Source organism: Lissotriton helveticus, chromosome 1_1 (assembly GCF_964261635.1).
Source record: "Lissotriton helveticus chromosome 1_1, aLisHel1.1, whole genome shotgun sequence".
Classification (NCBI taxonomy): domain Eukaryota; kingdom Metazoa; phylum Chordata; class Amphibia; order Caudata; family Salamandridae; genus Lissotriton; species Lissotriton helveticus.
In genome coordinates this window covers 76,445,817-76,589,995 of record NC_136057.1, presented here as the reverse complement: position 1 = coordinate 76,589,995, position 144,179 = coordinate 76,445,817, and the positions used below count along the sequence as shown (strand labels likewise).

The window sequence follows — 144,179 nt, the reverse complement described above, 5'->3', positions numbered from 1 at the left end:
GTCTTGGCACCCTTGCTCTTTTCAATCTTCCTAGCAGATCTTCCCATGATTTTGGAAGTTGATAAGAGTGCAAGCCCGCGCATGAATAGTAATAAAGTTGCATGCCTTTTATATGCTGATGATCTAGTGATCATGGACCAAACTGAAATGGGCCTCCAAAGGAAATTAAACGCTTTTAAAACATATTGTGATAAAAAGTTTCTAACTGTAAATATGGAGAAAACAAAGATCCTATGTTTTGGGAAGAGGATAAAACATTTTTTAATGGTTTTTAGGTTCAGACAAATTAGAGATAGTAAGTGAATATAAATATCTAGGCCTCTGGTTTGACAGTGCATTAAAGTGGAATACCCACGTAGCGGCACAAACTTCAAAGGCGTTCTCATCGGTCTGTGGATTGAAAACATTTAATAAGGACTATGGTGACATGTCACATAGACCGTTACTAAAAGCATATGAAGCTATGATACCCCCACAAGTTCTCTATGGTGCTGAAGTGCTCTATCTGAGTGGTAAAAGGGGGTGGGACCTGGAGGAAGGAAAGATTATATAAAATGTTGTTGTCCCTACTAAACGTTCCATGTTGCAAGCAATTAGATTGGAGGTAGGCTTGACAGCATGGGAGGTAAAGGCACAAATGTCATTGCTAAGATTTTGGAACCGCCAGATGCCCGGTGATGAACAGAAGGTGTCAATTTTGTGCAGAAAGGAAATACAAGCAAGTAGCTTATATTGGGCACGGGAAATGAGGAAAACCCTTCAGCTAGTGACTGCGTAATTAAAGTTGACCCTCGAACAACCATCATTGGATTTAGTTTTTACTAAGAAAATGCTTAGGGACCGAGGGCACGAACATTACAGATCACAAGACCTGGAGTACCTGAAGCTAAAAAAATCAGTGAACTGGGTAAGGAATGAATGGGAAAAGGAGGTCCGGTTTCAATATTTGGATGTGCTACCCAGTAAATGGTTAAGGTACGAAATTATGAAGGTTCGGGTAGGCTTAAACCCATGGATGATCGATAGTAAATTAAAAGTAGCCCTGATCCAACCTGATGGTATTTGTAAATGTGGCCTAGGTGTAAAGAATGACATTTTACATATACTATTGGACTGTACATTGATTTTAACAGTGCGAAAAATGTTTTTACGTCCAATATTTTTAAAATACAAGGTGAACTCACGATCGGAGGCGGTTGCTCTCCTTACAGAAATGTCGTTTTTAGATATAACAATTGCGTTGGGGAAATTTTTGAAAGCAACAAGAGAAGCTGTAACGGAGGCATCCAAGGAAGTTGGGAAATTTTAAGACATTAAGATTTTAAAATACGGAGAATGTCAATTTAGTGTTTTTATGGTTTTAAATGTATATAGAATGTTAAAATGAATTATGATGTAAAATTTCCATTGCTAAAGTGGATCCATGGTCTTGTGTATGGTTTATAGACTATTGTCTAAATAAACTTTGTTTTTTACTACACTACACTAGTTCTGTGAATCGAGCCCTCTGTATCCCTCTTATTTCTCTTCTCTGGCCTCTTCTTGCTTTTTATGCTCGCTCATCTTGTTTTCCCCTTCCTGCTGAAGTGACAACTAGAGCAGAATGACTTCAAGAGACTCTTGGAAACCTTCATGTAGGCTACATATCATAGCACAATCCTCATCAACACTCCGTTGAGAGAGTGAAGCAACCCCCTGTAGCATTGTCATACAAGTAGCCCTGGGTGCTTGCGGCAGACACATATTTGAAAGTCATTCTGAAGTCTCACTCAAAGCTGCCTAATTCTTCCAAACTATGGGGAAGAACTAGAACTTCACATGTGACTTTGCTCAGACGTCTACAGTGTGCCGAGTAGTACCTGACTATTCTGCACAGATCAGACCCTCTTACAGCAAATAATCCTAAAGATGTTGATACAGAAAGGAAAGGCCAAGCACAGTGACTGACAGCGCCGCCAACATCTGCTAAGACAGACACACTGCAAAAAGACACACACTCGTGCCTCATACACACACACACACACACACACACACACACACACACACACACAGCCTGCAAAGATAACTCTACCCTGTTCAGATGCACACACATTCCAAACCTGCAGAGGTACATTAAGAACACAGACATGTACGTTCCACTGCTTGAAAGGCCTCCTACCTGGCAGACCCAAGGTCAGTGCACACGCACACACACAATCCCTTCAGCAGTCACACAACCTCTGCAGCAGATAATGCTATAAGCCAACCTATGACGCTGGAAACTATTGCAATGACTGAGGTTTTACTTAGACTGAGATATGAAAACAGGGGCAAAGGGACAAGGGGCAGCAGAGAAGCCTTGACATTCAACTGCCTGGGGACATGCTTCTGACACAGGGGTACAGGTGGGCAAGTCAACAAACTGACAGCGAGAACCGAGCAAAGAGTGTGGACAGATTTCTCACAGAGCGCTAAGATGCAGTGCAATGTGAAAAAAATTTTCACAGTGCAGTAAGATGCAGTGCAGTGGCACAAATTCCTCAGTACAGTAAGATGCATTGTAGTGACACAGAAACCTTATAGTGCTGTAAAGTGCAGTGTGCACAGATCTGTCACAGTGCATTAAGATGCAGTGCAGCGTGCACAGATTCCTCATAGTGCATTGAAATGCAGTGCAGTGTGCACGTATTTTTCACAGTCCATTAAACACAGTGCAGTGCACAGAGCCTCTCTTTAAAATAAATGATGACCACAAACATTCCCAGGGCCAGACGGAAAGGCCCCCAGAGGTCCCTGGATCGAAGAGCCCTGCTACTGAAGGAGATTTCCTCCAGGAATATTCAGTCTATTTCTACAAACACAGCACAAGTTGCTGACAATCTCCTACCGGAGCAGAAACCGGTGCAGACATTTCCAGGCTCCTTCCTCCTCCTATGGCTGGGGTGGGGTAGGTGCAGATTTGGGGTCTGGGAGAGGTGGTGGGGGGGGGGGGTCTGTGAGGGTCTGAAGATGAAGATAACTGCACAGACAGACAGGGCGTCCTTCCTCCTCTATAGCAGGCTGGGCACAGAGGGAGAGGCAGGACATTATGTCACCATCTGCTGCTTGTACTGTCTCTGCCACCGCTGACCTGGAACAGGAAACCCTTCCCTCTTTCACACAAAGTGCTCAGTGGATTTCATCAGCAGGCGAGGCGCGCCCTCTGCTGGCCACTTAAAGAACCATCACATCTAGTCTTCAGGAGTGAATATACACAAACAAGCGTTTTGTGGCCGGAAATGCCTGGGTTTTTAGATGTCTCAGAAAGTATTTACAGCTTCACTTCACATGAGCGTCTTCAAAACACTGATGCAGAGGACTAAAGAGTAATTACAGAAAGTTGGTAACTGGAAGTGGCAGTTTATATTTAATGAAATATATGAGAATATGTGTTAGCGGTGCAATTAAACTTGACAGCTTATTAATTTTTCTTTTGATTTTTTTTAACGCTTTATTTATTGGGTTTTTCAGATGGACATCATGGTACATAGCAAAGTTAATAGAGAAAAATACCATGCAATTTCATAAACCAGGCCAAATACAGTGTGGCATAAGTCATATGTCAAAGCGGAAATTAAAAGAACATATTTTTTCTAATCTTCCTGTGTTTTTGGGTTATTCCTTATCATAGCTGCCAAGGTTTCATATTGCTATGAGTGACATTTCAATAAGAATGAGTGACACTTTCTGGCCAGCATAATTAAGTGAAGAAGAAGAGGAAAGCATATAAATATCAGAAATGACACCCACCTGAGCAACAAGAAACTAAAACGCTAAGTGCTGCAAAGCACCAGAAATGGAAGGGCACTAACCTAGTGCCCTTGTAAAGTCAGAGGCACCACACTACTGTTAACTGCTGCAACCAGTTAAAATATCTAAAACACTCCTAAAACCATTTATAAGCAATAGCGTTTTTTTTTTTTACTGAGTTTTATATAGCGTGAACTTGACCCGTTATCGAGTATCAGAGCGCCTTCCATTGCACCAGATGCATTACATGAGGACACATTCTGGGAGATTACGTAATTTGCCCAGAATCATAGGATGTTCAGCGTCATTGCCGAGACTCGAACCCAGTTCCCCAGATTCGAGGTCGACTGCCCTTTCCGTTAGGCCAACTATGGTTTCACCATTAAAGTTCGCCATGCATGCAATGGTGTAAAGCTATTTCTGTGATATCGACTGATGGAGCTAAATCTGTTTGTCTATTACTGTATTACACATGCAGCACAAATGGTGTAATTCATAAGGATATATGCGGACTGCTGTGATTTCTGTCTCGAATCAGGAGGCACGCTGGACGTGAGAGGAGCTCTCTGACCTGGTGGATGTCACCAGCTTTAAAGTACTAGTGTTGCAAGGAGACAGGAACAATTCCAGGGGCCGGGCAGATAGGAAATTGAACTAGGGACATGTTGCCACAGCCTCGGATACCTGTTGTGAAGAGGGGCCAGTGTTCTACGGGCACAAAAAGACGGGGAGCTCAAAACAACGTTACACCCGAAGAAAAGCAATTAGTCATTCCAGCTTTCACCAGCCTTAGTACACCCACTGGGCACTATGCTTTTTGCTGACAATCAATCGAGGCAAAGGAGGAACATCACTGGCCAGGCGGATCTTTTTGTCCAATGCAGGACCCGGGTCCAGTCTTGTAGGATGTGAGAGGGCCCAACACAGATTTCCGCTTTCTCTCCCTTCATAATTGTAGTCAGCTAACAGTAGTCTATGTCACAGCCTGGCAGGCTGCTGTATTTCAAAACACACTCACTGACAACTCACAGAAGCAAAATAAAAATCATTCATTACAGCTGAGATTCCGACTGCCATGTGAGCCGGCGCGCCACACGCCCACGACCTCAGTATAGTTGCATCAGTATGGCCAGCTGTACCACGCATCAGGCATTAGACTAACGCATTTCAGTTTGGTGGTCCACATCACCTCACTGAAATGCATTATAGCGCCTCCTTAGCTGGTATAATGCACCATAACTGAGGGGCAATGTGTGTTGCGCGCTGTTCCAGGTAGGTTTCAGGGGCGTGCTCATGATCTGCTTCTTGCAACTCTATCCTTTGTTACAATGTATTAGGACTGGACACACCATGGGCCGATACGACACAGCATGATTGAGGAGTCACTATCCAATGACTTGGCTACTTAGATACTTAAAATATAATTGTGAAGCCTTGAGACATTTTAATACGTGGGGGGAGGGGGTAAGTCACGGGGTTAGTCCTGCAGTGCTGCCGGTCCACGCTACCCGCAGCGGTGCGAGGCATTGCAGGAAGGGTTCGCTGACACTTGTCAGTGTGTTGGGCAAATTTAATGGTAGCACAAGTCCTCTTCGCCGCTCGCACCACTGTGGATGAGGATCGGTTCCCAGACCCAGAGTTGGCCACGCCTGACTTGCCATTTTGGTGAAGCTGGTCAGCATTGTCATATGCTCACCAGCCCAGCGGTAAGGATTCTGTGAGTTACCATGTCACACACAGGCAGAGCCCACCAGCGCCAGCAATAGAGCTGATGCCAGTCCGAGTCAGCAGCCTGCCCCCCTGCCAGAGTGAGAACTGTCACCGCAACACACACAAAGAAAAAACTGCCCTCACTCACAAATTTGTGACATGCTTCATCATTGCTCTTGCTTACTAACAACCTTGTGTTCCATGATTGTCCATGATTTGATGAAAGTAGGGGTTGTGAAGAAGTTCCTTACAACATTTGCAACGGTCCTATTCTTCCTATTTTGAAAAAAGACACTTATACTAGGATTTACAGATTCATCCTTGATTTGCGGGAAGTTAACAAGATTGTAGTACCGCAATACCCTGTGGTTTCTGACATAACAACACTGCTTACCTTAGTTCCTCTGACAGCAACTACTTTTTCTGTGATAGACCTGAAGAATGCTTTCTTCTCGATTCCTATTCATCCTGATAGCCGATATTTGTTTGGTTTCACTTTGAATAATCGATCGTACAGATTTTGTAGAATTCCTCAAGGGTACACTGAGAGTCCTAGCATTTACAGTCAAGCATTGAAAAGATAGCTTGATTCTTTCACTTTGCCTAAAGGAGTGGCTCTCATACAATATGTTGATAATATCTTGTTGGCAGCCGATACGCCTGAACAGTGTAAAAAATGTACTTTGTCTTTACTTTCTTTTCTTGCTACACATCATCACAAAGTGTCACAGAATAAATTGCAGTGTTGTAGACCAAAGGTTACCTACTTAGGTCACCTTCTGTCTAAGGAGGGACGTGCACTTACACCAGATCGCATTCAAGCAATTTTAGACATACCAGTACCTTCTACTCAAAAAGATGTCCGTGCATTCATTGGTCTTACTTCGTTTTGCAGGCAATGGATATTAGGTTTTTTGCACATTGTTAAACCCCTGCCAGCGCTTTTGATTAAAGACACTCCAATGCTCCTTCCATGGACAGATGAATGCCAGAATGCTTTTCATCAGTTACGACAAGCTCTTTGTTCTGCACCAGTATTAGGCACTCCAGATTACACAAAGGCTTTTGCACTCTATGTACACGAGAAAGATGGGTGTGCATTGTCAGTTTTAGTACAGACACATAGTGACAAGCAGCGTCCCTGTGCATATTTTTCAGCAGTTCTTGATCCTGTTGCTCGTGCATTGCCTGGGTGCTTCCATTCAGTTGCAGCAGAAGATGTGTCCATACGTCAGAGTGAAGGGATAGTTTTGTCACATAAACTGTTGGTGCTAGTATCCCATGCGGTCGATGCCCTTTTGAATCAAACTAAAACGCAACACTTAACTAGTGCTCGTTTGACAGGATATGAATTGACACTGTTAGCCCCTCACATTACCTTGAAGAGGTGTGCGACTGTGAACCCAGCTACTTTGTTGCCATATCCAGTGACTCAGACTCAGTCACAGGAATCTCACAATTGTATATTCCTTACTGAGGAATAGACAAAGGGTCGCATTGATTTGCAAGATACGCCCCTTTCAGATGTAGATGGGGAACTGTGGGTTGATGGGTCTTGTTTGAAGTTACCAGATGGCACGACTTCAGCTGCATATGCAATTACGACACTTCAGACAGTAGTGGAGACAGCTCGTATACCACAGAAGTCGGCTCAAGCAGCTGAGCTAATAGCTTTGACACGAGCGTGTGAACATCTATACAGACAGCTGCTATGCTTTTGGAGTGGCCCATGATTTTGGTCTACTTTGGAAGGAAAGAGGCTTTCTTACATCCCACGGGATGCAGATAATGCACAGAGAATTAGTGCATAACCTTTTGACTGCACTGACATATCCAAAGAAAATAGCTATTGTGAAGTGTAGCGCACACAAGTGACTGATATGACAGGACAAGTCAATGCCTTTGCAGATCGCCTAGGGCGTGAGACTGCAATGCAACGAAGTACTACATCTATGTACGTAGTGAAGTCACAAGCTGAGCGTTGGCATGATGCTAGGCAAGAAGTATTAGATATACAGAGATCTGCCTCTGCGGAAGAGCTTGAGCAATGGCCTAAAGAGGGTTGTTGAGGAAACAAAGAGATGGATACATGGAAACTGCCTATAGCCTATTTACAGCCTGTGGTTCAAATGGCACATGGGCTGGCACATGTTGGAGCTCTAGCGATAACGAAATAGCTTATGCAAGTTTGGGAGCATCCAGAAATTGCCAGCACAGCTAAGAGAGTAGTACAGTCTTGTTTGATCTGTTGGCAGTACAATCCTGGAAAAGGGACACAGACTCCTACAGGAGAGTTTGCTACACCAATTGCACCTTTTGAAGTTTTTCAAATGGATTATATCAAACTTGACCGCTGTAACAACTTAAAGTATGTTCTAGTGGTGGTATGTGCCTTCAGTAAATGGATAGAGGCGTACCCTACAAAGGATAATACAGCTCTCACCACAACGAAGGTGCTTTTAAAGGAGTTTTTCCCTAGATATCGTGTTTGCAAACTTTTGTGGAGTAACAACGGACCTCATTTTATTGGACAAGTTGTTTAGTATGTCCTGAAAGGATTAGGGATCAAACAAAAAATTCCATGCAGTTTTCCACCCACAATCAGCAGGATTAGTGGAAAGGTATAACTCTACTTGAAATTAGCGAAAATACTGGCTTCCACGTCTTTGAAATGGCCTGATGAACGGGCGAGAACAGCATCTCAAGCTACGGCTGGCGATGCTCCGGGAGGCAGGAGGAATTGGACTTCCAGATTTGAAGCTCTACTTTCAGGCGGCTCAGTTACATCTCTTTGTGGAATGGAGTACTTGGGAGTCTTAAAAGCACTGGTTATTCCAGGACCAGGCAGTGGCTGGTAGACCCCCGGAAGAAATTCCTTTACTCCATAAACAGCACAGAACCCCTAATCTCTACGCCTCATATATTACAAAGGTTCCATTGGAAGTCTGGGACCAGACGAACATTAGCCACCAACTTACCACCTTCCAGTCTCCTCTTACTCCCATTATGGACATTCCTGATTTCACTCTGGGTTTGGATTTAGCGGCTTACGTGAGATGAAGACCAGCAGGATGCCGATATCTCTTTCATATGTACACAGCGGAGGAGGTTATTCCCTTCTCCCTTTTTAAGCAGGAATATGGGCTACCAGAAGCGGAGAGACTCAGGTACTTGCAGGTTCGACACTTAGTCAGAAGTAGTGGGAGGGGATATATCACCGAGCGCGACACTCTGCATACCACATGGGGCTCACAGACACCCTTACTAAGATAGCAACCTACTGGTCCTACACCCCGAACGTCTCCATGAAATGGATCACAATAGGGAGGCATTGGGACCGATTCACAGAACTAACTTAAGACAAAATCCTAAACTTACTATTTTTGGTATTCACAGAAGTTAGGATTTTGTCTTAAGTTTGTCTTAAGACAGACTTAAGACAGAATCCTAACTTAAGTCTGTCTTAAGTCTGTCTTAAGTTTGTCTTAAGACAAACTTAAGACAAAATCCTACCTTCTGTGAATACCAAAAGTAGTAAGTTTAGGATTTTGTCTTAAGTTAGTTCTGTGAATCGGGCCCTCTGTGCTGGCGGGGTTGCAGGCAGGTGGGCACACTGGTGCATTTGCGTTGGGACTACGCACAACTCCGGGGGGTATTGGAAGCAGATTTTAGATGAAGTAGACGCGCAGTTTGAGACAGAGGTTCCCCGTCTCCCATCACACGTCCTCCTGGGGCTACCGAACTCCTTGACGTACCCGCTGCGCTCCCGCAGAGGTCGCCTGATTGCAATCCCGTTGGGCTCGGTGATGCAAAACATACTCAAGCACTGGCGGACCACACATGTTCCTACATTTCACGGGTGGCTCCATCGCCTCTGGCTAGTGCTTGGTATGGAAAAACATTCGCTGTCAATGGCTGGGGAGGGAGCCAAATATGCTGAGCTGTGGCAGCCCTTCTTGTCTTTGCTGGCCTCAGAGTTTCGTGAGGTTACCTGTCCCCGATACCTTAGATTGTTGCATCTCTCGGAGACGGAGTGTTGAGGGCTCGGTTGGGAGTGGTGTGGACTGGGTGATAATAAGCGGTGGACATTGAACAGGGGTGGCGGTGGGGGGGTAGGGGGTAGGGTGGTGGATTGGAGGGGGGTTATGGTTATGTGTTCCCTTTTTTCTTGTTTTTCCCTATTACGGGATTGCATGCATTAGCTCTCTTCGTTAGTCTAAATTCCCACTGGTACTGATGGACTCATTTGCCCATAGCCTCTTAATTCTTGTTGCACCAACGAATGTAATGGATATATCAGTCAATGTATGATTCTTTGTGTGTCAATCCTTCAATAAAAATGATTTAATACTAAACCCAGAGATGTTTTAATTTTTCTAGATAATTCTGTGCCTTTAACTAATCAAACCCTAGTCCTGGGCTCATTATATAGTAATTGAATTGCTTTTAAGAGGCCCAGATGGATACCATGTTTCTCTAATATTTGCCAGAGAATTAGCCAAATTACAGTCAAAAGCGGATTTAAAATCCACAATAGCGGTTGTTATCTGAGTTTGTATTTTTAAGTTAGGATTCCAAGTATTAAAATATTGGTTGTTGTACCTTGTCCTTGAATGAACCCTGGGTGATTTGGTGGAATTATCTGCATTTTTGTTGCCCATTCTGTTCATTCTGACAGGAGGATTCCTACAAAGAGTTTGGCTTCCGTATCTTACAACGTTATTAATCGATAGTTTGTTGGTTGTTCCGACTCTATGCTTATAGGGGATTTCGGAATGATCGACGTTTGAAATGCTGAGTTAAAAACACTTGTTGGGTAACCTGCCCAGATAGGCGCATTTTCTTTATAGAGTGCGGCTGAGATCCCATTGGGACAAGGTGCTCATCAAATCTCTGTTAACAGATACATTTACATACTTGGTCTTCAGTTTTATGCAACTCATTTTCCTTATTATCCGTCACTCATGGGGGGGCGTGGCCACGAGCCGAGCATGGCGGACGAGTTCTAAAGGAGCTCCGTCCACTGCCCGAGTAAAACTAGCGTAATATCCTGACTTTAAGCCTTCCCTGGCCGCCCAGCTACTCCCCACAATCGGAGAGACCGCCGCGAGCACCCGGTGGCGCCTGCGGGTCCCGGACTCTGCGGTGAGGCAAACGCGGCCACTGGATCGAGCGGGGCCTGACCTCTTCCGGCAGACCAGGGACTGGAGTTGTGGAGCGGGCCGGCTGCGGTGCGCGCCTAGATTCCTACACTGAACCGGGGACGGCTGCGCAGGGCGCCACCTCTGAGAGACTCGGCGGCCGCTGCGGGGACAAGACGGAGGCACTCACGGAGGGTAGGCACCCTTGCAAGACTGGCGGTGCTCCTCAGAACGGCGACGTGGACACCCGAACTAAGACGGACAGAGATACGGGAGTAAGCGGCCCCACCGAGCGGAGTGCCGGCGGGGATCATACGAGTGCTTGGAGGACTCACCGACCCCCCGAGAGCTGCGGAGGGAGCTAACGATACGATAAGGCAGTGCGGGCGCCATTTTGGGATCACCGCGCCGGCTGCAAGTCAACGCTGACCTGTGAGGGGGCTGATGGAGACCGAGCGGACGGCTTGGGAGGAGCTGCCAGGCACACCATATAAGAGGCAAGACATAATGCAATAGATGGACACGTGAATACTACTGATCTGGTGCGACCTGTTATACCTTGCTGGCCACAGCGGGAGTAGAAACCATTACAGGTGACGCTTACAACTGGTGTAATCAGGAGGAATCCTTCTAACTGCTAGCAGCTTGCCACACGTGAGGGCCCCAGGAGCGGGGAGCTGCTTAGTGGTGGTGAGAGCCAGGACTTGGCAAGGGACCTGCAGGGAGCGGAGCACCTGTCGGTTAGGGGCGGCACTGGACACGCTATTCATAATAACCGCAACCAGCTGGTGATAAGCCTGTACCCACACGCTCCGGAGCACAAATACGACAGACTGCGACGCTGGTGAGTGTGAACATTGTGGTGACGCAACACAGAAGATTGCATTGGGAGCGACGGGGACATAGCCGCCGCAAGCCTGCAAACAGATAACATGGGGAGGAACAGAGGGAAGGCGCAGGACCCGGGCGCCGCTGCCGATATTCAATCCACTGGATCCGAGGACCCGTTGGCGTCCTCGAACGTGGAATTTATACCGCCAACGGGCAAATGCTCGCAGGACGCCAAGTTGGACCTCATCCTGGCCGAAATCAAGGCATCCAGGGAAGCGCTGGAACTTAGGATGGACAACATGGCGACTGGCCTCTCGCTTCTCAGAGCTGACCACAACAAACTAGCGGAGAGGGTCTCGGAGCATAGGATAGCCCTGGATGATCTCATACCGCAACAGACAGACCACTCCACGAAAATTGAGTCCATGGAAAAACAGATTAAACTACTCTGGAACAAGATGGACGACGCGGAAGGGCGGGCCCGTCGCAATAATGTGCGAATATTGGGTATACCGGAACGAAGCGAGGGAAGGAACCCAACGCAGTTTGTCGAAGACTGGCTGAGGAAGGTTGTTGGCCCACAGGACCTTACCCCACTCTACAGTATGGAGAGAGCCCACAGAATGCCTGCGATTCCGCCGAAACCAGGAGCGCCGCCACGTCCACTCATAGCACGTTTGTTGAACTATAGGGACAGAGACTCGGTGCTACGAGTGGCGAGGGAGAAGGCACCGCTGAGATATGAAGACAAGACTATCTCGGTGTACCCGGACTTTACCCCGACAGTGCAGAGAGCTAGGTCAACATTCCTGGGAGTCAAGCGAAAATTACGAGACAGGAATTTAAAATACGCACTGTTGTTTCCGGCCCGCCTCAAAATAATGCACAAAAACATATCCTTGTTCTTTGATACACCAGAAGAGGTGGCGGAGTGGATGGAAGTGACTCTAACCCCGCCTGCTACACAGGACCCGATGGAGGAGGATGGGGGACGCAGCCTTCGCGCAATGGGAAGCGCCACCGCGCTACTGTACAAGGGAGCCGCATGAAGGACTCGTCGGCGACTGGAGGAGCAGGGTCTGCCCGCTCAGAAAAATCGGCTGCGGTGGGCCAACTAACGGAGGCTGCTCTGGCTGCCCATGATGCGAGGGATACATTGCCTGCGGACAGCAACTCCGGTACCCACACTGAGGGATCGGGCTCGGCTGACAGTATACAGCTCTTTCCTAAGATTACAGCCCAGGAGGCGCAATGAGTATGGGATTGGAGGACTCCGCTTGGTAAAGTATGAGACTTGCAAGGGGGGTGGTTGGGTGGCTGTGGGAGAAGGACAAACTTGACTAAGACACGCTGAAGCAACACCAGCCGGCTTTGGGCAGGATGCGTGGCACACACACCCCAGTGCATAGCAATGTTGCATTTTTGTCTTTGCCCCTGTTGGGCACTACTGTTTGGACCCCAAGGGGATTCACTTGGGGACCTTGATGTTAAGGGGTTGCGAATAGTTATGGCACTGAAGTTACCGGCTTTACCGAACACATTTATACTGGTCTGGAGCCCAACACATGTACTTCCCGCAGACCGTAATGGGGACTCTTAAAGACTACAAACTGTGCACCTGGAATGTCAGAGGTATGGGGTCAGTTCATAAGAGACACAGGGTTTTAGCTCAGCTCAACAGGAGAAATGTAATGATAGCTTGCCTCCAGGAAACCCCCTAAACGGTGCAGAGGGTGCGAAACTCCATAAGAAATGGAAGGGGCAGCTGTTTGCTACCTCTTACTCCGTGTTCTCTAGAGGGGCGGCAGTTTGGATCAGGAACTCAGTACCATTTAAGTTGTTGGAGGAGAGGTTGGACAAAAATGGCAGGTATGCATTTGTATACGGGTTGTTGGATGGCTCCCCCGTGGTAATTGGTAGTGTTTATGCCCCGAACACGGGCCAATCAGACTTTCTGACTGTAGTGAATGGGGTATTGGCGGATTGGATTGAATACAGGTGGATTATAAGCGGAGACTTCAATGCAGTATTGGACGTCTCTATAGACAGATCGCACCCACCTATGCAAAACACTGAGAGCAGAAGGCAGGCAGAAGCGCTTGCGCGGTGGGCGGAGGGGTGGGATCTGAAGGATGCTTGGCGCTGCAAACACCTGAGGAACAGGGAATACACTTTCTACTCCCCACCCCATGGGCTGCACACCAGAATTGATCACGTATTCTGTACTACACCACTACTTGGGGCAATAGTAATAGCGGAACACATGGGCAAGACTCTTTCTGATCACAACCCAGTAGAGGTTACACTACAATGGGGGAAGGCCCCGACACCTATCCCGACGTTGCGACTACAGCCGGAGCTGCTGGAGGACTCGGTATTCCGAACATCCCTAGCTGACGCAATCACACATTATTTTCACTCAAATGCAGGCACGGCTAGCTCGAGACTAATAGAGTGGGACGCCTTCAAGGTGTACATCAGAGGGGAAGCAATGAGCACTAAAGTGGGCATGAGACATATCGTGATGGACAGGCTTCGAGACATAGAGGGGCGTCTGGCACTGCTTGAAAGCGAGGCGGCAGGTACGAACATACCCTTTACACCGCTACAGCAGGCGAATATTCAGCACGCTGAATTGCTAGAAGAATTGCGGGTGCTGGACTATAGAAAATACACTAGCAGACAACATGCGCAGGCGGACAGGTCAGGACCCCTGCTAGCCCGGATGGTTCGGGATGACCCGATACCTGTGCCCATTCTGGAAGTTCTTGATAAGGAGGGAGCACATGTTGAGACACAACTAGACATTAACAATGCCTTCAGGGATTACTATGTGACACTGTACGGCCCACACCCACCACTATCTGAACAGGCGTTCGAAGAGTTTATGGAGGGCTAAATATACGGAGGCTTAAAGACCACCAGAGTAAGGAATTAGCGCGCCCTATATCAATTGCGGAGATACGTCAGGCCATGACTGCACTCCCACGTAACAAAACCCCTGGAACAGATGGCCTACCGGCTGAGTTCTACGGGGCCTATATAGATTTGCTGGCTCCACGTTTACAAGTAATGTATCAGGACGCGCTGAAATCGGGAGGACTGTCACAATCGACGTTGCAGGCACTAATAGTCTCACTGTTGAAGCCGGGAAGAAACGGCCTGCACCTTGCAAACTATAGGCCTCTGTCATTGCTCAACACGGATTATAAGATATTGAGTAAAATCCTTGCGGCGAGGTTGGCTCAGTATATCCCACAACTGATCCACCCTGACCAGTGTGGCTTTGTACCAGGCAGGAGTACGGCAATGAACATGCGGAGGCTTGGCCAACTCATGCTTGGCGAGCAGGTACAGTTGGGAACGGAGGGCTGTATCTCTCTGGATTTGAGGCAGGCATTTGATTCCCTTAGATGGGATTATATGTTAGCGACATTCCGGAACTTTGGAATTCCACCCGAATACATCACATGGGTCAGGTTACTATATACCCGACCGACGGCCCGGGTCCGCACAAACCGATGCATTTCAGAACCGCTGGACATAGAAAAAGGGACGAGGCAGGGATGTCCGCTATCACCGCTATTGTTTATTCTAGCACTGGAGCCACTGCTATGCAAACTCCGCAAATCGGCACAACATAGAGGCATCAGCAGGGCTGGGACCAGTCATGTAGTATCGGCGTATGCGGATGATATCATTCTTTACCTGCATGACTTACGGGGAGAACTGCACCCCATCCCGGCACTATTTGAAAGCTTTAGGGTACTGTCGGGCCTCACCATCAATGAGAGTAAATCATACGGGTTCTGTTTCGCCGCCTCTGGGAGACCACCCAACTGCCCTTTGAGCCACACGCCTTCCAGATGGCAGGGACAACGTTCCGCTACCTGGGCATCCAAGTGTACAGGGAGGCGAGGGACATGGTAGATGGAAACCTGGGTAGGGCAGTTACGACACTGAAATCGCAAATACAGTTCTGGACTGCGTTGCCATTGTCAGTGGCGGGCAGAGTGGCCATCTCTAAAATGGTGGTCCTACCCCGCCTTATTTATTATTTCACGAGCTTGCCATTCAAGGACCCGGCCTCATTGTTTACGAGGTTAAATACTTTGCTGACGGAACTGGTGTGGGGCACGGGGAGACGACAAATTAGCCTCGCTAAGTTGCAGCTTCCCACGTCGGCGGGCGGAATGGGGGTCCCGGACATGCGGGCATACAGCTACGCTTGCCAAATACAGTGGTTGGCGTACTGGCTAGCGGGCCGCAACTTACATGAAATTGGCATGTCAGAGGCGGAATGGAATACAGGGCGGGTTCATACCTTGTTGCTGCCGAGGGCGGAGGTGCCAGATACGGCGCCCCCACTGCTGAAATTAGCGGTTAACTATTGGAAGAAAGCTGTGAGATACACCTCGTCTGCGACCCCCTATGCACCTACGATACCGCTTCTGGGACTTCCCCTAAGATCGGGAACGCTATCGAATAGGGCACTCACCACATGGCATGAGGCAGGGGTGTCACATGTAGGGGACTTCTTCGCAGAGGGCCGAGTTATGTCCTTTGAGGATTTTAGAACCACACACCACACCCCAAGGGGAACGTTTTTAACACATGCACGGATATGCCGTTATATAGCACTGACCTGGGTGCCACAAGGGGAGGAACCTAGTATGAACCCGCTGCTGACAATGCAATACCTGATGGGAACTGGCAGTCACCTGACTAAGTGGCTCACAAGTGCCATTAGAGAAGGGAGAGCGATAACACTAAGACCGTTGCGAGATAAGTGGGAGGTAGATCTGGGGAGACCACTCAGGGACAAGGAATGGGAGAGGATTCTTAAGTTCCCGAAGGCAGTATCAAGAAACCCCAAATTTAAATTTATACAGCTTATGCTACTACATAGAGCGTACCTGACACCTCATCGATTGCACGCCATGTTTCCCAACACAGCTGACACATGCCCCCGCTGTGGCACGGATGACGCGCGCCTGATACATATGGTATGGGACTGCCCAAAATTAGGATATTATTGGAAGTCAGTGCAGGATACTCTAACTAAGCTGGCCCCCTCCAAGCTCTACACTGCATTGGAATATGTTATACTGGGGTTGGGACCGGTGGAGCGTGAGAAAAGTGTGGCCACACGTTTTACTGGCCTGGCCCTGCTACTTGCTAAACGCAACATCACAATGAAATGGAAATCGGCTAGACCACCAGACCCGGATGTATGGAGGGCGGAGGTGATACGTTGGGGGAAGGCCGAAACCGCGACACTGCAACGCGAGGAACGTAGGGGACTTAGGAAAAACCCGATATCTTTGGAGTGGAACGCACTGATGGGGTCATTTGAGTCCGGTGAGGACTACACATCTGATGATTCGACAACTGACACTTAGACTGCGATAGGAGCAGAGGGATGGAAATGGACGCATTATAGATGGCACCACCTCATACACAGGGGGCACGCATGCAGTTCTAGATGCACAGTGTGACGATCATAATAGAAGGGAATTATGTACAGTTCCTAGTGCGGATGCGGAAGACACGAAATGTATGTTGACCATGGTGGGTTAGACCAGGTTTCATTTTTTGATTTATATAATAATGTTTGAAGTGCGGGAATCAGAAGTGCCGGAAGGGGAGAAAGTTCGTGGGGACATTCAACCGTAAAAAAGAAAAATGTTCCATACTGATATGATACGGATCTGTACAAGGAATGCGACGCGCTTATGACGAAATCGAATGTTACGTACTGTGTCTTCTTTTGTGACATGTGCCAATAAAAACAGATTTTCAAAAAAAAATCCGTCACTCATATTGTATTATCTGGACCTGGGTTGAACTCCATATCTGGATTGTAATTCAAATGAAATTGTAAAACCTTAACCCATCCAGATTCTGTTAATATAGAGGATGCTGTTGTCCTACTAACTCTATTAAAGTTGTTAATCAATTTCCAAAATTCTCTTCTTTTGTTCTTTTTGCTCAAAGGGCCTCATTTACTTGTGATTTCTTTTCCCAAATTAGTTTGCTCACAACTGAATAAAATGTTCTTAAATTAACCACCATAATCTTGATTGTCTGGCCACTTCTTTACCATTCTTGATATACAATTATGCTGACTTTTTAGTAGACGGCCTTCAAAGGAAAGTTTTACGAGTACCTGCGACTTTTTATCTTGTTGCTTTCTTTTTGAGTGTAATTTGTTATTAACTTTTTGTAAAAAGGGTCCACTTTTCAATTGCACGGACAGTGACATCTTCAAAACAATGTTCAACCATCTCTTCCAGTTTATTATAGTTATGTCACCTTGAAGCATCACATAATTTTTATGTCGTACACAGTTTAGCTTTAGCTCAATTATATGTTGACCATGGTCACTCCCATTTGCTTCTGCAATCCGGAAAGATTACATCTTCTAAAATAGATTGAGGGATACTACTGAATAATTGATCCCTGATTCATTACCAAATCAATGGTAAGGCCATGCAGGGTGTGAATCTTGTGGGAATCGTCCATTTAGAATCCTAAGACCAAATAATTACAGAACTTTTAATAAGTTCTTTCCAATTACCCATTTTGGTCCCTTAGAGTCTTGAATTGGTGGATGGTTAGGGATCGCCCATAGATAATCCTGTTTCATCTCGAACATATGACCAAAGCAAATTCATGTTGTAGTCACCTGAAATAATAATCTCAGGTTGCCTGTCTTTATTCAATTGCTGTTGTAATATAGCCATTAAATTACTAGCCAATGTTTTCCTCAAATTAGGATCATGGTGAATATATATGTTTATTAATAAAAGCGATTTTGTCCTGTTTTTAACTTGACTATTAGACAGTTACAAATATTTAGAACTACTAACTCACTTTCAACTTTTAATTCTATTGAAATAAAGGTTGCCATACCCCTCAGGCCGTACCATATTTATTTAATTTCTTAGCAGGTTTGTAATATCCCATAAAGCCTTCTAATTTAAAAGGATAGGAGGTCCAGGTCTCCTGGAGAAGAAGAATTTTAAAATTTCACGATGGTGTAGTCATATGCTCATTTTGAAACTTTGATTATATACCTTTTATATTCCAATAGCATATATCTATCCTTTCTCTTCAATTAGATACCTCTTCCTGGACACCGTTAGATTGATTATGTCAATCTTGGTTTACTCCATGTAGGTCTGCTGTCAGCCACCCAAATTGTAGTTCCTCCACTACTTCTCTTTTATTTTCCATATTGAATATAGAACAGTGGCCAATAGTTTTACCAACAGGATTTTTCAGTATTGAATAGACCCTTTACATTGACCCTCTAATTTTTGGGGGGAAATAAATAGGCTTGGAAAGGAGAGTTGAAGTGGCCTAGTGATTTTTATTCCCCAGGTCAAAAAGACTTCATATTCATGTAGGATTAGGTCTACTAAGCCAGTAGAATTCCAGGATACCAATGTCAGTTCTTGGTTATCGACTTTATTGGGTAAAAATGCAATTGCTTCACTTCTAATTCCTTCATTTTTTTTTTCCATTTTTTTATTGGTTCAGTTCAAAACCGATATCATATCATATTCATAATACAGTTATACAGTTATACACTTCCAAAAGACAGGGAGAAACAATAGAGGCTATATAAATAGGAAAAAAAAAAAAACAGTACAATAAGTGAGCATTATCAAATATAAAACAATATTGGTATTACGCTACAGTGTAAACCTTCATTGGTCTCGATACTTACAAACATCATTCCTCAACCCCCATATGATCAATCATCGCCTGCCAAACCTTGATCCCCCTTTGCTTTTTCTTAATTGACTTAGTACAGTATAGGTTGTATTCCAAGTAGAACACATTGTAAAATTTTGCTCTCCACATCTCATAAGTTGGAGCTTCCGGTTTCAACCACATTGAGGCAATGCATAGGCGAGCAACTGCCATCACCATAAATAGCAAGTATCTGTACTTGCGGTACGATAAGAACACATCCAGGTCACTAGATAAACCAAAGATAATCATTTCCCTGGAGATTATGACATCAGCTTTTAAAACATTTGAGAGAAATTGTACAATGGATGCAAAAAATGGATTTAGCGCACTACAATCAGCAAATATATGAACAATGTCAGTCATGTTAGTTTGGCATCTAAAACATTTCCCATTATAGCTGTTGCCCCACTTTGCCATTTTTGCAGGAGTATGGTAAAGATTAAATACAGTTTTGTAGTGCTGAGAACGTAAATTCGCCGATAGAATAATGTCATCCGCGGGATTAATAGAATCTTGTAAGGGTACAGAGCTAGTAGCTAGCCTTATCGACCATTTGGACTCCTGCAGCACAAGGTCATCCTGATGTAATTCGAGTAGATAGTTATATATAATACCGATCCGTATCGGTTTATTAAATATTGCCAATAGCCCATTAGGCAGGATAGGTATTGAATTTAAAGGTTTGAAAATAAAGTCTCGTAACTGTAAATACTTAAAAAAATCGTTCTGTTGGATTGCATAAGTATCTTTAAGCTCTTGAAAGGATGACATTACACCGTCTTTAAACAACGAACCAACCATTTTTAAGCCTTTTTCACCCCAAATATGCATTCTATAGTCCCAAAATACAGATGGTAGCAGTTCCGGGGAGTCGCAAGGAGTATGATAGTTAATGCGACGCAAATGCATAATTTTGCTAATCATACGCCAGCCCTTAAAAGCAGTGAGCACTAACTTAAATTTGGTTCTCTTGTAGTAGCTAGGTTCGTAAAAACGAAGAAGCATCTGTCGTGCTTGTGGGCCAAGTAATAAATAAAAAATATCAGGGTCCTCAAATTGAGGTGGGTCATTCCCATTTACAGCAAACTTAATATTCTGTAGCAAACAGGCCAAATAATATAATACAAAGTTTGGGACGCCCCAACCTCCCCTCAACATAGGAAGTGTCATAAATGTAGATGCCCGACGTGGGGATTTCCATCCCCATATGAATCTTTCAACCGTTGTTTGAAGTTTCCGCACTTCTAGGGGTGGTACCTCAAGTGGTACAGATCTGAAGAAATACAGTACTTTAGGGAGTATGGACATTTTAAGCACATTACGTCGTCCCACCATAGATAAATGTAAACATTCGAGTTTCTCTAGTTGTTGTTTTATTGATCGTATAGTATCAGTCCAATTGACCATAACCAGATCATGAAGGGATAGTCTGATTTTAATACCGAGGTACTTGGCTTCTGGAGTCGCTCGGCTATCATTAGGGCATAGTCCTGACGTGCATACAATTTGTGTTTTTGAGATATTGAGTTTGTACCCTGCTACCCGACCAAACTCTTTAGTTATAGCTTCAATCTCGGGAACTGCAGCTTCCGGGTCTGATGTTACAACTGCAATGTCGTCTGCATACGCTAGCACACGCACGCTGCCCCCCGGAAGCATCATAGATGGTATATGCGGTGATGTAGTTAACGCCTGTAGCAGTGGATCAATGTATATAGCGAATAAGAGTGGTGAACAGGGACAACCCTGACGTGTACCCCGACTAATATTTACATACCCTGAAAGTTGCCCTGACATAGAGATCTGTGCCCTTGGATGCCTATACATAACCTGGATGGCCTGCAAATATCGAGGTCCAAACCCCAACTTAGTCATGACAGCCCATAAATACGGCCATGAGACGCGATCAAACGCCTTTTCTGCGTCTAAAAATACTAAACCTATATTCTTATGCGTCGTCTCGGCGTAATCCAGGGCTTCTAATTCCTTCAAATGAGGGAATTACCTTACAATGTTTAAGGATATTACCCCAGTTCAAGTTATCATGCTTGCCCCTGGACTGGTATTTTGGTTTCAAAATTAATAGTATCTCTCCTTTATGTATCCCGTTTTTACTTTTGAGTGCTTGATTTGTACCAAATTTTCATTTTGCAGATTAGGAAAATTAGTCAATACCAGGTCTTGGGATTTTCCGGTTTGGTTTTCTAACCTTTGGTCTCAAGTTCTTAGTATGGTTGGTTGTTGACTCTTAATTAAACTTTCCAACATCTAATGTATTAAATACTACTGAATAATCGATCCCTTATTCATTACCAAATGAATGGTAAGGCCATGCAGGGGGTGAATCTTGTGGGAATCGTCCATTTAGAATCCTTAGACCAAATAATTACAGAACTTTTAATAAGTTCTTTCCAATTACCCCTTTTGGTCCCTTAGAGTCTTGAATTGGTGGATGGTTAGGGATCACCCATAGATAATCCTGTTTCATCATGAACATATGACCACAGCAAATTCATATTGTAGGCACCTGAAATGATAATCTCAGGTTGCATATCTTTATTCAATTGCTGTTGTAATATAGCCATTAAATTACTAGCCAACATTTTCCTCAAATTAGGATCAGCGTGAATATATATATGTTTATTAATAATAGCGATGTTGTCCTGTTTTTAACTTGACTATTAGACAGATACAAATATTTAGAACTACTAACTCACTTTCAACTTTTAATTCTATTGAAATAAAGGTTGCCATATCCCGCAGGCTGTACCATATTTATTTACCTTCTTAGCAGGTTTATAATATCCCATAAAGCCTTCTCATTTAAAAAGATAGGAGGCCCAGGTCTCCTGGAGAAGAAGAATTTTAAAATTGCACGATGTTGTAGTCAGATGCTCATTTTGAGACTCTGATTGTATACTTTTTATATTCCAATAGCATATATCTTGCCTTTCTCTTCAATTAGATACCTCTTCCTGGACACCGATAGATTGATTTTGTCAATCTTGGTTTTCTCCATGTAGGTCTGCTGTCAGCCACCCAAATTGTAGTTCCTCCACTACTTCTCTTTTATTTTCCGTAGTGAATATAGAACCTTAGCCAATAGTTTTATCAATAGGATTTTTCAGTATTGAATATACCTGCTTGTTGTCTGAGCATTTACATTGACCCACTAATTTTGGGGGGGAAATAAATTGGCTTCGATAGGTGGATTGAAGTGGCCTTGTGATTTTTATTCCCCAGGTAAAAAAGACAATATATGTAGGATTAGGTCTACTAAGCCAGTAGAATTCCATGATACCAATGTCAGTTCTTGGTTATCGACTTTATTGGGTAAAAATTCAATTGCTTCTATATCTTCACTTCTAATTCCTTCAAATGAGGGAATTACCTTACAATGTTTAAGGATATTACCCCAGTTCAAGTTATCATGCTTGCCCCTGGACTGGTATTTTGGTTTCAAAATGAATTGTATCTCTCCTTTATGTATCCCGTTTTGACTTTCGAGTGCTTGATTTGTACCAAATTTTTGTTTTGCAGATTAGGAAAATTAGTCAATAACAGGTTTTGGGATTTTCCGATTTGGTTTTCTAACTTTTGGTCCCAAGTCCTAGGTATGGTTGGTTGTTGAATCTTAATTAAACTTTCCAACATTCTTGCTTCCATCAATACCCTGCTTCTGCGGTACTTTGATTTTCCACTTATTTTCCGGTGCGCCCAAATTATCTTGATCAGTCATAGTACCCTCAACATTAGCTTTATTCTGTCCTTTTTGCAATAATTCCAGTTTTGCCATCATTTTATATCCCTCAACTTCTAGCTTGACAATTTGGTATTGGTCTTCAAGTTTTTATATTTTAGGTCGGTCTGTTAGATTATTAATGGCGTTACTTACGTCTACGATGTTATCTTCAGGCTTTTTTTATTGAACAAAGGGAAAAGTGGTTTCTTACTTCTGTAACTTTATCAGGCTGGTTCTGAGGTGCTTTATATCTTCGTTTAAATTCTGTAATCAATTTCCTATTACTGCTTTTAGAGGAGATAAAGAAATGATACTGTTTTTAACCTTATTACTCACTCTCTGTTGTTTTTTCCTCTGTATTTTTGACATTTGGCGGAACTGGGGATGTTACGAGAGATGCTGATTTCTCTTCTTCAACCTCCTCCTTCTTTTTGTCCATTAAAACCATGTTATTTTGAAGGATTAATTTGTTACTTGTAGTTATTTTTTTTTCTGCTACTTCCTCAATCGAATAATCTTTATTTCCATTAATTTGTAAATGTTCTCTTAAATCCTTGATTATTGCATTTAATACTTCTGGAATTTTTGCCAATTTATTAATCAACGGTGCACAATTACAATCTGGATATGGTGCTACTGGTTGTGCCTGAGCCCATATTACTAGGTTCTTTAATGTTGCTAGCTTCTGGTGAATTCCCGCTACTTAAGATGCCATGACATTGAGAAGTTGCATTTGCACCTCCATTTTTTTCGATTGGTACTTTAGTGCCTCTAATGTCATTTGCAAAAAGTTTGAAAAGAAGGTTCCAGATTGCCCCGGAGTCCCAATTTCCAGAGGGTAGTGTTCCTGGGACTTGTCTGCTTTCCATAGGGTGCTGTTTAATATTCTCACAAAAGGGGCTTAGTTGTTCTTCCTCTTTTCTATTTAATTGTGCTGCTGTTCTGATCATTATTTTGGTAGGGTGTTCTCCAACACTGCAGATTGTCTGATTTCAAAATATAATCGTGCCAATTATCTTGATTTCCATTATCCTGCTTAGGACTCTCCGGTCTCCTTTTTTGTTTCATATCATTCAAAATTATATTAGTATTTATTTGAAGAGATTGTGATAAGCTATTGGTTCCAATAGTTTTATGCGGATCAACTCCTATAATGGGGCTACATTGATATACCTGGTTTGTTTGAATTAAGGCCATAGGTTCCACTCCAGAGTTTACCTTTTTAATTTTCACTGATACTTCAATTGGAAGGGGTGCATCCAATGACTATAACTGTTGAGCAACTCCCGACACTAATTCAGATGAACTTAAGTCCCCAGGTTGTAAATGTGAGGATAAAGGCACAGTTAACATTTCCAAATCAGTTATTTGCCCCCATTGATTGACTGATTCTTTCTTTATTTTAGGTATTTGATCCCCTCATATTGGTCAGGCGCACCTAATCCTTGATTTGATCTTGTTATTCTTGCCTCACTCAGCCGTTTAATTGGAGTTTGTAGTTTACATGAATCTTGTTGTATAGTTAACATGGCTCCCACTGGGTGCTTCGTGAATTCAAACTTATTTGGAGTATTCTTTGGTTTCCCAAATGTACGTATCATTGGGGATATTAACAACTGATTTTTCCCGGATAGTTTTACTTCCATTTTATTTAGAGATGTTGAGGGATGGAGTTGTTTTATTCCCTCTTAATGGGGGGAGAAGGTGGCCTCTCCTTGCCTGATCACATAGCTCCCCATAACTCTTACAGGGTACAAAACTCCTTTCAAATACCTTAGGTCTGGGCATATTTTGGAAGGGGGCCTGCACCTCAAAGGGCTCAATGGGCTCTTAATTTCCCTCCAGTAATCCAGATCAATCCACAAGAGCCCCTCAGGAAGTCTGCACCAAATCCACGCTGATGTGTTATACTGACCGAGCGAGATCACCAGATGAGATCACAGGCTGCACCCGAACCTAGTCGGGCCACCTCCGCAGTCCACACGTGCTCTCGCTCAGAAGCCATTAGCTATTGGTGGCCGCTCTCTTCCTTGCTTCCTGTGATCCCCACAAATCAGCTCCAAGTGCCAGACCCAGGCTCTAGACCAAAATCCAATCAAGCACAGGTGAGGGCAGTTAAAGAAATGGCAAGCTGCGAGCATCGGCGGTAGATAGAATAAAATGAATTCCTCACCGTATTCGCTCGCTTGGGTTGCTCACTCGAGTTGCTCCTGCAAGCAAGTCCGCCTCTTTCTCCTCTTCATGCGGCTCCAGATGCCGAAGCCAGCAGGCTCTAGCTGGCACTGGTGCAACGCAAAGCGCGGAACCCGCATCGTCACTTAATGAACGGCAGCGGCGGCTGCAGAGAGTAGAAATGACAGGATTGGCTATTCTGAGAACTCCTAGAAATATCTCCAGCGGAGCCTCAACACGATGCCGAACTACACTCTATGCTGCTTGCCGCCGCCTGTTGCTTCTCCTGTCGCTATCCTCACTGCTTCGCTGCCTCTCTGTCTTTCTGGGTCGCAGCCATGCTCCCGCTGCTCTTTGCCGAGGCAGAGAACCACTGACTCGTCAAATGGAACTGGAACTAAGTGCAAGCAGTACAAGCTTTCCTCCCTCGTCCAATGTTATATAATCAAATATTGAAAAGGGTTCACAATTTTCAGTTTTTTGCTTCTTCATTCAAACATATTTAATACATTTTTATTTATTAATTTTAATAATATTTAATTTTGTAAAAACTATTGCAGACCTCCTGAGTAGGCCTCGCAGACCCCTTGGGGTCCTCGGACCTCAGGCTAAGAACCACTGCATCAGAGAACTAATTAGGGAGGGACAATACATATAAAAGAGAGTCAAACCACTATCCACAAAATTAAAGATAGATGACTAAGTGTATTTAATGAAATTAGGACTTTCCATCATTTACAATGAGAACACCGGGATTATCTTGCAAGACTGGAGACTACCATTGTGCTATTTTAAAGCCGCTTAATCACAGAAAAATAATGAATAAGTGGTTTGCAAAGGAAAGTTTTGAAAGTGGAAGCTGAAACCAATTAGCATCTCTCGGAATGTTCTGTTGTTGCAAACATTTAGGAAGCCACTGAACCCCTAGAGGAATGACCTCATGAAACAGGTTCTATTAAGTCTAGATTGTTTCATGTGTCGTGTAGTACCTAGGAATCCCAAGGACCTGCGCGTTTTGGATGACCTAAACTGAGGGCTTGGTGTCCCAACCGCTTTCTAACACCCCCACAGGATATGTCAGCCATTAGACGAGCTAGCTCTACAGTGGCACTACCACCCCGCAACAGTGGTGCATAGTAGTCTCTGGCAACAACTGAACATGACAACCCTGATTTCTCGGGGATCGTGGTAAGCAGTGCAATGTTTCGCAAAGACACTCTTGCTTGCTTTCTCTCAGGAAATACACAGGATGCCGATTACAACTTTTCAATAAGAATTTATTGGTCCAGTGTCAGCCTTGTTTAAAACATATGTGCTGCAACAATCAGGAGACAGAAGCATACGAAAGAGATTGCTAGTACCAATATAGTAAATCGTAGCTACATTTCTACCATAGTGCTAATAAGATGAACATAAGCATTTCAGATAAAAATAGTAGCACTTGCATATTCCTAAAATGTGCGCCTTAAGTTGTTTGCTTAAGTGTACCGAGCCTAGTCTGGATGTGTAGGTGTTTATGTATATGCGAATCTCTAAATGTATCTGTAGCCAAGAAACCTCTAGGGATGAATCCACCCCCTCACCTGATGGTTGCGAATGAAGGACCCCGTCTCTGCCTCGAGGATGACACCTCGCAAGGGCAGATAATAGATAGGATCCCAGGTGGCTCTGCAGTCGGCAATAAACAGGATCTCGGGTATGTCACCTAGTTGGTTCCCCTTCAGACCGCAGGGGACCCAACTAGGTGAACTACCGTGAGGAGAACTTCCGCCAAAATTAGGAATACGAGAACCCTCATCCCCCCCAAGACCATGGGGCACAATTTTGCTACTTTATAAATACTACGTGACAATGTTTGATTGTATGTATTAACGCATGCCTATTAGTTGTAGCGCACTTTCATTTTTCATTTCCTTTGATTACCTGAAAATAGGTCCTTTAGCAGTGGCATACATAGGGGTGGTCCCTGTGTAGTCCTGACGAAGAGCTCTGGGGAATGCTCGAAACATGTTGTCATATACTTGGGATTCCTAACCCATTATAGCTAGGTTTTTCCAATATCGTACCCCGTTTTTAGACATACCAACTAGGAGCAAGAATAAAATATTTCGCCCACTAGCTAGGTATTTTTAACTTACCTCTGTCCACTCCACTACACTTTTGCACCACACTTAGGGGCCGATTAGGATGGCGGACGGACTTGCGTCCGTCCGCCACCCTTGAGGAGGAGGGAACGTCCGCAGGGGCTGCGGCGTTCCCTCCGTGCTGATTAGGATGTGACCGCCAGGGTGGCGGTCACATCCTCTATATTTAACATTGCGGCGGGTGCAGCTTCAAGCTGCACCCGCCGCAATGTTAAAAAAGCATGTGTTACATTTACATGCACAAAGCGGCAGGCACCGCACGGTGCCTGCTGCTTTGTGCACGCAAATGCAGGGGGGTACCATAGGTACCCCCCATGTGCACCCCCCACCCCCCATTCACCCAGGGGGCCCGCAACGGGCCCCCAAAGTGAATGTCCGTATGCTTTTCCATGGCGGAAAAGCCGCCGTGGAAAAGCAGTTTTACACAATCATCATAATATGGCGGACGGTGTCTCATAGACACCGCCTGCCATGTTATAGCTTTTCCGCCGCGGTCGGAAGCCGACCGCAGCGGAAAAGCGGCGGACGGAATTCCAGACCCACCAGCCATCCTAATTTGGCGGTGGGTCTTTGGTGACTCCACAGAGGATTTTCCGTCTCCTCCGGGCCGGAGGTGGCTTCCGCCGGCCCGGAGGAGGCGGAAAATCCTCCATCCTAATCGGCCCCATAGTCTTCACTAAAGTGCTCCGACGTAATTCTGCAAGTCGCAGCATGCCTTAGTTCGTAGAGGACTGAGATGGCCCCTATGATGAAGCATGTCACCAAGGGGAAACCCTGGTGAGTGAGGGGACTCAAGAAGGAAAGTTTTCTTTCCTGCTGATTTTCAGACTCACATTGAGTCAGAATCTCTTCCACCTTTGGCTAGGTTCTTCACCCGGTATCTCGGGTTTTCTGGTTTACCATTGCATTAGGAGGGTGGACCTAGCATATACCTCTACCTCCCCCTTATTTTTCTGGTTCAAAGAAGAGAAGAGCCTGCCGTGGGTGTAAAACTGTCAGTAGACTGCAGTGATAAGGGAATGGAGATTGAGAGAGGCTGTTGCACAAAAAAAATGAGACAGCAACAAAAGAAAAAGTGCCAGGAAAGTAGCAGTGAAACAGAGGAAACAGGAGCTGAGATAGCTGTAACTATGGGACACAGTTGTGCAAAGAAGAAAACGCTGCTCAGAGTTGGTGACCAGGGAAGACAGCAGTTGACAGAAAAAAAACTGGATTGAAACAGTATTTATTGAGACAGACTGCTGTACAGACGAATAAAAGTATCTTCCCAGCTTAGCAGTTTAAGAATTTCCCCACAACAGTTGTAATGCCTTTGTGATTACAATTCATGCACTGCTTGAAAGATTGCCTGAATTCATTCGAAGAGAGCAGGCTAGGCAGTGAGCCTCTGTTCCTCTTTGTGGTCATAGCACCTTACTACACTTTGCACGGAAATATTTACAACAGTAAAATGTAAGTCAATCAACTGGACTGCCCGCTCGTTTTATTAACACTGGTGTTCCTTATCTTTTTTTTAATCTAAATTGTACTGTAACGAAATAGGTGCTTTGAATTACTAATGTGGCTCCTCGGAGTAGTGTTGCAGATTTGGCTATCATTTGTTTTGGTATAAAGCAATTTAGGACTCCTCCTTCTAGGACCTCCTTTCTGGCAACCCTCTGAATTTTCTAAGCTGAAGCTAGCCCATCCTCAGCTCACTTTTTGACTTTTGATATAGTTGGAAATGTACCCCCTTACATCATGACTTATGCACATCGTCACTTTAGTACAGTGCAGAATCCCATTCCTAGACAAACTTAGCTCTGCAACCCAGACGGCCTAAAATATAATGTGGTGCTGTCTGCATCAAGCCTGGTATCCTCCGTTAAGTGGGAGAAGCAAAGAAATGAGCAGGAAGAAGGAATGGGCAGAATGCAGATTCAAAGCATATCAGTTTGTATGTCAATGTTGGGAGAAAATGTGTACCAGATAGGGAATCATACATGCATTTGTGAAATACACATTCATCCAAGGGTTATTGGCGCTGTATTACAAATGCATAGTACCCCACTCAGTTATACACACAGTCTGGTATCTTTATTTTCTTTAGGAGTCTTATTTTTAATATCAACTTAGATTTACTTTTTCTCCCATTCAGCAATCCTGGTATTGCTAACTGTCTTTTGAGTATTCGGTTTATGTGATTGGTTTTCACGAAGTGCTGATAGTAACTACTGCCGCATGCCTGACAGATAGGAACTGTAATTATTAAGAGCAATTTGGAGAAATCACATATGTGGGTAAAAGAACAGGAGATCAGCTTTCAAAATTGCACACAAAGAATGTAATATCTTACATTTTTCGACAAAGTTGGTTTATTCAATTTACTTTAAAAATGTAAGTAGGGAAATGTCCCTCCTAAAGGTGGAGAACAGAGATGTAGATTATTTTATGGCAGTCATTTTGAACCGCACTTATTTTTTTCCAGCTCGGTATTTCCCTACCTCCTTAATTAAATTAAGTTGAACATGTCACTATTATAAGCCGGGGCTTTTGCAGTAGCAACATCTTTTAAATAGAAGCATGTAAATAAAACAGCTTGTGCTTTTAATATAAAAATTGTGGTACCCGCACAAACATGTTACGTATTTTCACACTTGCAGGGTGTGTAAATCTTGTGTCTACTATCGAAGTTTCAAAAACAGTTTGTTACTATTTTTTCTTCTGCGAATGGTGATAGTAGGGCTTTTCAAGGCTTGTTCAAATCAAGAGTCAGGAAGAAAAGTATCACCCTTAGATTACATTCATTAACAAGTCATCAAGAGAGCTTCTCCTGTCAGCAGGCGATTCCTTTGTTTTGCGCGTCCCTTAAGGACCCCTGCGCGGTGAAAATGATATTGCACGCGGCCGCACAGGCGCGCAGCTTAGAGGGAACATAGAGCCCATGTACAAGGTGGACACTATGATGCCGCAGTCGGCAGCAAGCATATAGAGACACAATGGTTTTACATACGTCTTTATGCAGCCGAAGAAGGCTGCACACTACTTCTACACATAATCTGATGCACCAGTACAGCCTTGGAGAATGGCACACTGGTTTTGCACAAAACCTGACACAATGTCGCAAACTTCCAACCAAGGTCTCTAAGGAAGAATGGCTTATAAAAATAAATTGGAGAATTTTGGAAGTCGGTGAGAAGAATCTGTCACTATTCCCCTCTGAATAGAGGTCAGAACCTCAGGAACCCTCACACAATGACCGACATACCTGGGGCGGTTGGTGTATACGTACATCAGACCATCGGCCCTACTTATGGTAGGCATTCTGACCTATTTGTTTTTCTCCAGGAACACTATGAAAAGACTGGCTTTCTCAAACAGAATACACTAGGAAAAGATTACCCAGACTCCCTTGTAGAAAGCTCTCAGTGTATCAAGTACATTATTTATTAGTTTTATAAAAAGCAAAAGCAAACTCTCACTTTAGGATTAAAACAAAAAAGTCTGTTGGGCACCCATGTGAAACATGGCAGCCACTCAGCACACTTTAGGTGCTTTTAGAAGAGCTCCTGTGTCTCCTCTAAAGACACAGGGATGGCCAGGTTGGTGGAGATCGCTAAATATGGTGGACGGTAGTCCAACAGGGTAGTGGAAGTTTTTACGCCTGCTCCTCTGGCAGGCCATGGACCACCTGTCAAACTATAAAGGAAAGGGACAGTCTTCAAATGTAACCCAAAATAGAAAAATCACTAAAGAAAGACGGGCTGGATTCAGGGTGTGGTGGACAGGGCTCTCTATCAAAAATGCAACAAAGCATTGTACCAGCCAAACCACCGGTCCTCCCACCAGCCCTGTTAATAGTTGGAGAGATTGTCAGCCTTTCATAGGCATTCCCACTGGGTCTGTTGATGGAGAACTTCTTCTGAAGGAGAAAGGGCTCTCGAAGAAAACCCATCAGACATTACTAGATAAAGCAGCGCTATATAAGAACCTTAAAAAAAAAAAGTACATTTTGTATTTGACAAATTCATGTTTAAATCCCTACTGTACACGGTTAAATCCAAATCACATAGACTTACATGTCCTGTGTCAGGACAACCATATGTGTTTCTGAAAACCTGTACTTTAGGCACACTGTGGTGGACAACTATACCCTCGTGCCTGAGAGGTACTTGTCAGGCTCTGCACACAATCGAGTGCCTGCAGTGTTTAATTAGCCATATAAATCACATAAACCAACACCTCTTGTGATAGGACATGTGTGTGGGTCCCTGTAAAACTAAAACTAAACTTGATGCACATTATGATGGACAACTATACCCTCGTGCCTGAGAGGTACTTGTCGGTTCTTGCACAAAATCATGAGTGCTTGCAGTTTTTAATTTCACCCAAGTTATCACCAATATTTGACTGCTGAATTTGAATCTATGGCACCCTTATGAACGTTCTCACCCTCATGCTTGAGAGGTGCGCGTTCTTGTTTGCAAAAGTATCATGTGTAGATATGTCGCATTTATAACCATGACTCAGTAATGTTTGCCCGTATGAATTCGCATGTCACATGATGTTAGCGTGTTGGTATCAGTAACCATATAGCGCCTTCACCCCCGTGCCTGAGAGGTGCGCGCTATTACTACAATATTGAACCTTGTGGGGCATATGTGTATTGACACTCGTAAGGATGACTTATTCATTAATTCTGTATGAATCGACATTTCATATGATGGTAATTTGATATTAGCAATTACTTGTACAGCGTTTACACATTCATGTCTGATAGGTACGTGTTTTTGCTAAGTTCCAACCAGGGGCGTATATTCATGACACACCGAGTCTTTCCACCATGTCATCCCACGCATCACGCGGCAGAAAACATGCACGCGCGCAGCGTGCATCCTTTTAAAACTCTGACGGCTCGGGACCCGTGCGACTGCTGATTTTTCGGCGATTTGCACAGGACCCCTTCTCCATTGATGGCGGCGGCTTCTTAGAGGTATTTATCATGTGGCAACCTCTTTTCAAACAGGGGCAGGGTGGCCGATTATGCTCGTTAGCATTTCCGTGTCGCGTGTAATCACCGTGCCCTTTCCTTTACAGACTGTGCCGACCCCTGCAGCGGCCTTCCCTCTCTTCCCCGATTAACGACCGATACAGTGAAACCCAGTGAGTATTCGCGGTCACGGTGACATGGTATTTAATTTGTCATACCCTCTTTCACGTATTAATGTAGTTTAGTCCATTTTATATACTTGTTTTTTCAAGTAACCTGCTGATCTTGACGGCGGCCTGAAAGTGATATGCGAACTAAGTCTCCATTATCACAACATCACCCTGATATTATGTGATTGTTAAGACGACTATGAACAATTAAACTTGGTGAACTGAATTCTCATATAGATTTTCGATAACTTTACACTCGTCCATTCTGCTTATTTATTGTTGCAGTGTACCGCGTGTTCTCCTTGGATTGGAGCCGGATGGCCCAAACCTTGAAGCATTTTCCATGGTATAAGGCTTTTTGGCGTTTCTAATTCTATTTTTAATTCAGCGTGTTTGTCTAGTTGCATCACTCACTACACTTCATTTTTATAGATAACCCTGCCCCACCACACCTTCCACGTCCTGATGAAGACCCCGGTTTAAGGTCGCAACGGTTACCTAATTTCCAGTTGGGGTCGAAACGTCGACAAACCTAAACCACTACCAGATTGCGTAACCAGCATTCAAGATATCTACACAAGCGCATGGAGCATGGCTTTGTTCTAATTATGTTATGAACATTAACACCTTGCCTGCTAAGGCAATTCCCGCTGGGTGCTGAAAAGCTTTGAAAGCCATTGTTCATGACAAGGTCAGCTCGTCATAAGCACAGCTCCAGTGTACTGCATGACGAGCTGACCTTGTCATTGGCATGGAAGTGGTTAATGGTCTCTGCTGTATCTGGCTCTATCGTGAAGCCAAGGCTAATATTCCTATTTACTCCTAAATTTAGGACTAGCATTGTTTACCGTATAAAACTCACACATCACACATATTAAGCAATTTTCGACCTATCTCTCTGCTTCCCTACCGTAGCAAGATATTGGAAGCCCACGTCACAAACTGCTTAAGCTCATACATTGAGAATTCCCAGTTCCTTGACCCTCAGCAGGCGGGGTTTAGGCCTGGGCATTCTACTGAATCTGTCATCTTGGCTGTGATGGACGAGCTTAGGAATGGTGCTGATAATAACATCTTCCAGGCACCCGTACTCTTGGATTTATCGGCGGCCTTTGACACGGTCGATCACGAACTTCTGATCGACCGTGTCAACAACGCAGGCATCCAGGGCCTGGCACTTAAGTGGATCAGATCCTTCCTGTATCAGCGTTCCCAGGCGGTTCATTTATCTACTTTTTCAGCCACACAAACCAGTCTAACTTGCGGAGTCCCCCAGGGCTCCGCCTTATCGCCCCTTTTGTTTAACCTTTACATGCAACCCCTTATGGTATCCCTTCGCAATAGCCCGGTCACCATTTTCAACTACGCCGACGATCTCCAGCTGGTCTTCAATCTTGATTCCACCTCTGCATCCAGTACTAATTTTCAATCTACTATGCTATTGATCAGCAAATGGATGTGTCACAGCCAGTTGAAACTTAATCCAGACAAAACAGAGCTTGTCCTTACTGGGGGACCTGCCAACACCTGGAACTCTAGCTTCTGGCCACCTTCTTTGGGCACCCCCCCACACCCTGCAGATTCCGTAAACAGTCTTGGTGTCATTATCTGCAAAGATCTATCAATGAAATCCCAGATCAGCGCTGTTACCTCTTCATGCTTCTTCCATCTCCGGAGAATCCGGAAAATCTGCAGGTTCTTGACTTTGGAGGCCCTCACTCTTGTCATCATGGCCCTGGTAACCTCTCGTATCGACTATGCCAATGCTCTCTACGTCGACATCCCAGCCTACCAGCTCCACCGCCTGCAGCTGGTACAGAACCAAGCAGCCAGGCTTATTTTCCACCAGCCCAAACACCAACATGTCTCTCCTTTGCTGAGGAACCTCCATTGGCTTCCGGTGGCTAAACGTTGCATTTTCAAACTTGGCTGTACCATCTTCAAGGCACTATCTGATCAGGGCCCCGCCTTTATCTCCTCCAGGATTCATCGGTACGTCCCCCTCCGTGTCCTCCGCTCCTCACACCACAACCTGCTTACCATTCCAACTTTCAAGCGGAAAAAACATGGTGGCCTCAGATTCTCATTCCTGGCCCCCAGGTTATGGAACTCACTCCCGAATGAACTCAGATCTACTTCCAGTTACACTTTATTCAGGAAACTCCTGAAAACTCATCTGTTCCGGCAAGCCTATGAGTAATAATGCCCCCCATGATTGCCCTTCCGCTCCTAGCGCCATGAAACTGCCTGGTGACCGTGCGCTGTACAAATACTTTTAACATAACATAACATAACATCCTTTTACCCACTTACCCCCCTATCCCACTCCTCCACTCACTGGGGCACTTATGTAACTGTATGACTACAATGTAATGTATATATATGACATATTACACCTCTGTGCACCTTGTGATTAAATAATAAGTGTGCCAACCAGATATATGCATTCGTGTTCCCATATTTGTACACTTTTACGGTAAGGGGACACCTATACCGCCGTGGCGCCTTCCTTTTCAGCTGCAGTAGGCGCGCAGCGCTTTTAAAACTGGCAATTTTAATCGTTTTTGTATGTTTGCTTAAAATTAGATTGTGCACCTGGTTTTTACCTGTTTTTCACCAGCGCGGTAGCGCCCACATTCTTCCACCATAATTGTGCCCCCCACCGCTTGCAGAAGCGGAGCGCTGTCATCTGGCATTATTTTTCTGGGCAGGAAGTAGGGCCGCCATCTTGGGGCTGCTGCCTTGCAGCGTGCCACCTCACTCAGCGCTCTAGTTCTCCGCGGGGAGAACGAGGAGGCTGTATTTAAGGCGAGCTGGTGGGAGCTGCTCGACCTTACGGTAAGGGGACACCTATACCGCCGTGGCGCCTTCCTTTTCAGCTGCAGTAGGTGTGCAGCGCTTTTAAAACTGGCAATTTTAATCGTTTTTGTATGTTTGCTTAAAATTAGATTGTGCACCTGGTTTTTACCTGTTTTTCACCAGCGCGGTAGCGCCCACATTCTTCCACCATAATTGTGCCCCCCACCGCTTGCAGAAGCGGAGCGCTGTCATCTGGCATTATTTTTCTGGGCAGGAAGTAGGGCCGCCATCTTGGGGCTGCTGCCTTGCAGCGTGCCACCTCACTCAGCGCTCTAGTTCTCCGCGGGGAGAACGAGGAGGCTGTATTTAAGGCGAGCTGGTGGGAGCTGCTCGACCTTACGGTAAGGGGACACCTATACCGCCGTGGCGCCTTCCTTTTCAGCTGCAGTAGGCGCGCAGCGCTTTTAAAACTGGCAATTTTAATCGTTTTTGTATGTTTGCTTAAAATTAGATTGTGCACCTGGTTTTTACCTGTTTTTCACCAGCGCGGTAGCGCCCACATTCTTCCACCATAATTGTGCCCCCAACCGCTTGCAGAAGCGGAGCGCTGTCATCTGGCATTATTTTTCTGGGCAGGAAGTAGGGCCGCCATCTTGGGGCTGCTGCCTTGCAGCGTGCCACCTCACTCAGCGCTCTAGTTCTCCGCGGGGAGAACGAGGAGGCTGTATTTAAGGCGAGCTGGTGGGAGCTGCTCGACCTTACGGTAAGGGGACACCTATACCGCCGTGGCGCCTTCCTTTTCAGCTGCAGTAGGCGTGCAGCGCTTTTAAAACTGGCAATTTTAATCGTTTTTGTATGTTTGCTTAAAATTAGATTGTGCACCTGGTTTTTACCTGTTTTTCACCAGCGCGGTAGCGCCCACATTCTTCCACCATAATTGTGCCCCCCACCGCTTGCAGAAGCAGAGCGCTGTCATCTGGCATTATTTTTCTGGGCAGGAAGTAGGGCCGCCATCTTGGGGCTGCTGCCTTGCAGCGTGCCACCTCACTCAGCGCTTTAGTTCTCCGCGGGGAGAACGAGGAGGCTGTATTTAAAGCTCGCTTCCTCCGCGCAGCGGAGGCGCCTGACTCGCGCCTGAGTCAAGCCAGAGTCCTGCCCGTCTGCGCCCGTCAGCGTCCCGGAGGCGGTTCGGGCGGCGGGCGGGGCTCTGCTCTCCTAGCATGTGTAAACCCGGCGCACTTTTTGTGCGGTATACATCTGAGGAGTTGTGCTCTCTGAATTATCGGGAGAGCCGTTGTTGCTCTGTCTTTCCGGCTCGCCATAGGGGTAAGTCTCGTTGCCCGGGCTGTGGCTGGCGCCCTAATCGGGCATTGTCATCTGTCCCTATTAGTAACAAAGTGGGCGCAGAGTATGCCTGTATGCTGCTAAATACCAGATCGGCGTGCTGTCATGCGCAAGACATCTTTGAGCTCCTCGAGACAGAGAAGCCTCTCTGTTTATTGTTGACCGAGACATGGTGGGGAGAATCCTCGAACCCCGATGTGGCGATGGCAATTCCGCCAGAGTATAACATCCTCAGGAAGGACAGGGTCAAGGGTAGGGGCGGAGGTGTCGCACTGGTGGTGAAGAAGGGTACGGTTTGCACCGTCTTGCAGACGGAGGATATCCGTGGCTCGGAATCGCTTGCTTTTTCAATCATGCTAGCGCCGCACCAATCAGTGAAGGGACTCCTGGTCTACCGACCACCAGGCCCGCCCGGAACGTTCTTTGCTGATCTCGATTCGGTGTTGCTGGGACTGGTCCTGAGAGCAGAACATTGTATAGTAGCGGGGGATTTTAACATCCGGATGGATGTTCCCTCTGACCCCGCTGCTATAAAGCTTTCCGAGACCATGACTCCGCTGGGTTTTACCCCCTATTTGAAGGGGCCGACTCATGTTAAGGGGCATACGTTGGACCAGGTCTTTTCCACTTCACCTTTGGTGGTGAAAGAGATTCTCCCGGTCTTGTGGTCGGATCACTGCCTCGCCAAATTTGTTATCAGTGGCACTGTCAGGCCGTCCATCCCTGTCCCTCAGCAACGGGTATGTGCTGCTAGAGCTTTTAATAGAGTGACCCCTGAGATGTTGGCTCAGGCCGCTTTGGACCACCCCTGTCCTCTTGCCGGTGAGCTGGAGAGAGACTTGGAGTCCCTGCAGGAATGGCTTGTGGATAGGCTTAATGACCTGGCCCTGGTGCTGCCTCCCCGCTTAACATCAAAGCGGGCCTCGGCCCCTTGGTTTACTGCTGCACTGTGGGCTACGCGGCAGCAGTGCAAGGTAGCCGAAAGGGCCTGGCGGGCACACTATGACAGCGTGGACAGGTCTGCCTACAAGGCTGTGGTGAACGCCTACCATCGGGATATCCGCCTCGCAAAGAAAACCTACCTCGCGGGTAGAATTGAAGCAGCCTCTAACTCTAGTAAGGAGATCTTTACTATTGTTAGAGAATTCATTTCTCCTCGGACCTTTACGTCGGACGAGGTGCCCTTAGAGTCCTGGGCGGCGGATCTTGCCTGTTTTTTTACGGGCAAGATAAAACTTATACAGGACTCTTTTCCATCGGGAGCACCTGAGGAAACATCGCTTACTTCCGAGGCTGGCCTGTCCCCTCCCGTCTGGCAGGGCGCCATCTTGGCCGATTTTCCATCCTTGCCTGCCTCTGCCTCCCTAGCGCTTATGGGCAATTTAAAATCTGGGTCTCCACTTGACCCCTGCCCAGCTAAGCTTTTGGGCAAGTTGGCGGAGGTGGTCAACCCACTGGCGAACCCTCTTCTCAATCTTTCGTTGAGTCAGGGAGTGGTTCCGCCAGTGTGGAAGCAGGCAATGGTTATCCCGCTGCTTAAAAAACCGGGGCTTGACCCGAAGGTCCCAGCCAATCATAGACCGATTTCGCTGTTGCCGGCCCTCGTTAAAATCTTGGAGAAGCACGTTCAGTCGGTGCTCTCCAATTTCCTGGAGTCTCATGAGATCTTACACGACTCCCAGTCTGGCTTCCGTACAAATCGTAGCACCGAAACAGCGCTCCTTGAGGTTTCTGAAACCATCAAAGGAGTGTTGGATACCGGGGGTAAAGTCATGCTGGTGTTGTTGGACTTGTCGGCGGCTTTTGACACCGTCCCCCATGATGGCCTTCTCGCAAGACTCTATGAGATTGGCCTGCGGGGGACGGTGCTCAAATGGTTTTCATCTTTTCTTGCCGGCCGCCGGCAAACGATCTGGACTCCGCCTGACACCGCTGTGATGCCGCCATTGGGAGTCGGGGTCCCTCAGGGCTCTATTTTGAGCCCGACCCTCTTTAACATCTTTATGACCCCCTTGGCGGCGGTCGCGGAGTCTTTCGGTGTCCGGATCGTGTCGTATGCCGACGACACCCAGCTCCTCTTCTCTTGCGAGAGAGGGGCTGACTTTGACGGGGAGAGTATCCGGAATTGCCTTGGGGCGGTGTTCTCATGGTTCCAACTGAACAGCCTCAAGTGCAATTCCGACAAGTCCGAGGTACTCTTCTTCGGGTGCAATACGGAGCCTAGCTGGCAGGCCTGGTGGCCCATCGATATGTTCCCTCCGTCCGGCTCTTCCCCTATGGCTAAGAACTTGGGGGTTAAGATGGACAGGGGACTGTCGATGAAAGCCCAGATCTTTGGGGTGACCGGCACCTGCTTCAGTCTTTTAAAAATGCTGCGGAGGTTCCTGCCTCTTTTGTCGGAGGAGCATAGGAGGCTGACAGTGCAGGCCCTGATAGGCTCCAGGTTGGATTACGCCAACATTCTCTACCTGGGCCTACCAGAGTACCTGCTGCAGCGGCTTCAAGTTGTGCAGAACGCGGCGGCCAGGGCCATTTTTGGTCTGAACAGACGCACCAGCGCCTCCGGGCTAATGCGGACTTTGCACTGGTTACCGATCCGTAAACGGATCGCTTTTAAGGCCATGATATTGGCCTATAAGGCACTCCACGCAGTGGGAGCAAAGCATCTCCAAAAGAGATTGGTCTTTTACCAGCCGGGCCGCTCTCTGCGGTCTGAATCTTTGCTTCTGGCGGCTGTCCCTCGTATCAAGAGAGCCCGTTTGGGCGGCCGCTCTTTCAGTCTGCTGGCCCCACAGATGTGGAATTCGCTTCCACTTCTACTTCGGGGAGCTACCACTCTTCTGGATTTTAGGAGAGGTCTTAAAACTTGGTTGTTTACCCAGTAGGCCTCCCTAGCAGTCCCTCTTTGTCTCTGTGTGTGTTGTGTTTTCTTTTTAACAGTGTTATGTTACTCTGAATTAGTTCCCCTTACCCAAAGCGCCGGGACACTCTTTTTGAGTATCCGTTGCGCTATACAAAAGTATAAATAACATAACATAACATAACATAACATAACATAACATAACATTTATACCTGTGTTGATATTCTTTGTTCCTATTAGATACCAAGTACTGGGACCACTCTATCTATGTACTAAATCCCTTGTGTGGCACACTGCTTTCAAGTACTCAACATTCTGTGGTATTTGTATGGATTATTAACAAGAGTAGTGCCAGGATACAGACATATTTTTAGGTTTCCTAAACAAATCGGGTATGGATTGGGTAGAAACAACTGAATTATATTCCCAAAACAGGAGTGAAGCCCAGATCTCAGTATTATAGGTAGCACTTCTCTCTTCATTAAAACAGAAGGAGAGGTAGTACAATCTCAAGCATAGTGGCGAGAATAGTCCCCTATGATTACACCTGCGCCAGACTCCCTGCTGAAAGCAGTCATGCTATTGAGATTTGACCACTCTATTGCCAAATAAACTAGGCTCCTTGCTGACATCACAAATTATCTTTATAGTTTAGGGAAAGAATCACATTTAAGATCTCCTATACAATCAGCAGTCAAATACAATGAATTCAAATACATATGTTGTTTTATTACATATCTAAAAACATACATTTCGTATTCATATGTAAAATCTAGTCATCATTGTGTACAATTCATAGCCTCATGATTGTTCTTAATGTATCATAATTTAGTTCATGTTAATGTTAAAGTAAATTGAGTTTGATCCTGGTACACACCACTGTAGTGTGGTTTTTAAAGGCTCTTGGATGTCCATACATGGGTGGTGTTTGGATGTTTGGTTATGTATCATTAATACAGATTTATAAAGTATTGGGTTTCAAATTTCTTATTCCACTAATGACCATAGAAACCACTTGTTCCTAAATATAATTTGTTCAGCTTAGAACTTGTTGCTGATAACGTGTAAGGAAAGTGAGTTTGACCCTGGAGCAAACCCCTGTAATGTGTTGTGTATAAGGATGGGTGTGCTGAAAAAGCAGTCTTGTTCCTGTTCCTGACTGGCAGTGTGGTGGTGTGGTGATGATGATGATGATGATGATGGTCGGCAGCAGGAAGAACATCATGGACTCAGCACTTTGTTAAAATGAACTTGGTGGAAAGCATTAGTTTCTACTATCTTTGGCTACTGAAGATGTATCCTTTCTTCTGCTGTGATTATTATATCGGTGAACTCCTTCCTCTAGGCAAGGCTGGGCTATGAGAACACTGTTTACTTGGCAGCTCCAGCAACACAAAAGCACATTACAGATGATTCAGAATGCTACGGTCTATCTTATTTGTGGTCGGAGGACGTCCCAACAGCATCACAAAGTTTCACTGCTTGCTCACGAGGCAGCACATACTTTCTATGTCCATTCATTCCCTGGCAGTTTATAAAACAAGAGTTTCTTTTTACTTGTAAAACAAACCTGAATATCATTTGTGTCAAAAATCTGTATCTTTTGTGTTCCTTTACTTCTGAATCCGGATTTTTTTTCCAGGGCCAAGGTTCAAGAAATGTAAAGCAGGGAGTCGATAGTTCTGGACTCTAAGAGTTGGAATTCTTTACTGCTCAAGATTCTTTACTTAACTGTCAAGCTTTCGGAAACGTATTAAGAACTAAACTTTTCGTCAGTTCTCTCCGATCAATACTTTCGCCATCATGAAAGGATTTTGTCCTTTCACTAGTTAGGAGTTGGTTGCTTGATTTTCTGTAAATAAGAAACGTCTAAAATATATTTATATACAATTAATAAGACCGTGAATCATTTACATAGTCAGTGGTGATCCAGCTTGATATTGGACACCTCTGGGGAAGTGCTACTATGGTGGGTGCATTAACAGATGCATCTGAAGAGTGAATTAGCATAATTCCTCCTGCATCTGGGCTTCAGAGGTAAATGTTGTGCGCTGCAAGCATTAACTCTCAGAGTTACAGACCACAATTTCCTACTTTGACTTTTTGTGCCATTGGACGTTGTTCTCTAGCAGCTGTCATTGAACCAGTTATTGCACAAAATGACCAAACACCATAATCAGCTAGAAATATTGTCCAGTCTGTGCTTGTTAAACTTATTTAAGTGTGTTGTGTTTATAGGTTTTATCACTAATCCCTGTAGTTAGCTTAAAATCCTTCCCACAACACTTCCAAATCAACTACAATGGTATGGTGTCTCTCGTTTGTGTTTATGTAGTGCACTTGAAAGGCCTTTCCCCAAGTGGGTTCACTGAAGCTTTCTTAATGTTGAAGGGGCATTAAAAGTACTTCCTCATTTACTGTAGTGGTAGGGTTTTCACCTGTGTGTGTACGCTGATGGTTCCTTAATGCTGAGTAACGACTAAAACTACTTCCACATTCACTGCAGTGGTAGGGGTTTATCACCTGTGTTGTGTGTTCGTTGATGTCTTTGAATTTCTGATTATTGACTAAAGCACTTAACACACTGCACTTCAACATTTTTTCCCCTGTGTGTGTTCGCTGAGTATTCCTTAATTTTGAGGAACAACTAAAACTATTTCCACATTCATTGCAATCCTATGTTTTTTCTCCAGTGTGTGTTCGAACATGTTTTTGTAGGTCTGATGACCCACTAAAGTTATTTACACATTCACTGCACTGGAATGGCTTTTTCCCTGTGTGTGTTCGTTGACTCCTGAATTTAAGGAATCACTAAAACTACTTCCACAATCATTGCAATAGTATGGTTTATCCCCAGTGTGTGTTTCTTTATGTTTTTGTAGGTCCAATAACCGACTGAAGCTCTTCACACACTCACTTCAATGCTATGGTTTTTCTCCTGTGTGTGTTCGCTGATGTCTTTGAAGACATGATAACACACTGAATCTCTTCACACATTTGTTGCAATGGTATGGTTTTTCTCCAGTGTGTGTTCGCTGATGTGTTTGGAGGTGTGATAACCGACTGAAGCTCTTCACACATTCACTGCACTGTAATGGCTTTTCCCCTGTGTGTGTTTGCTGATGACTCCTGAGATTTGAGGAATCAGTAAAATTACTTCCACAAATATTACAATAATATGGTTTTTCCCCAGTATGTGTTCGCTGATGTCGTTGTAGATGTGATAACTGACTGAAGCTCTTCCCACATTCAGTGCAATGGTATGGTTTTACCCCAGTGTGTGTTCGCTGATGAATTCTGAGAGTTGAGGAATCACTAAAACTACTTCCACAATCATTGCAACAGTATGGTTTTTCCCCAGTATGTGTTCGCTGATGTACTTGTAGGTGTGATAACTGACTGAAGCTCTTCACACATTCAGTGCAATTGTATAGTTTTTCCCCAGTATGTGTTCGTTGATGTGCTTGGAGTTGTGATAACACTCTAAAGCTCTTCACACATTCATTGCAGTGGTATGGTTTTTCCCCAGTATGTGTTCGCTGATGTGTTTTTAGACTTGATAACTGACTGAAGCTCTTCACACATTCACTGCAATGGTATGGTTTTTCTCCTGTGTGTGTTCGCTGATGAACTTGGAGTTGTGATAACTGACTGAAGCTCTTCACACATTCACTGCAATGGTATGGTTTTTCTCCTGTATGTGTTCGCTGGTGCCTTTTAAGAATTGATAACTGACTGAAGCTCTTCACACATTCATTGCAATGGTGTTGTTTTACCTCCATGTGTGTTCGCTGATGATCTTTTAGGAGTACTAACGGACTAAAGTGCTTCACACAATCATGGCAACTGCACGTTGCTTCTCCTGTGTGTGTTTGCTGATGGCTCTTTAGTACTGATGACAAACTAAAGCTCTTGCTGCTTGTGTATGAGTTCTCTTTCTTGGTTAGTGTCTCTGGGTCTGGTTTATAATTATCTGCATCCCATGACTGCGTTTCCTGAGGAGCTAACATGGTTGATAAAGCACTTGTGTTATTCTCACATTCCCTGTATGTGTGTGGTATTTTGGATGGTTGATTTCAGATTTGAAATGAAATACAAGACTCACCAACTACATATATTACAATTGTGGGAAGTAAAGCTTCTTTGTAGGTGGTAATGTCTTTAGATTGCGGAATGGTTTTGCATGTTTATGAGTGAAGATTAGTCTTCCTTCTGGTTGAAGCAAATTGGGAAAGTCTGTTGTAGATCAGAGACCCTCTCTTTCCTTTACCCTTCAGTTGTATGGCTCCACTCCCTTGTGATTTTCTCTTGCTCCTGTGGTTTGGCAGAAATCGTTTACAATACACCTAGCATGCTGAATGGTGGTCTGCCATCATTACATGAAGACGAGCAATGCTGTATCCACCTCATACCGAACACATGATCAGAGCTTGTGTTGGACGACTGTTTATACAGGAAGTGGTTTGTCAGTGTTGTTGCCTTCATTTTCCAGAGGTCATTTCTTATCCTGTTGCAAGGAGGTGCACAGCTCAGACTCTTGCATCCATTGAAATGCTCTGGACTGCCTCTTCCAGGATCTATCAGTTTATCTTCAGGTTCCTCAGTCTTTGACTATGCAAATCTTTTCCTGAATATTGGAGCTCATTTTTTCTAACCGCTTTTTTTAGATTTGCACGATAACTGTCATTATTCACGCTCATATGTGCATTCAAGGCTGGTTTCCTATTGGATGTAAAGAGATTTAAAATCACTAAATGGAAATGTAAGATAATGTTAATACACAATATTTAACTAGTTGTAAAATACATCTCGTCATGACCATTTATGAACGTTACCAAGAGATATTTCACCATACACAGATATTTAACTAAATGTTCTATTGAACATGTTACATTCTACTTAATTCAGAAAAGGAGGTGATTTTCCAGTGTTCACAGAGTAACTTAGTAAAGAAAGAGCACACAAGGAGTGCCCACTTGCTAGAGGTACAGCTTAACGAAGACGCACATGGCTAAGATTTCATTTAAACAAGAACGGATTGTGTAAATAGAGATGGATCAGGTTGTGCTGCTGTCACTTCAGTTTCAGTAACCCTTTCAAGACTACATGACAAAGAAAACTCTTCAGGAAGTATATAATTAATGTAACGCTCTGTTAGGAATCAACAGCCTTGACTTGTGTGATTGATGTGGTCTGACACTTTATTGTGGCCCCTTATCTTCTGAGCCTGTACTTTATAGACCTTCCCTAATGGGAATAAGGAGGAGCAGCGAACTACCGTCGTTGCTTGGCTTACTCCTTCGTGACCACGCCCCCTCTCCACTTCCTGGTTCCTGCTCGTGTGCTTTGCTGGCGTCTTGAGGACTCTCTGTTGGGGTTCTTGAGGATTGACGCTATTATTTTGGTTGCTGCCCCTTGTCCCCTTGATTTCCTGCTCTTGGAGTGGTGTGTGTTTGCCTGCCGGTCCTCGGCATTTCTTCGCCGCTTCAAGAACCGGTGAACGCGACGCCCCTACCAACGCTCACGCATTTTGCGGGCGTCGGCAGTTCACTGCGTTCATTCTCTTCTGTCTTGGTGGCTGCATTACCTCCTTTTCTTGTACCATTCTTTTGGGTCATTCCTATTGAGAGTGAGCGCTCCGCCCTGTCATACTAGGGGCCGGGTGTCTCACCTCCTGAGTGGGTACTGCTCCGCTGTACTTGCCCCCTGTGCAGCCGGTCGGTGCCCCTCACTCCTTTTCAGTATTTGTTTGGTTGTGTTTGGTGTATGGTTGTACTGCTCCGCTGCACTTGCCCCCCCTTCATGCAGCCGGTCGGTTCACCTCACCTTCCTTTATGATATTTGTTTGCGTCTGAGGTGTGTTGAGTTCTTCGTGAGTTCTTTTGGCCCCCTCCCTGTTACCTGAACTCATCGATGAAGCTCGCCCGACCTACAGTTGGGGTAAGATCCATCATTAATCACACATGTCAATGTTTCTCTATGTTTAGACAGAATAACAGTTGGGAGTGTTACTGTTTATAACTTGCTTTTGTTTCCTAGCCTGGACCATCCCCTGAGACGCCTTCTGTTATTCGTTACCCCTCGTATGAGGAGAGTGGTGGACACTCCTTGGGTAAATTCCCTCATACTTTTAGGAGACAGTAGACAGGAGTGTTTTATTATCTTATATCGCATTCTTGCTTCTGTGTCCTGGAGGTGGAGGGATTCCTCTTCGCTCCTGTGGAAGTTGGCCCTTCTCCTAACACGCTCTAGGACGTATATAATAAAGGTAACGCTCCAGGAAGTATATAATAAAGGTAACGCTCCAGGAAGTATATAATAAAGGTAACGCTCCAGGAAGTATATAAGAATGGTAAAGCTCCAGGAAGTATATAATAAAGGTAATGCTTCAGGAAGTATATAAGTAAGGTAACGCTTAGGCCCCATAGGGCGTGTGGCCCTAGCGAAAATGATTATGGTTCCCAGACTGCACCTTTGTTTATCTCCTGGTGATATCGCCTCGCTCCTTCTTTCGAGAATTAGATGCACTGCTCACTACTTTGATATGGGCAGGCAGGCACAGAGTAGCCTTACTAACCCTCTACTTACCCACAACACAAAGGGGTTTGGGGGCCCACTCCTTTGAGGCATATTTCCTGGCAGCGCAACTTCAATGGTTGTCCCATTGGACAGCAGAACGACACGTGGAGGAAACATACACTAATGAGGGTCGGATGCCACTCCCGGCCACCCAGAGACTGTTGATGCAAGGTACCAAGCCTTCACGTACGCACCCCCTACATGTGTCGATAGCCCGCAAATGCATGATGCGCATACACCGTATGTCAAAAGGTCAACCCCTCTACTCCCCGCTGCTCCCATTAGTAGGATTCCTGCTACGGGAGAACTATGATACCTCAGAAGCCCTCCGGATATGGACAGAACGAGAGGTGACTGAGATGGACTCCCTGTTTGAAGATGGGCAGCGGAAAACATATGTCCAAATGATGGACAACTACCATCTCCCTCCGGGACAATTCCTGGTACATAGGCGACTAGTAGACAGCGCCCGTCAATGTTGGGACCTCACGGAGGGAGAACTGCCGACACACCAGGTAATACATACAATCCTACGTTTGGGGGTGGGCAGACACTTGGTCACGTGGCATTACAAGGCGATAAGGGAACTGATCACAACCCCTTTGCAAGCCTTGCGTCAGAAATGGGAGTATGAGATAGGGTGAGTGCTTAATGACAAAGAATGGGAAAAAGCTCTAGAATACCAGAAAAAGGTTTCAAGAAACGCACGCTTCAAAAACATTCAATTCAACATTTTACATCGCGCATACTTAACACTGCATCGACTTCACCAATTTTACCTGTATACACATTTCACCTGCCCCAGATGCCAAACACCCGAGGTGAACCTCAAACACATGTTCTGAGACTGTCCCATAATTCAATCATTTTGGGGTAGGGTCCATCAGGTGTTGGGGACGATGGTCCACCTCACGAATGTTGACACATGGGAGGCATGTGCCCTGGGGGTCTTCCGCAGGCGGAGACAGAAAAGGTGCAGTGCAGGTTTACGTCAGTCTTGCTCCTGGCAAAACGGGTCATAGCCATGCATTGGAGGGCACCGGCAGGACCCCCGGAAGCAGCCTGGATAGGTGTCGCTTACAAATGGGGGGCAGCGGAAGAAGAAACGCTAAGAGATGAGGAAGTGAGGGGGATTTGCAAACATCCCATCTCCACGGAATGGGCACAACTCATGTTCAAATTTACACAAGAAACAATGCTAGACACCTCCCCCGGAACTACACGATCTCAATCTCAAACCCCACTCCTGTCCCCGATAGCGAAAGAAATGCCAGCATACTATAACCTTGGGAGATGAAGGGCCGACCGTATACTAAAATTTCACCAGCCTGGAACCCTGACCCGTGGTGAAAGAAGTAGCTTCCTTAGGACGTCACGCTCCCTGATCTACTGATGCCACAGATACTTTATAAACGAAATGCAACCAACCACGTGATAGATGATTACCACAATACAGAGTGTAGGTTCCCCGACCCACTTCCATTCCCCTCTCCCTTTAGTTAACTGTTCTAAATTTACCCCCCGACACCCCAAGCATTGGTTCATAAGTATTGGGAACACACGCAGGGGCATTTACTGCAGAGGTGTACAGGGATAGAGTGGGGGACTAATTCGTCTTTCGCGCCCTCGCGAAAACCCACACATACAGGCACTAGACATTGGTCATCCTATTATCACACATACTAGTCCACTGGAGATGTAATAACCATGTAATTATGTTGTCTCCTGCTAGAGCTATATGTTATAAGATAGAATGGATGTTCTGCAATACATTGATATAGACTGGCAGCCTGTTTACTCCTGTCATCATGTATTAATGCAAATGTATAACAATGTACCATGAAAAGAAAAACTCCCAAAGAAAGAAATCTTAACAAAAAAAAGGTAACGCTTCAGGAAGTATATAACAAATGTAGCTTCATTCATACTCTTCTTGACAGTACTTTCCAGTTTACACTGGAGCAGCTGAAGTTCCAACTCCTGTCTTTACTTTCCTGTTTGTTAAGTTATCTTTGCCACATTCCTAGGGATAGTTCAAGCATTTGTTGGAAGATTGCACCATTTATTATAGAGATTTCATTACAACCAGTAATATACCTGCAATATCTCTTCTGCCAATACGTGTCTGCTTTTTGTCTTTTTCGACATTACCAGGGTATCTGACTTGATGTCTTCCGTTTGATGCCAGTATGCTTCTCAGTCGGTGGATGGAGCATTGGCAGAGTGGGACAAGATGACCATTGCTTTCATGTGAGTGAAGCATTTACACTGTTGGGAATTTCTTAAAATCAGCTTTACCTTACTCTCTGTTCATCACCTTCCATCTCCCTTATGTCTGCGTACTTGCTCAGCAGGGTTCATTGACAGCTAAAGCAGAGGAGTGACTCGATGACCACAGCAGACATCAGGTAATGATTTGATAGAAAATCGCCATGGTTTGCAGAAGAATCAAAAGAAGCTCGCCCGGGACATAAACACAGAGGAAGGCGAACATGTAGGTACATACTTCATTTTGAGTCTTTTTCAGGCTTTTAATGGGCTGGGAATTGGTGTGCAATGTATCTTAATCCTGCGGCTGTTCAAGGCACTGGCTGCAAGGGTGTTACCACTTTGACCCTTTACAAGAGGGGAGCAGAGCCTTCCAAAGCACAACACCTGAAGGCTGCCTGCCCTGAGGGGAAGGTGAGGGTCCACATGTCAGACAATATCATCAAGGGACATAAAAGGATCCTAAGAAACACAGTGGCAGAAAGGCAAAATCGTCAGCCCAGATGGAGAAGAGCTGGGTCCTCCACTGTTTCCGGAAAAGTAAGTGATATTGAATCTTTCTAAGATTAGGAGGCATCGAATTCCATCGGGTCGGAGCTAAGACATGGATGGAGAAACCACCCATTCTGGCTCTGCTGTAACGAAGGATTTGGGCCAGGTTTAGATTGGTGGAGCGTAGTGTTCTGGAGGGCATGTAAAATTGCATCCAGACAGCTAGGCTGGGTACTCCTTGGATCTCTGTTTTTTTTAGTTACGTTTTAAACAGTTGTCATGCATCCATTTGGTCAACGCCGATACACAGTTTTTAGATTTGACACAAAAGCCAGTCAACTCTGCCAACAGGGAAATAATTAGCTGAGTGTCATCAGCATACGACACTAGTGAGATATTCCAAAATATTTCACTACCTCCTCCAGAGGCCTGATGTGACTATTAAAAAGGGTAGGACTGAGCTCCGAACCATGAATGATGCCAGGAGCTAGTCCTCTTTGTGATAAGGCGAAAGGGGGACGGGGGTATAACTTTAAAAGACCACTACTTTAAAAAGAAGGTAAATCAGGCCAGACCTTTGCCCTGTACCCCTAGGTCAGCGAGGCGAGTTAATATTATTGCATGTGAGACAGTGTCGAAGGCTGCACTTAAATCTAGGCGTATCAGAGCCCTGGATTTGCCAGCATCTGCAGTACTGCAAAGGGATTCAGTAACTGTTAAAAGAGCAATTTTGATGCTGTATGATCTAAATCCATTTTGGGAACTATCTAATATTTTATATTGTTCAAATATTTTGGTTAGGAGATTGTTTACATGTTTCTCCCTATCACTGGACAGAAACGACAGAAGAGAAATGTGTTGATAGTTTTCTGTCTGAGTGGCATTTAGCGAAGGCTTTTTTAGAAGACGGATAACCTTGGTATGTTTTCATGATATTGATACTTCTTCAGTGCTCAGCAAGAGTTTGGCTAATTCTAGAAATATGGGTGTGAGGCTTTTTAAATATAAGCAGGTTTAAATGGGTCATCGGGAGATCCAGATTTCACTTGAAGCATTAAGGTGGAAATAGAATCTGTGTCAAGTAGAGCCAATTGGTCCTAGGGAGCCCATTGTGAGTAGTAGGTCCCTGTGTCAAGAGAGACAGGTTTGACTGTTTTCTCACCCCTGTTAAAGTAAAGATAAAGATCATTGACCAAGCTTGCTGCAGTGACTGTTAGAAGCTTCCACTAATCCAGGAGTGACGGTGGGTTTAATCAGGTTGTTCACAATAGAGAAGATTTCCTTTGAAAGCTTGCTGCTGTTTTTGCTGCAAATAATTAAACACAGGCTGTTTTAACAAGTTTCTAGTAGCATTTAATCGCTCTCAAGTATTGCATTCATGCTGCAGCATCATAGGATTTGTGCCAAGCGCAATCTAGTTCTTTGATTTGTTTCTTTTATGAGCAATGCCTCATTGAACCAAGGAACTGGAGGGCCGTTTCTTACTTTTATAGAGCTTGGCAGGAATAAAATGATCCAAGGCAGAATTGAGCCATGCTTTTGTGGAAGTCTCCGCCCGTTCTACATTAGAGTCTAATAGAGGCACACTCCTTTCGATAAACCTTGAAAAGGCAGATGGGTCCACTTTATGGCACTACTTTCTCAGTGTGGGGTCATCGGTAATGCTTTTTTCAACGCTAGGTGTATCAATAGTCATGGGCATCAAATAATGGTTTGACCAGGTAAATGGAATAGAGGGAGCAGTTTGAAGGGTGGCCAGGTTAGAAAAAACAGGGTCCAGCAAATGGACGGCCTCATAGCTGAATGTTTTACTAACTGAGCTAATTGGAAAGTGGCCAGGTAATTAGTAAAGTCCTGGATTTATTTATTATTGATTAGATCAAGATGAGGTTTAAGGTTTAAGGTTTGTTTATTGTACAGTTAATAAAAACTCACAATTTTAAAACGTACAAATATTAAAAGTCAGTATCTTCATTAAAACAAGTAAGGTGCAATAGTTCAAGTATTTAATAGTGTAAAAGTCTCAGCTTAGGTTGCATAAGAATCAATGGGGTTTTCGTGGCCTTGATGCTTCCAAATTTCAAAACCATGATAGCCAGGGGTGTTTACTTTGTTATTGTTTATCTTTTGTTTGAGTTAGCCCTCTGGATTTTTCGTTTAGTCTTGTGGCCACTATATCAACGTATTTTGTTGTTCTGCAGTTTAGCTGAGTTTCTTCGGGATTAAAACAGAGCATCACGGCCTGCCTGCAGCTCGTTATGCCCTTCTGGTTCCATAGAGCCCGAAACAAAGAGTGCCTTATGTCCCAGAGATTTGTGCAGATGCAGATAATGTGTGTAAGGTCCTCTTTCCCAGAAAGACAGAGGCGGCATTGATTTGCGGGGTTTTCTCTTATCCATGGTGCCAAGTGCGGGGCTATAGGAATTTTGCCCATGCGCATGTTGAGGAACTTATTTTTTGTCTTCTGTTTGAGGCCTGTCGTTAGGTACTCTTGTGGTTTTAGTGCACTGTAACCATTCAACACGACCCATCCGTGAGCTCTCATGGCAAGGGTGGCTTTGTCCTCAATTGATGAGATCATCTTGGTGACTTTCGACACCACTTTTTTGAAGGTGCCAGGGTCAGTTGCCGACTCCCATAGGTCTGCAAGTCCTAAGACCTTCAATGATTCCATTAAGTAGGTCTCTAATGGTTAGTTCGGTCCAGAGGTGGGCGTTTAAGGATCCGTGGTCGGCATCTCTAATTTTCCGCCAGCTTTTTAGGTATGCGCCTCTTCTCTCCACCGCTTGTTTCTGCAGGCCGAATTCGAGACGGATTTGTGCAGGTGATGAGTTGGTGGGAAGATGAAATATTGCCCTATATGCTCGACTGATGGTTTTGTCTAGTGTTATTGCATCTTTGCCTCGCATCGACTCGCTTCCGTAGGTAAGCATGGGCTGTAAGCGAGCTCTTAATACCTGTAGAAGAGGGCCCAGTGACCGGTCGGGGAGTGCTTTCTGCAGAGGCTTTATCTATAGGTGGAATGTCGTGCCCTTTCGACAGATGACCTCTAGTTGTTGTTTGAAGGAACCATTACCGTCTATTGTGACGCCTAGATATTTGTAAGAGGCTACCTGGTCTAGCCTCTGTCCGTCCAGGAACCATGTGGGTTTCCGTTTTTTATGATAGTTTATTGTCATTACTTTTGTTTATTTAAGTTAATTGTTAGTGAGTTGGTGTTTGAAAATGCATTGGTTTTGTCAAGGAGATGTTGGAGACCGACGGGGGACCGACTGATGAGGACTAGGTCGTCTGCATAGAGGAGGTTTGAGAGCGTGATGTTACCTAGTCTTGGGGCATGAGATTTAACTGTCTCCAGTTCGCCAGGGAGGTCTGCGAGAAAGAGGTTGAACATCATGGGGGCTAGGACGCAGCCCTGTTTCAGACCTTTACTGGTCTTGATTTGCCTCGAGAGGTGCGTGCCAGAGCCCAGTTTGATCCTGACCCAGGTGTCGGTGTATAGCATTACCAGCTGCTGTAAGAGTGGGCCTGGTATTCCCCATCTGTCCAACTTCCGCCAGAGTGTGTGCCGATCTACGTGATCGAACGCAGCGCTGTAGTCAATGAAGCACGTAAAGAGGGAGCTCTTGGAAGCTTTTGCTGCGTCGGACAAAAGAGTTAGCGCCATATTTGTCGAAGTGCCCTGGCCTCTGCGGAATCCGGTTTGGGTTGCTGGGATGATGTTATTTGCTGTTGCCCAGGATGTTAATTCCTCCAAGATGAGGCCTGCGTAATATTTTGCCTCTGTATCGATTAAGGCTATAAGTTGGTAGCTACTTGGGTCGTTCCTGGCTCCCTTTTTGTAAATCGGGCTTATTATCGAGCCTCTCCAGGATGTTGGTGTATTTACTGTTTCTCTTATTGCGTGGAATACTGGTGTTAGGATGTTACTCCAGAAGGCAGGGTCTTGCTTATATAGTATCGGCGGTATCACGTTAGGACCGGGAGCCCCCTCAAGTTTGCCCTTTAGGATTAGTTTTCTTAACCTTTCTGGTGTGTTCAGGAATGAATTTTCTTCACGAGATACGGTTCGGTCGAATGTTGGTAATAGACATTTAGCCTCAGTTGAGGTTCGGTCCTCGGTTGGTTCCCACCTGCGGGCTTGGTTCTCTTCGTGGTTAAATGTGCCGAAATTGTCGGAGCTTTGGCACGCTGCGTCTGACCTGTCTCCCCCTTTTGACTCGACCGTTGCTGGGTCAGCTGTATTGAAGTGAGCTGATAAATAGGTAGCCCAGTCAGATTCGGATATGTTGGAGTTGATGCCTTTGTGACCTGGTTGTTGGAGGCTGTGAATGATCTTCCAAAAGCCGGAGCTGTTCTTCTGTTAGGAGTTGTGAAGGATTTTTATCCAGAGATCCTCGTTCAGTTGCCTTTTTCTTTCCCAGGTCTTCTTTTTTAGCAATGCTTTTAACTTGCGGAGATTCTTTTGGGTGTCCTCGATGTTAGGGTGTTTTCGGAGTTGTTTAAGAGTCTTTTTTATCTCTCGCTTTATGTTTTTTGTCTCTGCAGTTGTTATTTTGCCGTGTGAGATCCTGGTGGTGTTGTTGCCTTTTTGAATTTTTATCTCTGTTGCGTGTTTGGCTCCTAATTTTGCTACGAAGTCTACCCAGGCGTCGAGTGGGTTGTTGTTTGAGCTGGATGTCTGGTGTATAATTATTTTAGCGCTATTTAAACGTTTCTCAGGCTCGGTGGGCTTACATCTTATTCTTCTGTAGTTTGTAGTGTGTTCTGTGGCGATGTATCTTCTTGCAGCTGCTTCGTTCACACGGGTCAGTCCAAGATTGGTTTCTAGCGGCAGATGGTCACTTTGGGTGCTTTCTCCTATCTTGAACGAGCTTATTTTCTCATACAGTGGAAGTGACACAAGCATGAAGTCAAGGTGTGAGGAAGTACTTGATGAGAAATGTGTCGGTACTGGAGGGATGTCCTCTATGAGTCGTCCGTTAAGCACTCTTAGGTTTAGTTGCTCAAGTTCTTTTACTAACTGGATTGAGGTTTTGGTGTGTTTGTTTCGGGGGGGATAGATTGGCTTGGGATTTTCCAGATGGTATCCATTTCCTTTGTCATTTCATCCGTGGTTTTATCTCCAAAGAGGTTGAGGTTGAAATCTCCTGCCACAAGTATGTTCTCCATATCCCCATCGACCATGAGCCTCGTCAATTCTTTGACAAGTTCCCTTGACCCAGATTTCTTGTGCTTCGGATGAATATATGTGTTTATGACATGTAGCTGTTGAGTGACCTGTTTGTTTTTGACTGTAAATGATATGAACTGTATTTCGTTTGGTGGGGCGATGTGTACTCTTTTTACTTCCGTTGTGCCAATGGTAGTTATTGAGGTAAGTATTGCCAGTCCGCCTGAGCTTCGCCCATATTGAGAACCTCTGGTTGCCGGATGAGTCAGAGTTGTGTAACCTTGTAAAGGAATGTCGTTTAGTTCCCATGTTTCCTGGAGGAGGATCAGGTCGAAACTATTTAAGTAAATTAATGTGTCTGGGTCCTCCAGTTTGTCTGAAAGGCCATTAATGTTCCAACTTAGATCAAGATGAAGATTCAAGTCTCCAGTTATGCTCAAGTTGGACAATTGACGTGAGTGCAAGGTAGAGCACTCTATTAGAGATTCCCTGAGGACGCATCGGAGCAGGGTCGGGTCACTGACTACAGTCCCCAGGCTCCACTGCACGTCGCATCCCTCTTCCTGCTCCCAGCGGTCCTTAAAGGCAGCAGCAAGGTCTCGGTGTGGGGGGAAGCATCGGAGCAGAGCCGGGGCACAGACTACAGCCCCCAGGCTCTACCGCACGAAGCATCACTCTACCGGCACCCACAGATGGTTAAAGGCAGCAGTGTGGCACCTCTGCTCGGGACTTGCCCGGTTCAAGGGCCGGCCCATCCATGCCCTTCTACACTCCCCCGTTACAGGCCCACCATGGGCAAGAAAAGGCTGAGCGCAACAGAGGAGGTTACCTCTTTAGATACCTTTCTGGCCAAGGCAACATTGGCATTAGAAAAATAAATCGTACTTACAGAAAAAAGACTTTCGTTAGGGGCAGGGCAGTCATCTAATCTAGTTGTTTCTCCAACTAAGAGGGGTGTAACAAAACTATATGGTGGGGTTTCTCTTTCAGAATTGCCGGCAGTCTCTGTACCAACCCCCGAACATTCATAGCCTGCCTCTACATTTAGTGGGAAACCAAATGACGCTACCTCCGTAAATGGGAAATGAAAAAGAGGTTATGAGATACTGCCCATCAAGTGTCCAGCCAAGAAGATCAGAAAGGTCGCATTGCCAGCGAGTTCCACATGTATGAATGGCCAGCAACATTGAGAGACTACATTTCCCTTATATTGGTGTGAACTTCTGATAACTTTAGACAACTTTTGCAACTGATCTGTGCCCGTTAAGATTCTATAGATCGCACCTAAGGTGATCCCCTCTAATGTCTGTAAAACTCTTAAAAACTATAATTGTGGAAGTTATAATTTGTGTTTTAATTGAGAAAACATGATCCTTTGTCATGAGTTAGCTAAATTGCCCTCTACTTATATTGGTCATCCTTGTGCTGAAAATCAGTTGGCCCCCAGCAAGGATCCTTTAAGTCCAGACCATGTAGATTTGGTCCCTAGGTGTTGCCCACCACAGGTGACCATACAAGATTCTATGGGTAAGGGGCAATCACACGACTTATCAAGACCACAGGTTAACCTGTTCAGTGCTCATGACGGCCTGGAGCCGTCATGATGCACAGTGGGCCTGTGCTCATGATGGCTCCAGGTCGTCATGGCACCCACCCATGGGGGAAGCGCTGGTGCTCCCTCGTGGGATGCCGATCTGGGTATTTTCACTGGGGAAGGCAGGGGAAGCCCTTCCACTGCCTCCCCCTGCCCCCCCCCCCCCTTCACATCATCAATGACGTCAGCGCGCGAGGGGCGCTGATGTCATTGGAGGTTTCCCTTTCTACCCAACGCGCTGGAAGCCATTTGCTTCCAGCACGTCGGGGAACAAAGAGATACGTTTTTCCTCTGGGGAGGGGGGATTTTAGCAAAAGAGGAATCGAGGAAAGGAAAGGGTTTTCCTTTCCCCTGATGCCTCTTTTTTGCATTCCTGCTGCACCATCGTGCGATCGATGCAGCAGGAATGCCCACTAGGCCCCAGAGATTTTTGTTTTTAAAGGGACAAGTCTTTACTGTTTGGGGGAGTTTGGGGTCGCTCCCCTTTTTGGGGTAATGTTGTATGGCTTTTTTGCCATGTGTTTTAAATAAATGGCCCACTGGATCACCAGGGAATATTTGTGGGGAGTGGCCCCTTGGGCAAGGGTCACTCCCCTTTGGGGGCATTGTTTGCGGCTGTGTCTGCCCCCCAGGGGGGCAGATTTTCTTTTTTTAATTGGGCCCACTAGACCACCAGGGATTTATTTGTGGGGAGTGGACCCTTGGGCAAGGGTCGCTCCCCTTTGGGGGCATTGTTTGTGGCTGTGTTTGGTGGGCAGATCTCAACATTTTTTTTTAAACTGGGCCCATTAGACCACCAGGGATTTGTTTGTGGAGAGCGGCGCCTTGGGCAAGGGTTGCTCCCCTTTGGAGAGCATTTATTTGGCCGTTTCTGCCACCCTGAGGGACAGATCGGCTGATTTGTTTTTTTGTAGGGCCACCAGGGTTATTTTTTAATGTCGGGGAGCGGCCCCTTGGACAAGGGTCGCTCCACTTTATGGGAGGATGATTGTGGCCATTTCTGCCCTCCTTTTGGTGAGAAAAACATTTTTGACGTATTTACTCCAAATGAGTATAATTTTTTTATTTTTAAATTATTTTTATTATTTTTTATTGCATTTAAATTCGCATCCATATGAACAATAAATATCTACATCAGACGTTAGGTTGTACATATCACCTATTACGGCATACACAACAGAAGTATCACAACTTAGAAATTTTATAATACAGCAATTGACGTTACTCTCATATCTCCCCTCCCACTGCCAACTTCCTTTAGTCATATTTACAATCCATCCCATGCCGCCCTTTCTATATTTACGGGCTTGCTTCGGGAGTTGAGTCAGTTTGTGGAGGCTCACAGATATTCCCCCGGAATTCATTCCACGGTCCCCATATTCTAGACCATTTTTTTGGGACATCCTCTATGGGAGTAAACCGCCCTTTCAGACACCATTGCGACATCCATGTGTCTTTCCCATTGTTGTTGCGTAGGTACCACCCCAGAGCCCTAGTTCCTGGCTATATTCCGTTTTGCGATCGTTATCCCCGGCGTGGCTCAGTTCTGTAGTGCCAAACTTAAATCCGTAGGTTGCCAGACATTTAGGAGGCACCCTCTGGGATCTAGCGGGGCCACTGCCCCCCTACCTCCGAGATTTCATACATCACCTGTTCCCAGTAGATTTGTAAATATGGACATTCCCATATTATATGATAAAATGTTCCAGTATGTCCACACCCTTCCAAGCATAGTGGATCAGGTGCGTGCCCAAGTTTGTGTAATGTAGTGCGTGGATAATATACCCTGTGTAGCACTTTAAGTTGTATGAGTTTTAACTTAGATGGAATCGCTGCCTCTGGGGCCGACGCTAGCGCGTCCACCCAGTCTGACTCCTCCATGTCTTCTAATTCTGCCTGCCACCTCTCCCTCAGCACTGTCAAGGGGTCTGGTTGATTATTAACCAGTTTACGGTAGGTCAGGGAGATGGCCTTTTTGTCCATATAGTCCGTGAGGAGTCTATCTTCTAAGGGCGACGTCTCTGCTATTTGGGCATCTGGGTGGATAGCGCTCTTGAGCGCGTGTCTAATTTGGACATATCAATAGAATTCCGTATCCGCTATCCCGTATTTTTCCCTTAGTGTTGCAAAGGGAAGGACCTCCCCCTTTACACACAGATCTCCTATTGTAGTGATACCAATGAGGTCCCATTGCTTGAATCCCGTAGTGTTAGTCAAGGTGCCCAAACGTCAGGTCTCCCAGAGGGGGGTGGCCTGTGTTAGTACCCCCTCCCAACCCAGTGCCTTTTGCGCTGTGTGCCATATTTTGATCGTGTGTGCAGTCGGTCCAGTCAGTATGTTTCGTCTCTTATTGGTGTAGAGGGCTTTCATTAGATGATCTGCGGGTAGTAGGCACCTATCCATTCTGAATGCCGGTTCATCCTGCGCGACGTGCAGCCATTGGCTTATCACCACTAGTTGTGAGGTCCAATAGTATAATTTAACATTTGGTAATGCTATTCCACCATCGTACCAGCTACGTACTAATTTGTGTTGTGCTATGCAGGCCGGTTTTCCGTCCCACAGCAGTGTGGAGACCTCTGCTTCGATTGCTTTAAAATATGAGGGGGGGACTGGAAATGGGGTATTCTGAAGGGCGTAGAGGAACCGAGCCAGCGCTAGCATTTTGAAGAGTGCTGCCCTCCCCAGTAAGGTCAACGGAAGAGATCTCCAATGTTTGACATCCACCCTGAATTTTGCCAGTGGCCTCATTAGGTTTTCCTCTATAAAGATTGTTTCCCGCGGTGAAGCATATATTCCTAAATATTTGAATTCTCTGGTCGTGATTTGTAACTGACATCCTTGTGGGAGCCAGGGACTGGGGCCATGCAGCACGTAGAGGAGTGATTTTATCCAGTTGATAGTATACCCGGACACTTTCCCGTATGCTGTACAAATGCCATTGTGGCGTCTAATGAGAGGATGGCCGCATCTTCATGGATCTCTGGTGTACGAGCCAGTACTCCATGCAAGAGTCTTAAATTAAGAGAGGTATTACGTCTCAGCATGAATCTTGACTGATCAGGGTGAATCAACTTCTTTAGGTGTGGCTGCAGTCAGAGTGCCAATGCTTTGGCCAGTATCTTGGCTTCCGCGTTTATTAGGGATATTGGGCGGCAGGAGGAGCTCGTCATTGCAGGTTTACCTGGTTTGTGTATCGCCACAATCGTGGCCAGGCTTTGGTCTCTGGGCAAGATCGCCTGCTCTTGGCTCTCATTATACATATTAAGTAGATGGGGTGCGACCATTCCCGCTACTTTTTTGTATAGTTCTACCAGCAAACCATTAAGCCCCATTGCTTTCCCGGTGTGAAGCGCTGCCAGCGCCACCCCTAATTCCTCGGCCGTAAAGCCTGCTTCTAGATCCTGCATGGCCTCTGGTGGTAGGGTAGGCATTTTTATATCACCGAGGAACTGTACGTTTTCTTCCACTGTGGCTGTAGCGTGTGGTGTATAAATCTATTCATAATATGTTGCCAGCCCCTCCACTATGAGCTGGAGATCTGTCGTTATAGTGCTGTCTTCTAACGTCAGTTGGGCAATCCATCTGCTCTCCTTCTCCCTCCTTTCCAACCATGCAAGCATTCTCCCAGTCTTATTCCCCAATTCATACAGCCTATGTAGGGTATCAGAGTGTCTTGTTTTTGCAATTTTCCAAGCATAGGCCCTAAACTCTTGGGTTGTTAACATCAGGGTTTGTGTTGTGGTATCGTTAGGATTTGCGGCATGTGCCACCTCAGCCTTCTGTACTTCTTCTAAGGTGTCTAGATTCTTCCTGTATTCTCGTTTGTGTTTGGTAATAACCAATATGGCTTGACCCCTAATTACTGACTTGTACGCCTCCCATAAAATGCTGGGCGATTCTACTGACTGTGTTCTCTGTAAAGTATTGTTCAGTGGATTTCACAAGGGCCTTTGCAATTTTAGGGTTCTTAAAGTAGCCCGAGTAGAGTGGGAAAAGTCTTTTCCTGCCGGGGTTTTGTGCGGTGTATGTGAATTGTACTGGTGAGTGATCCGAGATGCCTCTTGGTAAGTGTATCACCCAAATGAGTATTATTGTCATGCATGAATGAATTTTTTTGTAAGTGGTGTCATAATGGCAGCATATTTAGTTAGTGTTTTGAGCATGAAATTCTTTGCGATGTGTTTTGCATTGTCTTATGTGTAATTTTCTTTTCTCTTTCTTTTTTAGTGGGATATTGTTGATCCATACTGTGTCTGTGCAGAATAGGTGGTGGTGAGTTTAGCTACTTCTGGCAAGTGAGTGGTATCGTTTTGGAGTATATAGGTCTTTCTGATAGACACATTTTATTACTTATTTTACAAAGTGTTTGTTGTTGTTGACTTGTTTGACAAGTTACCTTTATTAGTAAGCATTATGACTAGCCGTACAATGACTGCTCAGCAGGTGGTTGGTATGCTTCTCGAATCTTCCTCTGAGCAGGATTATAAAACTGACAGTACGTCTGAAGGAGAGGAGGGAGGGGAAGATTCAGGCAGTGGGTTTTCTCTCCACATGGAATCATCGGATGATGAAGGTACTCTCAGTGTGGATGAAGCTACTCTTGGGTGTGGATGAAGCTACTCCCGGTGCGGATAAGGCACCTATTTTAGAGGAGGATACTGCTGTGCCGATGGTGCAAGAGGCATCTGGATTGCAGCCTGCGGCTGCTAGGCTTCCTACTGGAAGGGCTGGACTCTGGGCTGATCCAAACATGGTGCAGCCGGTGTTGCCTGCCTTTAGTGGTGATGCAGGGTGTAGAGTGGATTGTGAACATTTTTTGCCTATTCAGTTTTTTCAGTTGTTTATAAATGATGTATTTTTTGGGTGAGATTGTTGAGCAGACTAATTTGTATGCTGAACAGTTTTTGAGGGGGAACAGTGACAAACTGAGGCTCCACTCTAGAGCTACCCGGCGGACTCTCACAAATCTGTAAGAGATGAAGAAGTTTTTGGGTTTGACTTTATTGATGGGTTTGACAAGGAAGCCGTCCATGGCTTCATATTGGTCAACCAGTCCCTGGATGGCAAAGGCCATATTTCCTGAAGTTATGACTTGTGATCAGTATTTACTTTTGCTTCAGATGCTGCATTTTGTTGATATTGCTTTGGCGTTGCCACTGATCACCATGACTGTGGCCGTCTTTTTAAGATTCAGCCTGTTCTTGTTCACTTTGTAGATAGACGTTCAGTGATCTATACTCAAGGGAAAGAAATATCTATTGATGAGTCTTTGGTCCTGTTCAAGGGCTGTTTGGTTTTAAGGCAGTACATTCCTAGCAAGAGGGCACGCTATGGAATTAAGCTGCATATGTTGTCTGAAAGTAGGACAGGATATTTTTTTAATTTCCGTGTGTACACTGGTAGGGATTCCACTATTGACCCCTCTAGATGTCTGTCCACTTTTGGAGTTTCAGAGAAAATTATGTGGGATCTTGCTAGAGGACTGTTTAACAGAGGCCACCATTTGTACCTTGATAACGTCTACACTGCTGTGCAATAGTTTAAGGAATTGTTCAACGTGGACACTGTTGCTTGTGGCACAATCCGCTCTAAGCATAAAGGTTACCCAAAAGAGCTTGTTTGCAAAAAACTTCAGAGGGGACAGTGCAGTTCCTTGCGTAGTGATGAACTACTAGCTGTGAAATTTGTGGACAGGAGGGATGTGTACATGCTGACTACCATCCACGATGAGAGTACTTCACCTGTGCCTCTTTGGGGTCAGATTGCTGAAGTGTGCAAACCTGTATGCATTTTAGACTACAATAAGCACATGGGTGGTGTTGATAGAGTAGATCAGAGGTTGGAACCTTACACTGCTATTCATAAGGCTTACGTTTAGTCTAAGAAGTTGGCCATTCATCTCTTCAATTTAGCAACTTTCAATGCATTTGTTATGTTCAACGAGTGTTCTCCTGCGTCAAAGTCGACTTTTGTACTGTTTCAGCAGTCTGTGATAGGCAGCCTTGTTGTTGTGGAACAGGCAAGTATTCTAGAGTTGGAGTGGTGGAACATGTGGCTCGATCTTCTCATCTTGATCGTGAACACAGCTAAAAGACTAGCTGACGAACTACTGGTACGCATCCGAGCTGCAGAGAGTGCACTGAAAAGCTCAATCCCTAATCCTGGTTTCAAAAATAAGCTAGCCGAACTGAACAAGGAGTTAGCTGAACATAAGGATTATCTTATGAAACAAAAAATAACCAAGTTGCAGAAGGATATCCAACGTTTCTCGAAGGAGAAGGTGTATCCTTACCTAAAATCAGATTATGTCCCACCAGGAACGGGCTATCTCTCAGACTCTAGTACTACTTCCTCAAGAAGAGGCTCCAACAGTGATAGTAATTCGAGTGGGGAAGATTGGCAGCCTAACCGAAACAGAGGGAGAAGAGCAAATAGGCGTGGACAATACAATTTTCCACAAGCTCCCTACCAGGGACCGCCTTTTTGGCAGTACCCTCCATTCCCACAACCAATGCCACAGTTTGGCCCCCAATACCAGCCGCAGTTTGTCCCACAAGAAAACAACAAGCCTTTTTTAGACAGAGGTTGGGGCAGAGGGCGCGGACGAAAAAGAGGCTACGGGCCAGACAAGAGAGTGCAATGGGAGGATACTCCAGCACAAGGGATGGATACCAGGAGCAAAACGAGCAGGAAGTACGTTTGGTAGTTAATATGTCCACACGCCAACTTACAACTGGGTCTCGGATTTGTTCCGACACCGAAAATTTACAATTTCCAACAGATCTGTGAAGTACAACAGTTCTTCAGGAAAATCAGACTCAAGGCATTCTTTGATGGCAAACCCAGAGAAACTTCAGATGACTCTGGCCTCCATAATGCATCAACATTTACACCACATAGTGGGATGGTGCCTAACGAGGTTCTGACCTACGAACAAGCAGTACTAAAAGACATCTGAGCACTTAGTGGGCTCCACAACCACACCAACATCTCCAAAGCGGACATGGGGATCTTGAAATCCCTGGCCGGTGACACCTCTATCACTATAAAACAGGCTGACAAAGGTGGAGCAACAGTCCTCATGAATACAACGGACTATGACACTGAGTGTCTAAGACAACTGGGTGATAGACGATATTACACACCCCTCCCCGCCAACCCGACCACATGTCTAAAATGTACAATCAGTGGATTGGTTGAATCCACTGAATGCCACGGATGGATCAGCAAGAAAGAAGCTGACTTTCTGGTGAAAAAAGACCCGAGGGTACCTTATTTCTATATTTCACCCAAAATCCACAAGGGAGTAACACCTGTCCCTGGACGACCCATAGTATCGGGCATTGACTCTGTCCTTGAACCCCTTTCGCAGTTTTGCGATCATTTTCTCCAACCCTTGGTGAGAAAAATCCCCTCGTGCATTCAGGACACGACCGACATGTTACGCCTGCTACATGATTTTGATGACAGCGCCAAAATGTACTTCCTCATTACCCTAGATGTGGAGTCCCTCTACACAAACATCCCACAGAGGGCCACACTAGAGGTCATTGAGGAAGTTCTGAACACAGGTCCTTGGGAATCACCAACGCCTACCGCATTCATCATGGAATGTGCAACCCAAGCCCTAACTGAGAACTACTTTGAATTCAAAGGGCAATACTACCACCAAACACAGGTGACATCGATGGGCAGCACATTTGCCCCTAGTGTAGCCTGTTTGTATATCGCTGACTTCGAGGCAAGACACATCACCGGGCAGACCAACCCATACTATTCCAACATTAAATTATGGAAACGTTTCATAGATGACATCCTGATCTTTTGGGTTGGCAACAGGGAATCCTATAATGAATTCTTTGGTTGGATCAACACTCTTAACCCTTACCTTAAATTCACCATGACGGCATCAGCCTCCCAGATTGCGTTTCTAGACCTGACAATCTTGGCTGTAGGAGGCAAACTAAGCACTACCATGTTCAGAAAGAACACAGACCGTAACAGTCTCCTACACTTCACCAGCCACCACCCCAAAGCACTCCAAGTTAACTTGCCTTTTGGGCAATTTCTTAGGAACAGGAGAAATTGTAGCGAGACACAGCTGTAAGTCAGAATCCAAGATACTCTCTAGGAACTTAGCAGACAGGGGCTACCCCACCAGGGTAATTGCCCAGGCTAGGAAACGTGCCATGAACAACCACAGAGATAGCCTTATGGAATGCAGAGCCAAAGATCCAGTTGATAACCAACCTATGACTTGTGTTAGTACATTCACACCAGCTTCAAATGAAGTGAAAAAAATCTTGAAACGACATTGGCAAATATTGAACACAGGAATGCTTGAATTAGGACCTCCCCGGTTTGCGTTCAAAAGATCTAAGAACGTTAAAGACATCCTTGTCAAAACTAGACCTAAAATAAAACCTGCCCTTTGTCAAATCACTTTTTGGCAACTACCTGCAGTTGTGTGTCCTTACACAAGTGTATATAAAACCATTGCACTAACCGATTCCTTCAGCTGGGAGCTCAGGTGCCACAAGAATTGCAACAGCACTAACTGCATCTACCTGCTAATCTGCCCATGTGCATTATACTATGTGGGAATGACGACACGCACCAAAAAGACACGCATTTCTGAACACCGCAGTAATTTCCGGTGTAAAAATACCAAGATGTGTAAACATTACTTTGAGAAAAACCACACTGCTGATTCCCTCAAGTGGTTAGTCTTGGAAGCAAACCCTAAGGCGTCCAAACAGAGTCTGTTCTACAAAGAGCAAAGGTGGATACATCGCTCATCAACAGACAGCATGGGCCTCAACGAGGACATACCGTGGAGTAACCTCTAAACTCTACTAGGACTCTACTAGCTAAATACTACATGCAAAATATCAATTTTTGCTACAGACAGGTACGTAGTTTGCAATACGCTTGTACCCTGCCATGTAGCCCAGTTACTGTACACTACCCTTCATTGAGGGTTCTAGTGCATGTTACTGAACTATACATAGACCACTAATTAATGGGCTTCTAGTGTGTTCTACACAAAGTATACCCGGAGCAATCTAACCTACTTGAATTATGTCCCTGTTTGGGTATTAATTTGACTAAGCGCCACACACTGTCATGGCCGCCGTATAATACAGAACAGTTACTACGGACCCCGAAATTTTAGGAGGGGTCGCTAAGTTTTCCAATAGCATATACCTCCATTGGCAACCTCTGACTTATTAGCTCAAGTAGGGCTCTCATTACTGACATGTAGGAGATAATCTGAACACCTACTTGCAGCGTAATGAGTACTGTTGTGGACTGACAACACCACTCTGTAATGGCCGCTGTGGTTTCCATTACTGTCATATGACTTTTTTAGCATTGGTCCCGTAATCACCTGACCAATCTACCACACCTTAAAAACATGGCCGCCAGGTTAGCATTCACCTACCGGACCTGGCAGCGCGGAGTAGGTGCTGAAGGCTTGTTACACTGACGACTAACTGTGAGTACTAAGCGCGAGAAAAACCCCTGGGTTCACCCTTACCTGTTTTAACCTAAGCTCCAACCAGCACCCCCTTTTTAAAGTCCTGATTATGTAGCACGCTGATTAACTCATGGATTCTTACCAACCTATTCAACGGGTGGAATTTTAGTACCTAACCCGCGACACTCCTGAAGCACACAGGGACTAAAAGCGGATCCATGAGTATACATGAATTTAGTCAACACGCGCCCTCCGCAAACAGTTGAGGGGTAAATTTGACATTGAGCATAAGTAAAAGGGGTGCATACTAGCGCTTATAACCTGCGCAACACCGGATAACCCACAGGGCTTAGTAGCCTACGAACATATCTACCATTAAATAAACATAGGGGAGCAGGGATGGTCCTTATGACATAGCAACATTCCTAGTTAAGTACATCTTATATACTTAGCCTTTAAATTGTTTACGCGCAATTCTCCAACAAAGTAAACTGAGTGCTACTTCAATCTATTGTGCATTAACCTAGGCTACACCTTAAGAGTACTACTTAGTGGGGAACCTTCAACACTATACTCATCTATTGAATAAACTAAGTAGTTTTAACTTGTTATGCACACTGATACATGCATGTTATACTAGCAAAGATCCTTAGACAATCTACCCAACGTAATACCACAGCTAGCATGATTTCCCATGTTCCTTCTTATACTCAGCCAAGAGACTGGAAGTCTATATCCGATGTAAAGATTGCCAGGTACTGTTGTTGCCTAGATTCTCTAACCATTAGGTGAGTGTTCGAGCTACAGCCACCTTTGAATAACTGCTGCTACTGCTTTTTAATTGAGGTTTTATAGAATGTGAGCTTGACTGAACCACCACACAGGCACGCTCACTGCGCTGTTTCATATTGGTTTTAGTTCACATGCGATTAGCGCTACACTTGGAATGTACAAGGTCACCCTGGTCAAGAGTTTCATACCTGTTGCATTGCTTTTTTTTCTCCCCATCCAGGTAGATGATGCGCAACACAGGTATAGACATTGTACTACACTCACTTTATTTGTTTAAATAGTCACGGAACATTAGATCCTAGAACAGATCTCACCAACGTAGACAGTAATTCAAAAGAAAATATTTTTCTTGATATTCTGGGTCCTGAAGAATTGCCAGTCAATAGACACAGGCAAGAAACATGTCGACCAACCAGAGCACATACTAACCCTAGACTCGAGACAGGAAACATAATATTCCAACGAGTACTGGTTAGTTTTTCTTTTTTAATTAGAGCAGGGTACCCCCAGAATAAACCTGATCCTGGTACTCCTAGCCCTATTTTAAACTCACAGACCAAGTCTACGTTATTCTGGCCCCACACCCCCACTTCATCATACGGCAGTTGGATAAAAGATCTCCGCCAAAGTGCCCCTATTTGAGGTGTCGCCCTTTGGGTATTGCACCGCCGACCCAACGAGGAGCAAGCCCAGATGATGAAGCATGACACCCGCAAGGGTGTGTGAGGGCATTGCATCCAACACTATGGATGCCCAACTGTAGTTCCCATTGAGATTCTACAACATCCTCACATACCTGCATGACTAGTACATTTATTTTTGTTCTGAGGAACAGCTCAGCCTTTTTGTATCACATCGATTGAAAGATCTCCACTTTCCTGATCACATTCCTCCCACACCCTCAAAAGACTTTCCCACTAGGAGATGTAGAGTCTGTTGTTGAAGAGGTACGCGGAAGGAGACTCGTATGTACTGCCCGAGTGCCCTTCTTGTTTTAGAACGTACCACACGCAAAATATTTATTGGGAGCATCCATGAGTGGTAAAGTGAACTGCCTGGTCTGTATTGCTTAAAAATGTTTGTTCTGTTTCAAGGGTGGCATTAGTGCAATGTATTTAGTTTCAGATTTTGTGTTAGTAGATTTGTATCTATTTGCGATGTTTTTTTTCTTTCATTTTTGTATAAATGTGATGGCGGTGTGTGTAGGCTGGCGCTTGGCTGGTGGTGAGCGTGGACTGGCGCTTGGCTGGCGGTGTGCGTGGACTGGCGCTTGGCTGGCGGTGTGCGTGGACTGGCGCTTGGCTGGCGGTGTGCGTGGTCTGGTGCTTGGCTGGTGGTGTGCATGGATTGGCGCTTTGCTGACGTGCGTGGATTGGCGCTTGGCTGGCGTTGTCCTTGGACTGGCGCTTGGCTGGCGATGTGCGTGGACTGGCGCTTGGCTGGCGGTGTGCGTGCACTGGCGCTTGGCTGGTGGTGTGCATGGACAGGCGCTTGGCTAACTGGGTGCGTGGCCTGGTGCTTGGCTGGCGGTGTGCATGGACTGGTGCTTGGCTGGCGGTGTGCGTGGACTGGCACTCGGCTGGCGATGTGCAAGTAGTGACTTGCTGCTGGTCACTACACACACTGCTAGCCGAGCGCCACTCCAAGCAATACATCAGCTTGTGTGTGTCAGGAATGTGGGCGTGTGAAAGTGATGGGCCTTTGGATGGCGCTGTCTGCTGGTGTGAGAGTTGTAATGTGATGGGCCCCAGGCTGGCGGGGTGAATGTTTTGTATGTGTCACACGTATGAAAGGTGTATGAATGGCCTGTAAAGAGGTTGGTGCCTTGAGTGGCTTTACAGCTCACAAGCCGCAAGTCAATGGTTCAGTTTTTTGCCCTTTCAATTATTAACAGTGCATTTCATTTTTGTGAAATCTCTTGTTAAAAATATTGTATATACTGAACCATCACTCGCCCTCGAGCCAAATCCAACCAGTATGTGTGTGTGCTTGAGGAATAGATGGCTATGCAGTAATCTTTGTCTTTTTAGTCTCTCTGCCAAGGTGTACGTTCCATCTAAGAATAACCTACCAACTGTAGGTATTGTCATCAAATTTTCCTTCCAATATCGTGCCAAAATGTTCACGCTGCATAAATAAACAACAAATTATCTCAAAACTACCTGGTTTTGCAAGGGGGGGGTCACATGGGTTTTTGGCCCCGTATTCGGCGGCCATCAAGGAAAACCTTACCAAACCTGCACATTCCTGAAAACTAGACACCCGGGGCATTCCAGGGAGGTATGGCTTGTGTGGATCCCCCAACGTTTCCTTACCCAGAATCCCCTGCAAACCTCAAATTTAGTTGAAACAAATACTTTTTTCATACATTTTTGTGTTGGAAAGTTGTGGCATCACTGGGCTGACACAAATTTCCTACCACCCAGCGTTACCCCGGGTAATCGCCAGCCAAGCGCCAGTCCAGGGGCAGCTACTTCTTACCTGTCACGCCGTGAGGGGAACGGCTCTGCAGTCACCGGCCACGCCGTGAGGGGAACGGCTCTGCAGTCACCGGCCACACCATGAGGGGAACGGCTTTGTAGTCACCGGCCGGACTACCTCAGCCTGAGGGAGGCGCGAAGCAATCACGCCACCAGCGCGCCCGGAGGCGCTTCAGTAGACGGAGCGCCTTGAGCTCCTGGGGGCAGCTACTTATTACCTGTCACACCGTGAGGGGAACAGCTCTGCAGTCACCGGCCACGCCGTGAGGGGAACGGCTCTGCAGTCACCGGCCTCGCCGTGAGGGGAATGGCTCTGTAGTCACCGGTCGGACTACCTCTCCCAGCAGCCTGAGGGAGGCGCGCAGCAATCACGCCACCAGCGCGCCCGGATGCGCTTAAGTAGATGGAACGCCTCTCGCACCGCGAGTCGCGCGCGGGAGCAACGCGGGAGAAGCCCGGGACAAGGGCGGGGCAGTCTGTGGCAGTCCGGGGCAGACCGAGGCTGGGCTGGGCCACAGACTTTGGCACAAGATACCGAGGACTACCCCCACTCTATTCACCAAAGACACAGTGAGACTTTACAATATTTTTGGGTTCTGTTTTACGGTTGTGAAAAGTTGTGAGAAGTTGGCCTGATAGGTGATGTTTCCAATTCTGGAACCACCTGTTATCAGACCAAACAATCCCTTATGGTGTCTGGTTGTAAGTCAACCTTATTAGACAAGCTATCCTAGGGGTAGCATGGACTAAGCAGCCTAAAGGCTTAACTTAAGAGGTCGTGTTAAGCGAGCTGTTTTACCACATACAATCCTGTAATATCAAATGAAAGGACACCACACAAGTATATATTATAAAAATATATGTATTTATTACTAAAGGGGCACAAGCGTTAAATCAAAAGCACAGTTTAAACATACAAAGTTGCACAATTATGGATGAGGGCGGGGGGGCACTCAAACCATATACTAAACAAGTGGTATAAGAGATACCAATCGAACAGTGGTTAGGGCTAGGGCCTAGGGAATTGCTGGGAGCAGTCAGGACAAGCAGTGCTGAAGTCGGGAAAAGCTCGCGGGATTCGGGTGCAGTGCAGAAAGCGCACGCATGCACCAATGTTAACCAATGGTGCGTAAAAGTTGTAAAGTTAAAGTTTAAGGACACTTCCGCTGAACCTAGAGGAACAAAACTTAAGACACAGACCCTAGAGATGTGTACCAGTGTGGGAACACCGGCGGAGCAAAGTTACCTCACCCACAGGAAGCGGGTGCACAGGGTCGAAGTTGAGTCGGGTTTCGTCACGCAGGCTCTTGGTGCTTGAAGCTGAAAGGGCTGCAGGCGGGGTGAAAGAGAAGTGTCCGGTGGAGTCCAAGGGTGGACTCAAGTCGAAAAGTACCTGAAAGCAGAGGGGACAGAGTCTGGGTCACTCAGCAGTGACCAGGGTGGAACCAGGACGGAACCAGGCAATGTCGGGCGCAATCAGGTGGTCGTCGAGGAGCTTCTCTCCGCTGTCACGTGGGCTCTGGGGCATCTACGACGTCCAGGAGCGGGTCACGATCTGTCCCACGCAGGCTCTCGCCGTCGGCGCTGTCGGCTTCAAGATTGGAGCAAACAACACTTGGCAAAAGCAATCCATGGGAACCGGGAGATTGCTTCTCACTCGAACCAGGAGGGTCAGAGTGGGGGCTCCTTTTCAGGGGAGCTGGTGCAAATCTGGGGCAACCAGAATCGCAGGTCGAATTTCAAGTTTCATCGGCACAGGGGCCACAAGCCGGCTGGCAAGTGACCGGGCCAACGCGTTGAGCCAAAAGAAGCAGAAGGGCCCCACGCAGCACTCGTCGAGTGTGGAGGGCTGAACTTCGGTGCAAGTGTGGCTCAGGGTTGGGGCTTCTCAAACCCCGGTGCACAGCTTCGAGGGTCACTCGTGGGCTGCACGGTCAGCGTCTCGTGGTCTTTCCAAGATGGCGTGCCCCACGCTTCCGGTCGCCTCCACGGGTCTCAGCTCTGCAGGGACTGTGGATCGGGCTGTTGGAAGGCAGGCAAGCTTGATCTCGTCGATCTCTGTCGCTCGAGTTCCGGCGGGAACTGCAACAAAGCAGACGTCGATGGCTGGATGGTGCCTGTTTGCACAGGGTGGTCACTCCTTGACCACAAGGGAGATTCTTCGGGCTTCTACGTCGAGTAGGATGTCGAAGGGTCCAGAGTTTCATTTCTTATGTTTCATCAGGATAATCTGAAGTGTCTTGGCACTGCTCCCACTCTTATTCGAATCTGGGGGGCTGGATTACCTGCTATGTCCCCTCCTATGGGTGGGACCCAGGAAGGGGGTGGATACACCCCTTTCCTTTGATCCAGGCCGCCCTGGCACGAGGGCTGGAGTGCCCCAGAACCGGTTTGGCCGGATTATGCAAGGGGCAGCCTTGTGCGCCCCAAGCAGTGTCTGGTTTCTTTCAAACCTCCCTGCTACAATCCACTATCTCCTGTCTGGAGGGTGGTAACACCCCCCTGCGACAGGAAACCCTTTGTCCAGGCCCCATTTGGCTGAGTTTCGGTCAGCTGCAGGGGGTCAGACTCTTGTCTGTGGCAGAGGCATCCATTTTGTGGATCTAAGGCCTTTTTAGAAATTAACCGCATTTAAGTAAAGTAACATGTCTTACCCCTCTAGAGGGGTGGAATGCTATCCCCGTCGCCAGAACTGGCGAGGAGATAGTATTCCAAATCGTATGACACCTTACACGACATGTTTTGATAAAGCCAAACCAGAACTGGCGAGGGGATAGTATTCCAAATCGTAGGACACCTTACACGACATGTTTTGATAAAGCCAAACCAAAGTTGCTATATAACCGCGAGGATTATAAGGCACTTAAGAGTATATGGTATGGCCTTATCCTGAAACAGCTTAGGGAGTGGTTCCCGACGGCTGCAGACAGGCTCAGCTCATGCTAGAGCTCCATCTCACATTAAACCACGCACTCTGCCTCCAGGATTGATGAGGCTTTCCATAGGAGTGGCTCACAGGTTTATATGTGTCCAGATATAGGTTTAGATATAGGTATACCATATCTAAGTAAGGGGTGAGTACACCACCTTACCCCAGCTGAGTGATCAGCCAGTTGTGTCAATTTAAGAACCAGCCAGGGGTGGCAAAAGATATGCTGCAGCCCCTGGTAGGCCTTGGTGGCCCCTATGCCCAGGGCACCTATAGTGCATTATACAGGGGCTGACAAGGAGTCCATTTCCAATTGTGGTATGTGCCTATAGCACATGTATTATTAATTTAGTGAGAGAACAGCAGGCTGGGGGTCTGATCAGCAGGCCCACAGCCTCAGTAGTCGAAAACCAGTGAAGCAAAAAGCAAAAATTTGGGGTGACCATAGGATAGCAGACCCTACTCTCCTACACAAGTATAAAGACAAGTATCCTTAAAGTGATAGTTGAGGGTGTAGTACACACTGTGTAATATATGTGAATCAATCCCGGTCCCCTTTACAGTAGTTAGTAGCATGTCGACCCAAATCGTTCCATCTGTTCTTGGCACCATGGATAACTACTTAGTCAAGGTGGTTAAGAAAATTAATACTGAAAGACGACAGTCCCTAGGTCTAATTTGTGACCCTTTACCATCCATTACGTGCTCTTCTCCGGTCGTACTGGGACAGGGCGACTGTAGTAACCTTCAAAACCCCGAGGCCTCTGATAGGGAAACGCCCGAACATGTTGAGTTGGAGGATTCAATAGACATTTTGGTACAGCATCCCCCAACCCCTGCACCCAGAGTGGTAAGAGCATGCAGAAAAACACAGTCGAAAAGTATGGGCACCCGTTCTATAAGGAAAAAAGCAGTCACACCCATTACACCCATTAAAAATCCAGAAAAGGAAGATGATGCATCAGTGGGAGCCAGCACTGTTAAATTGGATGACGAACAGCTCAACAAATTAGCTGGCCTCATTGATTCAAAGATTAAGGGCATTATAAAACCTTTAGTGGCAAAACTTGATCGGATGTCCGCTGAGATAAAAATATTAGGTGGACTCCTGGATAAGTATATGGATGTATCAGGTGGTGCTACAGTCTCTGCCAAGGAAAGCAGTGTAAGCTTGGTTACACCTCCTGTGTGTGTTGCTAGTCCCGCAGAGATATTGGTTCCCTCAGTGACATCTCAAAGTATAGCACCAAATATTTCTATTCCGGTGTCAAAAGTGACTGGAGCCACCATGGGTGAGAAACAGGGCCCTCGGGTGCCAGCAGGGAGATTAAGCCCACATACACAGCCCCTTAAGAAGAGAGAGATATCATTAAACTTACCAGCGGAGGCTTGCCCCCATACGATAATTCTTGCCAATGTCCCGAAAATTAACGATGGCCAAAACGAACACTGGACCTCATTGAGAAATAAAATTTGGGCGAAAACGAGTGACTAGGGAGCCAAAAAGCCAATTTTGCCCCAGTCGTTGCAGTTAATGCCCCTAATGCACCGACAACGGTAGGAGCTCAAGGAGCTCAAGGCCCCCGGGATTCTTTTTTAAAGTTAGTGACCTGGAATGTGGCTGGCCTCAAAAATAAAATAGATGACCCAGCATGGAGAGAGTTTATCAGTATGAGCGACATTATAGGGCTACAGAAAACTTGGGACACGGGTAACATTCTGAGTTTGGATGGTTACTCGTGTTACTCCACCCCTGCGGTCCAATCTAATATGGGGAGGGCAAAGGGTGGTTTGGTCACCCTAATTTCGGCCACGATTCCTGGTGCCCACACCCAATTAGATACTGGCTCACGAAATATCTTGGCAGTACAAATTTCTTTGAGTGGGGTGGGAACTATTTTAATCGTTAACTTTTATAATTCTTTTGCTATAGTCACCGCGACCGATCATTTGGCCATATTAAATTTGTTTCTGACAGAATATAAGGAGGTCAATAAAACTCAATGTTTCCTCAGAGTTATGGGAGATTTTAACATTCATGGATGTCCGGGTGAGTGTCTGTCTTTAGACCTATTAGGCCCTGTAGAACAGGAAGACACTCATTTTGAACATTCTGTACAGGGTGGCCTCTTAGAGACAATCCTGGCAGACAATGGTCTGATGCTCCCAACACTGTTGGATAAGGAGATACCCACATTTAAGGGGAATGGTTGTCATTCAGTTATTAACTATATCTTCATTAGTTTAACACTGGGGGATAGGATATTTGGATATTCGCCTGTGTGGTCACACTTTAGTGACCATAACCCAGTAGTCCTGAGTCTTTCGGATCTGATCATAAAGTCTCCGACAGTTCAAAACAGAACGGACAAATCAGATATTTGTGCGACAGATCAGGCCCGTAGACTTAGATGGAGTAGAGTCATACCAGGAGACTTTTATACCAACCTAACAACCACAGTAGGATTTGAGCTGGACACTTGTTTGAACCTGGAGGCAGGGAACGAGGAGGTTTTAGAGGCTTACTCAATAATTTGTACCTAGGTCTCAGCAGATCTTAGATATACAGGGAAAGTTAAGGTCCCTGCTGAGCTGGGGTGGTTCAACCATAACTGTTCATTAGCTAATCAAAAATTAAAAGCCGCCCTGAACTGTAAACCAGTGAATAGGGCTACGGTGGCCTTATTAAGGAAAAGATATAACAATGCCCTGGACACAAGACGGCGGGAGATCAGGGAAGCAGCCTGGGAAGACCTAACCTCAGTAGACGTGCTCAGGAATAGTGCTAAATGCTGGGCCGTCATTAACAAACCCTTTTTCCAGGACCCCTGTAATGGCCAATTAGACTGTGGTATCATTTTAAGTCAGTCTATGAAGGGGAATATCTTGGGGAGGGGATCATACCTACCCCTATTTTAGATCCCTATACTTTAAAGGTCACAGAGCCAGAGGTGGCAGACGCGATCAGGAAGATGACCAGTAACAAGGCTCCGGGTCCCGATGGCGTGCCTGACGACCTATTTAAATCAGAATGTCAAGACTTGGTCTAGAGTTTTAGCTAATGTTTTTAATAGGGTCTGTATGGCAGCATTCCGGACACCTGGTCAAAATCTGTCATTGTACCCATTTTTAAGAAAGGAAATAGGGGGGACCCCAGTTGTTACCGCCCTATTTCCCTCATTGACGCTGCAGTGAAGGTGCTAGGGTGAGTGGTCCTTGGTAAATTAACATCTTGGCTGGAGGACACAGACACCCTCTCATGCCTACAATATGGGTTCAGGAAAGGTCGAGGCACTTTAGACCAGTGCCTCAACCTTTATCTGTTAATAGGGAAATACACCATTGCTAAAAGGGGTACTTTGCATTTAGCATTTATGGACCTTTCCTCGGCCTTTGACCGAGTGAATAGGTCCACACTTTGGGGTTTGCTCCTTAAGTTAGGTGTTGATAAAAACATTGTGTATTTTCTTGCCGACTTACACAGGGACCTCACAGCCACAGTTAGGTATGATCGTTTGGGTAACAGTACGGGCAAGATTGCGATCATTAATGGTGTTAGGCAGGGTTGTATCCTGGCCCCCTTACTCTTTACTCTTTACATTAATGACCTAGGAGCTGTTTTAACTGAGGCGTGTAAAGATATACCAAGGGCCAGCAAATTTTCTATTCCGGCATTACTTTATGCCGATGACGCCGCATTAATAGCACATACAGCTGTGGGGTTGCAATGTCTTTTAAATTCATTTGCTAATTTTAGGAAGGCGCTGAATCTAAGTGTAAATTTTCCTAAATCGCATGTAATGATTGTGGGTAGTAAACCCAAAAGAATTAAGACTATGAACTGTGAAGGCAATGTTTTATCTAGGTTTACAAGATTTTCCTACCTGGGGGTAATCTTTGATGATAATTCTACCTGGTTGCCCCAGTTGGTTGTCAAACGAAACGCCTTCGCCAGGTCTATCTTGGCTGTCCTGGACTTCGCTCGTAAACTGGGTGTGAAGCCTATAGAGGCGGTGTTGAAAATTGATGACGCCAAATGCACTGCAATAGCCATGTATGGAGCTGACCTTTGGGGGTTAAAAAATGTAAAGGCCTTGCAGGTGGCTGAGGACAAGTTTTTGAAATCTATGTTATGCGTTCCCCAGTCTACACCTGGATATATTGTTCACCAAGAGTGTGGGGTTGAATATCTGGAAGACCGCATAGCTTTAGCGCCGCTATTGAAATTGATTTCTATATGGCTGAACCCTGAATTAGTATTGAATCATGAAATTCTGAGGGATTGTTTAACCCTGGAGTATGGTCACTCCATCCCCTGGTTGAATTACATCAAAAAATTGGCAACTAAATTGGGTCGACCGGAATTGTTTGATTCCCCAAATAAGCTGCTGAAGGGGGACTTGAAATGGGTTAAAGATACATACAAACAGTTGGCATTTTTGGCTAGAGAAGAAAAAGAATTATGTAAACCAACTGTAAGGGCTCATCAAATGTTAATAACCACCAGAGTTATAGAACCCTACTTGAGAATCGTCAATAACATGCATCACCGATTCTTACTGACTAAATTTAGATTGAACAAATTCCACCTTCTCCTCACAGAACGCTCAGGATGGACTAAGGAGTCGAAATTGGAGATTTGTTCTTGTGACGGTTTCTCAATCAAAGACACTATGCACTTTATCTTTTTTTGTAAACATTTGCGCCCTATCCGTAAAAAGTTCATTATTCCCCTCAGACGAGTGAGGCACCGTTTTTATCAGGAAACCCGGGGGAACGCGGGGTGAGTGGAAATTTGTGAATCCATGCCTATTCCAAAACTTTCCACCACAGAAATGTGAGGACCTTTTTTTTTTTTTTTTACAATTTTTTAGGTTTGCAAGGGATTCTGGGTTACAGAACCTGGTGGGAGGCAGTCAAGTCACCCCTTCCTGGTTTCCTCTGGGTGTCTATTTTTCACAAATGTATAGGTTTGCTAGGTGTCCCTCGATGCCGGCAGAGCTAGGGTTCAAAAGCTACAGCTAGGCCCTTTGCAAAAAAAAGGGTCATTTTTCATTGTAAAAATGTGGTTCGTTCACGTTGCGTTTTAGCCCTTTCCTGTCATGGGCACTATGCCTACCCACAGTGAGGTACCATTTTTTTCGGGGAGACTTAGGGTGATTTCGATTTGCAAAGCAATTGTTTTTACTTATTGACTTTCAATGCATTTCTACCTTTCAAATGAAAGACAATGTGTAAAAAAGAAGTCATTTTGGAAAATGACCGATAATTCTCATGCTAGTATGAGTGTTCCCAATTTCGGAAATGTGCATATATATACTGTTTCTAAACTCTATATTTTGTTCCCATTGCAGAAATACATAGGTGTCTTTCATACCAATTTTTCCATGTATACATTTTCCCAGAGTAATTGCTATACATAATAGCATACATAATAAAAAACCATTGCAAGTCGCTGCTCAATTTTTGGGTTTGTCAGGTTCTTGGTGAATCTACAAGTCCTATATACCCCCACAACCAGTGAGGTCCCGCGGATGTAACGGTATGTTGCTTTGAAAGAGCTGTCATAATTAGAAGAAGTTACAGGTGAAAACGTTGAAACAAAAGGCTGTTTTTTCAACTAATTTTCAATTTTTCCTACATTTAACTGTTAGTTTCTATAGAGAAACCTTAAAGGATCTAGACAAATGACCCCTTGCTGAATTCAGAACTTTGTCTACTTTTTAAAAAGCTTTCGAGGATCCATTATTGCTTTCATACCCATACCCATTTCTACTATTAACTGGAAGGAGGTTGAAAGCACAAAAAATAGCAAAAATAGGCTATGTCCCAGAAAAATGCCAAAACTGTGTAAAAAGTGTTTATTTTCTGACAAAGGTCAGTCATTCCCTTAAAGCTGGGAAAATGCTGATTTCAGACCCACAAACCTTTTTTTGATAACATTTGCAGGGAAAACCCCAAACACTTTCATTTGCAGCACTTTGTTCCCATTTCCCCCCCTAAAAAAGAAATTGCTATATTTTGGCTAATTTCGGGTCCCGTCCTGGGGAATCCAAAAACCCTGGGTACCTTTAGAATCCTTGTTTGTTACTCCTTAGCACACGTTTTGATATTGTATGATATTGGTAAATACAAGTGTTTCCACAATACAGTTCATACACCAGCAAAATAAATGTCTTAATCCTTTTGTTCAGGGTTTGTCGCTGTTTATTGAAGGAGACGTCACAGCCAACACGTGTTTCGTCGTGCTGTATCTCGTTCTGCGTGAGGGAATATGGAAGCAAGATGTAAATCCTGTTTGGAACATCTAGTACCACATACGTACTATTTTTAAAGATTTTGTAACTTTACTCACGCTGCATCTTGATGCAGCGTGAGTAAAGTTACAAAATCTTTAAAAATAGTACGTATGTGGTACTAGATGTTCCAAACAGGATTTACATCTTGCTTCCATATTCCCTCACGCAGAACGAGATACAGCAACGGAGAATAGGTACAAGAATGCATGGTTCCTAGATAAGCATGAACCCACGTTAAACTTCACAAAATAATCACAACCAAAAGAATCTTGCATGTCACCCCCAAGATAATGATAATGACACCATCACCGGTCTCTCCATACCTTGTAATGGGCTCATACTTTCTATGATGTTAAGAAAAAACACACTGTAAACGAATCTTTATCAATACCAGTAAGCATGTACCAAATGTGGTAACTAATAATGTCACAGTACGAGCATGCTTACAAAAAATGTAAATGGAATATTGCACTACCACCTAATCTTAAAAACCATCTAATGTTATGTATAAAAACTGATCAAATGTTATGATCTAAAGTAATGTGCTACAACATTACCATTTTCTTTAAACAGCCTTGAAAAAGTCGGGGGTTACATTCCCCAGTACGACGAAACACGTGTTGGCTGTGACGTCTCCTTCAATAAACAGCGACAAACCCTGAACAAAAGGATTAAGACATTTATTTTGCTGGTGTATGAACTGTATTGTGGAAACACTTGTATTTAACAATATCATACAATATCAAAACGTGTGCTAAGGAGTAACAAACATTTTGTGGCATCGCCTAACTAGAAGAGGGAAAGTGGCTCTCTTCTCCTTGTAGCACCGTGAAAAAATCGGCATCCAATTACTTGTATACAAGAAAAGTGCACATCTCCCTGTGGCGCCGTTAACCTAGTATAAATTACCACTATTCTAGTAGCCAAACGTACCTTTAGAATCCCCATGCTGTTGGAAGAAAAGGACACAAATTTGGCTTGCATACCTTATGTGGTCAAAATGTTACAGGGGCCTAAGTGCAAACTACCCCAAATAGCCCAAAAAAGGCTCAGCACAGGCCTAGCAGCGAAGGGGTTAAGGTAAATCCCCCGTCTACTCTGGCCCATAGCAGACCAAATCAGCAATACATGGACTTCCCTCCTGCAGCTTGTCACTATGTTCAAATTTTAGTCAATGTGCCTTTACCACGTCCCAATGTTAGAAAATCTTCACTTCAGATGTTGCCCAAGGCAAAGACACTGGATGACTCAAAACTCTAATAAAGGTCATCTCATCCAAAATCATTTGATAATGGCCAGAAGAATGAAGTGAATTCGGTCTGATGTAAAAACAACCAATAATGGCTTTGAGAGGAGACAAGATGGCGGACTGATGAAGTCTCTGTGAACCAGCACACGGAGAGGCTCCCGAGACTTAACCCCCCACCCCTTCCTGCTTAATTAATGTGACACGCTTTGCTTTGGTGCGGAGAATATCTAAAAACTGATACTGAATGGTGGAGAAGGGAGGAGAAGAAGGAGAGAGGAAAGAACAAACACTCAGTATATTCACGCCTACATCTTCTGCTAAAGCCCGACGACTATCTCGTCTACAAGTGCCGAATACAGGCGATCGTGAGGATTGGACTCAGGTGCTCGCCGTCCACATACATGGCTGTGTGGCTTGCAGCTCGGTGGTAATGTATTCATCTTGCTTTCATTCTGGATCTGCTCCTCGTTCACCGAATGCTGCTTCATTTGGGAGAGTGGCGCCAACAAAGAATCCGGCCAGAGGGACTCAGGCAGCAAACAGATTGCCGGTGCCGGTGAGTTCAGCAGCGAGCTCAGGGAGTTCACCGGAGCCTTTGGGGGGAGATCAGGCAATAGGGAAGGCTGATTCTGCAAGAGCGGATTCTAACAAACAAACTGCAAGACTTGGTAAGCCAGTGCTGCGCTACCTGCAGTCGCGAAAAATCTGCAGAATTGTTTGAGATCGATACAGAATCTAATAATGGTAATGGTAACAAGCTGGTTGAAATTATTACCAATGCTATTAGTGAGCAACAAAGTATCGCCGAGCCCGCCCACCCAGGGTTCAATGGTAGTGAATCAATTTGCAACACCAGTCTCATAACCTGGTGCAGACTCCAGATAGTGGTAAAGTGGGCACTATGGGGGGAAGAACTGCTGAGATACCAGAGGTACCAGAGACTGATTGGATTGAGATAGAGGCTGGTGACATGGAAAATCTGGATAACTCAAGAAATCTTGGAAATAACGAGTTACCTAATGGGGAGTTGGAGTCAGGGGGGCAATCTGCTACCCTGGTAAATGGCGCAAAATTAGCAAAATGACATATCGTCGGGGGGAATATACCCCTGTTATCTCATCTGCTGAACATATATCAATGAATACTTTTGATTCTGTATTGATCCGCAATAATAGTATGTCGGCTAACTTTACGACGACCCAAGATGAGGAACAGAAGAGACAGAGTCCCTCTGACTTACAAATGGGACAGCGACCTCAAATAGGTACCAGACAAAAACCACTGGCACTCCTGGCAACTCCTAGAAAAAACATTTGCAATGCAATAGGTCTCGCATTAGGAAAGTTTGAGCTATTGGTCTTGTAAATGACAATTTTTTTATTCATGTGTTGGTTTTGAAAATAGCAAAATGAATAGCTTTGCCATTTACAATGCCAGTAGTTATAACTTTCGCAAATGCGACATCTATAGCATTTGTAATGCAATATGTGTTGTATTTACGTGACTGAGATGTATTGCTATTACAAATAACAATGGCTTTTAATTGTTTTCAATAATCAATACATAAATAAAAGTTATTGTAATTTATAATGGCAATAGCTTAAACTTTTGTAAATAACTTTTGTGAAGATTACGTTCAGTGTATTTTATTGTGACGAAAATCCAAGAACATAAGTGAAATATTAACATCTTTTTGTGACATTTGTAATAAAGCTTGAAAAATTGAGAGAACATATTTAAATCAGTTGCTGTTGAATGGTTGTACAGATTGATGCTGTGGTGGTGCTGAGTGATGTTGTGGTGGCGACGAGTGATGTGGTGCCGACGAGTGATGCTGTTGTGGCGTTCAGTGATGCTGTGGTAGCGCATAGTGATGTTGTGGTGCCCCTGAGTGAGGTTGTGGTGCCCCTGAGTGAAGCTGTGGTGGTGCTGAGGGATGCTGTGGTGATGCGATAGGTAGAGTGAGTGCGATAGATAGATAGAGTGAGTGCGATAGATAGATAGATAGATAGAGTGAGTGCGATAGATAGATAGATAGAGTGAGTGCGATAGATAGATAGAGTGAGGGCGATAGATAGATAGAGTGAGGGCGATAGATAGAGGGAGAAAGATAGATAGAGTGAGGATGATAGATAGATAGATAGAGTGAGGGAGATAGATAGATAGAGTGAGGGAGATAGATAGATAGATAGATAGATAGATAGATAGATAGATAGATAGATAGATAGATAGATAGATAGATAGAACTGAGGGCGATAGATAGATAGACTGAGGGAGATAGATAGATAGATAGATAGATAGATAGATAGATAGATAGATAGATAGATAGATAGATAGATAGATAGTGATAGATAGATAGATAGATAGATAGATAGATAGATAGATAGATAGATAGTGATAGATAGATAGATAGATAGATAGATAGATAGATAGATAGAGGGTGATAGATAGATAGATAGATAGATAGATAGATAGATAGATAGATATATAGATAGATAGATAGATAGATAGATAGATAGATAGATAGATAGATAGATAGATAGATAGATAGATAGATAGACTGAGGGCGATAGATAGATAGACAGATAGACTAAGGGCGATAGATACATAGATAGCTAGATAGACTGAGGGCGATAGATATAAATAGATAGAGTGAGGGAGATAGATAGAGTGAGGGCGATAGAGAGAAAGATAGATTTAGTGCGATAGATAGAAAGATAGATAGATGATTGTGTGTGTGGTTGTGGTTGTATGTGTGTTTGTGTGGTTGAGTGTGGTTGAGTGTGGTTGTGTGTGTGGTTGTGGTTGTGCGCTTGTGGTTATGGTTGTGTGGTTGTGTGTGTGTGGTTGTGTGTGTTTGTAGTTGTGTGTGTGTGGTTGTGTGTGTGTGTGTAGTTGTGTGTGTGTGTAGTTGTGTGTATGTGTAGTTGTGTGTGTTGTGTGTGTGTGTGTGTGGGTTGTGTGTGGGGGGGCTGTGTGTGTGGGGGGTTGTGTGTGTGGGGATTTGTGTGTGTGTGGGGCTGTGTGTGTGGGAGGTTGTGTGTGGGGGGTTGTGTGTGGGGGGTTGTGTGTGGGGGGTGTTGTGTGTGGGGGGTTGTGGGTGTGGGGGTTGTATGTGTGGGGTGTGTCTGTGTGTGTGGGGTTGTATGTGTGGGGTGTGTGTGGGGGGTTGTGTGTGTGGGGTGTGTGTGTGTGGGGGGTTGTGTGTGTGGGGGGGTTCTGTGTGTGGGGGGTTGTGTGTGTGGGTGTGTGTGTGGGGTGTGTGGGGATGTGTGTGAGGGTGTTTGTGTGGGGTGTGCATGTGTGTGTGGGGTGAGTCTGTGTGTGGGAGTGTGTGTGGGTGTGTGTGTGGGGTTGTGTGTGTGGGGGTGTGGGGTGTGTGTGGCAGCTGTTACAGCCTCCAGGACAAATATTAAGGTACTAAAATCATTTATGTATATTGCAGCCACACCATGTTGCTCATAAATAGCCTCCCCTTGCTCCACCTACGGCGCAGAAACAATGCAACTAAAATGTGCTACCAAAGCATCAGCAGAGATGGCTCTCTACTGATGGGGTAGCATCATCTCTAAAATATAAGTTATCATTCACTTTCCAAAAGGTAGCACCATCATTTACTTTACATGTAAACAATAGTGTTGCTCTTTCGTAATCTTATTCCTCCTTTGTTTGAGAAAGGTCTCTATACATCGGCACGCAAGATTTTACTTCTTTATTTCTTTATTAAGGGACATTTTTAATAAAGTGTGTGCTTTAGTACAATTAGTATCAAACTTGCCACATGGTTTCCCTCATTTCACTGCATCCCTAATTCCCTTTTTGATGATATTGAAATTTTCTAATAAACCACTTTTGATTTCCCCACCTGCTCATCTGGACATGTTAAAAACAAAAAAACTAAACTGTATAATGCCTTTAATCAGCCTCTCCAGATCTATAGAATTCCATCTAAGAACAATATCGTTACTTGAGTCAACATTCAAATTTCCTAAATGAACCTCTAGGCCATTCTCCTGAAAGGCATACTAAGTTATAAAAGTAATACTTAGGACATTATGGTCACTGCAAAAAATTGACATAAGTTTTTAAGTTACAAAGGCGCTCATATCACTAGTAATCAGCACGCAATCGATGATAGAACTATTCCGTCTACCTGAAAAGGTACATTCAAGAAGAGGAGGCTGAGCAGTGCACTCGTTAGCGAAGACAAAGTTGCCTTTCAATATTAAACTGTTAAATGCCCACTCCAAATGGGCTGATCAGTCTTCAAAAGCTTCTAGGAGCAAAAACCGACTTAGGACAGGTACATTATAATCTATTAATTGCTAGAGTAGTTGGGGGCATATTTAAAGAATAAGTCGGTTGCCGCCCTTTTTACAGGTTACCTTTGGTTTAAAAATTGTCTGTTAGTACCTTGGAACCAGGTCCAGTGCTCTATCAATGCGGGACATGGATGGTGTGTTTATGTCTAGCTTATATTTAAGCTAAGCGTAAAGCACATGTGCATGACTTACAGAGCAGGAACCCATACTGATTTCTTTTATACAGAAGATAAGAAGGAGGCACGCAGGGACCTAACCATACAGCAAAGTGAAGTACAATTCCTGAGTCCTTTGTAGATGGTAAGTGGAAGAATAGAAGACAAAGGGCCCGTCTGAAGTGTAAGGAGGGGCCCGGCCCAATTTCTAATCCAGTCTTTCCCAGAGATGATATCCCCAACAATTTAAGAGGTAGAAGAGGGAGGAGGTCTCTCACTCTTTGCACTGACATGAAGATTCCAGCCCCACCTCACCTTCCTCATGACACTAGAAATCAGTGTGGCTTGGTCCAGGGACAGAAATTAGGAAATTAAAGAAACTAGTCACAGAGTTGAACCTATGGATTTGCAAACGTGCTGCAAGAGAATATAAAAATGGGGCAGAAACTGTAAAAGAATTTTCTGTTGTTGCAAGTGTAGCCCACTAAACAGCGATTGACCTTGGACAACCAAGAAACTTTCTGCCAGTTATAGACATGCATGAAGCGAGGAGAGCTAGGAACCCATATGCTATGTAAATATATTTTAAAAAGTGAAATGTTTCCATTTAAGGCTTTAGTAAACGTTACCATCTTTAAATTCTGGGGGCGGCCTAAATGGATCTAAAAGCACCAAGATAAGATCTGCTAAAGAAACCCCACATACCTCCATCAACACGCGGAAACTCAATCAGATTGTTGAATATATCCTACTTCAGACGTGGATCCCTTGCTCACTTTGCCATCGGTTTCAAGTTAGTCCGGCTGATGAGGGGTGTTACACCGAAACCTGCCCAGGAAGGTTGTTTCCAGTCCAGGAAAAACCTGGCTTGGCAGTTTGGGCTGGACTGTTCCGATGAGGCACAGGGTCAACACTGATTTGCATTTATCTGGGTCTGAACTGGGGTGGCGAAGTGAGTTAAAGAACAATGATGGATTCAACCCAAATCTGTGACTGGGGGCGAGTGTCTGAAAAGTTTCAGCACCCCCTCCATCATCTACTGTGTTTGATTTATATTCTAAATAATACAAGTGGCAGCAGAACACTTGGCATATCGGTCGGGAGGGGCAGTCCAACAGACCTCCAGGATTGTCGCGTGTCCAACGAGGATTTAAACCAATTTAGGATGGTCCCGACAACCGAGACGACCTCTCTGAAGCCTTAACAAGTTAACATTGAAAAAGAATGGGTGTTTGCCCCCAACTTAAAATACATAAAATATAGTTGGCTGAGATAACATGCTTCTTCGCTCTGTCGAATCGCTTTTCGACTAGGTTTATTTAACGCAAAGTAACAGTCTGTATATGATATAGAACAGCTTTATTTTTTACCGCTAAATGCATGAATAGCCTTTTCTACATACAGATGTACAGATTGTTTTTGTTTGTTTTTAGACACAGATTCCACAGATGTTGGCAGCGTCCCAACCCTGAAAGCCTCCATATCTACTAAATCATTAAATTTCAAACGTGGTTGAGAAAATCAAAAATATAAAAATTACCGTTAATGAGTTGACACTCGTAGGGAGGCACGGAGACTGAGGTGGGGTATCCAAGAAGCAATGCGTCGAAGCAGGACATGGAGCATGCTGTACACACGCCGATACTCTATCACTAATCAATTCATGGAATCAGGCAGAGTTTCCAAACGTTGTACTTACCTCCCGTACGATCTATCGACGGAGGATTTGAAACACCAGATCACCCCAGCCTTCCATCGACTCTCCGGCCCTTCATAAGCTGAAGACAGCATGGGCCAATTGGAAACCTGGTTTGGACTGACTGACAAGCAAGAGAACCATACCGACGAAGAGTTGGTGGTTTGACCGCCCTCCACAGCCGTCAATTGGTTAAACAAAGAATAGACCGCACAACGGAAAAGATTAGTCATTTACCCCGGAAGTGATGCACCGCTCGAGTTCCTTGGAATATTATTAGCACTTATGCTTAGCCTTTTTTATAAAACAACTTATGAGGATGCAGGCGATATTGTAGACATGCAAACTCCACTCGACAGGGCCGCCAGCTCAATAGATATCACTTTTCTCAGAAAGTTCTTCTTGGTCGTTTGGTTTTGACACCAGTTGTCCCGTCTTTGGGGGCCACACGCTCTTTTAACTCAAGATTGGGTATTGATCGCTATGTGTAAAGTTTAATTTTCAACAAACGCTAACTGCAGACCGCAAAGAGTTCCCTTTGCCGGCATTGCATGGTGGGGTAGCGGGGGAGCGGCATTGGGTATCGGGGGCGGGGGAGCGGCTTGGGAGCGGATTCCTTTGAAGTCTGATGCCAAGGCTCAGACAAATGGTGTGGGTGCGATGTGGCTGTCGATGGGCGCACGCTTGGCTCATATGAACTGTACCTAGTCCGCAGTTTGGGTAGACTTTTGAAAAGCCTTACTATAATCTCGCCCAGCATCCCTACGGGATCTCTTAGGCTCGACCTAAAGAAGAACTCTAAATCTAAAGTTATGAAGGATGGAAGGTAGTTGCAAAATGTATCAAATACGGGGTCGGGTAAGAAGAAAATAATACAAACTAAAGATTTATCAGGTAATAGCCACATGCGGAGATGGGTACAATCTAAAGGGGGAATCAAGACAGTGATATGTAGATTGCCGGATGTTGGCTTAACAGATGACGCTCTCAGCGCTGTTAAGGCTGCAGGTAGCTCGGTACCCACGTCAGAACTGACTAAAGTAATAATACCCGAAAGATCACGAGATGTAAGCTATAATGGATCGTCTCTGGTATCTGGACCCTCTCCACCACCTCATATGTCATACATGGTGGAAGATCTTCAGAACAAGGGGAGTCAGGATAATGAAGCTTCAATATTATCGTCGATTTTACAAGTTCTGAAAGATCAAAGGGAAGGAACACAAGAGCTTTTTGCCCAAGTCCGAGCAGATAATCATAGTATTCAACAAACTGCAGCAGAGAGTTGTCTGTACAGAAGAAGCTACTACCAAAGCAGCAAGTACAGTATGGCAGCATTCGGACAAACTCACAAATATGCAACTCAAACTAGAAGATTTAAAAAATAATCAGAGGAGACAAAATCTAAAAATGTTTGGAATCCCTGGAGGTCGAGAAGGATCAGACCCCAGAGCCTTCATAGTTCAGGTCTTGCAGAAGGCTTTTCCAGATCTTGGAGACTGGGACTGGGATTGCAAGATACAAAAGGCCCATAGACTTCCGCTGGCACAGCGTCGGCAAGATAATCGCTACCCAAGACCGTTTTTGATTCACCTGGCCGCTCTCCCTGGCCACCACGCCCCGCCTGCAACCTTCAAAGGGCTTGTGAGGATCGTCCGTCGTGGGAGACCTTTGTACTTGTTGCTGACTGTTCGAGGACTTTGTTTGGACCCCTTCTAGCCACTCTACAACTTGCGGAACCCGCTTCGCGGGTCCCGCTGCGCCCCAGAGTCACAGGGGAGCTTGTTTGCTGCTGCGTGGGAAGGACCAGGGCTGCGAGCGTGCGGGGCAGGACTTTGAATCCCAGAAGCCCCTGCACACCGCGCCTCTCGTCACCTGGCCGCTCTCCCTGGCCACCACGCCCCGCCTGCAACTCTACGGACTACCCATTTAAGGGAAGGTCAGTTCCCGCTAAGCGGGAGCGTCCCGGGAGAAGCCCGGGACAAGGGCGGGACCGTCTGTGGCCGTCCGGGGCCGAAGGAGGCCGGGCCGGGCCACCACTCTGACAAATGGACTAGAATTCATTCTTGGGTAAATTGTTGTCCTTCATATCTGTTACCCTTACTGGTCTTAATTGTTTTTAGTTTATTTTTTATCGTCTTTTAATATTTAATCTTATAGCCTGTTAAAGGATGTCTGCTTCTACCCCAAATATTCTACCGGATCATGTGAGTGTTCCTATACTCGGTCCTTTAGATAAATTCTTTACTAAAGCTACTAAAGATATTGATCGTGAATTGTTATTGGCAGAAAAAAGGGCCGAACGGCGCCTATCTGTTGAGGCAGTTAAAAGACAGGCTTCTTCTGTCAATAAAGGTGTACTTTCTGCATCCATAGTAGAACAGGCGGATATAGATGCAGAGCTTTTTAATACAGATAGTATCCCGTTAATTTTTCAGGAAAGCCAGTTACCCCTGGGGGATCAAGGTATGACGGTGACCATTTTGAGTGAATCGTCTATGGTAACAACTGATAATCTTATAGACCTTAATACCCCGTTACCCCAGGAAACCGATACTCATTGTCATATTAATGTTAATGTTATTCCTCCCCCTTTGAAGATTCAAACAGAGGTTGTTACCTTGCTTCCTTCTCCTCCTTCTCCTGAAACAACCAAGGTACACCATGGTCAGAAGCGTAAAAATGGTGTATCCTCTCCAGCAAGGAAGAGAAGGAGGAGGGGTAACAAAAATAAAAATAGGTCTCTTAACCTATGGAAACCCTCTGAGATGGCATCCCCCAGACTGTTGTCGCCAGTAGAAATGGGGGATATTGTATTGGAGGGAATAGAAACAACACAAATAAATGCAGATGGGGAGGATAATAAAACCTCCAATGTTGAGCTTCTGGAAGCACTCGAAAAAATGTTAAAAGCCTTTGTCCTACCGCTTGTAGAAAGGTTAAAAATCTTAGAAAAAAAGTTAGACTGTCTTCTTCCTGAATCCAGACTCCCAGAGAATGTAGCATTACCCGCTTCGGTTGTTAGGCCTGGAGAACAGAATACTAGCAAACCTCCTAGTCAACATAATTCCCCTAACAAATTAAAGAATTTAGTTGTAGATAAAAACCCTCTACCATCATCAAATACGCAAGTAACCCCAGCACTAAAAAACATGGAAAAAGGGAAAGTACCTGCTGTCGTTTTAAAGCCTACAGAAAGTAATAAAGCAACTAATTTAGAAACGTCGCATATTGGTAAGGCTAAATTACAATATAAAAACACGGTACAATTACCACCAGATTCATATGGTTTTGTTATTGTTCTAACTGGAGTTCCAGCAATTGAGGAGGAGGAAACTGAATCAAACAGAAGTCTAAAAAATAAAGTCATTCATTGGTTGTGTGCGAATAGACCACTACCTGCATATTTGAATGGGGACATTGTTTCCGTTAGGAGGTGTCAATGGGTAGGTATACGTCCCAAGGATATAGATGGTGACTTGATCATAGTGAATTTTAAGGACCACAGGGTGGTATCCTATATAAATGATTGGTTTGTTGGCAGTAATGAGGGTGGAGTTTCTGCACGTAGCCTGACATATTTTTACCCGGAAAATATGATGCTTCCATCGAAAAAAGAACGGCAGAGATATGGTTTTAACTATTATCAGAAACCACCCATAAAATATCCAGCCTTTGATTATACAAATAGAAATTCCAGATTTAATACCACAGCCAACTATCGAAATTCGTACTTTGATTCAAATAGTCAATACCGGACTGATCCTAGGGAGTTCTGGAATATCCCATTGTCAAACATGTTCTACCCCTTGACTCCACTGAATCTGAACGACTGACTCCCTCTAACTAAATATCGAACAAATGACTTTGGTTCAATATGGGGGGATAGTACGGCCCTATGTAGAGCTACAAATATAAGTGAGGATTTGGAAATGAGTAGTGATGATAAGGACACCTACATAAATGAGGCATATGAGGTCGCTGATCCGGGAACTAATATTATAGAAACCAAGGCAAGCCAATGTGCCCAAGATCCTTTCTCAGATAGATTGCTAGTGGGAAAAGAGGATAATTGTGAAAAGGCTTCTAATACCTGCGAGAGGGTCAGTAATTTTCGTGTGCTTTCTTGGAATATAGCGGGTTTTGCCCATAGGGGGGAGGATCCGGTATGGGTAGAATTTGTGGACTCCTTTGATTTAGTCTGTTTTCAGGAGACCTGGAGTATAGTGGATTTGAGTTTGGATGGTTTTCAGGCTTTTAACACCCTAGCAATACCATCAAACTCAGGGCGAGCTAAGGGTGGACTTATGACAGCAATCTCTGTAAAACATAATTTAATAACCGTTAATCTTGTGGTGGAAAGACCTTGGTACCAATTATTTATTATTAAGAACCTTATTACAGAAACTGTTCTTCTTATTAATTGGTACTACAATATATTTGACCCAAATAAAACGGAAATTATTGATAATTTAAATGAAGAGATTGCCAAAGTGAGAAATAAAGCTTTCCCCCTCCTTATTATGTGGTTAGGTGATTTTAACTGCGAGTTGTGTAAATTTAGTGGGTCCAGAGCCTGTGGGATGATGGACTTAAATGACCACCCTATGGCCCATTTCTCCCATACAAAACAAGGCGAGGCACTAAATAGTATTTTAGTAAATAATAATGTATCTATTCTTGATGTGAATAATTTTACGGGTAACATGAATATGAATATGAACATACCCACTTTTCAGGGCATAAGGGGCAGAACTAGCACAATTGATTTTGCCATAGTATCTATGGGATTTTTTAGCTATCTAAATGATTTTAAAATTGAGGTAAACCCGGCTAGCGATCATAACCCCCTAACCCTGAGTTTTATCATTGCTGCTGACTTAAATTCGTATCAGGAACAACCAGTAGCATATAATAGGAATCAGGGTATTACAGTGAAATGGAATAAAGTAGCCGTGGGGGAACTGGAAAAGGACATTTTTAAAGAAAATGTGGCTCAGATAGACATATGTCTATCATCTGATCCCGACCCAGTTCATATAATCAGGAGCTTTGAGAAGCTAATGGAAAATGTAGCTTCACATTTACTAGTAAAGGTAAGGGGGACGAATCAAGATCATGGGCCCAAATGGTTTAACGCAGATTGTTCTGCAGCCCAAACTACCTTAGCCAAAGCACTGCGTAAAAAACCTAGAGACGGAAACATGGTTATACTAGCTAGGAAACAATATAGGCAGGCAATTAAAAAAAGGAAAAATGAATTGAAGTCTAAAGCGTGGGAAGATTTAGATAAGGCATCTGACTTAAGGGATAACAGACTCTTTTGGGAAGTTATAAATAGGCCCTTTTTAAAATCAGGGGAGGAAAATACTATTCGAGTTCACCTACCAGAGGAAACTTGGGTAACACATTATAACAAAATTTTTAATCCCAAAGAGAAATTAAATACTGCTATCCTGGAGGAGGATGACTCCCGTTACATTAATAAGGACTCAGCTAAGAAGTTTAGCGAATCGATAACACTTGCTGAAGTAAAGTCAACTTTGACTTTGGGGGCATCTTCAAAGGCCCCAGGCCCTGATTTAGTACCTCCAGATCTTTTTAAATCTAATCAAGAGTTTTGGTCTCCTTTACTCATGAATGTATTTAAGGCAATAATAACTGGCCCTATTCCGACCTCATGGAAAGAGGCCGTTTTGGTCCCAATTTTTAAAAAAGGCGACAAGCATGACCCAAGATGCTATAGGCCAATATCGCTAATAGACTCAACATGTAAGTTGATGGGTCGGGTGATATTGGCACGGCTGGAAACATGGGCTGAGTCATCAGGGGTAATTGTAGAATCGCAATATGGTTTTAGGAAAGGGAAAGGAACCACCGAGCAGTGTTTGAACCTTGCTTTGATTATGGGCAAGTACATGGGTGCCAAGAATGGTTCTATACACTTGGCATTCATGGACTTGTCCAGCGCCTTTGATACAGTGTGCAGGGAAAAATTATGGCGTATGATGGACTCCATGGGTTTTGAAGAACCACTGGTTACCCTGCTCCGCAGGCTACACACTGCTACAACGGTCAGGGTTAGATATGGCCGTGGTGGAGAAAAATCAAAACAAATTTTATCTACTCAAGGCGTCCGTCAAGGATGTATTTTAGCACCCTTTTTATTCTTGGTTTATACAAATGGTTTGGAGGGTTTTTTGTTAGAAACATCTGCTGATTTCCCAAAGATAAATGGAAAAAGAATCCCAATGTTGTCTTATGCTGATGACACCGTTTTAATGGCACTTACCCCTAACAGCATGCAGATTTCTCTGAATGCTTTTGATACTTTCATGGGCAATTTAGAATTAGGTGTTAATTTTACTAAATCTTTTGCCATGACTTGTGGTCCAAAAAATGTTAAAATACGGAAATATATGGTAAATAATGCTACCATTGAGAAAGTGGATAACTTCTGTTATCTGGGTAACCTCTTTAATAAAAAACTGAGCTGGGAACCATTGCTGACAGCACGGGTTCAGAAGGTTGCACAGTTAACCGAAGCTCTTTTCCGCTTTTCTAGTAAATTAGGCCAGCGGCGTGTAGCAGAAATTATATCATTATATAAGGCCAAGTGTGTTTCCGTTTTGACCTATGGTTCAGGGGTGTGGGGTTCGGATAAATGTGATAAAATACAAATTGTGGAAAATAAGTTTGTTAAGCGTTTGTTATCTGTCCCAATGGGTACATCTAATATATTTTGCCATGGAGAAGTTGGTATCGAGTTTATAAGTGACATCATTCACGTTGCCCCTCTAATATTATGGGCAAAGGTTTGGCAATCTGAAGACCTGAAACTAACAAAAGATATCATCCAAGATTGTCTTAAACTTGATTACTATCCCCAAATCCCGTGGCTACGATATGTTAGAAAGACTTTTTTTAACATAGGTCTAGGTAAAATGTTTACAAACCCGGAACTCTTGGGTAGGGATGCCAAGGAGATTATTAAAAGCGCCTTTAAAACTAGTTTGGGTTCTTTTAGGACAAATGACCATGCACTGAGCGCACGGGGAAAACCAGTTCGCCAGTTTTATTTGTCATATATTTTGAACACGCAATGGCGTTTTTATCTTACAAGATTCCGCCTTGGTACCCTACATTTTTTGTTCGCTTTTCCAAAGCAGGGGGGCTGGTGGGAAAAGTTACCCCACTGCCCCTGTAACAATAGGGTTTCTCAGAATACGCTCCACCTTTTTTTTTTCTGTACCTTGTATAAAGTACCAAGAAACACTTTCCTTAAACCTTTATTGGCATCATTTCAAACACGTTATTATAAAGAAGCGTATGATTGTTTGTTATCCCTGTCAACTGCACATATTTGTAATGCCGTCTTAAATTTTATTAGATCAGCTCTGGTAATTCGAAATAGATATTGATGGAATTTGGTTGTAAGAAACAGTATGTAAACATGTATAGTGTCTGATTAACTTTATTTATTTATTTTTTTTTTTTATTTGTTATGTATACTTTTATGGTTTCTATATGAAATCGAAATAAAGTTTTTGAAATGAATGAAAATGAAATGATTTACTGTGGGACCTTTCTGCTACAACAAGCAGTTTCTTTAAAAGCTGGCCCAAGATCACCGATAGCTGTGGAGTCTTTTTCTATTTTTCTTTTGCTCAGATTTTTGGAAAGCAACAATGGACAGGAGATGGCAACTTAGGCAGCTAATCAAGCCTTTAAAGGCTACAGGGGCTCAAGTATTTTTGCAAGAACCTGCTCATCTGAAGGTCATGGGGGGGGCAGATATCGTCTTTTCTTTCCGAATCAGAAACAAAGGAAACATTGTATAAATGGCAGAAAGGTGGGGCTGTTTAAACATAAAGATAAAGTCTGGGGGCTTCGGGGATTGCCTGGTAGGAAGATTGGAGGAGTAGAGTTGGTCTTACTATTTTTCTTTCTTTTTCCGTTTCCTCTTTTTTCATATTATTGTTTTCAATGTACTAGATCTATAGATAGGCTAAACTACTCCTTTTTTTCTTTTTATACCTTTTCTCCTTTGTTTCTCTCCTCCTTTCTCTGCAATCTATGGTGGGGTTGGGCTCGTCTCTGGAGCTACTGTGGGGTCTGGGTTCCAGTTAGCTGCCACTCCAGCGTCAGCTGTTAGAAGGGGATGGTTCCTCCTTCTATATGCGGGTGGGGGTGGGTGCAAGGGTTAGGGGGTAGGAAGGGGGGACCATGAGAGGTGGCAAGAAAAGGAAACAGTCAACATGAGCCTAATGAGAAATGAATCGAAAAAAACTAGGATGGTTTTAAGTTGCGCTAAGCTAACTGAATTAAATAACAGAAAAGGCAGCAGGGAACCATTAGGACGCGCCTATGCAGCACGCATGAAATGCAAAGGCAAAAAGACCTTTTGGGATCGCTTTGGCTTTTCAGCCAAAAACGTGCACACGTTCCATTGCCTTCAATGGCAACGCGTGCACGTGTGGAAATTCACTTGCGGGAGCATGCACTGCCATATTGTAGCAATTATCGCTCCTGCAAGTGAATCACGCAGGCCATCTCCTCTCCCCCTGCTGCCACGCGAGCGCTTTTAAAAATGTATTTTAGAGTTCCAACATTTGGGGTTGCCTTCCTTGCACTAGCGACACCACTGGGTAAACATGGATTTCGCAGCGAAGATTTTGCCAGAACCAAAGGCCAAAAGCAGGGCAAGGAAGGCAACAGTTGGGGTTGCCTTCCTTGCACTAGCGACGCCACTGGTTGAACATGGATTTCGCAGCAAAGATTTTGCCAGAACCAAAGGCCAAAAGCAGCACCCTTTTGTTGCGAAACCTAACTTTAAATGTGACATTCCTCTGAAAGCATTGCACTACGACAGACCGTGTGACGTCATTGATGTTGTTTATTTAGAGTGCTCCTCTCGCTACACAGGACTGCACGTTCCTTTCTGGCGTGAGTCTACCCCTTCGGACCCCTACATCCGTAGTTTGCCTTGAAGGTCATTTCCTTACAACTGGGAGACAAACAACTTGGATGTTTGTATACTGGAAGAAAAACTGCACTTACTTGTATTTTTACACTTAGCATCAATCCTAATTCCTGCATGCGCAGGTAAGTCTCTTATTACGCGGGGTGACCGGCGGGTCTCGGGATCATGACTGATTGCTCTCTGTCCACCCTGGTGTGTGCCTGTCCCACCCTGTCAGCGGCGGGGGAGGGCAGGATGAGCAGGGGCCTCTGAGGTTCCTTGCACTGAAAGGGAAGCACTGGGAGGATTTCCTGTCGGGGCTCCGTAGCGGGGAGTGGAAGAGGCAGAGGCAGGCTCTACCAGAGTCACACGGAGCGGGCTGCGCGCCTCAGCTGCTGCCAGTCAGCTGCATGGTGCGAGCCCGGGGCACGCAGCCCTCCCTTCGCTGCGAGGCAGGCAGCGGGGCGGCTGCTCCTCCACAGCCACGGAGCCCCGGCTGCCTCTCCCCGGGCGCAGCGCTCCGTCCTTCCTCTGCAGTCCGCGGCGGCTACTCCAGCCTCTCACGTGTGGGAGCCGGAAGGGACGTGGGATTGCGCTCAGTGACGTAGCAAGGGTTTCACGGGCCCCAATGCAAGCAATGTAAATGGGCACCTGACTCCTCTACCCACAGCGAGAGTGGTGGACGGCAGCAATGATTTGGGTACACTGAGCCTCTTTCACCCTGGGACCAGGTGACCCTGCACCTGCCGTACTGATGATACCTACTCCCCTGGTTCTGCATCCTTATTGAAAGATATGGGTTGAGCGCTTTTCGAAGAACAATTTGGTGGGAATACGATATATGGAATCTGAGTGGAAAAGTTGTGACTCCCCAAAGGTTATTTCCAATTTTATTCGTCCATATTCCTCTCAACCTGCTGGTGCTTTGAAAACGACACCATTGAAGTTAAGCGTGGGGGACATTAATTGTGTTTTTCTAGCAGGATGGTCACTCAAGGTACATGGATGGATGTGACCTGATGGGAGAGAAAAGGTGACCTCAGAGTGGGTGACGTAATCCTAATGAGGGCGATTGGAGAAATGTTCACCCATTCAACCCGCTGTGTAGGTACTGCGCGTGCTTGTACAGAACGCACTCACGCACTTCCAACATCGCCCTCGCCACAGTCCCTCGCATCCGGAAAACCACCGCTGGTGGCAGATCCTTCTCCTACCTCGCCACCAAGACCTGGAACACTCTCCCTAGAAGCCTACGACAGACCCAGGACCTGCTGGCTTTCAGAAGACTTCTCAAGACCTGGTTTTTCGATCAGTAGCAGCCTCCCCCCCAGCGCCTTGAGACCCTCACGGGTAGGTAGCGCGCTTTACAAATGGAGTGATTGATTGATTGATTGATTGATTGATTCTTCACAGAGCTCTTTTCAGGCTGTAAGCATTGTTCATCTCTGCAGCTGCAAAGATATTTTCACTAGCCGGATACCCCCTGCGGTAATGTTGCTGCATTCAGCACAGCAGTGTTAATTGAAACTCGGAAATGTAGTCCTGCACTAGGTGTGGCTACGGATTATATCAAGAGACAACTACTGACTCCAGCTCCAGCCAACTGCTAGTAAATCAGTCAGAAGGCACTGCTTTCCCCAGAATTTTAATCAGGACCCTGAATAAAATCAGGATCCTTCAATATCTATACACATTCATCCAAAGCTCAGTATTTATGAAATACATGCATGGGTTACTAATTTTCGTGTAGGGAGCAGAACACAGTTGTACTTCTGAAAGTGCACTAATCTTTCTGAAAACACATTATTTCATAAATAACACTTCAGAAGGCATCCGTAATTAGGTTATGGGGACATTGGTCTCTGCGAGCACTTTCTCACAGAATCTCAGTAGTATAAGCAAGGCTGTACACTCCTCTAATTTGCAATTGCAACAATACCGAACAATATGTCTATTATGTTATACGCCGGAAAGAATAGCGAAGTGGTCATCTAATAACTTGGCTAGTGATCGAACAAAATGTCCAAGATGCGATCTATAGGCGGCTGACATAAAACACATTTTTCACATTCCCAGAATTTACAATATTCTGGCAGAAGGTCGCTCAAGTATTGTCTCTGAAGATGGGGATGGGAATATCTCACTCAACAATGGATATAATGATGGGCGGACAGAATATGGGATCTAAACGCAAAGACTTATTAACTATCTTATTGGTCTCTGCAAGATTGACAATTGCTCGGGTTTGGATCTCACCAAAACCTCCTTCAGTCATGGATTGGTGGCTGTTGGTTAGAGAGACATATGATATGGAATTAGCGTTGGCCAAATTGAGAGGAACTCGCTCTGTATACAAACTTAATGCAATCTGGAGTTCGCTGTTCTAAGGTCTAAACAATAATATTTGAAACACATGTAGCGTTTGATTTGCTCTCATCCTCATGTATGAAATTAATTATTTCTGTAATTATTCTTACGGAGGTGTATATGTCTTGAATATGTTGGTTTATTTATTTATGTTTTCCTCATGTTTACAAATACATTTTTTTGTAAACAAAAAAACCAACCAATAATGACTGGTTATTTTGAACTTTGATAATGAATGGCTAGTGAGAGACCTATTAGGGAGTTTACTGGGTGCCCCTACACTCCATTCTCTGATTTATGCAGTCTCGTTGGGCTTTTTTTACAGGTCCACACCAGTACGTAGTTCCAACGTACTCACTCAGGGCCTTTCTTTAGTGAGAACTGGTCATAAGCCTGCACAGGTAGCTTTTGATGCCCTTGCTCTATCAAATAGGTACTCATTGTTGGAAGGTAAGGAGGCATGTGATTGACCGATCTCTCCACTAAATCATTTCCCTCCTCAGTCTGTTCTTTATAACGATTATCCGCTCGACAGATCGTCAACGTCCTCCGCCGCATCTACATCACCCCCCACCTGAGAGACCTACACTGGCTCCCTGTCGACAAGAGGATCGCCTTCAAGCTCCTAACCCACGCACACAAAGCACTCCACAACGCCGGACCAGCCTATCTGAACAGCAGACTCAACTTCTACACCCCCACCAGCCAGCTCCGCTCCGCCAGCCGCACATTCGCCGCTGTCCCCCGCATCCAACGAACGACCTCCAGCGGCAGATCCTTCTCCTACCTCGCCGCCAAGACCTTGAACACCCTCCCTACCCACATACGACAGACCCAAAACCTACTCACCTTCAGAGGACTCCTCAAGACCTGGCTCTTTGAGCAGTAGCAGCAACCCCCTCCCCTCAGTGCCTTGGGACCCTCACGGGTAAGTAGCGCACTCTACAAGTACTCTGATTGATTGATTGATTATCAAACTGTTTCTGGTTTGGTACCCGGGAAAGGGTTCAGTTGGTCGTTTTAGGTTCACTAAGCAGTATTACATCCTTACCAATTGACCCTACAACATCCTTCTCACCAGTACCGACAGCAATTCGGTCGTAGGAGTCCCAAAGTGATATAAAGTTTCCCTCTCTCTAGGAATAAAAAGCGGGTTATGAAAACAAAAAGGATAATCAAAATTGGCATAAAGTGTTTACGAATTCCGATATTGGTTTTCAGGAAAATTGAACAGAGCAGTCTGGCTAAGTAAATGGCTACAGCTCCTTTGTTACGACAGCAGTTCCATCAGCAGCAGATAGATCTAAGAGGGCGGCTTACTAAGAATTATAGCAAACACGATCACCCTAGGTAAGGTGACCTTTATCAATAATTAGCCCCATTTTCATGTTATCTTGGCTGAAGGTTCTGGGAAAATAGATTTGTTACGGATTCATTTTTATATTAATAATTTTAAGAATCCTACACCGGAGACAGATGAGTTGGCTGGAATATTGGAATCTCTGTTAACATATCACACACGTTGAATTCATTTTATTTGAGCTGGGGATTTTCATGTGTACTGTAGCGCCAATTCGGACCAATGTATTTGTGGGGTAACTGACACTAATGATTCGTTGCTAGTCCATTTTATGCATCATAACTACAGAAACATTTCCAACAGTTTTTCCATTACCTTGTGATCTAGTTATAATAAACCTGTGTCACCCCATGACTGGTCAACCCCTCCCCACCTTTCAAAGCACAGGAGTTTCCTCGACATCTGATTTTACAATTATTCAGACTCATTTTAAGAGATGTATTAAGTCCTCCATAGCTGAGTTGACAGAGTTCAGTGATCATGCTTTCCTTCTTTTTTGTTTTGTTTGGGCTCTTTCTGCTAAGTCAAACTCTATATTTGCCCTAAAACCGATACGGAGTAGGGAAAATGGATCTACTCTTAAATGGGAGAAAATTAACCCTATTTCCTTCCTCCCAAAGGTTGCAAAGGAGGTGTTACCTGACATTGAATCCTGCTTAGACACCAACACTGATAGTCATCAAGTAGCAATAGCATTTAGTAAAATTTTAACATCTATAAATTCTAATTTTTTACATCCAGCTACAAGGAACATTCCATCGACGATAAGGGGGTTTGAGACACATTGTTCTAAGGCCTCCAAAGATCTTCGCACTGCTCTTAAAAGAAGTCCCACAAAGATTTGATAAGGAAACTACGAGCGGACCAAAAGAAAGCTAGGGAGGTAAGAAAAAAAAGAGTTAAGGGATGAAGCATGGGTACATTTGTGGAAGGCTTCGAGGAGTAAAGATAGCAAGCAATTTTGGAGGGTGGTAAATGCCCCTTTTCTGCAGGATCAGGGTGGCTCCTCTCTTGACATTCATATAGAACAATCCACCTGGGGGTCTCACTTCCAGAGCATTTTTTTTGTTTCAAAACATTTTTATTGGCATTTATAAGGAAGAGAAAAAAAAACAAGCATTTGCAATGCAATAGGTCTCGCATTAGTAAAGTTTGAGCTATTGGTATTGTAAATGACACATTTTTTATTTATGTGTTGGTTTTGAAAATAGCAAAATTAATAGCTTTGTCATGTACAATGCCAATAGTTATAACTTTCGCAAATGTGACACCTATAGCATTTGTAATGCAATATGTGTTGTATTTACGTGACTTAGATGTAATGATATTACAAATAACAATGGCTTTTATTTTATTTTATTCTTAAATAAAAGTTATTGTAATATATAATGGCAATAGCTTAAACTTTTGTAAATAACTTTTGTGAAGATTATGTTCAGTGTATTTTATTGTGACGAAAATCCAAGAACAGAAGTGAAATATTAACATCTTTTTGTGACATTTGTAATAAAGCTTGAAACATTGAGAGAACATATTTGAACTAGTTGTTGTTGAATGGTTGCACAGATTGATGCTGCGGTGGCGCTGAGTGATGTTGTGGTGGCAACGAGTGATGCTGAGGTAACGCATAGTGATGTTGTGGTGCCCCTGAGTGATGCTGTGGTGGTGCTGAGTGATTCTGTGGTGATGCGATAGATAGAGTGAGGGCGATAGATAGATATACAGATAAATAGAGTGAGGGCGATCGATAGATAGAGTGATGGCGATAGATAGAGTGAGTGCGATAGATAGACAGATAGAGTGAGTGAGGGCGATAGAGTGAGGGCGATAGATAGAGTGAGGGCGATAGATAGATAGATAAATAGAGTGAGGGCGATAGATAGATATAGTGAGGCGATAGATAGATAGCTAGTGAGATAGAGTAAGAGCGATAGATAGAGTGAGGGCAATAGATAGCTAGAGTGAGGGCGATAGATAGATAGAGAGATAGAGTGAGGGCGATAGATAGATAGAGAGATAGAGTAAGGGCGATAGATAGATAGTGAGGGCTATAGATACATAGATAGAGAGTGAGGGCGATAGATAGATAGAGTGAGGGTGATAGATAAATAGATAGATAGAGTGAGGGTGATAGATAAATAGATAGATAGAGTGAGGGCGATAGATAGATAGATAGCGATAGATAAATCGATAGATAGATAGAGCGAGGGCGATAGATAGAGTGAGGGCGATAGATAGACAGATAGAGTGAGAACGATAGATAGAGTTAGGGTGATAGATAGATAGATAGATGGATAGATAGATAGATAGAGTGAGGGTGATAGCTAGCTAGATAGAGTGAGGGCGATAGATAGATAGATAGATAGATAGATAGATAGATAGATAGATAGATAGATAGATAGATGGATAGATAGATAGATAGAGGGCGATAGACAGATAGATAGATAGATAGATAGAGGGTGATAGACAGATAGATAGATAGATAGAGTGAGTGCAATAGTTAGATAGAGTGAGGGCGATAGACAGATAGAGTGAGGGCGATAGACAGATAGAGTGAGGGCGGTAGATAGAGAGATAGATAGATAGATAGATAGATAGATAGATAGATAGATAGATAGATAGATAGATAGATAGATAGATAGATAGATAGATAGATAGATAGATAGATAGATAGACAGATAGATAGATAGATAGATAGATAGATAGATAGATAGATAGATAGATAGATAGATAGATAGATAGATAGATAGATAGATAGACAGATAGAAAGATAAAATGAGGGAGATAGATAGATAGACAGATAGATAGACAGATAGAGTGAGGACGATAGATAGGGTGAGGGCGATAGATAGATAGGTAGATGGATAGATAAGATAGAGTGAGGGCGATAGATAGAGTGAGGGCGATAGATAGATAGATAGATAGATAGATAGATAGATAGATAGATAGATGTGTGTGTGGTTGTGGTTGTGTGTGGTTGTGTGTGTGGTTGTGTGTGTGGTGTGTTTGGGGTTGTGTGTGTGTAGTGTTTGGGGTTGTGTGTGTGGTTGTGGGGTTTTGTGTGTGGTTGTGGGGTTGTGTGTGTGGTTGTGTGGTTGAGTGTGGTTGTGTGCTTGCTTGTGTGTGTGCTTGTGGTTGTGTGTGTGTGGTTTGTGTGTGTGTGGTTGTATGTGTGGGGTGTGTGTGTGTGTGTGGTGTTGTGTGTGTGGGGGTGTGTGTGTGGGGCGTTGTGTGTGTGGGGGGTTGTGTGTGGGGTTGTGTGTGGGGTTGTGTGTGTGTGTGTAGAGTTGTGTGGGGTTGTGTGTGTGTCTGGGGTTGTGTGTGTGGGGGGTTTGTGTGTGGGGTTGTGTTTGGGGGGTTTGTGTGTGTGGGGGTGTTGTGTGTGTGGGGGGTTGTGTATGGGGTTGTGTGTGGGGGGTTGTGTGTGGGGTTGTGTCTGTGTGTGTGGTTGTGTGTGTGTGGGGTTGTGCATGTGGGGGTTTGTGTGTTTGGTGGGGTTGTGTGTGTGGGGGTGTGTGTGGGGGGGGTTGTGTGTGGAGTTGTGTGTGTGTGGCGTTTTGTGTGGGGGGGGGTTGTGTGTGTGAGTGGAGTTGTGTGGGATTGTGTGTGTCTGGGGTTGTGTGTGTGTGGGGGGTTGTGTGTGGGGGGGTTGTGTGTATGGGGACGTTGTGTGTGGGTGTGTGTGTGTGCATGCGGGTTTTTGTGTGGGGGGGTTGTGTGTGTGGGGTTGTGTGTTTGTGGTTGTGTGTGTTTGGTTATGTGTGTGTGTGGCAGAGTTAATTACACTCTTTCACACACTCAAATTCCTCAATTGATAGTTCTGTAGAAAGATGAAAATACATTCTTAGAAAAAGCCACATTATCCGGAGTAACCTATGAGCAAATCTCGTTTCCAAATACACAAATAAAAAGCAAATCGAGAGTGAAACTATTTAAAGTCGTACAAACAGTTCTGTGACAATTAAGGGAACAAGGGGCAAGGATGTGAGCATTGGTTAAAGGCCAGATCTACCGAATTTGGAACTGGGAGACCCTGTTCGAGTTTCGGCGTCGGCTCATCATCATCTGATTGTGGGCAAATCACTAAACTGCCCGAGCCTCAAACAAAAGGATGTGTCCTTGTGTCATGTAACTGGTGCTTGTGTGAAGCGCTCGAATACCTTCGGGTCGAATTTGCTTTACATAAAACTGCAAAAAAACAGGCCAAACTATTTCTTTGTTTAAATCCCAAAATGAGGGGAGAGAGAGCATGTGTATTTGTGTGTGTGTGAGATTAGTTGGTGGAAAAATACACTAAGCCAGAATGTTCTACATTCCTTGCGATGTTTCATGGAACATTGCCAAAAGATGATGTCACTTCCTTGAAAGTTACAGCAGTTTCATTGCTATCATTCTATTTGTCCTGCCTCATACATTTCTAGGCCCGCTTCTGAGATTGCCCTTTAAGGGCTGTGGCATGGGTGACCAGCCTGCCGTTTCTGCTAGTGCCGGGCCTCACATTGCATCACATATTCGGCCAAAACCGCAGTGTAATTAAATGAAGCATGTTCTACTCATGGAGTTCGCACAGATCACTGCAAGGCCTTCTCTGGTATGTGATGCCGGATCAGCGCGGGAGATGTGTGCCATAGCTTCCAATGAGTTTCACAATTCACTGTAAACACATGTTAACGAAATGTGAGCATACTTCGCAATGAGGGCACTGGTGTACCTTTGCAGTGACGATGGCCACATCTGCTCTGCACTACGCTGTGGCCATATCTCAAAATAAAGGATGCTCACATTTCCAGACTTGGAGCCTGATGTACCAAACATGTTTCCCCAAAATACAGGCTTCGCGGGAGCTGTGCATCTATAATAGGCCTGCGTGGCTGCAGGCAGAATACAATTAGCCGTGCACTGTGCAGTTGAAATCCCGGGGGCGGGGGCACTCTAATTACCGGGCCCGTGTGCACGGGCACCAGAGCTGCTAACGAACCCTACGAGGGGCTCCAGTTCCGAGGCGCTAATGAGGCCACTGTGTGCAGAGAGTGGCACTCCAGGACGGCCACTGTGCAGACATCCTCGGGGGCGCACAGTGCGACACACGGCGGGAAAAATGGTTTGGGGCAAGGACCAGGCGCTATAGGGCTTCAAAAGCAAACAGAATATGGATAATTGTGACAAAAAGTGACGTAGTGCTACTTGGGTAAAAGCGTCAGGGGGTCCAAAGGGTACACGGACCAGAAGAATAAGGCACATAAGTAGAAAAAAAAAAACATGAGCCAGGGAGCATAGCAGAGGGGAACAGAGAATGGCGGTCATGGAGCATGGAGAGTAGGCGCTATAAAGACCAGGAAGTAAAGTGGGGTCCACAGGTGCGAAGCAGCATAGGAACAATCGGAGCAGAGGGTGGGGCAGGGGAGCCAGTCCGCATAGGCAGAAGGAAACAAAAGGACAAAGAGGAAAGGCGACCTGAGATCATGGGACCCAAGCAGCGGGGGGACGAAGGACGGCGACTGCTTTAAGGTGTAGGGCACAATTACAAATAGGCAGATGCTTCCGGAAGCATAGGATTAATGGACACAAGCGCACAGAGGGAAAGGCATCGGGGACAAGGAAACACAGGAGGCACCGTGACATGCTGGCTGGAATAACAACAAGCAAAACAAGTTAAACAGGTTTTAAAAGGAGACACGGCCTCCGGCCGTGAAACTGAAAGTACGGCCGGGCGGCCGTGAATAATTAGGTGGTGACAAATGCGCTGGGAGGGCTGCCTTTGATGTGGTAATGCGAGGCAGGCAGGCAGGCGGCTGGTGGCATTGTGCACGCGCTTTTTAGGGCTTGCGCTTGCGCAATGACCTAAAAAGCACATGCACTCAAAGGAATCGCCAGTGGAATCGCCAGTGGTGGATAAACACTGGATAAGCCCCTATAGAGCTTCCAGCTGTGCACATGTGCACAGCAGGCGAGCCCTAAAAAGGAAACACAGCATAATATTTAGTGCAAAAATATGCAGACATTGCAAGGCAACACAGAAGGAATAAAAGTGAGAGTTTGTGGGCCTCATATATTCCCAATCAGTGGTAGCGTAGAGGGCCGAGGTAACCAGGTGACATCACTTTACATATTCCTATCCATCCTCTAGGATATGTAATACGAAGGCTAGATCGCGTCACAGGTAGAAGAGGCGGACTAGCTATTATATACAAAAATCAATTTGAATGTCATTCCACTAATAACCCCCTACCAGACTGCGAAAGTATCCATTTTATCTTAAGTATTTCCCACATCAGGACCTTCTCAGGGATTCTTATATACCGACCACCAGGTGGTCTAGGCAATTTTTGTAAAGATTTCACCGACACAGTTGTCAATTTAGCTAGTTCTCTTCCCAACCTAACCCTTCTAAGGTATTTTAATCTCCATTTCGACGACACCGTATCTCCATCCAGAGTTGAGCTAATAGAAGGACTGGAGATGCTCCAATTTACCCAATTAGTTAAAGGCCCTACTCACTGTAAAAGCCATTTATTGGATCCAATTTTTTTCAAATATCTCTGATCTTCTGGTCAACTATCCTATTCCAATACCCTGACCTGATCACTTTTTAATACCATTTTCCTGGATAATACAGGCTGGAACTGCTCAGACCAAAAAAAACTAGCAAGTTGGGGCGCATCTGGTCGAAATACCCATAAAATCATGTGTGACTATCTTGGAAAATGCGACCCCCAATCCGTAAAATGATCAAGTCATCGCGAATGAAAACCTAGTAAATTGACTTGAGTCATCACTTGACAAGGTCTTACCAGAAAAACTGATTCATAATAAACCGAGATCTAACCTAAATACCTGGTATACGCCTACACTCAGGGAGCTTAGACAATTTATTTATTTATTTGACAATCTAGCAAAAAGCTTGAAAGAATGTGGAGGAAACATTCCTCCGCAATTAATAAAAACAAATATCGAGAGGCTGTATAGATTTACAAAATAGAAATAAAGGCAGCCAAAGCTCTCCATGAGGAAAAAATCATGCTGTCGACAAATCGTCCACGTGAAATTTTCCAGATTGTAAAGGGCTCTCATCGCCCCCCCCTACGATTCCCATCACCGTTGTAGACACACCCAAATGGTGTAATGATATGGCAGAATTCTTTTATAATAACATTCATACGATCTATAATTCCTTTCCTTAAGTGTTGGCCCCACATAACATACCAGTACTTGAAGAGACAGGCCAAGATGGAGATTGGCTATTGGAGGTTATGCCCCCTTTAAGTCTTTGACCCTTTGAGGCACAGGGTCAACACTGATTTGCATTTATCTGGGTCTGAACTGGGGTGGCGAAGTGAGTTAAAGAACAATGATGGATTCAACCCAAATCTGTGACTAGGGGCGAGTGTCTGAAAAGTTTCAGCACCCCCTCCATCATCTACTGTGTTTGATTTATATTCTAAATAATACAAGTGGCAGCAGAACACTTGGCATATCGGTCGGGAGGGGCAGTCCAACAGACCTCCAGGATTGTCGCGTGTCCAACGAGGATTTAAACCAATTTAGGATGGTCCCGACAACCGAGACGACCTCTCTGAAGCCTTAACAAGTTAACATTGAAAAAGAATGGGTGTTTGCCCCCAACTTAAAATACATAAAATATAGTTGGCTGAGATAACATGCTTCTTCGCTCTGTCGAATCGCTTTTCGACTAGGTTTATTTAACGCAAAGTAACAGTCTGTATATGATATAGAACAGCTTTATTTTTTACCGCTAAATGCATGAATAGCCTTTTCTACATACAGATGTACAGATTGTTTTTGTTTGATTTTAGACACAGATTCCACAGATGTTGGCAGCGTCCCAACCCTGAAAGCCTCCATATCTACTAAATCATTAAATTTCAAACGTGGTTGAGAAAATCAAAAATATAAAAATTACCGTTAATGAGTTGACACTCGTAGGGAGGCACGGAGACTGAGGTGGGGTATCCAAGAAGCAATGCGTCGAAGCAGGACATGGAGCATGCTGTACACACGCCGATACTCTAGCACTAATCAATTCATGGAATCAGGCAGAGTTTCCAAACGTTGTACTTACCTCCCGTACGATCTATCGACGGAGGATTTGAAACACCAGATCACCCCAGCCTTCCATCGACTCTCCGGCCCTTCATAAGCTGAAGACAGCATGGGCCAATTGGAAACCTGGTTTGGACTGACTGACAAGCAAGAGAACCATACCGACGAAGAGTTGGTGGTTTGACCGCCCTCCACAGCCGTCAATTGGTTAAACAAAGAATAGACCGCACAACGGAAAAGATTAGTCATTTACCCCGGAAGTGATGCACCGCTCGAGTTCCTTGGAATATTATTAGCACTTATGCTTAGCCTTTTTTATAAAACAACTTATGAGGATGCAGGCGATATTGTAGACATGCAAACTCCACTCGACAGGGCTGCCAGCTCAATAGATATCACTTTTCTCAGAAAGTTCTTCTTGGTCGTTTGGTTTTGACACCAGTTGTCCCGTCTTTGGGGGCCACACGCTCTTTTAACTCAAGATTGGGTATTGATCGCTATGTGTAAAGTTTAATTTTCAACAAACGCTAACTGCAGACCGCAAAGAGTTCCCTTTGCCGGCATTGCATGGTGGGGTAGCGGGGGAGCGGCATTGGGTATCGGGGGCGGGGGAGCGGCTTGGGAGCGGATTCCTTTGAAGTCTGATGCCAAGGCTCAGACAAATGGTGTGGGTGCGATGTGGCTGTCGATGTGCGCACGCTTGGCTCATATGAACTGTACCTAGTCCGCAGTTTGGGTAGACTTTTGAAAAGCCTTACTATAATCTCGCCCAGCATCCCTACGGGATCTCTTAGGCTCGACCTAAAGAAGAACTCTAAATCTAAAGTTATGAAGGATGGAAGGTAGTTGCAAAATGTATCAAATACGGGGTCGGGTAAGAAGAAAATAATACAAACTAAAGATTTATCAGGTAATAGCCACATGCGGAGATGGGTACAATCTAAAGGGGGAATCAAGACAGTGATATGTAGATTGCCGGATGTTGGCTTAACAGATGACGCTCTCAGCGCTGTTAAGGCTGCAGGTAGCTCGGTACCCACGTCAGAACTGACTAAAGTTATAATACCCGAAAGATCACGAGATGTAAGCTATAATGGATCGTCTCTGGTATCTGGACCCTCTCCACCACCTCATATGTCATACATGGTGGAAGATCTTCAGAACAAGGGGAGTCAGGATAATGAAGCTTCAATATTATCGTCGATTTTACAAGTTCTGAAAGATCAAAGGGAAGGAACACAAGAGCTTTTTGCCCAAGTCCGAGCAGATAATCATAGTATTCAACAAACTGCAGCAGAGAGTTGTCTGTACAGAAGAAGCTACTACCAAAGCAGCAAGTACAGTATGGCAGCATTCGGACAAACTCACAAATATGCAACTCAAACTAGAAGATTTAAAAAATAATCAGAGGAGACAAAATCTAAAAATGTTTGGAATCCCTGGAGGTCGAGAAGGATCAGACCCCAGAGCCTTCATAGTTCAGGTCTTGCAGAAGGCTTTTCCAGATCTTGGAGACTGGGACTGGGATTGCAAGATACAAAAGGCCCATAGACTTCCGCTGGCACAGCGTCGGCAAGATAATCGCTACCCAAGACCGTTTTTGATTCACCTGGCCGCTCTCCCTGGCCACCACGCCCCGCCTGCAACCTTCAAAGGGCTTGTGAGGATCGTCCGTCGTGGGAGACCTTTGTACTTGTTGCTGACTGTTCGAGGACTTTGTTTGGACCCCTTCTAGCCACTCTACAACTTGCGGAACCCGCTTCGCGGGTCCCGCTGCGCCCCAGAGTCACAGGGGAGCTTGTTTGCTGCTGCGTGGGAAGGACCAGGGCTGCGAGCGTGCGGGGCAGGACTTTGAATCCCAGAAGCCCCTGCACACCGCGCCTCTCGTCACCTGGCCGCTCTCCCTGGCCACCACGCCCCGCCTGCAACTCTACGGACTACCCATTTAAGGGAAGGTCAGTTCCCGCTAAGCGGGAGCGTGCGGGAGCGTCCCGGGAGAAGCCCGGGACAAGGGCGGGACCGTCTGTGGCCGTCCGGGGCCGAAGGAGGCCGGGCCGGGCCACCGCTCTGACAAATGGACTAGAATTCATTCTTGGGTAAATTGTTGTCCTTCATATCTGTTACCCTTAATGGTCTTAATTGTTTTTAGTTTATTTTTTATCGTCTTTTAATATTTAATCTTATAGCCTGTTAAAGGATGTCTGCTTCTACCCCAAATATTCTACTGGATCATGTGAGTGTTCCTATACTCGGTCCTTTAGATAAATTCTTTACTAAAGCTACTAAAGATATTGATCGTGAATTGTTATTGGTAGAAAAAAGGGCCGAACGGCGCCTATCTGTTGAGACAGTTAAAAGACAGGCTTCTTCTGTCAATAAAGGTGTACTTTCTGCATCCATAGTAGAACAGGCGGATATAGATGCAGAGCTTTTTAATACAGATAGTATCCCGTTAATTTTTCAGGAAAGCCAGTTACCCCTGGGGGATCAAGGTATGACGGTGACCATTTTGAGTGAATCGTCTATGGTAACAACTGATAATCTTATAGACCTTAATACCCCGTTACCCCAGGAAACCGATACTCATTGTCATATTAATGTTAATGTTATTCCTCCCCCTTTGAAGATTCAAACAGAGGTTGTTACCTTGCTTCCTTCTCCTCCTTCTCCTGAAACAACCAAGGTACACCATGGTCAGAAGCGTAAAAATGGTGTATCCTCTCCAGCAAGGAAGAGAAGGAGGAGGGGTAACAAAAATAAAAATAGGTCTCTTAACCTATGGAAACCCTCTGAGATGGCATCCCCCAGACTGTTGTCGCCAGTAGAAATGGGGGATATTGTATTGGAGGGAATAGAAACAACACAAATAAATGCAGATGGGGAGGATAATAAAACCTCCAATGTTGAGCTTCTGGAAGCACTCGAAAAAATGTTAAAAGCCTTTGTCCTACCGCTTGTAGAAAGGTTAAAAATCTTAGAAAAAAAGTTAGACTGTCTTCTTCCTGAATCCAGACTCCCAGAGAATGTAGCATTACCCGCTTCGGTTGTTAGGCCTGGAGAACAGAATACTAGCAAACCTCCTAGTCAACATAATTCCCCTAACAAATTAAAGAATTTAGTTGTAGATAAAAACCCTCTACCATCATCAAATACGCAAGTAACCCCAGCACTAAAAAACATGGAAAAAGGGAAAGTACCTGCTGTCGTTTTAAAGCCTACAGACAGTAATAAAGCAACTAATTTAGAAACGTCGCATATTGGTAAGGCTAAATTACAATATAAAAACACGGTACAATTACCACCAGATTCATATGGTTTTGTTATTGTTCTAACTGGAGTTCCAGCAATTGAGGAGGAGGAAACTGAATCAAACAGAAGTCTAAAAAATAAAGTCATTCATTGGTTGTGTGCGAATAGACCACTACCTGCATATTTGAATGGGGACATTGTTTCCGTTAGGAGGTGTCAATGGGTAGGTATACGTCCCAAGGATATAGATGGTGACTTGATCATAGTGAATTTTAAGGACCACAGGGTGGTATCCTATATAAATGATTGGTTTGTTGGCAGTAATGAGGGTGGAGTTTCTGCACGTAGCCTGACATATTTTTACCCGGAAAATATGATGCTTCCATCGAAAAAAGAACGGCAGAGATATGGTTTTAACTATTATCAGAAACCACCCATAAAATATCCAGCCTTTGATTATACAAATAGAAATTCCAGATTTAATACCACAGCCAACTATCGAAATTCGTACTTTGATTCAAATAGTCAATACCGGACTGATCCTAGGGAGTTCTGGAATATCCCATTGTCAAACATGTTCTACCCCTTGACTCCACTGAATCTGAACGACTGACTCCCTCTAACTAAATATCGAACAAATGACTTTGGTTCAATATGGGGGGATAGTACGGCCCTATGTAGAGCTACAAATATAAGTGAGGATTTGGAAATGAGTAGTGATGATAAGGACACCTACATAAATGAGGCATATGAGGTCGCTGATCCGGGAACTAATATTATAGAAACCAAGGCAAGCCAATGTGCCCAAGATCCTTTCTCAGATAGATTGCTAGTGGGAAAAGAGGATAATTGTGAAAAGGCTTCTAATACCTGCGAGAGGGTCAGTAATTTTCGTGTGCTTTCTTGGAATATAGCGGGTTTTGCCCATAGGGGGGAGGATCCGGTATGGGTAGAATTTGTGGACTCCTTTGATTTAGTCTGTTTTCAGGAGACCTGGAGTATAGTGGATTTGAGTTTGGATGGTTTTCAGGCTTTTAACACCCTAGCAATACCATCAAACTCAGGGCGAGCTAAGGGTGGACTTATGACAGCAATCTCTGTAAAACATAATTTAATAACCGTTAATCTTGTGGTGGAAAGACCTTGGTACCAATTATTTATTATTAAGAACCTTATTACAGAAACTGTTCTTCTTATTAATTGGTACTACAATATATTTGACCCAAATAAAACGGAAATTATTGATAATTTAAATGAAGAGATTGCCAAAGTGAGAAATAAAGCTTTCCCCCTCCTTATTATGTGGTTAGGTGATTTTAACTGCGAGTTGTGTAAATTTAGTGGGTCCAGAGCCTGTGGGATGATGGACTTAAATGACCACCCTATGGCCCATTTCTCCCATACAAAACAAGGCGAGGCACTAAATAGTATTTTAGTAAATATTAATGTATCTATTCTTGATGTGAATAATTTTACGGGTAACATGAATATGAATATGAACATACCCACTTTTCAGGGCATAAGGGGCAGAACTAGCACAATTGATTTTGCCATAGTATCTATGGGATTTTTTAGCTATCTAAATGATTTTAAAATTGAGGTAAACCCGGCTAGCGATCATAACCCCCTAACCCTGAGTTTTATCATTGCTGCTGACTTAAATTCGTATCAGGAACAACCAGTAGCATATAATAGGAATCAGGGTATTACAGTGAAATGGAATAAAGTAGCCGTGGGGGAACTGGAAAAGGACATTTTTAAAGAAAATGTGGCTCAGATAGACATATGTCTATCATCTGATCCCGACCCAGTTCATATAATCAGGAGCTTTGAGAAGCTAATGGAAAATGTAGCTTCACATTTACTAGTAAAGGTAGGGGGGACGAATCAAGATCATGGGCCCAAATGGTTTAACGCAGATTGTTCTGCAGCCCAAACTACCTTAGCCAAAGCACTGCGTAAAAAACCTAGAGACGGAAACATGGTTATACTAGCTAGGAAACAATATAGGCAGGCAATTAAAAAAAGGAAAAATGAATTGAAGTCTAAAGCGTGGGAAGATTTAGATAAGGCATCTGACTTAAGGGATAACAGACTCTTTTGGGAAGTTATAAATAGGCCCTTTTTAAAATCAGGGGAGGAAAATACTATTCGAGTTCACCTACCAGAGGAAACTTGGGTAACACATTATAACAAAATTTTTAATCCCAAAGAGAAATTAAATACTGCTATCCTGGAGGAGGATGACTCCCGTTACATTAATAAGGACTCAGCTAAGAAGTTTAGCGAATCGATAACGCTTGCTGAAGTAAAGTCAACTTTGACTTTGGGGGCATCTTCAAAGGCCCCAGGCCCTGATTTAGTACCTCCAGATCTTTTTAAATCTAATCAAGAGTTTTGGTCTCCTTTACTCATGAATGTATTTAAGGCAATAATAACTGGCCCTATTCCGACCTCATGGAAAGAGGCCGTTTTGGTCCCAATTTTTAAAAAAGGCGACAAGCATGACCCAAGATGCTATAGGCCAATATCGCTAATAGACTCAACATGTAAGTTGATGGGTCGGGTGATATTGGCACGGCTGGAAACATGGGCTGAGTCATCAGGGGTAATTGTAGAATCGCAATATGGTTTTAGGAAAGGGAAAGGAACCACCGAGCAGTGTTTGAACCTTGCTTTGATTATGGGCAAGTACATGGGTGCCAAGAATGGTTCTATACACTTGGCATTCATGGACTTGTCCAGCGCCTTTGATACAGTGTGCAGGGAAAAATTATGGCGTATGATGGACTCCATGGGTTTTGAAGAACCACTGGTTACCCTGCTCCGCAGGCTACACACTGCTACAACGGTCAGGGTTAGATATGGCCGTGGTGGAGAAAAATCAAAACAAATTTTATCTACTCAAGGCGTCCGTCAAGGATGTATTTTAGCACCCTTTTTATTCTTGGTTTATACAAATGGTTTGGAGGGTTTTTTGTTAGAAACATCTGCTGATTTCCCAAAGATAAATGGAAAAAGAATCCCAATGTTGTCTTATGCTGATGACACCGTTTTAATGGCACTTACCCCTAACAGCATGCAGATTTCTCTGAATGCTTTTGATACTTTCATGGGCAATTTAGAATTAGGTGTTAATTTTACTAAATCTTTTGCCATGACTTGTGGTCCAAAAAATGTTAAAATACGGAAATATATGGTAAATAATGCTACCATTGAGAAAGTGGATAACTTCTGTTATCTGGGTAACCTCTTTAATAAAAAACTGAGCTGGGAACCATTGCTGACAGCACGGGTTCAGAAGGTTGCACAGTTAACCGAAGCTCTTTTCCGCTTTTCTAGTAAATTAGGCCAGCGGCGTGTAGCAGAAATTATATCATTATATAAGGCCAAGTGTGTTTCCGTTTTGACCTATGGTTCAGGGGTGTGGGGTTCGGATAAATGTGATAAAATACAAATTGTGGAAAATAAGTTTGTTAAGCGTTTGTTATCTGTCCCAATGGGTACATCTAATATATTTTGCCATGGAGAAGTTGGTATCGAGTTTATAAGTGACATCATTCACGTTGCCCCTCTAATATTATGGGCAAAGGTTTGGCAATCTGAAGACCTGAAACTAACAAAAGATATCATCCAAGATTGTCTTAAACTTGATTACTATCCCCAAATCCCGTGGCTACGATATGTTAGAAAGACTTTTTTTAACATAGGTCTAGGTAAAATGTTTACAAACCCGGAACTCTTGGGTAGGGATGCCAAGGAGATTATTAAAAGCGCCTTTAAAACTAGTTTGGGTTCTTTTAGGACAAATGACCATGCACTGAGCGCACGGGGAAAACCAGTTCGCCAGTTTTATTTGTCATATATTTTGAACACGCAATGGCGTTTTTATCTTACAAGATTCCGCCTTGGTACCCTACATTTTTTGTTCGCTTTTCCAAAGCAGGGGGGCTGGTGGGAAAAGTTACCCCACTGCCCCTGTAACAATAGGGTTTCTCAGAATACGCTCCACCTTTTTTTTTTCTGTACCTTGTATAAAGTACCAAGAAACACTTTCCTTAAACCTTTATTGGCATCATTTCAAACACGTTATTATAAAGAAGCGTATGATTGTTTGTTATCCCTGTCAACTGCACATATTTGTAATGCCGTCTTAAATTTTATTAGATCAGCTCTGGTAATTCGAAATAGATATTGATGGAATTTGGTTGTAAGAAACAGTATGTAAACATGTACAGTGTCTGATTAACTTTATTGTTTTTTTTTTTTTAATTTGTTATGTATACTTTTATGGTTTCTATATGAAATCGAAATAAAGTTTTTGAAATGAATGAAAATGAAATGATTTACTGTGGGACCTTTCTGCTACAACAAGCAGTTTCTTTAAAAGCTGGCCCAAGATCACCGATAGCTGTGGAGTCTTTTTCTATTTTTCTTTTGCTCAGATTTTTGGAAAGCAACAATGGACAGGAGATGGCAACTTAGGCAGCTAATCAAGCCTTTAAAGGCTACAGGGGCTCAAGTATTTTTGCAAGAACCTGCTCATCTGAAGGTCATGGGGGGGGCAGATATCGTCTTTTCTTTCCGAATCAGAAACAAAGGAAACATTGTATAAATGGCAGAAAGGTGGGGCTGTTTAAACATAAAGATAAAGTCTGGGGGCTTCGGGGATTGCCTGGTAGGAAGATTGGAGGAGTAGAGTTGGTCTTACTATTTTTCTTTCTTTTTCCGTTTCCTCTTTTTTCATATTATTGTTTTCAATGTATTAGATCTATAGATAGGCTAAACTACTCCTTTTTTTCTTTTTATACCTTTTCTCCTTTGTTTCTCTCCTCCTTTCTCTGCAATCTATGGTGGGGTTGGGCTCGTCTCTGGAGCTACTGTGGGGTCTGGGTTCCAGTTAGCTGCCACTCCAGCGTCAGCTGTTAGAAGGGGATGGTTCCTCCTTCTATATGCGGGAGGGGTGGGTGCAAGGGTTAGGGGGTAGGAAGGGGGGACCATGAGAGGTGGCAAGAAAAGGAAACAGTCAACATGAGCCTAAACAGAAATGAATCGAAAAAAACTAGGATGGTTTTAAGTTGCGCTAAGCTAACTGAATTAAATAACAGAAAAGGCAGCAGGGAACCATTAGGACGCGCCTATGCAGCACGCATGAAATGCAAAGGCAAAAAGACCTTTTGGGATCGCTTTGGCTTTTCAGCCAAAAACGTGCACACGTTCCATTGCCTTCAATGGCAACGCGTGCACGTGTGGAAATTCACTTGCGGGAGCATGCACTGCCATATTGTAGCAATTATCGCTCCTGCAAGTGAATCACGCAGGCCATCTCCTCTCCCCCTGCTGCCACGCGAGCGCTTTTAAAAATGTATTTTAGAGTTCCAACATTTGGGGTTGCCTTCCTTGCACTAGCGACACCACTGGGTAAACATGGATTTCGCAGCGAAGATTTTGCCAGAACCAAAGGCCAAAAGCAGGGCAAGGAAGGCAACAGTTGGGGTTGCCTTCCTTGCACTAGCGACGCCACTGGTTGAACATGGATTTCGCAGCAAAGATTTTGCCAGAACCAAAGGCCAAAAGCAGCACCCTTTTGTTGCGAAACCTAACTTTAAATGTGACATTCCTCTGAAAGCATTGCACTACGACAGACCGTGTGACGTCATTGATGTTGTTTATTTAGAGTGCTCCTCTCGCTACACAGGACTGCACGTTCCTTTCTGGCGTGAGTCTACCCCTTCGGACGCCTACATCCGTAGTTTGCCTTGAAGGTCATTTCCTTACAACTGGGAGACAAACAACTTGGATGTTTGTATACTGGAAGAAAAACTGCACTTACTTGTATTTTTACACTTAGCATCAATCCTAATTCCTGCATGCGCAGGTAAGTCTCTTATTACGCGGGGTGACCGGCGGGTCTCGGGATCATGACTGATTGCTCTCTGTCCACCCTGGTGTGTGCCTGTCCCACCCTGTCAGCGGCGGGGGAGGGCAGGATGAGCAGGGGCCTCTGAGGTTCCTTGCACTGAAAGGGAAGCACTGGGAGGATTTCCTGTCGGGGCTCCGTAGCGGGGAGTGGAAGAGGCAGAGGCAGGCTCTACCAGAGTCACACGGAGCGGGCTGCGCGCCTCAGCTGCTGCCAGTCAGCTGCATGGTGCGAGCCCGGGGCACGCAGCCCTCCCTTCGCTGCGAGGCAGGCAGCGGGGCGGCTGCTCCTCCACAGCCACGGAGCCCCGGCTGCCTCTCCCCGGGCGCAGCGCTCCGTCCTTCCTCTGCAGTCCGCGGCGGCTACTCCAGCCTCTCACGTGTGGGAGCCGGAAGGGACGTGGGATTGCGCTCAGTGACGTAGCAAGGGTTTCACGGGCCCCAATGCAAGCAATGTAAATGGGCACCTGACTCCTCTACCCACAGCGAGAGTGGTGGACGGCAGCAATGATTTGGGTACACTGAGCCTCTTTCACCCTGGGACCAGGTGACCCTGCACCTGCCGTACTGATGATACCTACTCCCCTGGTTCTGCATCCTTATTGAAAGATATGGGTTGAGCGCTTTTCGAAGAACAATTTGGTGGGAATACGATATATGGAATCTGAGTGGAAAAGTTGTGACTCCCCAAAGGTTATTTCCAATTTTATTCGTCCATATTCCTCTCAACCTGCTGGTGCTTTGAAAACGACACCATTGAAGTTAAGCGTGGGGGACATTAATTGTGTTTTTCTAGCAGGATGGTCACTCAAGGTACATGGATGGATGTGACCTGATGGGAGAGAAAAGGTGACCTCAGAGTGGGTGACGTAATCCTAATGAGGGCGATTGGAGAAATGTTCACCCATTCAACCCGCTGTGTAGGTACTGCGCGTGCTTGTACAGAACGCACTCACGCACTTCCAACATCGCCCTCGCCACAGTCCCTCGCATCCGGAAAACCACCGCTGGTGGCAGATCCTTCTCCTACCTCGCCACCAAGACCTGGAACACTCTCCCTAGAAGCCTACGACAGACCCAGGACCTGCTGGCCACTGGATGTGGCGACTCCGGGGAATTATCGTCCGATTTCCTTGCTACCGGCACTTACTAAAATTTGTGAAAAGGTAGTATTCCAACAATTGGAGAGCTTTGTGGAAACCTCTAAGGCCCTCCATCCCGCTCAATCGGGCTTCAGGGCTGCTTACAGCACCGAGACGGCCTTGGTGGAAATGACCGAGGCTATTCGGGACTGTTTAGACGGGGGTGGCAGAGCGGTCCTAATTTTATTGGACCTCTCTGCTGCCTTCGACACTGTCCCTCATGACCTCCTCCTCGGCCGGCTGTCGGCTGTGGGCATCGGGGGTGTAGTCCTGGATTGGCTGTCCTCTTTTCTATCTAATAGGACCCAGCAGGTCTGGCTGCCTCCCCATGCCTCGAAGCCTAAACCTCTGTGCACAGGTGTTCCGCAGGGGTCAACTCTTAGCCCCTTACTGTTCAATGTTTATATCACCCCCCTGGTTTATCTAGCGGAACAGTTTGGGGCTAAGATCATAGGGTATGCAGACGATACCCAACTGCTGTTTACCTGGCCCGATGCCGATCTGGATACATCCACGGTCCACCTGTGTTTGTCCTCTGTATTTCGCTGGTTAACGGAGGCCCAGCTGAAGTGCAATGAGGACAAGTCAGAGGTGCTCTTTTATGGCTCCTTTCCCCCCTCGTTCAAGAGCTCACTGTGGCCTTCTAACATTCCCGGCCCTAGTGAGATGGGGAGACCTGCCAAAAATCTTGGCATTTGGTTCACGGAGGACCTAAAATTTGAGCATCACATTAAGAAGCTTACAGGCACCTGCTTCGCCACTTTGAGAATGCTACGCAAATTCTTCCCCCTACTTCCTAGGGATGCGAGGGAGTCGGTTGCTCGGGCGCTCATCTTGGCTAGGTTGGACTATGCCAATGCACTGTTTAGTGGCATACCCGCCTATTTGGTGCAGCGTCTGCAAATTATTCAGAATGCGGCCGTCCGTCTATTATTTAACATACCTAGATGGAAGAGCGTGCGCGTGGAGATGCGCACGCTCCATTGGCTCCCGGTCAGACAGCGCATTATGTTTAAATCTCTGGTGCTGGCTTTCCGGGCAACCCATGATCAAGGCCCCATCTATTTGAGAAAGAGATTTGTCAGATATGTCCCTGCACGTACCCTGAGATCTTCTACTCTGTCTAAATTGTCTCTTCCACGTTTTAAGCGGTTCAGACTTGGTGGTCAGTCGATTTCTGTGATTGTGGCCCGGGCCTGGAACGCTCTCCCTTTCCATCTGCGTTCCTTGCCAACAGTGGCTGCATTCAAAAAACATCTAAAAACTCACCTCTTCAAGAGTACAATCTGATGTGTTTTCTTTCATTCTCTGAGTCTTGATGTCTGTTTCTTTTTCCCTTGTCTCGCGCCAGGATACTCCCCAGTAATGGAGCGCGTTATAAAATGGTTTAAAGTAAAGTAAAGTAAAGTTTCAGAAGACTTCTCAAGACCTGGTTTTTCGATCAGTAGCAGCCTCCCCCCCAGCGCCTTGAGACCCTCACGGGTAGGTAGCGCGCTTTACAAATGGAGTGATTGATTGATTGATTGATTGATTCTTCACAGAGCTCTTTTCAGGCTGTAAGCATTGTTCATCTCTGCAGCTGCAAAGATATTTTCACTAGCCGGATACCCCCTGCGGTAATGTTGCTGCATTCAGCACAGCAGTGTTAATTGAAACTCGGAAATGTAGTCCTGCACTAGGTGTGGCTACGGATTATATCAAGAGACAACTACTGACTCCAGCTCCAGCCAACTGCTAGTAAATCAGTCAGAAGGCACTGCTTTCCCCAGAATTTTAATCAGGACCCTGAATAAAATCAGGATCCTTCAATATCTATACACATTCATCCAAAGCTCAGTATTTATGAAATACATGCATGGGTTACTAATTTTCGTGTAGGGAGCAGAACACAGTTGTACTTCTGAAAGTGCACTAATCTTTCTGAAAACACATTATTTCATAAATAACACTTCAGAAGGCATCCGTAATTAGGTTATGGGGACATTGGTCTCTGCGAGCACTTTCTCACAGAATCTCAGTAGTATAAGCAAGGCTGTACACTCCTCTAATTTGCAATTGCAACAATACCGAACAATATGTCTATTATGTTATACGCCGGAAAGAATAGCGAAGTGGTCATCTAATAACTTGGCTAGTGATCGAACAAAATGTCCAAGATGCGATCTATAGGCGGCTGACATAAAACACATTTTTCACATTCCCAGAATTTACAATATTCTGGCAGAAGGTCGCTCAAGTATTGTCTCTGAAGATGGGGATGGGAATATCTCACTCAACAATGGATATAATGATGGGCGGACAGAATATGGGATCTAAACGCAAAGACTTATTAACTATCTTATTGGTCTCTGCAAGATTGACAATTGCTCGGGTTTGGATCTCACCAAAACCTCCTTCAGTCATGGATTGGTGGCTGTTGGTTAGAGAGACATATGATATGGAATTAGCGTTGGCCAAATTGAGAGGAACTCGCTCTGTATACAAACTTAATGCAATCTGGAGTTCGCTGTTCTAAGGTCTAAACAATAATATTTGAAACACATGTAGCGTTTGATTTGCTCTCATCCTCATGTATGAAATTAATTATTTCTGTAATTATTCTTACGGAGGTGTATATGTCTTGAATATGTTGGTTTATTTATTTATGTTTTCCTCATGTTTACAAATACATTTTTTTGTAAACAAAAAAACCAACCAATAATGACTGGTTATTTTGAACTTTGATAATGAATGGCTAGTGAGAGACCTATTAGGGAGTTTACTGGGTGCCCCTACACTCCATTCTCTGATTTATGCAGTCTCGTTGGGCTTTTTTTACAGGTCCACACCAGTACGTAGTTCCAACGTACTCACTCAGGGCCTTTCTTTAGTGAGAACTGGTCATAAGCCTGCACAGGTAGCTTTTGATGCCCTTGCTCTATCAAATAGGTACTCATTGTTGGAAGGTAAGGAGGCATGTGATTGACCGATCTCTCCACTAAATCATTTCCCTCCTCAGTCTGTTCTTTATAACGATTATCCGCTCGACAGATCGTCAACGTCCTCCGCCGCATCTACATCACCCCCCACCTGAGAGACCTACACTGGCTCCCTGTCGACAAGAGGATCGCCTTCAAGCTCCTAACCCACGCACACAAAGCACTCCACAACGCCGGACCAGCCTACCTGAACAGCAGACTCAACTTCTACACCCCCACCAGCCAGCTCCGCTCCGCCAGCCGCACACTCGCCGCTGTCCCCCGCATCCAACGAACGACCTCCAGCGGCAGATCCTTCTCCTACCTCGCCGCCAAGACCTTGAACACCCTCCCTACCCACATACGACAGACCCAAAACCTACTCACCTTCAGAGGACTCCTCAAGACCTGGCTCTTTGAGCAGTAGCAGCAACCCCTTCCCCTCAGTGCCTTGGGACCCTCACGGGCAAGTAGCGCACTCTACAAGTACTCTGATTGATTGATTGATTATCAAACTGTTTCTGGTTTGGTACCCGGGAAAGGGTTCAGTTGGTCGTTTTAGGTTCACTAAGCAGTATTACATCCTTACCAATTGACCCTACAACATCCTTCTCACCAGTACCGACAGCAATTCGGTCGTAGGAGTCCCAAAGTGATATAAAGTTTCCCTCTCTCTAGGAATAAAAAGCGGGTTATGAAAACAAAAAGGATAATCAAAATTGGCATAAAGTGTTTACGAATTCCGATATTGGTTTTCAGGAAAATTGAACAGAGCAGTCTGTCTAAGTAAATGGCTACAGCTCCTTTGTTACGACAGCAGTTCCATCAGCAGCAGGTAGATCTAAGAGGGCGGCTTACTAAGAATTATAGCAAACACGATCACCCTAGGTAAGGTGACCTTTATCAATAATTAGCCCCATTTTCATGTTATCTTGGCTGAAGGTTCTGGGAAAATAGATTTGTTACGGATTCATTTTTATATTAATAATTTTAAGAATCCTACACCGGAGACAGATGAGTTGGCTGGAATATTGGAATCTCTGTTAACATATCACACACGTTGAATTCATTTTATTTGAGCTGGGGATTTTCATGTGTACTGTAGCGCCAATTCGGACCAATGTATTTGTGGGGTAACTGACACTAATGATTCGTTGCTAGTCCATTTTATGCATCATAACTACAGAAACATTTCCAACAGTTTTTCCATTACCTTGTGATCTAGTTATAATAAACCTGTGTCACCCCATGACTGGTCAACCCCTCCCCACCTTTCAAAGCACAGGAGTTTCCTCGACATCTGATTTTACAATTATTCAGACTCATTTTAAGAGATGTATTAAGTCCTCCATAGCTGAGTTGACAGAGTTCAGTGATCATGCTTTCCTTCTTTTTTGTTTTGTTTGGGCTCTTTCTGCTAAGTCAAACTCTATATTTGCCCTAAAACCGATACGGAGTAGGGAAAATGGATCTACTCTTAAATGGGAGAAAATTAACCCTATTTCCTTCCTCCCAAAGGTTGCAAAGGAGGTGTTACCTGACATTGAATCCTGCTTAGACACCAACACTGATAGTCATCAAGTAGCAATAGCATTTAGTAAAATTTTAACATCTATAAATTCTAATTTTTTACATCCAGCTACAAGGAACATTCCATCGACGATAAGGGGGTTTGAGACACATTGTTCTAAGGCCTCCAAAGATCTTCGCACTGCTCTTAAAAGAAGTCCCACAAAGATTTGATAAGGAAACTACGAGCGGACCAAAAGAAAGCTAGGGAGGTAAGAAAAAAAGGAGTTAAGGGATGAAGCATGGGTAAATTTGTGTGAGGCTAAGAGGAGTAAAGATAGCAAGCAATTTTGGAGGGTGGTAAATGCCCCTTTTCTGCAGGATCAGGGTGGCTCCTCTCTTGACATTCATATAGAACAATCCACCTGGGGGTCTCACTTCCAGAGCATTTTTTTTGTTTCAAAACATTTTTATTGGCATTTATAAGGAAGAGAAAAAAAAAAAAGGAAACACAGCATAATATTTAGTGCAAAAATATGCAGACATTGCAAGGCAACACAGAAGGAATAAAAGTGAGAGTTTGTGGGCCTCATATATTCCCAATCAGTGGTAGCGTAGAGGGCCGAGGTAACCAGGTGACATCACTTTACATATTCCTATCCATCCTCTAGGATATGTAATACGAAGGCTAGATCGCGTCACAGGTAGAAGAGGCGGACTAGCTATTATATACAAAAATCAATTTGAATGTCATTCCACTAATAACCCCCTACCAGACTGCGAAAGTATCCATTTTATCTTAAGTATTTCCCACATCAGGACCTTCTCAGGGATTCTTATATACCGACCACCAGGTGGTCTAGGCAATTTTTGTAAAGATTTCACCGACACAGTTGTCAATTTAGCTAGTTCTCTTCCCAACCTAACCCTTCTAAGGTATTTTAATCTCCATTTCGACGACACCGTATCTCCATCCAGAGTTGAGCTAATAGAAGGACTGGAGATGCTCCAATTTACCCAATTAGTTAAAGGCCCTACTCACTGTAAAAGCCATTTATTGGATCCAATTTTTTTCAAATATCTCTGATCTTCTGGTCAACTATCCTATTCCAATACCCTGACCTGATCACTTTTTAATACCATTTTCCTGGATAATACAGGCTGGAACTGCTCAGACCAAAAAAAACTAGCAAGTTGGGGCGCATCTGGTCGAAATACCCATAAAATCATGTGTGACTATCTTGGAAAATGCGACCCCCAATCCGTAAAATGATCAAGTCATCGCGAATGAAAACCTAGTAAATTGACTTGAGTCATCACTTGACAAGGTCTTACCAGAAAAACTGATTCATAATAAACCGAGATCTAACCTAAATACCTGGTATACGCCTACACTCAGGGAGCTTAGACAATTTATTTATTTATTTGACAATCTAGCAAAAAGCTTGAAAGAATGTGGAGGAAACATTCCTCCGCAATTAATAAAAACAAATATCGAGAGGCTGTATAGATTTACAAAATAGAAATAAAGGCAGCCAAAGCTCTCCATGAGGAAAAAATCATGCTGTCGACAAATCGTCCACGTGAAATTTTCCAGATTGTAAAGGGCTCTCATCGCCCCCCCCTACGATTCCCATCACCGTTGTAGACACACCCAAATGGTGTAATGATATGGCAGAATTCTTTTATAATAACATTCATACGATCTATAATTCCTTTCCTTAAGTGTTGGCCCCACATAACATACCAGTACTTGAAGAGACAGGCCAAGATGGAGATTGGCTATTGGAGGTTATGCCCCCTTTAAGTCTTTCCTCTCTTCAAGGACTTCTCAGTCAGCTTAAATCTGGAGCACCGTCAGATGCAGCTCCCCCTAATATCTCAAAATCTGATTACCAAGACGGTATCCCTGTTTGTTTTAATTGTGATAAATGCTTCTTTAGCAACTGGAACAGTGCCTTCTCAATGGAAGCAGGCCATTGTGAGAGCACTTTAAAAAAAAAAAAACAATATGGACCCTAAAGTTTTGGCCAACTATCGCCATATTTCATTATTACCACGTAAACCTGACTTTATCCTCCTTCCTTGAAGACAATTCTCGTCTGCACCCATCACAGAATGGATTTAGACCACAACACGGTACAGAAACTGCACTTCTAATAGCATTGGAAGAACTTAGGAAAGTCTTGGATGGAGGGGGCTGCGCTGCACTCATTCTGTTAGATCTCAGCGCAGCCTTCAACATGGTGAACCACCAATTGTTGGTTCAAAGATTGAGAAGGACTGAAGTGGCAGGAACAGCATTAAAATGGCGGCAATCCTACCTAGAGGACAGATCCTTTGCCGTCTTTGAAGAAGGAACTATCTCCAAGAGAATGCCACTTAGATGTGGGGTTCCTCAGGGCTAGTCACCGAGACCCACTCTATTTAATATCTATATGAGTTCGCCAGCAGATATAGTTACACCTTTTGGCATCCAGATTATCACCTACGCTGATGACACCCAGCTTGTGGTTGCGCTTAATCAAAAAGAGAATACAGGCTCGGATTAGGCTTTATGCCTGGAAAAGGTGTCAAGTTTCAAAAAATGGGGTAACCCTGTGTCCTTCAGAACCTGGGTAAGTATAAGTATAAACAACTGGTTCTGTCAGGTCGAAAAATGCTACTTTATGATGCTCATAGTGCACTTATACGAGTGAATCAGTTTGCAACCTATGGAGCACGCCTGTGGAAAAGGAACCGCACAATTTAATGGAAAAGAAACAGGAGATAATTGCTTTGTACTGTTTCTTTTATCAAAATTAATTCATTCTTAGATAATTACAATTACAATGAACAAAAGCTGTCACCACGAAATAAACATTAAGTGATTTTGTACAATTCAAATTGTGTGGTTCCTTTCCCACAGGTGTGTTCCATAGGTTGCAAACTGATTCACTTGTATAAATGCACTATGAGCATCATAAAGTAGCATTTTTTTACCCGACAGAACCAGTTGTTTATACTTTGGAAAAGGTGTCAAGCTGGATGGACGATTCTTACTTGAAGTTAAACGGAGCTAAGACTGAGGTCATGCTCCTGGGTAACTTCACTTCACTGACTATAGGATCCTTCTGGCCTAGTTGCTTGGGGACCCTTCCCGCGCCAAAGGACCACATGAAGAGTCTAGGTGTATGGCTTGACGCCAAGTTAGATCTCAAAGAGCAAGCAAGTAAGGTGGCAGCTTGTTGCTTTGGAATCTTAAGAATGATAAGGAAGATCCTGCCCGTGCTTCCTTTTTCAGCTAAAAAGATATTAGTCCAAGCTTTGATTTTATCACGCTTGAACTATGCTAATGCCTTAGATCTAGGAAGCCCAGCCAAAACTATAAAGAAACTACAGATAGTTCAATATTGTGCTGCACGCCTGCTCCTTAACACCCCCAAACACCTTTCAGTTAAACATGCATTATCATCACTACACTGGCTACCCATCCAAGAAAGAGTCCAATTCAAAGCTCTATGTATCATGCGCAAAGGTCTCTCAGGCAAAGGCTCCCTGTTAGACCTGGCATCATTGGCATGAGTCTCCCTTCCATTTTTAGGTCTCGGACCTAAAGGTTGCGCTTGCGCAGTCTGGGGTCGGAGAATTAATGTTCTTTAGTAGCGCTTTGGATCCCGCCTCCCTGCCCTGTCTCTCCTCCATTGGCTAGCTTCCTAAATGGAGGCCAGCCATTGGAGGAAAGAGCCGTCCCTCCAAAGAAGCTCTGTCTTTTTCGGATTTGGGGGCGTAAGTTTTGCTGTTCTTTAGACAGTGACGTAGTCTGTCACTCAGAACCACAAAACCACGCCCCCAATTCCGAAAAATTCGGAAGCTTGCAGCCGCCATTTTGCAGCTGTCTCTCCGAGCACCTACAGGCTCGCGCGGAAGTCCGCTTCCCAAAAACTAGTAGGTTACAATAAACATATGTTATTCTGCGCCTTGATATCAGTTGCCGAGGTATGGGAGAGCGTGGAAGTGTGTCCAGGTCGACGGCGTGATTTGTTTCTCTTCGAATCCTTGTTTCAGCTAGGCCGGGGTTCTATGCGGGTTTCTTTTATCGCCATCAAAATCATTGAAATATATTCAGTCAGTCTTTCACATCAGAGGTGATAATGGATGGCTTGGATGATGCAAAAATTGCACATCGATCGGCGGGTGTCCGGGGAGCCCCCAGGAGTCATCGAGGCGCTGAGGGAAGAATGGGCCTGCTAATCTCGGGCTGATCTTGTCAGAGGAGAGCCGAGGGGAGCGAGGGAGAGGGAACTCCGGCTGGGGCAGCAGCGCCTCCGAGGTTTGTCGCTTCTTTTCCTACCTAAACAGCGGCTGGGCAGGGGGTGGGCGCGGGCGGCCTCGGGCGCTGCTCCCGGGTTTGTGTGGAGGGCGCCCACGGGTGGCGGGGAGGGCGGGTTGCAGCGGTGTGCGTGCACGCCGAGGCTGCAGGAGCAGCAGGAGTCCTGCCAGTTCTCCGATGCAAATGACCGCTTTGCTTGTAACAAAAGGCTTGATGCTTGCTCCGGAAGAATGATCTGACAGTGCAAGAGCCCCAGGCCTCTTTCGCCATGTTTGTTTATTCATGATCGCATGGCGGTGGATGTGGCACTGGGGTGCTTCGATTTTGCTGAATTTCAGGGTTGGACGTGGGGACAAGTGACATTTGTTGTTTTAGGAGTTAGCAACCAAACGCGTTCAAGAATGTTTACACGGAGCCGAGCCGCTGCAGATATGCACTTTACTCAACGTGAGCACTGGCTTCGTTAGAAAGGAACAGCTGCCTACTGAGTGCTGTGTGTTATTTTTGTATGTTATTATTTGATAATTGCAAACTAATTTTTGTGTAAGCATGGCAGAAGAGACCGTGCTGTAGGGAAGGGGGGCTATTTGAAAGCCTAGCTCCTATATATAGTTTCAATATAGCTACGGGGGTGGGGTGGTTAGGAGGGCTTAGGTGTTACCACTAGCTGCCAATCTACAGTTATTGACTGATACTCTTTCCGTGCTTCTCATAAAGATAAATATATTTGTTATTGTTGAAAGTGAAATGTCAGTGCAGCTGGTCGAGGCGCTTGGCGAACATAGAAGCAGGGTCATTAACTGCGGCGGCAGGAATAAATGCCATTAGTGCTGTCAAGAAGATGCCCTTTCAGCTTGGCGTGGACACCGTGCGTGGGGGTGAGAGCGGGGGTTGTGGAGGTCGGCAGAGCTGCCCCTTGACAATGCCCCCTGCGTGACGCCGACGACTGCCCGGAATGAGATGCATGGACGAGCCTACTGACAACAACCTGTTTTCCGAAGCTCTCACAGACACTAAGTATCCACGCATATTATCTTTCAATCTGAAGGAGGCAACGGGCGGGCTGGACCCCGAGGCAGAGGGCGTGCCCCAGCGGCACGTCTTGTTTCTGTCATGTGCACGCCCCGCGTGTCCAACATGGCTTATAGCCTGTCTCCAGGCATGTCATAAACTGTGCACGCTCCCAATATTACGGCAGATAATGTCCGCCCCCCTTCCCCCGCCAGTCCACTTCGCTTTCTCCTCTCGTCGCTTGCTTTCTAGCATTATCCATAGTACCTTATTCACGAGGCATCCAGTTCAGCCGCATATTTTTGGTGCTGGCTCGCTGTATTTTATTGACCTTGCAATCACAGTTTACAAACATATTTCAATATTGCATTAAGTACTACAAATTGAAGAATATCAAATTTAAGGAAGGAAAGCAAGTTATTTTTTAAAGTGTTTTGAAAAATGTAGTCTGTTTTTAAATTACCTGATGCCTCTCAAAGTTAATTCTCAAAACAATAAGAATTCTATTTTTTTGCGTTATTATTAAATATCAAGTAAACGTTTTTAACACTATCTACTATAATTAGACGAGGATCAACATGGAAGTCGAGCGCGTTATACATTAGGAAAGTTTCAGGGATATCCGCATGTTCCTCATGGCAGGCAGACGTCCCGAATGTTGGACTGTCTAAAGCTCTTTATTCTGTAAAGTACTTTTGTACAGTTTAGCACCTTTGAGAGTTTTTTCACCATTTACAATCAATACTGGCAACGTTTGCATGGGCGTAGGAAGTGTGGAAGACGCGGGGGACATATCCCCCCCAGATTTTTTTAGAGGGGGGGACACGGGGGACAAGGGTGGGGGGACGAGGGGACAAAAGAATTTCCCCTCTCCCTTCTGTTATTCACAGGGCCATTAGCGCGCGAAACCGCTACCTAATGGACCTGCCTGGAGTCAAAAAGGCCACCCACCCTCTGCCCTTTGTTATGCTGCATGAAGGCTCAGCGTCCTGGGAAGGGAAGAGAAGGAAAAAGAAGTCTCTCTCTTTTCCTTTATGCCCAGAGAAGGCAAAGGACAGTGTACACTTCTCCTGCTCTGCTCTGGTAGCTTCCCTTCTCCCCTCCTCTCTCTCTCTCTTTATTCCTCCATCTCTTTATGTCTCTGCCTCACTCCTCCTTATGTGCTTCTTTTTAGGTCGAGGACCGTCGCACTGCGTAGCAGTGGGCGGAGCCCGAGATTTAATGTTTCTTAGAGGGGGCTTGGAACCCGCCCCTCTTCTCCAATGGCTGCCCCCTGGCTGTGCTTGCTTCCCTGGCTGTGCTTGCTTCCCTGTCCCCTCGCTGTGCTTGCTTCCCTGCCCCCTCGCTGTGCTTGCTTCCCTGCCCCCTTGCTATGCTTGCTCCCCTGCCCCCTCGCTGTGCTTGCTCCCCTGCCCCCTCGCTGTGCTTGCTCCCCTGGCTGTGCTTGCTCCCCTGGCTGTGCTTGCTCCCCTGCCCCCTGGTTCTCCTGCCCCTTCACTGTGCTTGTTCTCCTGCCCCCTGGCTGTGCTTGCTCTCCTGCCCCCTCGCTGTGCTTGCTCTCCTGTGTGTGTGTGTGGCTCTGGGTGTGTATGTGGCTCTCTGTGTGTAGGTGGCTCTGGGTGTGTATTGCTTCCCTGCCCCCTCGCTGTGCTTGCTCCCCTGTCCCCTGGCTGTGCTTGCTCCCCTGGCTGTGCTTGCTCCCCTGCCCCCTGGTTCTCCTGCCCCTTCGCTGTGCTTGTTCTCCTGCCCCCTGGCTGTGCTTGCTCTCCTGCCCCCTCGCTGTGCTTGCTCTCCTGTGTGTGTGTGTGGCTCTGGGTGTGTATGGGGCTCTGGGTGTGTGTGTGGCTCTGGGTGTGTGTGTGGCTCTGGGTGTGTGTGTGGCTGTGTGTGTGTGGCTCTGTGTGTGGCTCTGTGTGTGTGTGTGGCTCTGTGTGTGTGTGTGGCTCTGTGTGTGTGTGTGTGTGGCTCTGTGTGTGTGTGGCTCTGTGTGTGTATGGGCTCTGTGTGTGTGTGTGCTCTGTGTGTGTGTGTGGGCTCTGAGTGTGTGTGTGGGCTCTGAGTGTGTGTGTGGGCTCTGAGTGTGTGTGTGGGGGTGTTGGACAGGCCTCGTAGCCGGGCCGTCACCCCCTACGCACAACAGGGCCTGGACCCCGGCTCTCCCTGAATCCCCAGCAAGAGCCACCCCGGCAACCCCCCGAGGTAATCCACAACCCGGCCACACCGGGACTCCAGCTCCTGAACCCTCCCGTACCGGCTGGCCGGGTCCCCGTCAGCCCCATGGCCCCGGCCCGGCAGCCATCTTTGGACACTACAACACGAGGCCACGTGGCCTCGACTCGACCCCAACCCTGGGCCTGGCCCGACCCCGACATCGAGGCACCAACCTCCACACAGGAGGTAAAGAGACCACTTGGCAGGTCAATGAAAGAAGAAGGCGTCAACGGCTCTCCTCCGCCGGGTGTCGATCACCCCCGGCCTCCCTGGGCGCTGGCTCCAACCCCCTGCGGGGTGTCGGGACCCCCTCATTCCGGACCTCCCGACCTCAAGGCGCGAGGGTCCGGACATCAAAGGGATCCAGACCTATAACTGGGGAAGCCCCAGACCAGGAGGGCAGTTGTATCCTGGAGTCGAGAGACACCGAGAAGAACTCATCCTTGGCGGACTGCTGGTGCTGCCGCAGCCCTGCTCTGTGAACCCTTCGTCTTGGCCTGCTGGCGCTGCCGTGGCCCACTGCAACGTGAGCCATCATCTCGGCCTGCTGGCGCTGCCGCGGCCCTCTGCAACGTGAACCATCATCTCGGCCTGCTGGCGCTGCCGCGGCCCTCTGCAACGTGAGCCATCATCTCGGCCTGCTGGCGCTGCCGCGGCCCTCTGCAACGTGAGCCATCATCTTGGCCTGCTGGCGCTGCCGCGGCCCTCTGCAACGTGAACCACCATCTTGGCCTGCTGGCGCTGCCGCGCCCCTATGCCAATTGAACCATCGCCTCGGCCTGCTGGCGCTGCCGCGGCCCGACCCCGCAGACTCCTAAGCTCGAGGATTATGAGCTTCCCTCCTGCCACCTCCTATACCGATCCGGTACCAAGACTGTCCCGCTACCCCCTTTCCCTACAGAGACTAGAGTTGAGAGGACCCTCGAGTCCTAAATCTCCTGTACCGCTGATAACCTTGCCGCAAGAACCCTATATAAAGAGTGTTGATCTCATCCTTGTGTGGTGTCTATCTGTGGGGAGGGAAGTGACTTGTCTGTACGATCGCCGGAGACGGCCCTCATCGGAGGCCTCTCCCCCAGTATTCGGCCGACCCTCTGGGTCCCCGTCTAACAGGGGGGCTCTGTGTGTGTGTGGGGGGGCTCTGTGTGTGTGTGTGTGGGGGGCTCTGTGTGTGTGGGGGGGGGCTCTGTGTGTGTGCGTGTGGGGGGCTCTGTGTGTGTGTGGGGGGCTCTGTGTGTGGGGGGGGGCTCTGTGTGTGTGTGAGTGGCTCTGTGTGTGTTTGTGGCTCTGTGTGGATAGCTTTTTTTGTAGGTGGCTCTATGTGTGGATAGCTTTTTTGTAGGTGGCTCTATGTGTGGATAGCTTTTTTTGTAGGTGGCTTTATGTGTGGGTGGCTCTATCTGTGTGAGGGTGGCTCTGTGTAGGTGGCTCTATGTGATTGACTGTGGGTGGCTCTGTGTGGATGGCTGTATGTGTGTGTGGGTGGCTTTGTGTGGGTGTAAATGCAATAGGTCATGCATTTGCAAGCGATTATGCTGTTGGCATTGTAAATGACAATGCCATTTATTTATGATTGTAAAAAAAAAAGGAGGAGGAGGAGCCTAGCCCGCAACCATGATGGCCGCCTGAACCCTCGGCTCCGCCGACCCTCTCGCTTTCCTCCCGTGTCGCTACTTATCCTGCAAGCCATCCTGTTCCTCATCCGATTTTTCGGATCCGGGAGGTGTCTCCGATCTCAACGCTGTGCTTCCCGGTGTGCTCCCAGCGGGGGAAGCGAAGTGGCGCCCTTGCTTCCTCCTTTGCGTTCAATGGCGGCGACCGGGTCTCTCTTCCTCGGAGACGGCCGACCCTGATTACAACACCAGCGGCCATTGCAAATGGGTCGGAGCCGACCAGTGGATAGTATCTGCTGCACTGTGCTTTCCGCTGCGGTTATCCCGTCTGCTCCGCAATTCTTCACGCTCCGAGGTCAGTGCGGCTGTGTGTGTTACACAGTATCCTTTCCCCAGCTCGTGGGAGATTTTCCCAGCTTTCTCGATACCCAGCGCTGTGGAGGGTGCCATTTTGTATCGAACACTCGACATTTGAAATTGGCGACCCCGGGCTGCTCCAGAGTATACGAGCGGACCCCGTCACTACACTGGACTCGTGTGGGTGTTGGAATGGAGTGTGTTGCCCCTGTGCCCCCGGCCCGGCTCTACTGTGCGGAGTGGCGGCGAGTTGATCGGCTGTCCGCAGGGGATGTCGGCGGCCAGTCTCGCGGTTTCCTCCATGTCTGTGTGCCTGGCGTGCAGGGAGCTGCTGCATCCCCTTTTCCTGAGGAACCATTGCGGATTGGCGATGTTTTGGGGGCTTTAGGTGAATTGCGAGCTGTCTTACGTGATAATACCCAAGAGCTGGGGGACCGATTGGATGCCCTTCTGTCCACTATGCCCTCGACCGGCCACGTTTGCTCTCGAGTGCAGGGCACTGTGCCACACCCTGTAATCGACTGCCGTGGATTGCCTACCCAGATGTACATGGAGGCACTGAAGGTTCAGGATCCTGATTCTGCCGCGGAACTGACTGTAGTGGTTGGGGAGAGCCCTGTTGTTCGTGGACTTCTGCGTTGGCTGGGGAATCGTCTCCGGACATCATGTCCGGCAGCTCCTTTGTGGTCTGTTGGCGTGACTCACTATCTTCTCCTGGGACTGCTATTACTGCTTTGGCCGGCCTATCTCGGAGGATTGTTGCTATGTGTTGTTTCCTTTTGTGTTGCCGTAGCACACTTGGTTTCGAGTTGTACAGACTTTGGTGGACGGTCTCCTACTCTGCTGTGGTTATCCTGTCTGCCCGCTCCGTTCATGATGGCCACTATCCGGCTGGACCTTGTCGACACATCGGACCGTAAGGGACAAGGTTGAAGAAGTTTTCTCCTTTTGATTGCTGACGCTCGCATTGCTGGGACTATAATGTACACACGGGGTGGCTACACGTTGATTCTATGTCGGGTTGGGGGTCCGGGGATGGCACCATGATTGCACATGTTGATTGTTCTGAATATATGCGTTTGGCCCTCCTCCGGTTCAATATCATTCCTCTTTTTCTTCTTTCTTTATTTTTCTTCTATATTTCGGGTACTCTTTTTGGGGGGGGGGGGGGGTAGGCCATAGCCTCTGCATGTGTGTAGGGTGGGGGGTAGGGGGAGGGCTTTCTTTTGTCCGTTTTTATTTCTATGGGCCTTATTTCTTTTTACGTTCTTATCTTTTTTTCTCTTCCTTTTTCCTGGGTCTGTGGGATCGGTTGGGATTAGGTGGGTAGCGATTGGCGTGCAACGTGTTTTATGCCTGTTTATCCTTTTGTTCTTTTCTTATGCCGCCATTTTGATTATGTCTTACTGCTTGCTCGGAATTCTTCTGATAAACGCTGCCCATTTATGTCTTCGGTGGACTGTATGTACTCTGATCCTTCTCGGTTCGTATGCTTTCCTATAAATTTAATTACAAAAACCTTTAAAAATGAACCTTAAATTCTCCTGTTTTCTCGGTAGTACCTGCATATCCAATGTAACTCTGGTTGATTATTATTTTGTACTCTGTGCTACTGAGTTGCGGTATAGCTTGCTACAATGCTCCTCAAGATGTCTAGGCCGGCCGGATGGTTGTAGGCCCGTATTTGTTTTATGATACTGCGCAATAAAGGTTTTAAAAAAAAAAAAAAAAAAGTCATGAGCAATGCCAATAGCTCTACCTTTAATAATGCCGAGAACATTGCATTGTAAATGCTTGTTACTGACTGCCTCCTCTGTTTTTTATATGTTTTTTGCTGGTTATATGCTTTGGGCACTGTGCCACTGCAATTCGGTGTCACAGTGAAGTGCTCCCTATGTTAAATGTATGTACTGATTAGTGACTATATGATTGGGTTATTTGATTTACTTGTCAGACCCTAGTACAGTGCATCATGTGTGCCCACAGCTTGTAAATCAAATGCTGCTGGTGGGCTTGTAGCACTAGTTGTGCCACCCACAGAAGCAGCTTGTAAAGTGTGTCTCAGGCCTGCCATTGCAAGGCCTGTGTGCAGTCTGTGACGGCCATGTCGATTTGGCAAGTGCACCCACTTGCCAGTCCCTAAACCTTCCCTTTTCTTCATATCAGACACCCCTATGGTAGGTCCAAGGGCAGGGTGCATTGTAAGTATAAGGTAGGACATGTCCTAGTGTTTGTGGCATGTCCTAATAGGGAATTACAGCCATTTTCATTTTTCACTATTACAAGGATACCTGTTCTCCATAGGCCAGAATGGGCAGTTAGATTATTACATCTTATAATCCGAACTGACTCAGGGAACATGGTAGAAATTCGAAATTAGTATGGCGGAACTCAGAATGATAAAATAGATCTTTTAGTAAAGTTGGTTTTAACATTCTGTGTTTGAAAATACCACTTTTAGAAAGTAGGTATTTTCTTGTCTAACTATCCAAAGCCTGTCTCAGCCTCTTCCTCTTTTGTGTATTCCGTGTCTGGAGCTTTTGAGTGACAGGGCTGGGGGATTCCAAGAGACAGAATGAGTCAGCCCAGTGGTGAATAGGGAGATCTGCATCTAGGTGGGAGGGAGGAGTTGCACCTGGGACCTGAATAGGGCTGGGCCTTCCCTCCACAATGCTGGCTCCACCTCCTGGGGTGCGGCTGATGTCTCTGCCCTGCACTGTGAAAGAAGAGAAGGAATCATGTCAACAAAGTGCTCCTGGCCTGTGCTTTCCCTCCACAATGCTGGCCCCACCTCCTGTGGGGGGTCTGATGTTTCTGCCCTACACTGTGAAAGGAAAGAAGGAGTCATGTAAACAAAGTGCTCAAGAACTGGTTTGGACTAGGCGAAGGCCTCTCTGCTTTCAGAGAACAGAGAGAAAAGTAGTATAAATATTGGGACTCAGACCCAAGAATTTTAGATCACTTCTGGGAACAAGAAACCTTTTGCCAAGGAGAAGAACCAAGGAAGCTTCAGGAGTTGGACTGCTCCTCTGCCAGTGTGCTGTTTGCTGGGTTGGCCTGCAGTGGTTTCTTTATTGCCAAGGGAAAAGAGAAATTACTTTTTAAGGACTTTCATCATCTTACAGAATATTCTCCAAGGGCTCAGGGACAAAGGACTTCATCTCCAGCTCCCCTCAGAGTTTCCTTGCTGGGAATTCTGCTTGCCAAAGCCTGCGTGTCGCTGGGAGCTGGAAGCATCGAGAAGAAGCGTGACGCCGCCGCAGCTGAAATAGTCGCATCACCAGAGAAGCGTGCCCCCGCCGCATCTCCCAGGGAGCGTGTCTTGGTCAAAGGTGTCTGCTGTCGCATCACCGGAGAAGCATGACGCCATCAAGAGAGTCGCCATCGCATTGCCGGAGAAGCGTGTCGCAGGGCCTGTCGCGGCTCAAAAGTACAGAGTTGTCGCAAGGCTACCAGGGCGTGAACGCATCATCATCGCATCAAGGGCACCATCTTCTCGCATCACACCAGGATTATCGCATCGAGGAGTCATCTTGCGCATAGCAATCGGACCGCAAGCCAAGAACCTACGCATCATCCCCACACCGGTAAGGATCCCGACACACCCCCTACTCTGCGCATGCATTGAGGCGTGACACATCATCTCCCCTGGATCACGGAATCAATGCATCTCCCTTTGCGAGCCTTTTGTTCATTTTGCGTTACGCATCCAGGTACTTTGTTGAGAACTTTGTCGCATTTTTCATCAACTTGAACTAAGCAACTGTTATCATCTTTAAGTCAACTTTAAGTGCAGTATCGTGGATTTTTGTCTTTTGTGGTCTTGTGTTAAGTCTATATAAAGAATACTTATTTTTATAAAACCTGTGTTGTGTCCATCTGTAGTGTTTTCACTGTATTACTGTGTATATTCACAAATGCTTAACACACTGCCTCTGATATAAGTCTGTCTGCTCATGCCAAGCTACCAAGGGGGTGAGCAGGACTTATCTAGGAGTGTAATCCCCTTGTCCTGACTTAGAAGCAAGGGTCCCTATTTGGTCAAAGGTGTACACCATTGCCATCTAGAAACCCCCAGTTCTAACACCCCCACAATAACAGAAGCATTATTCACCCCTATTGTCCAAAGAGATCTCTTAGGTCAGATAATAAACTACTGGCGGTAATTCCAAAAATAAAAAGAACTCTAAGCGGAGGACGTCGCTTCTCATTCAATGCTGCTAAACAATGGAACCACCTATCCACCAATATCCACCTGGAACCTAACTATCTGACTTTTAGAAAGCAACTTAAAACGTATATATTCTCCTAAAACTGTCAATAGTTAGAACTGCAACGCTATTAGCGCTGGGATGCTCCTGAGTACCCATGCGCTCTATGAATCCCTTCCCATTCCATTCCTATGTGCATAAACACATTTATAAAGGAGGACGGTTGGAACCTGGAACCTCTCAACTATTTTACTAGAGCTGAGATTGGTAACCCGAAAATACATTGATCCCTCACTTTGGTTCATTTACACCGTTCGGTGATTGGAATTAAATCCCAGATCCGTAGCTATAAAGTTGGTTCAAGTATTGGTACCACTAAACAGCACATTACACCAATAACTCTTGAAGACTCACATTCACGTCGCACTTAAATCACATTTTTAGCACCTAACATATAATTCAACTTTTGCCAATCTATAAATAAAGTTCATTACATTTCTTTTCCTGGCCATCTTGTAGCACTCTCGTTCCCTCCCGTTCAAATGTCTTTCTTTCATATTTCGTCCAATATCTTTTAATTACTTTACGCCACCCTTCGTGTGTTTTCTCTCTGTATCCCTCTTATTTCTCTTCTCTGGCCCCTTCTTGCTTTTTCTTCTCGCTCACCTTGTTCGCCCCTTCCTGCTGAAGTGACAAGCAGAGCAGAATGACTTCAAGAGTCTCTTGGAATCTTTCATGTAGGCTTCGTATCATAGCACAATCCTCATCAGCACACCGTTGATGAGAGAGTGCAGCAAACTCTTGCACCATTGTCATCCAAGTAGCCCTGGGTGCTTGTGGGCACTCACACATTTGGAAGTCGTGCTGAAGTCTCACTCAAACCTGCCTAATTCTTTCAAACTATGGGGAAGAACTAGAACTTCGCAGGTGACTTTGCTTAGACGTCTGCTGTGTTCTGAGTAGTACCTGACTATTCTGCACAGAGCAGACCCTCTTACAGCAAGTGATCCTAAAGATTTCTGTCTAGAGAGGAGAGGCCAAGAAGAGTAACTGACACTCCCGCCAACATCTGCTAAGACAGAAACACTTCAAAAAGACACACTGTAGATGCGCCTCAAAAACACACAGATTCCAAAGACAACTCCACCCTGTTCAGATGCACACACATCTCACCTGCAGAGGTACATCAAAAAGAGAGACATGTACGTTCCACTGCTTGAAAGGACTACTACCTGGCAGACCCAAGGTCAGTGCACACACACGCACAATCCCTGCAGCAGATAATGCTATAAGCCAACCTATGCCGCTGGAATCTATTGCAATGACTGAGGTCTTACCTAGACTGATATATTAAAACAGGCGCATGGTGCAGTAGAGAAGCCTTGACGTTCAGCTGCCTGGGGGACATGCTTCTGACACAGGGGTACAGGTGGGCAGTCAACAAACTAAAAACTAAACAGCGAGAGCCGAGCAAAGAGTGTGCACAGGTTTCTCATGGAGCACTAAGAGCTAAGATGCAGTGCAGTGGCACAAATTCTACAGTACAGTAAGATGCATTGTAGTGACACAGATTCCTCATAGTGCAGTAAAGTGCAGTGTGCATAGTTCTGTCACAGTGCATTAAGATGCAGTGCAGCGTGCACAGATTCCTCAGAGTGCAGTAAGATGCAGTGAAGCATGCACAGATTTGTTATAGTGCAGTAAAATGCAGTGTGCATAGTTCTGTCACAGTGCATTAAGATGCAGTGCAGCGTGCACAGATTTCTCACAGTGCAGTGAAGTGCATTGTGCACAGATTTCTCACAGTGCTTTAAGATGCAGTGCAGTGAACAGAGCCCCTCTTAAACACAAAAGTTGACCACACACACCCCCAGGGCTGAGCGAAAAGACCCCCCAGAGGTCCCTGGATAGAAGAGCCCGGCTCCTGGCAGAGATTTCCTTCAGGATTATTCAGTCTATATTTACAAACACAGCACAATGTGCTGACAATCTCCTACCTGACCAGAAACCTGTGCAGACATTTCCAGGCTCTCTCCTCCTCCTATGGCTGGGGTGGGGAAGGTGCAGATTTAGAGGGAGCGGAGGTCTGCGAGAGTCAAAAGATGAAAAATTACTGCACAGACAGAGGGTCCTTCCTCCCTTGCAGCAGACTGGACACAGAGGGAGAGGCCGGAAGTAATGTCAGCATCCGCTGCTGGTGCTGTCTCTGCCACTGCTGACCTGGAAGAAGAACCCCTTCTCCCTTTAATACAATGGGCTGAATTGATTTCATCAGCAGGCGAGGAGCGCCCTCTGGTGGCCGCTGACAGAACCGCCGGCGCCGGATGTTGTGTCAAGGACGAGGGTTATTTAAAGGTCACAGACATGAATGCCCTTCACTCAGTTTGTGTCTCACACTTGGGTTAAAAAGAACCGTGCATATTTCAGACTCCACCAACAGTGCCTGTATCGATCAATCAGTGCTACCACAGGCCCCAGAGAGCATTGATTTCTGATCTGAAATAGAGAGAGGACTCACTGTTAGAACTAGAACGAGTCCAGATCAGAATGTCTGCAGGAAGAAAGGGGAAACATGCTGAATTATTACTGTCTCAGATGCCTTAATTATGCTGCAAATGCAGAAAGAACTCATTCAGAGAGTGACAAAACAGGTTAAATATGATCTTGTATTCGCTATCAGAGATCAAATGGGAAGAGAAGCACTGAGACAAGAAGCAATTCATAAAATACCAGAGACCTCGATGCAACTTTATATTCAAGTGTTGATAACCTGAATCCGAAAAGCATAAAACCTTTCTTAGATGATTTAATCTTTCCCCGAGGGCTGTAGTATATATCACGGAAGGACTCACAGCCCCCATCTCACAGCAGAAACTACTCCAGGCTGCTTGTTCCCATCTTACCTGGTAGGGGGGGTCTATGTCGGGCTGAAGATAACTGCGCAGACAGACAGACAGACAGGGCGTCCTTCCTCCTCTGCAGCAGGCTGGACACAGAGGGAGAGGCCAGAAATGATGTCACCATCTGCTGCTTGTTCTGTCTCTGCCACCACTGACCTGCAACAGGAAACCCTTATCCCTTTCATACAATGTGCTCATTGGATTCATCTCAGCAGGCGAAGCGCGCCCTCTGCTGGCCACTTAAAGAACCATCACATCCAGTCTCTAGGAGTGAATATACACAAACAAGCATTTTGTGGCAGGAAATATCTGGTGTTTAGATGTCACAGAAATGAATGTATTTAAGATACACACAGTCCTCGCACAGGGTCTCACCCTTGATTGCTGCTGTAAAAAAGTATTTACAGCTTGTCTTCATATGACCATCTGAGGAAAGTCAGGAAAATGGTCAGGCGATTTAGTCGATGTTTCTTAAGTAATTTTGCCCAGCGTTAAACGCCTCTAATACCATACAAAGTTTATCAAATAAAGAGGCGGGCGCTGGAGACAGGAAGACAGGAAACAAGTTTTATTCCGACGGAGCAGAACACATCAGATCGGACAACAAGCTATCGTCTCGAGGTGCTCTCCAGCAGCCTCTCCAAGGCCTGGCCTTTGATACACTGGTTTATGACATGTGACCGCTCTTTATTACAATAAAGACATTGTGAAGTAATGAAAAATGACATCCCCGGTATCCCCCCAGTTCCGGCTCATTCCAACACGTGGCTACAGTAGAGGTCCTCACCCCCCATACAATAGGAGGGGGCTATCACGCAGCTGAGTGTTCCGCCGATTCCTTTGGAATGTGTGCGCCTGATCGAATCTCAAGGGGTGGGGAGGTCATGATCAATAGTAGCTCCTTTGAAGAGGGGCGAGTGCATACAGTAGTGGGCAATAAACTGTATCCTCAGGCCAAGGGATGACCAGCGGTCCGTGCAGACAATCGGGCTCAGAGGAAGGGGTCATCAAAGGAGAGATATTCATGAAAGAAAGGATCGGTGTGGACAATCGAGTGTAGAGGAAGGGTTTATCAAAAGAGGGGTATTCATGGAAGGAAAGGAGGTGTTGGTCAGGCGCGGGGTGTGATTCCCAGAGACAGAGTCATGTGGAAGGGGAGGGTTCATGACTTGTGCATGTGAGCGCGGGGGCAGCCAGGGTGCATGGGGGATGCTTGCAGGGTCAGGGAAGTGCGCTGATGATCGATCGTGAACAGGGAGACCATGGTACCTAAAATGGCTGTCGTGTATGTTCATACGTGAGTCTGAGGTATGGGCAAGATGGCGCAGATGATGTTCAGTTCACGAACTAAAATTCCACAGTCCTCCCTTTTAACATGTCTCGCCAGCTTGTCAATTCGGATCTATCCCCATAAGACCACGTATTTCTATCTCATAGAGGGGACTCATGTGCTCAGTTCTAAAGTCCAAAGTCTTAGGGCACATACAGTTAGAAATGAGTGAACACAAAGGTGGCAACCATTGAATACCTAAGCAACACCCACACAGTACCACGACTGGTATCAGTATAAATGTAAACAACCTCCATCCCCAGTCCTTCAAAGTGTCCCAAAACCAACTTCCAAGCGACCGTCCTTCTTGCTCCTGGTGAACCTCTGAGGATAGTCTGTGGAGGTGTTCGATTGCTTTGTAGACTGAAGGCGAGTTATCTGGCACGTAGGTGCAGCAGCTGGAGCCGATGATGCGGCATGCTCCTCCTCGGTCGGCCAGAACCACATCTAGAACAAGACGGTTTTGAAGAGCCACCAGGCGGACTGCCTGAAGCTCAGCCGTGTTGTTAGCGAGGATGCCAGCCGTGATGTTAATGGTTGTTTCCACTGCCTGAGTCAGGTGTCGGATAGCGCGGCTATTTGCCATTGGGCCCCACAGAGGAACAAGTCCCTTCACCGCATCCAGGAACTGTGCTCCGGTGGAGTCGGCTTGTCCAATGTCTCCGGCACGCTTTTGCCGGTGATGGTAGGCTGGGGCCACATACGTGGGGGGAAGAATGAAGGCCATGTAGCACGTACCCCTCCAACCTTTCGGAAGCCAAGTGTAAGCTTTGATGCCACAAACAAAGTACATATTCGGAGAAGCAACAAAGGAGGGGGGATCAACTGAGACCAATGTTCTGGTGATGCGGCAGGAACTGTGACCCACCAGCTGTGTTCCCTGGCCTTCGAGGCACACGAGACCTGTGACATTGATGACAGACAGGGCCACAGTCAGAGTGGCAGCCGTTCGCTTCCGCAGGTGGGAGAAGGTGGGTCTAGCTGGATTGTGGAGCACTTGCATCTCAACTCGTTCTTTGGCAGGGATGTTCATATGAAAGGCGGAACCTGAGGTCACAGGACAAAAGGGGGCAGACGTCCTTCCTGTTTTGTTCAGCCAGAACCCATAGTAGAAGTGTGACACTGTTTGACCAGAAGCGGCGTTGACCTTGTGGCTTTCCTGCAAGAGGATCAACCAGGCGAGGCAGGAGCCGTGAACTGAAAAAGGAGAAGGGATGAAGGGGATGGAGTGTCCAGTGGCATGCGGGAGCAACCCGCAGATCCAGCAGTTCGTGGCATTTGCAGCAAGGTTGTGCTGGTGCAATAGCTGCACGAAGGAATTGTTCCAGAACTCCTTACGCCTTTCTCGGAGCTGAGGCGAAAGGGAGATCAGGTGATGCTCTTTCATGGTGGTTGGCTGTGCAGTGGTCAGCAATATCTGATGAGCGGGTGTGCCGTCCTCCAAGATCCAGAAGGAAGTCATGAGGAGGAGACAAAGGAGGAAGAGAATGAAGAAGGCGATTGTCTTTGATTTGTGCAAATTGTCAGCCTTTGGGTTCCTGTAGTGGGTATTTCCTGTTGCTCCCATCATCTTCTTATCTGGCGCTTCCATCATCTTCTTATCTGGTGCTTCCATCATCTTCAAGGTGCTCGGTAGTGGGCAGAACCACAGACTTTGTTTAGCTTCTCTCCGGGTAACCCTTGGTTGTTTTAGGCCACCGTTCTGAGATTTTTAACTTAGTCCGTGGTCTACTTAGCCGAAGCTCCCTCCTTTCGACGCAGGAAATACCCTTCCCGGGATGGCACAGCGGGATCAGGGAATTTTGCAAGTTCAAGTGCCTCGGTCTCAGGATAGCAGTTCAGTGATGGCCAGTCTTTGTTCAGGAGCTCTTCTTGTTTTCTGTCGTGGCCAGGGTCGAGGAGACCTTCTTGCAGTGGTGGGCGTTCAGCCAGTGCCTTTTTCCCTCCACTCGAAGAGCCGTCCGAGTGGTGATCAGTACTTGCCAGGGGCCCGTCCACCGGGGTTCCAGACTCTTTGCCCGTTGAAAATTCCGGACTAAAACATAATCTCCCGGTTGGATATCGTGACCGGGACCCCTGGAAGCATCGGGGATGGCCTGCTGCACCTGTTGATGAATGACAGACAACGTTTTAGTAAAATTGCACAAATAATCCGACAGCAGGACGTCGGGGACGTCGTGAATGGAGGTTGGTTTGGGGGCAGTCCAGAGGTTCATTGGTCGCCCAAACACAACCTCGTAGGGGGTCAAGTGGTGCTTAGTGGGAGTGGAGCGCATCGATAGCAATGCCAGTGGGAGGGCATCTGGCCACTTGAGTCCTGTGGTGGCCACTATTTTTGACAGTTTCAGTTTCAGTGTAGCATTGTGGCGCTCAACTAGGCCAGCGGATTGGGGGTGGAAGACCGCATGGAACCTCTGTTTTACCCCCAGCCCCTTCAAGATTAGTTGGATAACTTCAGCTATGAAGTGGGGGCCATTGTCGCTCCATAAAATTCGACAAAGGCCGTAGCGAGGGAAAAACTCTTTCAGTAGTACTTTGGCAGTAGTCATGGCAGTGTTATCACGGGTTGGATAGGCTTCCACCCATTTGCTGAAGGCACATACAATGACTAATACGTACTTCAAGCCTTGGCATCTCTCCAGCTGGATATAATCCATCTGGAGTAAGCATGGGCGTATTTTGCGGATTCGCAATCCGCAAATTTGCGGATTTGCGTATTTGCGGATTGCGAAAATCCGCAAATTCCGCAAATTCTCGCGTATTTGCGTATTTTGGGGGGGGGGGTGTGTTCGCACGGGTTTCTGCAAGTTCGCGAGGGTTTTGTACAATTTCGCAAATTGCGAACTTACTTGTCGGGTCGCCAGTTTTGCAAACTTGTTGTTTCTACGTGCCCAGCCTGTTTGCAAGGCTTTCTTCATCACTGCCACCCTCTGTTACCATCGGCACTCTCTTTGGTCACCCATGCCACCCTCTGGCTCACCCATGTTACCCTCTGTGTCATCACAGCACCCTCTGGTTCACCAGTGTACATTATTGGGGCAAAGCAAAGCACTGCCATCCTGTCAACACTGGCACTCTGGTTCACCCATGCCACCCTCTGGCTGGCATACCCATGCCACCCTCGGTGTCATCACAGCACCCTCTGATTGACCAGGGAGTGTACATTATTGAGGCAAAGCAAAGCACACCTGCTAAGTGCTTTAAGTTTTGCAAACAACAACACCTGCCCTGCTCCAACTGACATTAATGAAGGCTGGCACCTGCTTGTCTGCTCCCTTTCCTTTTTGTTGCAATGTAAATTTTTTTTAACAGGATGCAATGGCATACTTGTAACTATTCTGTGACTGTCAGAGCAGGGTCACACAATAGTTGCAAGTAGGCAACCGGATTCTGGAGGGCCCCTTCAGGAAGCACTACAGGGAAATGGTTACAAATGATGAGCTCGAACTTTTGCACCTGCTCGTTGGTTTTGCTTTTGCAAAACTCGTTTTTCGGTAATTTCGCCCTATTCGTGAGGCGCGGCGTCGTGCGAAATCGACCGTGGAAGCCGCGAACTCGTGCGAGTTACCCCAAGGTTGAGTATGGGCGCCGCCATTTTGTTTGCGTGACGTATTTCCGTTTCCGCCCGCTATGTGTAATCTCGCGCGATGAGCGCCTTGCGAATACAAGTTCGCACGAGTTCGCAAGAGAAATAGCGTGCAAACTTACTTACACGCACGTGTTCGGGCGGCCATCTTGTTTTTCATTCATTCCTATGTGTCTGGGCATGGTGTTTCTATCCTCTGTATATCTCTGCCATCCTTTGCTTGTTTTAATTTTTTTTTGATCTATTAAACTTTTTTTCTATCCCTCTTGTTTTCTAGGTCTATATTTTTGTGTTTTAGTCTACTTTTGTTTACTTTTCAACTACTTTTTAAAACTTTTATTTCCTTCTTTTCTACTCTTATTCTTTTTCATTTTATCTCCTTACCTGCCCAGAACATGGTGAAGACAGCAGTCAAGCTGCCCAAGACGGCCGCCGCAGCCCGTGCCCGGCTCCCGTGTGGCCGCTTGAGGGCGGAAATGGTGGTGCCCCGGGAGATCTTCAGTCCTGAGGAGGTGGGCTCACTTGTTTATTATGTGCAGCGCCGTCTCCCCAGGACCATCGCGGCAGGCGGCAGGATCGCTGCCGGTTACACCAACAGCCAGGAGCGACGGAAGCGGTGGGGGCAGGTGTGCCGGGCCCTTTTTAACATCACGGGGGTCCAGCGCACCTATAATCAGATGACCCACCGCTGGACCGATATCCTGGACCGGGAGCACGACCTGCTCGACCTGCTGGGAGTGGAGGTCCCCGGGCTTGGTGAGTAGTAGTAGCAATTTTTTCATCACTCGTCACTACTCTGTTTTTTCTCCTGCTCTGTGTGTTATATAATATTGCAAATGTTTGCTTTAACTTTTTTACAAAGAGCAATAATGCTGCTGATTACATTGATAGGAGAGGTAAATTAATATTTCAAAATCTTCTGTGCATTTCAGGTGCACTGCTCTCCTTCTCTGTGGCGGTGCCACTGCTTATTTGTTTTCTATTATGTGTTCATTTATTTGGGCTGAGTAATGTATGAGTGTACTTTACAGAACTGCGTAATGCTAGACACAAAGGGGCAGATTTACAAGCCCCTTGCGCCACGTTTACGCTGCCTTACCTGACGCACAGCGACGTAAACGTGGCGCATCCCTGCGAGTCATGTACGACGTGATGCATCTAGGGAGATGCGCCACGTTAAGACCTGGGCCTGCGCCACAATGGGAGCGTTCCCACGCAGGGGGAGGGGGGCGGGTGGCGGTCAGGCAGATGTGTGCCTCGCAAAAGTGCCTGCGTGAAATCTACAAGATTTAACGCAGGCACTTCCGCGACGCTGCTACGTCAATTCTTTATGCCTGCTTGCTTGAAGCAGGCGTAAGGACTGATGCGGTATGTTGAGTATTGGGCAGCCCTGAGCATTGCTAGAGTTGCATCGCGCCTGCGACGCGACTCTAGAGATGCACCCCTCTTTCGTCACGAGATGCGTCACGCATCTGCCTACCCTTGCGCCAGGGTTTGCCGCATTGTAATTGCGGCGCATCTGCCGTGACGCAAGGTTAGTTTTGCGTTACGCATTTGTTCTGGTGCACATCTGGAGGTGTCCAGCTCAGAACTCGTAAGTATGCCCCTAAGTGTCAGATTAGCAATTACCTGCGCATCCCTGCAAAGTGTGAGGCACGCCAGCACCACCCATGGTGCGCCGTATTTTCAATGCGGCACGCCATGGTGCCAAAACGTCACCGGAGCGTTACGCATCGGTGCGGTAAAGGCGGCTCATTGATGGAGTTGCGTTGCAACGATGGCGCAGCTCCAGCAATGCTGCGTCAAGCCGTAAGTCTGCTTCATGCAGGCGCAGGGTTTCAGTGACGGATCATTGTCCTAAATGACTGATTGAAATTGTATCTATTCCCCATAGCCACTTTTAGCATGCGTTCCTGCGCAGGAACGCCCTCCCTTGCGCTGGAACGCTCCCTTATGGCGCAGGGCTTTAGAATGGGATGCATCTCCCATATGCGTCACGTTGTTAATATACGCCACACCATGGCGCCTCTCTTGTTGTGGCGCTGCGTCACAAAAGTGACGCAAGAACGGAGCAAAAGAGCTGCAAGGGGCTTGTAAATCTGCCCCTAGAGTAGAGGCTCAGGTGCAGTCCTTCCTTTGTAGCCCTCTTTTTGGCTGAAATAGTTGGTTCTTGTTCTTTCTAAATGTTTGATTTG

The 144,179-nt window shown here is 45.5% G+C and overlaps 2 protein-coding genes across 2 annotated transcripts in view; both read right to left on the bottom strand.

Moving 5' to 3' along the window:
- Positions 1-3,003, bottom strand: part of LOC144831773 (uncharacterized) — a 126,571-nt gene extending 123,568 nt beyond the window's left edge. Inside the window, exon 1 of the mRNA XM_078689023.1 lies at positions 2,867-3,003. The gene's annotated coding sequence lies outside the window, so the exon portion shown is untranslated. The remainder of the gene's footprint in view (positions 1-2,866) is intronic.
- Positions 3,004-23,284: 20,281 nt separating this feature from the next.
- LOC144758571 (uncharacterized) lies at positions 23,285-137,121 on the bottom strand. Its single transcript, XM_078646434.1, has 3 exons — positions 137,072-137,121; positions 42,573-44,137; positions 23,285-23,532 (listed from the first exon to the last, which is right to left on the bottom strand). Exons 2-3 carry the CDS (start codon positions 43,423-43,425, stop codon positions 23,285-23,287), a joined length of 1,101 nt encoding a protein of 366 aa, XP_078502560.1. The 5' UTR covers positions 43,426-44,137; positions 137,072-137,121.
- Positions 137,122-144,179: the final 7,058 nt, after the last annotated feature.

Excerpts from the sequence above, each read along its gene's own strand:
- LOC144758571 (XM_078646434.1), bottom strand. The coding sequence starts at position 43,425 with ATGTTAGCTCCTCAGGAAACGCAGTCATGGGATGCAGATAATTATAAA. Across the intron at positions 23,533-42,572 it reads TTATTGTAATATTTGTGGAA|AAGTATTAAATGCAATAATC; the intron begins GTAATTTTACTG and ends CAAAAATTCCAG.